Source organism: Meriones unguiculatus, chromosome 10 (assembly GCF_030254825.1).
Source record: "Meriones unguiculatus strain TT.TT164.6M chromosome 10, Bangor_MerUng_6.1, whole genome shotgun sequence".
In the NCBI taxonomy this organism is placed as follows: Eukaryota; Metazoa; Chordata; class Mammalia; order Rodentia; family Muridae; genus Meriones; species Meriones unguiculatus.
In genome coordinates this window covers 38,982,057-39,093,020 of record NC_083358.1, presented here as the reverse complement: position 1 = coordinate 39,093,020, position 110,964 = coordinate 38,982,057, and the positions used below count along the sequence as shown (strand labels likewise).

The window sequence follows — 110,964 nt, the reverse complement described above, 5'->3', positions numbered from 1 at the left end:
CTATCAGAGTACTAGGGAGGAAAGGATAGCTAGGATTTAAATGTTCCTCAGAGACCTGTATGCTAATGGCTTGGTGCCTGGCTTGTTGGAGGTAAAACTTTAAGGAAGTGGGGCCTGACAGAGGGAAGTGAGGTTGTTGGGGGTTATGCCCTTCAACGGGATATCAGGACATCCGACCTCTTCTGATTGCTCTTGCTTCTTGTCTACTATGAGAACAGATCCCATTACTGGTTTCTGCTGTGACACACCGTACTGCCATAGATCCATAGCAACAAGGCCAAGAGACTGGACAGAAACCTCCCACAGCATGAGCCTAAAAAAAAACTCTTCCTCGTATGTTGTTCATCACAGCTATTCATCACCTCCTCAAAGGACAGCTGAGTTACTTAGAAAGAAGCAGAGATGCCAGGCATTGGGGAGCTTTCTGTGTCCTCATGGAAAAGGAGCTGACCACACCACTAGTGAATGGGCAGAGAGGCTTTCAGTGCTGTGGAGCGAGCTGCACAAAGACTCCTTCAGAAAAGGTCCTTGAATATGCAGCAAGCTGAGTAGTAGTCTCCAAAGCCATCAGGTTCTAGTCCCTACAAGGGACTTTGCAGATTCTCTTAGGCTGGGGTTGGTGGTGGCCACGAATTATCTGGTTGGCTCTACACACAGTCATGTGTGTGTGTCCTTGTGAGAGAGAGGCAGAGGCGGGTGTGAAACAGACGACACCATGACAGCTGAAGCAGATGTCATGCTGCTGGCCCTGAAGGCAGAAAAGGGGAACTAATGGCTGCAGGTCCAGAAGCTGGGAATGACAGGGAATTGGATTCCCGGCATATCCTTGGAGGGAGCCCAGTACACTTAGATTTTACAGGTGATGGAACAATGTATGTCACTCTCAGGCCCTGTGTTTAGGATATTTTGTGACAACTGTTGGAAATAAACACATCCAGCTTGCTATGAGTCAGGAAGAGGGTGTCACTAACTGGGTTTGCAGAGGTTGGTAGGGCTTGTTCTCCATGGCTGTGATTTTAGAATTTGGTCTTGACCTTGGAATAGAGGTAAGTATTGTGGCACAGGCCTGTAATCCCAGCACTCATGAAGCTCAGTGGGAGAATTTAGCGCTTGAGGCTGGGCTGTGCTGTGAGGTGAGAATCTATATATATTTTGAAAACCTAAATAAATAAAATAAGGTCAAGCCATTGGGATGTTCTAAGCAGGGGAGATATGATCTAATTTTTCTTTAACAAAGAACTTTGCTCTTGGGTGGAGATGTGACCCAAATTCATACAGGAGGGGATGAGAGAGGAGGAAGTGGGGAGGCAATTGAGGGTCTGGTGCAGGCTGGGTACTGGTGGAGGGGGCGGAGCTAGGAGGATGGACCCCAGAGACGACCCTCTGGAGGTGGATGCCCACGGGAGGTGGATGCAGCTATATATATATGTATATATATATATATATATATATATATATATATATATATATAGAGAGAGAGAGAGAGAGAGAGAGAGAGAGAGAGAGAGAGAGGGTCCAGGGAACGAGAATAATCTAGAATGACAGAGTTTAGTCCTGAGCCCTCAGGGGCTAGGAGAAAAAGGAGACACCTGTTTTGGATGGCCAAGTTTGTTATGGCTAAGAGAAGGCATGTATGAGTCTGAGACCCAGAGAGGACACTGCCAGAGAGAATAGGGCGGTGTCCTCAGCATTAAAATGAGTTCTTACAGTTGGATGGAATAATCCAGGGAGAGATTAGGAAGGAACAAGAGGTCAAAGCCAAGGGCGGTGATGCACATTAGTAATCCCAGCACGTGGGAGGTAGAAGCGAAACAATTAGGGTCACCTTTGGCTACATACTGAGTTGAGGTCAACCTGGACTATGTGAGACTCCAAATCAAACAACAACAAACGAGAGAGAGAGAGAGAGAGAGAGAGAGAGAGAGAGAGACATTACAGAGATCCGACAGACAAGAATGGTACCCAGACCTTGGTAGGAATTCTGGCAGAGTTCAGAGTTGAGCTGTCCAGACTTTCAGAAGTCTAGCAGACAACACTAAAAGGACTCCTGGGTCTGAGCAGGTAACCAGTGAACCGGGTTGTTAGTCTTCAGCTGAGAGGTTAACTGGAGAAGTGCATGCGCTCGTAGCTCTTGGCTTAGCCTGGCACTTGCAGATTTCCCATGTGGCCAAAAGTACCCAGTTCTTGTGTGGGGAACAAGAAACCACAGCTGGAGACTTCTCTAGATTTTGGTTTAGGAAAATTTTCATGTTTTAGTGACAGTCATCATGATCCTGGGAGAAACCGGGTTATTGAGTATTTCCCTCACCCCTACCTCAGCCTCCTCCACAGTCAGGAAACAAGGTACTGAAATGAATCTGCGGCATAGACAGGTGATCAAAAGAGCTGAGGGTGTAGCTCAGTGGGGAGGCACTTGCCTAGCCTGTGTGCAGTCCAGGGTTGAGCCTCCAGTACTGAAAAAAAGGAGAAACCCCAGAAGTAGAGCTGTGTCTGAAGAGGTCCGAGTCTAGACCACAGTTAATGCTTTACGTCAACAGAGTATGGTCAGTGTGTCTCCTCCCACTCGTCTGGCCCAGTGTGATGGGTTAAGCTCGGCTAGTGTTCATGTGTGAGGGGTGCTCAGCCTCAGGTTTGGGTTAGGGACTGCAGGTCACCTGGGACATGGGGACTGAGCAGCACATTCCTGTTTGAGAGTTACATCCAAATAGACTACAGCTGTGTAGGCTGGAAACCCAAGCTCTCTAGCTATGCTTCCCCCCAACACCTGTTGTTTTGGCTCTCCATTTAATCTCAACCTATAATTATATTCTCCAGCAACCCACTACCCAGTCTTGTAAGCACAGTCTACCTCTGTCACTCATCTTGGCAACTTTTCCTCAAAGGAGCACCAGATCCATTCAAAATATCAGGATGACTTCCTTTCTTTATTTTCCTCTTTCCAAACTTTTTTCTTCCGAGTAATACTTTTTTTTTTTTTCTGACAATTTGCCGTGACGTCCAGGCTGGCTTTGAACTTGAGATCTTTCTGCCTCAGCCTTCCCACTAGAGGGGTGACAAGCGTATACTACTGTGCCTAGCTAACTTCTTTTTTGGCATCTTCAGTTCTATGTTCCCCCGTGTCCACCACTTCTTGCTCACTGCTTCCGTCCCCAGGAAACAAGGGGCCCCTTGACTGTAGCAGCCCCTTGGCTGGTTTTGCTTCTGCTGGTGGCCTGCAGAGTGAGTCGGGCAGAACCTGCATGAGGCAGCACGTGCTACTGCCCTGCTCTAAGCCCTCTGAGACTTCCCACCCAGTGCAGAGGAAAGCCAAGGTCTCCCGCTGACTTCGAGTCTGTGCTGGGATTCCCCTTGCCACAGACACCACGCTCTCTACAGCACTCCTTTGCTAAGGGCTTCTTCGCTACTTCTGGACCCGCACATCTCCTCCTCAAAGAAGTCCTTTCCTGAAGAGTCTGCTCTTTCCACTCTTCCCCCGACTGCCTGCCTCAGGGTCTTCTCAGCACGGACTCCTTGTGTGCATTTGTTTGCCCCTTCCTTCTTGACAGAGTTGGGATCTTGACTATCCCTCAAAGTCCCTTGAAGACCTAATTGCCAGTCTGTGGCACTGTTGGGAGGCAGTGGAACCTTTAAGATCTGGAGCCTAATAGAAGGCCTACTGGTCACTTGGGGCTGTGCTACTGAAGGAGATTTGGGGGCTCGGGCTCTGCCTCGTGTGTCCTTTGCTTCTTGACTAGCACAAGGTAAGCAATAGCCACCCTGTGATAGTTTGATTCCATAGGCTGAAAGCAACTGAGCAAAGCAACCATACAACCTCTGAGCCAAAAGAGACCCCCCTTCCTTACAAGTCTATTCTCTCATATGTATTTTGTCACTGCAAGAAAAGGCTGACATGCTTTCTCTGGAATGCCAGCTGCTTGAGAGCAGAGGCCATGCTCACTACAGTGGGCTCCTTCTAGAATGGTACACAGCTCATTCTAGGCATTCAACTTAAAAAAAAAAAACCTAAATGAAGAGCTTACTTAATGATCTTTGTTAAACAGGAGCACAAACCAAAGCAGGCACCGATGAGAAGGATGAAAAGGATGAATCTCCTTTCCCATGGCTCCGTGGCTCTTTCTTCTCAAGGGAGGGTGTCTATATGTCTATACAGGACATGAGACCATAGTTAGTGTGTTAACTGCCCCAAATGGGTTCCAGATGTGGCACAGATGTGTCAGAGAAGAGCACTAAGCCTTTTCCTCGGCACGCTTTGGAATCACCCACAGAAATCACTCATCTCGGATAATAGTACTGATAACAACTCAAAGAGGGGAATAGGAGCTCAGCCGGATTACCTTAAAGATGATTAAGGTAATCCTTTTTGTCTCTTTGAAAAGAGCTGTTAGGTGGCCAGAGTAAAAGCTTCCAGACAGAGTGCTCAGGTAGGCCAGGGGTCCCTTCCCCACAGAAAAGTACATCTGTGACAGGATTCTCAGCTCCCCACCCATGATCAGGACAACATGTTGGGCTCCTATGGAGAAAGCGATGGTACCCTATCCCCACCTGCAGGAATACCTGGTCTGGGTAGCCTTTATGGCTCAGAGCTCGTTCTGGTTCAGAGCCATGTTCACTGGATTGGTGGGAACACAGCTGGAACTCTGGAGGCTGGATGCCTGACTGGAAATCAGCATTCATTGTGACCGGGATGGGCAAAGGCTTTATTACGGGGTGGGGGTGGGGAGGCAGGACACCAGACACTCACTTTGGGTTGTGTTAAATACAGATATGGAATAAGCAGAAAATACGAAATAAACACAGGACTTAGCAAAGCCTGGGATAGTTCCTGGGAGGCACAGAGCAGGTCTATGTCATGGCCACACCAGCCCTACTAAGAAACGTTTCCTTCAGTCCCAACTGTGTGTCTGTCGTAGCTTCTAAAAAGCTACCTGGATTTACCAGTGTCTAGAGAGGGCTGCATTTAATTCAATGGCCATGCGGGGGGACGGTGTCTTGCACATGCAGTGAAGAGAATGGATAAGACAGCTTGGAGTCACGTTCACTACCAGGCTAAAAACCCTTCAAGGAGTCCCATTGCGCTAGGAATGAGCAATGCCTGGCCTTGACAAGGTGTGTCACGCCGCCGTCTGTCAGTCGGTGCTTTCTCAGTCCCTTCAACGTGTCATGCACTTTCTGTTCCCTTTGGGGTGTTCCCTCAGCTCTTGATGAGAGTCGTCATTGCTCTCTTGTTTTGCAGGAGCATCTCCAGGCTCCCTCTGAGTGCACCCTCCCCCCCTCCCCAGCGTTCTTCTAGACAATTCTAATTCCAACTGTGACTGAGCTGTCAATGGTGACAGCAGGGGGGCTACTCCGCTTTCCCGAGGGAGGCAGGCTTGGCGTTCCTCTTGCCCACTGGTGTGTTTCCTGGTAGCTGCTCAGCAGCTCCACCTAATTTGTGTGGGCCTAAGGCCAGGTTGCGTGCAACAGGCTGCGGGTGGGCGAACAATAGGTGACAGTGGGGATTGGAGCAGTTTGGAAAGACTGCTGGTCGAGTTTGGACTTGGGCTGGGCCCTACATGAAGGAAAGACTGGGGTGGGATGATAAGCACTCCAGTCAGAGAAACCATTTCAACACAGCTAGGGAGACAGCTTCTGTGTAACTGAGGGAAGCTATTTTCCCTCTCTGAGCCTTAATCTCCCTCCTGTAGAATGAGATCCCGAAAGGTGAAGAGCTGCAAATGACATGTAGGGCCAGGACATTGTTCTCCAGTTTCAGTATCTTATCTCTTGAGCCTGAACAGACAGCTTCAGTATCACGTCAGCTCAACTCTAGGCAGCCAGTACCAACTGACAGGGGATGGTGACTAAGAAGAGCCTGTGCATAAGGCTTGGCTTAGCTGGTGATCTTGGGAAGTCGGGCCTGACCCTGGTTCGGAGAGCACGTGACAGCTGGGGGGTAAGCGAGAGGTGTGGCCCCTGCTGATGGGGCAGCAAGCCCTACTGAAGCAGCATGCTCAACTCCACCAGATGCTGCCAGCAGAGAGGAATTACAGATGCTTCAGCCAGGAGTGGCAAATCACATCTTCAGGAGCTAGTGGACAATGAGCACGAGAGAAAGGATTGGAGGAGAAAAAAACACAGGGAGGACTGTGGCAAAAGTGGAGAAAGTGAGAGTGCTTGCCTCACTGGAAGATTTCCAGAGCCCACTCCCCCAACTCCTTTCTTTTCCTCATTGAAGCCAGTTTTTGGGCTGAAATGTCCTCCCACACAGCCAGATTGGCTCTCTGAGTCCTGCCAGTGTCATGGGAGAATCAAGATCCATCCTGGCAACTTTTCTTCAAAGGAGCACCACATCCATTCAAAAGGAATGTCTAAGGCTTCTGCATGTCACTATTCATTTATATCATGTTGCTTCTTGCTAGAGCTCGGGAAGCTGGGAACAGGATATGTGTATACCAGTGAAAGACAGGAGAGGATTGAGGCTTAGGTTTCCAAGAGATGTCAATCCCACCACAGGTGATTTCGGCAGGGAGAGGAGTGGTGCGTTTATACTGTTAGCAATCACCCATGTGTCTGTCTGCTTTTATTCTCTCATTGGTTTCAATTCTTTGGATTTTCAGAAACATGGTACTCTCCACTGGGAAAATTTGTGTCATGATTAAATAAATACACACACACACACACACACACACACACTTTCTTTCTCAGTATTAATCACCTTCTCCCATAATTAGTAGTTAAAATGTCAAAGGAGAAGGAATTAATTAAGAGAACTATCCAGTGAAGCAAGTCATGTGCTGCCAGGCTCTGGGGCTGATTATTAAGAGTTTCCTTAAATATTTGGAGCACTTTTGGGAGTCGGAATCCTCCCTTCTAATTGAAAGATCCTTAACTATATCCCCAATTCTGGCTGGTGGCCAGGGTTGCAGGCCCGGGTAAGGTAGAGGGTGGAAATCTTAGGAGGCGCTCTCTAACCTGGGCGAGGTGGCCACAGACGTTCAAAGAAGCCCCCACCTGAGGGCAGAAAGAGCTTCAACTTTTACAGAGCACTTCCTGGGAGATACTATGTAGCATCTCACAAGAACCCGGTAAGACAGCTGGTACTAACACCTCCATTCTACAGATGAGGAAATTGAGGCTCGGCTTGGCTGGGAGTTCCCCACGTCACATGGCGGGTAACTGAGGAAGAAAACATTGACTCTTAGGTGTAATTCTAAGCTTTGCTCTTTCATGGAATCCTGAAAATCTATTCTCAGCTCTGCTCTGGATCGCTTCCCACCCCAGTTTTGACAGCTAAGGCAAGAGCCTAGACCAGAGAACGAGGGGTGGAGCTGGGAGCACAGCGCCCCGCCCAGATCTGGTTTCAGCCAATGGTGACGTGGAACCCACAGCCTCTCGCCCAATCAACCAGCGCTCTTCCACCCCATCCTGTCTCCTCTGCTCCGCCCCTTCTCTTTCCCTTTGGCTCCACCGAGCTTGACCGAGCGGAAAGTCCCTTCTGCCGGCTCCGCGCTGCAGCTATTGGAGGAAGGTCTGTGACAGGAAGACCCAATCAGAGCGCTCGCTGGGACAGATCTCTAGCTGCGATTGGCTAGCGCGGCGTCTGCCCTCTCAGCCCCCGCTCCTCCTCCCCCCCCGGGCAGTTCGGAGGCGGGGCAGGTGGGGGCGGACCCAGGTAGCAGGTTCGGCTGCGCGGGGGCCGCGCGCCTGAGGTAAATACTGGGGCGGTGGGTGTGGGGCGCCGGGCCGGCCCGGGACGCCGGCTCTGAAGCTGGAGTGGGTCGCGGAGCGGAGGACGAGGCGGGTGAGTGCGCGCGGCCGAGCGGCCGAGCCTCGGTCCCCGGCGTTCTTGCCCTGCGTCGGGCGCCCCGAGCCGCGGAGGCGACCGTCGGGCCTCGGCGCCCGCCCGTTAGCTGCCCCGGGCCGCCGAGCTTCTGACGTCAGCCTCGCTGCCCACCTCCAGCCTCGCGGACGGCTCCCGAGTCGCGGGACTCCCGGGCGAGAGGGGTTTGGGTAGGGCGGCGTGGGACTCCGTCTTCCTCTTTGGCCCGCCGACGTTTGACAGATGGGGAAACTGAGGCCGGGACCCTGGCTGGCTCCCAACGGCTGCAGGAGGCACGGAGAGCCCCGGGTTGGGGGTGCCTCACGCCTGTGCTGTTTGGGGGAAGTTGGTGGCTCCGCTCCCGGAAGAGCAGCCTGGCCTGGCTAATGGCGTGTTCTGCTTTTTCTTTCAGTTTCCCTGGTCTAGGGCTCGGAGGGTGGTTCTGCACGGTCGTGTAGTTGGAAGGTGTGTCCTGTTGAGACAGGTACCCCTCTTCCTTTTATTGTCATGGTCAGCCTCCGAGGAGAATCGCAAAGTCGTGAATGATCACGGTCTTGAGTTCAGCTGGGTCAGCTGCCAGGTTATTCACGTCCTTGGCATCTCTTTCTGTTCCACCCCTTGGCATTTGCATGTTTTAGGGGTTTGTCATCTAGCCATCAAGCCTTGCAATCTCTCTTTTACCACCGTCCTCGCCATCGTCCGCTCTCTGATTTTCCCTGGAAAGTTGTCTCTGTAGGGGAGCATTCATTCATACCTTGCCTTTTTTTTTTTTTTTTTTTTTGAGTTGGGATTAATCAGGGAATCTTAAGAAGATTGTTCATTTTTGTAATCATTGGCTCCAGAGAAAAATGCAGGCATCAAGAGGGCGTGCATTGAAGCATTAGTCTCCTGCACACCCCCTCATACCTCAAGTAGGTTGAATGGCCCCAAGAATTTAGCCTGCTGCTCCCCACTGGGAAGTGGGTGGATTTGCACTAGAACAGTATTAAGAGAAAATGATTTGCTGGAAATTCTTGGTGAAGCTCATGTAATTTGAAGTTGACATTATCCAGAACATTCTCTAATGTTCTGCTGCAAAATTTAAGGTATTCTTTCAAAGGCAGCCTTTTGTTTTGGAGTGGTAACTTTTGAGATGAGCTAATAAGATCAGGAACTTGTTATGTAAAATAACATTATCAAACAGAAGATACTTAAACTGTGGTTAATTGATTTAAGGAAGTCTTTAATACATGAAGAAAGAGGGCAGGAATTATCCTGCTCATCAAACTAGTATTTTGTTCCTGGTTTGTATACTATGATCTTAACTTTCTCGGTTTACTTATTTTTTTAACATTCATAAGTGGTGTGAGACTCTAGGAAGCCAGTTTCAAGTGGCCCTCAAAATAGCTGGATTCCGTAATTGTGATATTTTTCCTTACTTATTTCTATGTATATGTGTAGTAGCATAGTATAAAATTGATTATGATTTTTTTTAATCCAGAGAATTAATGATACTTTAGGAAAAAGTCATGTTTTCTGTTTCTTGAATCTTTTTTTTTTCTTTTTCTTTTGTTTCTTGAATCTTATTTTTAATGTAGTAGAAACTTTTAGTCACTTAAATAGGACAAGGGAATAGCATTTTGGTTTTCACTGTTACCACCTAAGCTGATCAAGCTTTCTGATCTAGGCTCAGGAAAGACAAGGAGTGGGGAAGTCACGGTTTAGGGTATAGTGGCTAGGTTTAACTCACAGGACACAGTATTGTTCCTGTCCTCCAGATGTGACTGCAGATGTAAAAGCCAGACTTTATTGTTTTTTGAATCTTGTAAGTCCCACTTGTTTTAGGGACTGTATCCTTGTGTCACAAGTTATTCTGGTCTTGAAATCTCTGTATTTCTATGTGCTGTTTAAGTATGCACCAACTTGTTCTTTTAATGAGAGTTTTTCCCCCCCTTAAAATAGTCATTTTAACTGACTTGAAGCATTTGGAAAAAGATGTCTCTCTTTTTGTGAGTATCCAAGCCAGCCTGCTTGCCTCTTTACTGTTTGTGATTTGGGCAGTATTTAGTATTGTAATTTCTATGCTGATTTAGAAGACTTCCTGTGGTGTTTTAGAACAAGCAGGATGCCTCAGAAGATGCCAGAAGTCTTGAATTACACCTGCCTTTGTGAGGTTCTTAGGGATGGTACAGTCTGACCACTTGAGCATCAAGATGTCTTACAGTCTAGAAAAGTTAAACAGTTAACCATATTTATATAGCTAATGACCATTTGTACTGTAGGTTTTAGAGGTTGGTAATTGTAATCTTTAATATATGTTGTGGGACTTATGTTTTGATCATCTTTTTATTTCGTTCATTGGGAATTGGTTAACATTTGTTTTTTTTCAACCCTCAATTAGTTTAATGATTTTTAGCTTAATATAATGAAACCCTCCTTTACTCAGCATTCAGGCTGTCAACAAGCTCATAAACAGATAATGATTGCAGATCTGTGATTCTTTCCTATTGCCTGGTCTCTAGTGCCCTCAAAAGAAAGGCCTCTGGTCATTCTTGTTTGAAGATGAACAGTTTGAGGCTACACTGCTGTTTTTCAGCTCTTTGATACTCTTCTTTCAGTACTTCAGTAATTATAAAAATATACATGGTTACTGTCACCCATTCTGGCATGAGACAGTGTGTAGATGACTTGTTTATGATATACCCACCTTTACAGTGATTCCATTTGCCAAGTAACAAGAGGGCACACTTGGAAGTCTCTCCCTTCACACTGACCCCTCCTCTTCACCATGAACTTGCTGTGTTACAGCAGTCATGACCTGTCCTTTAAGCAGAATCAGAGTGGGTGGAAAGCAGTCATCACACCTTAAAGAGGTAAAGGCCAGTGTCTAATCCCAACTCAATCAGAATTTAAACCCCGATCTGGAAAGAACTCACAATGTGATTGATTTTTTTTTTTATATTTATTTATTTATTTATTTATTTATTTATTTATTTATTTATTTTTTTGTAGAGTCTTGAGGCAGTTTTTACTGCTTGGGCTTATAAGACTATTTAACTATTGTATAGATCTTAGTGGAATGAGAATGTTGCCCTTATATTCATTACTACAGTAGGAGGAAGGTTGTGTTAGTGCATTTTTGTTGTAGTTGCTAATATTTTGAGATGATAAATGGTCATTTGGTTTATTGTCAGGTGTGTGTCTAGAAAGAGACATAAAGTTCTCTGTTCAACTTTATTATTTGCAATAAAAGAAATTACTTTTAATGTGTTTCAAACCAATTTTAAAAATTATTTATTTATTCTAGGCATTTTGCCTGAACATATGTCTGTTTAGGGTGTCAGATTCTGGACTTACAGATTGTTGTGAGCTGTGATGTGGGTACTGGGGATGGAACCCAGGTCCTCTGGAAGAGTGGTTAGTTCTCTTAATTGATGAGCCATCTCTCTAACCCACTCAGTGATATTCTTAATATATTCCTTCTGAAATAGGGAAGGTCGTGCAGGTTTCTTATACTTGGATAATACCAAAAAAGTATTTTGTAATGTTTGCTTTGACAAATTTAGTTGTCTGTTGTGACCTGTCCTGTTACTGAGTATAAACCCAGGTTCACTTGTGCAACAAGTTTGCAGACATTCATCATTCTTTTAATTCACTTTAAAAATATGTTTGAAAAACTTCTATTTATTGCCATGAACTGTATTTTTTTTTAAAAAAACTGTAGACTACCTCTATTAAGGAGTTGCAAAAGGCAGATTTGTGATCAAATTTATTTAAAATATTATGTCCTGAAACATATACAGTGATCTGTTTTGTTTTGATAATGTTCTATTAACACTAATGTTTTTTATTTCAAATTGTGGCATTAGTTGTTAATTTAATGACAACAATTAACAAATTACAAAATTAACAATTAACAAAAAAATTAACAATTGTCAGAGAACCAATAGGCAGTTTCTAACTTACTATCTAAAGATATCCAGTTTTAGAAACTTAGAAATTAAAACAAAACAAAACAAAACAAAATAGGTATGAAATGTTTTTGTCCAAAAAGTTTGAAATGCATTTTAAGAGTTATTTAAACAATAACTTACTGCTTTGTCACTACCTGGGAGCAGTCTCAACACCACCTTTGTAATGAGGCCTCATGCACCTTATTCTTCATGACCCTCCTAGAAATTTGTCTGTTTCTCTTTATTTTGTTGCTTTGCTTTTTAAGACACACAAACATAGCTCACCATCTTACTTCTTAGAAGTGATCAGAAACAGTAAATTGGAAAGCAAGAAGGCTTTAAAAAGTGTCAAGTCAGAGGCAGATTGTAGGAATTCACAGAAAATGGTTGGTTGCAAGAAGGACATATAAGTACATATTGTGATTTATAGAAAATGGGCAAGAGAGCCAGAGGATAGGCTGGAAAGCTTTTTAGTAAAGTAATAAATAGCATTCTATGTTGAGACTCACTAAAAATAATTTATATTCCTAATAATAACTTAGTGATCGAGAAAAAAGTAATTTTCATGCTTGAAAAATGCTGACGTATTTATAGCGTTTTAGTAAAAAGCCCAAACACTTTATGTTGGTGCCTCAGTGGCATGGAGCCATATTAAGGGGTTGTATAGCTTCTTGGATGCCATTTTGAGGGATTTTTGTTTATGTGGGCTAAGATTGAGGTGTCCACAGGTGTATTATGTAAGTGGCAGATATAAATTGATTGTTTCTATTGAAGTAGACAGTGCCCTCAAGTGGAATTAAAGAGCACATTACAAAAGGAAGCAGGAAGAGAAGCTCATGCTGCCATTGCTTCATCCTCACTAAATGTACAGATGCTTTAAATTGTGGTGGTTTGGAAAAGTGCCTACCTTAGCCTGTCTTGGGTGACCCGAGCCTCTAATTTGGGCTTACAATGACTTGTGAAAATGTTACTGTGATGGAATACTTAATCACCTAACAGTGTTTTCTTTTCTCTTCTCTTCTTTTTAAAATAGTACAGGCTGATTTTATTTATTTTTTCTTTTTAAAAATTTTAATTTTATTTATATATTTATTACAATTTATTCACTTTTTATCCCAGCTGTGCCCCCCCCCCCTTCTCCTCCTATGCCCTTTCCATAGTCCCCTGACAGGGGAGGACCTCCTCCCATTCTCTCTGACCCTAGCTTATCAGGTCTCATCAAGGCTGGCTGCATCATCTTCCTCTGTGGCCTGGCAAGGCTGCACCCCCCAGGGGGAGGTGATCAAAGAACCAGCCACTGAGTTCACTACACTGTTTTCTAAGAGATATGTTACTCTGTGTGTGGAATAGCCAGGTTGCTTTATCATTGAGTCAATTAATACAGTTTGATGCTTTAGTTTTAAGTATCTTTGATTTGAATTCCAAGAATAAAGTGGGTTGATATTTATTAATTGCTGCCTTCAGTCACAGGGCTGGATCAGCATTCATTTTTACTTTTCATCCATCTCAAAGAAGGATGAAACAAATACTATATTTGGGAACCAAACAGCCACATTCTTATTGCAGAGATGTGTAGAAACTATTCTTTTTAGAAAGAAAAGTAATGAAGCCCTTAAATTGAAAGACTGTAATTGTGTTTTTAAAAAAAATTGTTTTTTGGGAGTTAGTCCCTATGCCATGGGTTTCTAAACTGGTTTATAGTACCTGACGTAGATTTCCTCTAGCAGAGCAGGCCTCAGATACCATTGAGCATGGTTGGCTGATCCCATCATAGTCGTGCTACTAGTGGGCATGTCTTGCCTGCTGATTTAGTATTAGAGTTCACTGGGTTCACAGCTGGGTGAGGCCACTGGCGTCCTACTCTGCCCAGAAGCCTACAGAGCACGCTTTAGTACTGTAAAAGCTAGTCATCAGGAGGAAATGTTCGTCCCAGCTCTAGTTTGGTTTCTCTATATCTTACAGCTAATGAATGTGATATCTTCAGCAATAGAGTCTTATCATCTACTTCTGGTGGACAACCAAGAAGACTGGCAAGAGTCTGTTTTGTCTTGGGGGCCTTTGGGACCTCCCTGACTGACAGGTCAAAAGGAGGTATCCTACATTCGACACTGGGATTTTTGTTTAATAATCATGGCTTCCAGAATCAGCATTATCTAGCCAAGCAGGATATCTCCGTTCTAACTGTTAAGTTTCTTTTAACTTTTATTTTTAAATTGGTCTACACAGTAGTAGATTTTGGACAGGCAAGATGGTGTAGCAGGTAAAAAGGCTTGCTGTCCAGCCTGATGACCTGAATTGATCCCTGGAGCCTGCATCGTGGATAGAGAGAACCAGTTCTTACGTGTTGTCCTTCTGCATCGTGGATAGAGAGAACCAGTTCTTACGTGTTGTCCTTGCACCTTTACATGTGAGCTATGGTATTCATGTGCAGCAAAAGTGGTTGATTTCGTGTTGCTCCTGATTTCAGTGGGATTGCTTCATGTCTTTCTCCACTTAACATGATGTTGGCTATGGGCTTGTCATATACAGCATTTGAAATTATATTGTTTTAAATCATCAGTTAAAGTAGGCTTTAAAATGAGGCTGTATAATTGTTTTAAATGAAAAACTGAAGCTGTAAAATAATCACTTGTATGTTCTTTCCTATTATACATAGTTAAAACTGTGGCATAAACCCCACAATTTCTAGATACAAACATCTGCATAAGTATTACATAGTATGTCACTATTACATAGTCCAAATTTTTATGCTATAAACCAATTTCAAATATTCTTTATATACTTAGAGCATGATATTTAATACTTATGATTATAAGAAGAGTTAAAATTAACCTAGATAACATATCCTTTTATAAGCAGAAGATGTACAAGATTATGAAAAAGAAGTTGAGGGGCTAAAGAGAAGGGTTAGTGGTTAAGAGTTTGTACTGCTGTTATAGAGGACATGAATTCAGGATCCTATCCCCATGGTGGGTGGCTCACAACTGCCTATAAAGTCAGCTCCAGAGATGAGATAGCTGAGTGCGGTGACACGCCTTTTATTCCAGCACTCGGGAGGCTGGAGCAGGTGGATCTCTGTGAGTTCAAGGCCAGCCTTGTCTACAAAGTGAGGCTAAGACAGCCAAGGCTACACAGAGAAACCCTGTTTCGACAAACAAACAAACAAACAAACAAACAAACAATTCAGCTCCAGAGGATCCAACCCTCCCCTCCTCTGGCCGCCTGGAGTACCTACACACATGTGCCATACAACCACATGGACACAACATATATGCATGTAAATAAAAATGAAATATATAAAAATAACATTGAGTCGGATAATGTACCATTATTAAAACAAATCATACAGATAAATGAATTATGGATGAAGTTTCAAAATGTAATATTGTCATTTTTATTGATAAAAGATGTTCAATAGTGTAATATGTAACTTTGTACTTAAGTTACATGTTTGGAAATAGTAGCCTTTTTAATTAATAATATTATGTGTGTGTTTTCTCAAATACTGTGTCTTATCCATTCAAGTAAGGTGGAAATGCTACCTTTTAAAGTTTTAAAAAATCTCAGTTGGGCATTATGCCTTTAATACCATTACTCAGGAGGCAGAGGCAGGCAGATCTCTATGCATTTGAGGTCAGCCTGTTCTATAGAGCAAGTTCTAGGATAGCTAGGGCTACAAAGAGAAACCCTGTCTCAAAACAACAAACATAAACCAAAAATAAATAAGAAAGAAAGAAAGAAAGATCTCAGAGTCTGTATATGACGGTAGCCTTAAAATTTTTGTTAGATTCTGATTTTATAATTTTGAAACAGTTGTTATTGTTATTGTCTGTGGATGCTTTGTTACTGGATTTTTTAAAAATGCAGTTAAAGTGGATACAATTATATGTGCCAATTTGCTCTCTGAGATGTTTATATATGTGTATAGTCAAAAGAGATTTTAAAATCTTTAGCTTTAATTTAAGGTTGTTTTGAATGGAGTCTAAAGTTTGTTTTGCTTGTTTGCCAGGCACTTTGAGTTGCTGTCTTTTTACAGCATGGACATCAGGTTGCTAAAATCTTGCTTTGGGACTTCCAGTGAGTTGAATTTTTTGGATTTTATGACAGATTTCCTAGTGGTTCCTTTTTGTGAGTTGATGTTCTGAAGTTACTGTCACAATGAGTTCAGGCCTATGGAGCCAAGAGAAAGTCACTTCACCCTACTGGGAAGAACGGATTTTTTATCTGCTTCTTCAAGAATGCAGTGTAACAGACAAACAAACACAGAAGCTCCTGAAAGTACCCAAAGGGAGTATAGGACAGTACATCCAAGACCGTTCTATGGGGCATTCAAGAGTTGCTTCTGCAAAAAGCAAGAAAAATCAGATTGGATTAAAAATCTTAGAGCAACCACATGCAGTTCTGTTTGTTGATGAGAAGGATGTTGTGGAAATAAATGAGAAATTCACAGAGTTACTGTTGGCAATTACCAACTGTGAGGAGAGGCTCAGCCTATTTAGAAACAGAATCCGACTCAGTAAAGGCCTCCAGGTAGACGTGGGCAGTCCTGTGAAAGTACAGCTGCGATCTGGGGAAGAAAAATTTCCAGGAGTTGTACGCTTCAGAGGACCCTTATTAGCGGAGAGGACAGTGTCGGGGATTTTCTTTGGAGTAGAATTGCTGGTAAGTTTGATAAGGCATTTTGGTGGTTTTATGTGTATGTTGTCTGTGTCTGCTCACAACACATACGTATTTTCCCCCTTTACGTGCAGTGTATTTTTAATATTCATGATCCTCAGCATTATGGGTTTTGTTGCAGTTCTCAGGATGGACCCCAGGGCCCTCTGCCACTGAGTTATATCTTGGCCCCAGAATTTATTAAATGATAAATTGAGAGGATATAAAGACAATTATCAAAAAATTTAAAAATTAGCTCTTATAGTAGGAATATATAAGGCATTATTCTGGGCTTTTATATCTAAAGTTTTAAGTTACCTATATTAAAGGTTAACTGTACCAATTGCAATTAATTACCCCCCCCAAATTGTGAAATATCTTGTGACATCTATAGAATTCAGTTCTTAATGTATGCTATTAAGTATCACAGGTTAAGCTGGGCATGGTGCCATTCTCCTTTAATCTCAGCACTCAGGAAGGCAGAGTCATGCAGATCTCTATGAGTTCAAGGCCAGCCTGGTCTATAAAAATGAGTCCAGGACAGCCAAGGCTACACAGATATACCCTGTTTCTAAAAACTTTTAAAAATAGCATCATAGGTTAGAGGCAAGATTTTTGAAGTATGTTGCAGCAATTTCAGTTTGCTTATACTTATCCTCAATTTGTATAAACTGCTTGAACTTTATTTCTGCTAGAAACATACCTAAGAATTCTGTATTTGCAAACTGAATATTGGTTCTCAGAAATGCCACACTCTGATATTCTTGTTGAGTAGAATTTTATGCTTTATTTGCTTCTTGATTTGATTTTTCAAACAGTGAGATAATTAGGTTTTGACAGCCACTTATGGTATGTGTGTGTGTGTGTGTGTGTGTGTATGGAGGGTTGCCAGGCTACTTTACATCAAGTTCTCCTAATCTGTTTCTCATCTGTGATGTGCTTACAACACATGTGACTTGGAATATTTCTAGGGTACATTGATTCAGGGTTTAACACAGTGGATGGCATGCAATTTGTTCTTAGTAAATGTAGTGAATGCTACTATTTGCTTAAGGGAGAATGACAAAAGTCATGGTAGAATCCTACTGTAAATTTCAGCCTAACTTTCATAAAAGAATTATGATTTGATTTGAAATTATGAGGTAATTTCACCATCAGGTACAGCTTCTTTATTCACTAAATACCCTAAAACCAACTGCTACTGCTAGTTATGATATCTCTTATTATATGTGTAATTTAGAGGTTTTCTGAAGTAATTGTCCCGACACCCCTTTAATAGATAATTTTTCTGTGTCTCTCTTTTAAAACTCTCTCTCAAAACTAGGAAGAAGGTCGTGGTCAAGGATTCACTGACGGGGTATATCAAGGGAAGCAGCTCTTCCAGTGCGATGAAGACTGTGGTGTGTTTGTTGCGTTGGACAAGCTGGAACTCATAGAAGATGATGATAATGGATTGGAAAGTGATTTTGCAGGTCCAGGGGATACAATGCAGGTTGAACCTCCCCCTTTGGAAATAAACTCCAGAGTTTCTTTGAAGGTTGGAGAAAGTATAGAATCTGGAACAGTAATATTCTGTGATGTTTTGCCAGGAAAAGAGAGCCTAGGATATTTTGTTGGTGTAGACATGGTAAGGAAATTTTGGATTATGTTATTGTAATATATGTATTAGTTTCATTGCCAATTTAGGTATAAATTGAATACTTAAAAAGGACTAATTTACAGTACTTTAAAGAAGACAGTTCTGTTTTTCTGTGGCACAGAAACATTGAAATAGGACATGTGAGCAGATATGGAATGTGTCCACTACAATTTTTTCCAGTTTTAATAATTTTGGAAAATACTCTGTCTTTAAATTCTCCTTATTATAACTAGCCAGTAGACAAAAGCAAAAACCAAACCAAACCAATACTCCCTGACCAAGCCCAAATACATTGTATGATACTGTATTTTCCTTTTAAAAGAATTTTGTACTCTTTTATGTATATTTGATAAAGTTTTATCGATTTTTTTTCTAATTTTTTCTAATAAGAATGTAAAAAGTCATTAATGGAAAATTCCCAGGGAGAAAAAAAAAAAAACCACTGCTTTTGAGCAGACAGAGTATGTCCACGGGATTTGCGTTGTTTAAACCTGTTCTCTTATTGTAGTAAAATATGTAATATAAATAAGAAATTTTCCACCTTAACCATGGTTGATTTAACAGGTCAGTGGCATTTGGTATAGTCTCATTATGCCTTCTCCACTGTCTCTCTGCAGAACTTTTTCATCATTTCATGCTGAGCTCTATTCCTATTAAATTCTGCCCAGTTTGCCCATGCCTGTTAACTAGAGATTGGGAATTTGCTTGCTGTAGGTACCTCAGAATTGAGGTTATATGGTATCACCTCTTTTGTTTGTGTCACTCATTTTTATTACTGAATAATCTCACTTATTAATAATGGATACATCCCAATGCACATATTGAATTAACCTGTGTCATTAAGCGAATGAGAAGAAAGAGGTTGAGAACATTTTCTTCGTAGATTGAAAATATGGGCAAAAGTTCATTATGGATAGAGATTCCTTTATAATTATCAACACCAGGGTGTATTAGGAGAGGGTAGGAACAGTGGACTCACAGTGTGGGGTAATTTTAGTAGTCATTTTTACCTATTCAGAAACACCTGAAGAGATGGTAGGGCATGAATGTTCTAGCCTGTTTCTGTTACCTTTGCTTAGAAATTTTGTTAGATACTCATTAGTTAAGTACAAATTAAGAAATTTCCAGACTCTTACCATGTGAAATTAGAGCCAGATTAGGACCTGTAGGCTTCTCAGCATTGCTAATAATTAAGAACCAGTATTCTTTAAATATGAGTTTAGTGTTTCAGAGGAGAAGTTGTGGGCTGGGTAGAGAGAAGGTTGGAGAAAGAAGGCCATTAATCTTTGTATTGCTATAGATTCTTTGGTCCAGACTTTAAATGTGACAGGAACTGTGAGGGCCCTCCCTTTCTTTGATGGTGGGCTAGGGGATCATCTTGTTAGTTCAGGCAGGCTGTCTTGGTGCTCGCTTGCCAGTTCTATCCATGTTCTGTCCATTATTATGCAAACATCAGTTCCAAACATTCCAGTTAAGCTTCTTGAGAACAATGTTCATCAGGTACAACTTTTCTCATGCTTTTCTGTTTCCAGGGATACTTTCTACACACATTGGTACTCAGAGCAGTTGTTTCACTGGCTCATCTGTCCATACCTTGTCCATACCCATGTGGCTGCTGATAATAGTAGAGTATAACTTAGGAAATATCCATTGTTGAGGAAAGTCTTGTATACCCATGAATGACAAGAGAATTCTGAAATAACTACCATTCTACTTATAGAAAGGCATATAGTAATTTAGATGAGCAAAGTGCCTAGAGAATCTAAATGTATAATTAGCTTTTAAGGGTAGGTGTCTGGGTAAAATAATGCATTCCTACTGAATTTTCTTATGTAAACAATATCTCTTTAGACCTCAGGTGGTATTATTAATGCAGAGTAAAGTATGAAAACACCTTTAACACATTTTCCTTTGTGTTTGCTGTAATTTGATTTATTAATATGTATTGTAAAACCTTGTAATTGTAAATACTTGAGTATCTCTTTCTAATATAGTCATTCTTTTGGGCAACAAAGTTAAAAATTTTCAGTGTAAAATAAGATTGTTTTAAAAGAAATGTAGATGTTAGTATTTACAGTTTATTGAGGATGGCTTAAGGGTTTAAAATTTTTTTTATGGCATTTCTAGGATAACCCTATTGGCAACTGGGATGGAAGGTTTGATGGAGTACAGCTTTGTAGTTTTGCAAGTGTTGAAAGTACAATTCTCTTGCACATCAATGACATCATCCCAGGTATGTCTCCTTTATGTGTTTAGAACACAGTTTCTAACATGCATTTTGTTATGAGAATGCAAATACATACTTTAAGATAGGTCTTTTGAAACAGACTTTATAGTATAGCATTGTTATTAAATAGAATATCTTTTATTTACCCCAAACAAAAGCAATAAAGGTTTGCTTTATTTCTAAAAGTATATAAGTACAGAATGAAGTTTGTACATTTAACTTTTAAATTGTCTTCTCCTAGACATTCTTACAGAGAAAAAAATTTCTTTTATATAATTGGAAGGTACAAAAATACAAAAACTGCTACCCATTGGAGTAAGAGTTGAAACTAGGATCCTGTAAAGAGAAATTGGTTATCTCATCTAAATTCCATAGTAGATTCAGACTTTTTGCTAAATGATGGCAGAACTTCTTTATCTTTAAAGATGGTCTTATGGGGCTTGAGAGAAGGTTCAGAGATTAAGAACACTGGCTGTTCTTCCAAAGGTCGAGTTCAATTCCCAGCAACCACATGGTGGCTCATAACCCTCTATAGTGAGATCTGGTGCCCTCTTCTGGTGTGCAGGTACACATGCAGGCAGAATGCTGTATAAATAAATCTTTAAAAAGAAAGATGGTATTAGAATGATCATGCTCCATGACTGTAGTCAGAAACATTACATAGTTTTATGTATTATTATTATTATATTTATTATATATTATTACAAAAGTGATAATTAGGGCCAGCAAGATGGCTCAGTGGGTAAAGACAATGAATACATATATTTATTGCTGGAGATGGAACCCTGAGTTTTGTATATGTGGTGCAAGTGATACAGTGGTAAAACACTTTCTCCTTAAGCTGTAGTACAGCCTCTGAACTTATAAAACAAATGAGAAAACCACCACCACTAGAAAAACCCCATATAAAACTTAAGAACCTTTTGTTTGGCCTCAAATAAGTATCTGCCTTGGCTGCTATGAGGCAATCGACAGTGGTAGCAGCACCAGCCCCTGGTATTGGAATTCCCAGTGATACCTAGTGCAGTAATGCCAACAAAGACATTCAGAGATGGGGTGTTACTGTAACTATGAATAGAATGCCCAAAAGCCTGCTGCGAGACCATAACCAGGAATGTGCCAGGCCTGGAATTAGATGGTTTGTGCTATCTTTATCTTCTGAACAGATTTATGAGGTGGGATTTAATACATTTGTGCTGATTAAAAATGTAAAAGAGAACAAACAGCAAAAATAACCAAAAAAACTGTGGCTCAAATCAAATTTAGATTGATGAAAGTAAGTGGCAGAGCCAAAGTTTATGTCCAGTCCTGTCTGATTATCAACCTGTGTCCTTTTCAGTCCCCCAACAAATCCCCTCTTTTATAAGTACTCATGCATTGTGAAGATCTGCATAGAAAACTGTATTTCTTAGTGTCACATGCTAGGAGATATTGTTTCTATGGAGATGTATTTTTCTCTCTGGTTCTATAAAGGGTGATTTTACTGTAGCAACAATCATAAATGAGCAGCAAACTATTTTTTTCCTTCTAATGTTTTTCCATTATTACTAATGTTGATACAAAATGCTTTTAAGTTTCTTTCTATAGCTTATTTTAGGACCTGAGTTTCTTGTTTCATAGAAATGGAAAATGAAGGCTTCTGGCCTGACTCTGCCCATCCTGTCTCCCTGTTGGTGTCAAGTCATGAATACTGTTTTACAATTTGAACATGCTTCCCCGGCAGCTTTTAGTTTTGTAGCAAGAGCTGTGAGATTCATGTGTTAGCATTATTTCAATTTTGCTCTTAAGAAAGCATACTTTACTTTTGATTTCTTTTAAGATATAGTGGTTATTCTTTGAGAATTTTCATGCATGTAATAATATATTTTGATTATAATACCCCACCTCCAACTCCTTCTGGGTCCCCTACTTCCAGTTCCTTGTCCAACCTCTTAGAAACAAATGGTTTATATTCCGGGGAAAGCGTATATGTGTGTTCATATTTTATTTAGTGGTATTTACTTTTTTATGCCTGTTTTATAGATAGCATAGCTTAGGATGTTTATGAATTGAAACACTGTTTTAATGTTACAGTGAGTGCTTATTGTTTAAAAAAGAGTAGCAATATAAAGCAGCATTTGTTCAGATAATAGGAAGCCCTTACATAGGCTTCTTTAGATGTGGATATTTTAGAAAGCAAAGCAGGTAAGAATTCTTGGGGCTAGGAATATAGCTCCATGGTAGAACACTTGCCTAAGGTGAACAAAGGTGTAAGTTCAAGTCCAGCATTGAATAAAAGTGATCATTAGGGACAGCAATATAGCTCACTGAATAAGGGCGCTTGTCCTCAAACCTAGTTCCTAGAACTCACATGTTAGAAGAAAGAGCGACTCTTGCAGATTGTCCTCTGACCTCCACGTGCACGCTATGGCACATCGATACATACACAAACACACACACACACATGATGAATTAACTATATGAATTTTAAAAATAATTCCTATGTGGAGCTTTCATTTTTAAGGAGTGGAGATAGACAATAATTGAGCAGAATCTGTGGTCAGTTTGATTGTATCAAGGCTAGAGAATGATAAAATAAGGGATAGGGAGGACGGGGTACTGACCTGTCACATTCATATATTCCAGCAGACCTCTTCAGGAGACATTTGAGCAGCCACACAAGAAATTATTTGGCCTCAAAATTTCAGTAGAGCTGAATTGAGAAGCTTTGTTTTTAAATAAATTTGGGGAGCTATGCCGATTTTATAACGCTAACTTTCTGGGTGGCTAAGAATAAGCTCCTGTAGTTTTTTCTTTCATTGTGAATTTTTTTAGGGGAATGAAATATGGGTAATACAGCTTTTCTGCAGTCATATTCTCAAGTGAAATTCTATTTCAGTTAGCAAATAAATTTGTTTGAGCATTTTCTTTTTTAAGGAATTTTTTTTCAGGGGGCTATCCAGTGATACCTTAAAACAGGTGACATTTTTGAGTGGATGTAGCTGTCATTTTTAGTTATCTTAATGGCATTGCTTTGACCTTTACATTTTATAGCTGAATGGATTATGTTATATAAAGTTGTGAGATGTGGGGAATCGTAAGTTAGTATTACCAATAAAGAAGGGGAAAGAGCTGGGAAGCTCACTTAAGCTGTGAGCTTAAGTGTTGTTTTCATTCTTCTGTAGAATAAGGCTTTGAAATGTTCCAACCTCCCCCAACTCTCCAGCTCTATTTCTTTCTTTATATATGTTTATAAGTGAATAATGTGTATGTATACATTCCACCTCTAAATTTGTTTGAAATGTAAATTGTCTTAGATTCTTCAGTAGCACATAAGAAATGGAAAGGAGAGAAGAAATAAGCTAGTTTTTACTTCTGCTGTGGTAGAATTGGGGTGTAACCTTACAAGGAAAAAAAACATTTAAACTGTATTTTATTTAATCACTGGCATAGAATTAAAATAGTAACAACAACAGCAAAACATGTAAGTTTCATGACCTGGGAGTCTGTTGTCAGGAATCTTCTAGATCCTTGCTTGTCATTAATGTTATTGCTGGTTTAGAGTGGTGATAAGAAAGGAAAAGAATGCTTTTTCTCTTTCAAAACTATTGATATTCATAAATCTTGAATAGTGGATAATTAAGAATGATACTTCTTTTATACAATAAATTACACTTATTTGCCAACAAAATAAAGCTTGCAAATAGACTTTTAAAAAGTAAAGTTGTTTAGATGACAGTTAATTTAGTTTGTTTGAATAAGCCTTCCTTTATATTTTGTATCATTAACACTCTTTTCTTTAGGGGGGAAAAAGCATGGCAATGACTCCTTTAGTTCCTTCACTTATTTTATTTTTTTCTTGCCCAATTACGTTCATTTGTGGGACAAAATTAACATTTCCAGCACGTAGGAAAGATTCTTTTTGGAGCAGCTGAACAGTTGGTGAGATTTGGGGAAGAATTCTCTCCAGTGAACTGTCTCTTACTGTTGGTGTCTGGAAACCTTTGCTTCAGCCTGCTGTAAAAAATGTCCCTCTTTACACTGCTGTTTCTGATAGCCCAAAGCATTAACACATCTGATGTGATAGCACATCCAAGTTTGTGAAGTTGGGATGAAGTATGACAATTTGTGACACCCCTAAAGTAATGCATTTCTGCTCGTTGAGCTCTGTCTCTCTCTTTTAGTTGGGAAGGTTAAGAGTATAATACAATTAAAAACAACTCAGACTACACAGTATATACACATTCACAGAAATTTAGAAAAGAAGTCATTTTGTGGGAACCTTTCTCCTGAGGCTGATAATGTGCTTTTGTGTCCTTCTTGATCAATTTGTGTGTGTGTGTGTGTGTATGTTGTGTGTGTGTTGCATGTCTTCATAGTTCATGTCCTTTAAGAAGGTCACCATTTTGTTGCACTGTAATTGAACATAGCCGTAGAACAGTGCATCTCAGCTGTCATCAGAGACGCTTCCTTCTGCAATTGATGACAGTTAACACAGAGACCCTCAATTGGTCAAGGCACAAAGAATAAGAGACTATGGCATGCTCAGCTTTAAGTAGGAACATACATCTTACATCCCTCCTGTCAAGGCTCAGAGAACTTTGTAAAAGAGAAGAGAGGGCAGGCAGATTACAGAAGCAGAGGTAGAGGTTGACTTCAAGGAAAAGAGAATTTTCTAAATGCAGCAGGGCAGTTAGTTGTATATAAAATCTCACATGAATTGTGTCATCATGCACAAGACCTGTGCAGCCTCGGTCAGACAGAATTCCAGCATGGAGGGAGGGAGTAGTGGGTATGAAATCCCAATACTATTTGAAGCATTGTTGGCATTTGGTAGTGGCTAGGGGAGGGAGCATCTGCACCAAAGAACAGTCTGTTCTTTGTTTCTCTAAGTTTGCCATTTCAGAAAAGTTATATGTTAGTGGATTTGTATAGGACGTAATTTTGGGGGTTTTTGATTGACTTTTTATCTCACCATTATTCTCTGGAGATTATCCATGTGGTGTAAGTGATCTTTTCCCTTTAATTGCTAAGACAGTCCTTGTTTTTGATGTACTGTTGATTTAATGAGTGCCCATCGAAGTACATTTAAGTTGGGGTCATAATGACCAATGCTTTAATGAGCATTGTATGCTGGCATTTGAGTGAATGCAAACCTTCATTTTTCTGGCAGAAAATGTGTAGAAATATGTAGTTTTCCTAGTTAGTTCATATGTTATTTCCATAGCAAGCTTTAAAATGTTTTATTAGCAAGTGTTAATTATACATGATAATGGTCTACATTATATTTTCATAAATGTACATAATGCGTTTCAACCATGATTACCCTGTTACCCTTTTTGACCCTTCTCATCCCTGCTAATCCTTCTCTTCCCAATTAGTCCTGCTTTAATGTCATGCGTGCATGCGTGTGTGTGGGGGATTGTGTGTGTGTGTGAGAGAGAGAGACTTAATGAGTTTCATTAGGGTTGTTATAGGAGCATGTATGCCTTACATGTGGCTAGACCATTGGGAAAAAATGTTTGTCCTTATCCTATCAATTATTAACTATGTATAAGTCCTTAAGGAGGGTGGGATCTCGTGAGTCCTTTCCCCTTCCATGGCAGGTCCAATCTCATGTACATCTTGTGCAAGGTATCATAGCTCTTGTACGTTCAAGAGTGCAACGACCAAGAAGCCAGCATTCCACATGCTTCTCTACTTCTTTCTGCTCTTATATGCTTTCCACCCTTTTTTCTGATGTTCCCTGAGCCATGGAAAGGGTGATATAGATATACCATTTGTAGTTACTCAGCAATTTGTTCTCAGTATTTTGACCCCTGCAAAAGGAAGCTTTTGACAAACGACAGCAACATTGTGGGCTTAAATGTAAGTTATTTAGAAGACACTTTATGAGTTATATCCTATTCATTTAACAAAACAATAGCAGGAGTGTCTGCACTAGATTTTATGAACTCCTTACCCATGGACTTTTGATTGATTTTATAGTATGAAACATGAGTTCCCTCTGTAGAATAGGCCCCAAACCTAATCAGAAACTGTTGGTTACCCTTATAATAGACTTGCCGCTGTTGTGCTTGTAAGCCCATTTTGCTTGGCCATTGTTGTAGACAGGTAAATAACTGAATAAGACCCTTTATGACAGTTTTTCTCCTAGCAGCTTGCATTGCAATTTCTGAACTATGAGGGATAGTTAGCAGAGAGGAAAGTCCCAGCCGAGTTGCAGCTTGATTTATGTATGCTCTATGACCAGAGCATGTGATACCTTCAGCAATAAGGTCTTACCATCTAAATCTGGTGGGCAACTAATAGCAGTGGCAATTGATGTTTTGGGGACTGCAGGAGCCTTCCTGAGCAGCAACTCAAGGGAAATAGTTCATATCCTTGGCATTGGGGTTTTCATTTAACAACCAATGGCCTCTAGGAGGAACTTGATCTACCCACACAGGGTGCCACTATTTTTTATATTAAGCTTTTTAAAGAAACTGGCACACTGCTTTATAGAGTGACTGGATGGTGTCAAATGACTACTGGAACTATTTAAATGACCCAGTCTTTTTGTATCCTCCTAGCTGCTTTTCATGTTAGCCTTTCTGAGAAATGTGTGATAATAGTCTATTGTAGTTTTGTTTCCTTGACAGCTCATGATATTGAATATCTTTTTAATGTGATTATATGTTTATATTCTTCAGTAAAATATATTCTTATATGTTTTGGCCAGGTTCTAATTGAGTTACTTCCTTTTTTATTGTTTTGTAATTTTAAAAAATATATTCTAGATACTAGCCCTTTGTTGAATATGCTTTGCAAATATTTTCTCCTAGTCTTTACCTTGTCTTCTCATCCTCTTCACATGGTTCACTTTTGGGATTAAGTGCAAAAACTTTTGCGTAGTTTTATATTTGGAAGTTTTCTTAGTTTTTAAACATGAAGTATAATTCGTGTACCACTACTGTTATTCCATTAAGATATAACTCAGCAGCATTTTTTAAATTGAATTTATTTTTATTTTTATTATTAGTTACATTTTATTAACTGTATCCCAGCTGTATCCCGCTCCCTCATTCCCTCCCAAATCCTCCCTCCCTCATCTTCTCCCTGCCCCTTTCCAAGTCCACTGATTGGGGAGGACTTCCTCCCCTTTCATCTGACCCTGTTTTATTAGGTATCTTCAGGACTGGCTGCAAAGTCCTCCTCTGTGGCCTAGCAGGACTGCTCCTCCCTTGGGGGTTGGGGAGGTCAAAGAGCCTGCCATTGAGTTCCTGTCAGAAATAGTCCCTGCTCCCTTTACTGGGAAACCACGGTAACTACTATGTAGCTACCACGGGCTACATCTGAGCAGAGGTACTAGGTTATATCCATACATGGTCCTTGGTGGAGTGTCAGTCTCAGAAAAGACCCCTGTGCCAACCCAGATGTCTATCAACGGAGGAATGGATACAGAAATTGTGGTATTTTTACACAATGGAATATTACTCAACAATCAAAAAGGAGGAAATCATGAAATTTGCAGGCAAATGGTGGGATCTAGAAAAGATCATTCTGAGTGAAGTATCCCAGAAGGAGAAAGACAAACATGGTATATACTCACTTATATAGACCTATAAGATATGATAAACATAATGAAATCTCTACACCTAAAGAAGATAAACAAGAAAGCGGACACAGGGTAAGATGATCAATCCTCATTTAGAAAGACAAATGGGATGTGCATTGGACGTAGGAGAAAACAAGTAACAAGACAGGAGCCTACAGCAGAGGGCCCCTGAAAGACTCTACCTAGCAGTGTATCAAAGTAGATATGAAGACTCATAACCAAACCTTCAGCAGAGTGCAGGGAATCATATAAAAGAAAGGGGAGTTAGTATGACGTGGAAAGGATAGGAGCTCCATAAGGACCAAAGATAACTCAGCAGTATTAAGTGCATTTAGTATATTGTTTATCTGTTGTTATTATCTAGCTCAAGGACTGTTTCATCATCCTAAGTAGAAACCCTGTTACCTATTCCTAGCAGCAACTTCTCTGTATACCCTGGCAGCTGTGAATCTGCTTTCAGTCTCTCCAAGTTGTCCTACTCTGGAATTTTTTTCTATATTAAGGCAACACTTCTGGTCATGGGAGACAGTTAGATCCCAAAGGAAGAATAGTTTGAAGTTCCAGAGCTCAGCAGGCAGGTCTGATGTTCTGTAAGGTCCCATACAGATACAGTCATTATATATAGTACAGTCATTATATATAGTTATTATATAAAATTATTATATATATAATTATATATATTCAGTCATTATATGAAATATTCTGATTAATCATCTAATCTTATAGAGCTTTTTAGTAAATTGCTATGCAGAGCATGTGTGGCATCAGGTTTTATAATACCCTCATTTTGGGGGTACATGTTAAGTTCTCATTTGGGTTTGAATTGTGCTCTATGACTGTTGTTGAATAATACACTATTTTTAAAACCCCTATCAATTTAATGGGCTATTCAGATTTACAGACATTTATTTGAATAACTTGTTCATTCTTTTATTGTTATGATTTTCGGCCCAGGAAGCTCCAAAAAACACTTTTCTTTTTCTTCCAGAACCATAGATTAAGCTCTCAGTTTTATCATTTTGAATGCAGTCCTGAGGTGTATAAACTGTGTATACTTGAGGTCTGGTTTCTTTTGCTCAGCAGTTCATGTTGTTGTGTGAAGCAGCAGTTTGCTTCATCTTATTCCTATGTAATATGGTGTTGTATTTATAGACCACATTTTTGGTGAACTCTGAAAATGAATCCTTAGAAGTGTTTTGTTTTCTTGTAGTGCAGGGGTTGAACCCAGGGCTTTGAATATGCTGGCAAATGCTCTACCCCAGACCTGTATCTCCAGATCACAATTTTATATGCCTCAATTAGTTCATCTGTTCTATAGAATAGATTGGTTCCAGCCTATAGTTATTATGAATAGGGTTACTATGTGCATTTTGGTGGGCTGTTGGGTGGAATTATTATTTCCTTGAATATCTTTAATCATGATAATTTCAGTCTTACAAAATTGTCCTTTAAATTTGTTCCTCACCCTGTTTACTACATCATACCTGTTCTTCAAAATTAAGCCATTAAGTCTCATTTTCTTTATGATCCAAGTGATTTTGTATTATAAACTGTTTTGGGTTAATAAACATCTTTTTTTCAAATGGAGTTGCACACTCTTGGTTACAATTGACAGTGGGCAGTAATTCCTTTAGTCACCTTATATGCTATAATTTGGAACCTTTCTCCAATGACAGGAGAGTTATTTTTTCTACAAAAACTGTCATAGATATTGTTTATCGATATCTAAATGTAATGCTACAAAAGCATTTTTAGTATTTCTTTTATTATATCATTTGTTAAAATTATGGTTAGTACAATTTTTTAATTGAAATGATATCTTAGTATTTCATTTGATTATATTTTGAGATGTTTAAAATATATAGTTTAATATATATTTCCTTTCTTTTCCAACCATGAAAAAAAGATGTCAAGCATTATTTATATATAATTAATTCAATATGACTCCCTTTTAAATTTTAAATGGCCTTTTCTGTGTTTAAAATAAAGAATTTTTCTATCTTTTCTTTCTGATCTCAAAACCCCACTGTGGGTGCTACTGTCTGTGCTGCTGACAGCGCTATCAGGTATGGCCCCTCAGCACTGTGTTGCACTTCATGGCTGTGCTGTTGAGCTTCCCTTGGCTCTTTCATGTTTATTTGATCAGTGTGTGAGTGTTGTATAAATGTGACCAGGCTTTAAGGTTTAGAAATATTTTTGAATTTAAAAGAAGTTTGCCAGATTTTTTTGTATCTTACTTTGAAGTGAAATATAGAGTGCTTTCTTCAAAAAAAAAAAAAATACTGTTGTATATCTCTGGCTTTCTACATTATTAATCTGTGTATAATTTTCTGTCTTTCTTTTTTACATGTTCTTGTATACACATATGTTAATCTGAATGTGTGTGTGTTTAAAAGTGGAAGCATATTTATTAATTACTGAGTGCATTCCTGACCCTGACCTGTCTCCTACCCAGGTTGTCATCATGCTATGTCTGTGAAATACATTAATTTGAGATACTCGCTAGAGAGCAACAAGAAGTTTTATCAAATGAGTTTAGTATATCACATCCTTTAGAGAGTCTCTGGGTGCACTGCCATGTAAAAATTCTAGTTTTTGTAGTAAATAAATTGTCTTTCTTTATATCAGCACCTTTCATAAATTCTTGAGTGCAGAACACTTTGTACTATGTAGGGTTGTGCTGGGCATGCTGACTTGGAAAATGCAACGAAAACTATGAATAAGGTTTTCTTTATAGCTTTTAAAAACATCAAACAAAATGGACTTCATCTGACTAACTTTTCAAAAGTTAAAGCATTTGGATGATTTTAGGAGTTTATTTTCTTGTAGAAATTATGTTTTTAACTACAGTGTTGATTTTTTTTTTCCTGAGAAATTACTTTTCAGTGCTTTTGAGTCTTTAAAGAGAATCTGTATAATTATAAAGATTGAGCTTTTTATGTTGGAAAGGATATCTTTGTTTTGTTTATGCTCTTGTCATTGATTATTAAACTATTTCTCTTCCATATGAATTATATTTATATTTAAAAAGTACATTTACTGTTTCAGATAGCATGACACAGGAAAGGAGGCCTCCTAAACTTGCCTTTATGTCAAGAGGTGTTGGTGACAAAAGTTCATCTAGTCATAATAAACCAAAGGTTACAGGTATGGAGCCATTCTTGATAGTTTACATGATATCTGATTTTTCCAGATGTTAAATAAGTTATATGGTATTATGTATGTGTGTATATATATACACACGTGGATATATATAATTTATTCAAACATTTTATGTAAACTAAAATTTTATGTATACGATTATGAGAATACAGTAAAGAAACCACCAAAATGGCCACCCCATGAGTTGTGGGGGGAAGTTTTTATTGTGAATAAGAGAGAACATCCAGAGGGAGGCATCTGAAAAAGAGTCCGGAGCACAGAGAAAAGGAAACAGACTGGACATGACCAGGGCTATCTGCAAGAGAAGTGAGTAGCGGGGACAGGGAGAAAAACCTTGCCTTTATATAGAGGACAAATGGCTTGCTGGGAATAGGGAAGTGCATGAGCTGGAGGGAATTAGGATAGAGGAGGAAGTGAGAAGAGCTAGGATGTTAGCATGAGCTCTGTTTAACAGGTACTTGTGATACTGAAGGAGTCTAGAGGCCAGCATGTACTTTAGTATGCTAATAGACACTACAGATAGCCATTTATCCCTTCTGCCATTGATTAGGAAATTGCTCCTTTTGGTAGAGATTGGAACCAGCTTCACAAGTTCCTGCAGAGTGCAGGCTTTTAACTAACCACGAGAAATTCTCATATAGTGCAGGACTGCTTTTTGAGGGTTGGAGAGATGGAGTTTCCTTTGGACCTGACACTGGGGACATAGAAACATGGAGATTCCTGAGATTTGCTAGCTGTTACTAGCCAGCCAACTTTCCTATTTTAATTGGCAAATTTCAGGTCAATGGAGGCCCTCTTCAAAAGAAACAAAAAAACAAGATGATGGCTCTTGAGGACTAACACACACACACACACACACACACTCACACACACACACAGCACACATATGCACACACCCCTACATGTCATACACACACACAGAAAAGATTCAACAAGATCACTATCCTCAAATATAAAATAGCTATTGAATCCTTGTTTGGGGATGAGGGTCTTGATAAGTTTCCTATGCTTACTTTATACTTGTGGACTCTGGTGATGATCCTCCTGTCTTAGCTTTCTGAGTAGCTAGCTAGTGTGTACCATATGAAGTATGACTTAAGCTAAGAAGTGCAGAACTTTTTACTTTAAATTGAAAAACAGTTGACTTTCAGTATGGGTTGAAGAACTCCTACTAATCACCAATGAGGTGTGTCTTTGTGGCTAATATTGTGGCAGGGAAGTATCTGCACTTGTTTGTGATACAGGTATATTTTCTTCTGATTTAACTGTCACCCTATAAACCAGTGCTCTCAGCCTAATGCTTTGACCCTTTAATACAATTCTTTATGTTGTGATGACTCCAACCATAAAATTATTCCGTTGCTACTTCATGACTGTAATTTTTGCACTGTTATAAACCTTTGAGGTATGTAGAAGCTAATAGAAAAAGAGTTGTGTGATCTCTACATACAAACATGGGGAAGATTATGGAAGAGAAATTTTTACTGAGTGTTTTGGAATTCAACTTGTTTTACATCTAGTTATTAGACGTACATAATTGGCTGAGCAGTGGTGGTGCATGCCTTTAATCCCACCACTTGGGAGGCAGAGGTAGGCAGATCTCTGTGAGTTGGAGGCCAGCCTGTTCTACAAATCGAGGTTCAGGACAGCCAGGATGGTTATACAAAGAAACTCTGTCTTGACAAAACAAACAATCAAAAAACAAAAGACACATCACATAATTAATCTTTAGTATAATTTGTCCTATAATAAATCTAAAGTGTGATAAATATGGTACTTCATTTTTTTTCAGACAGAAGAAAGTGAGAAATTTTATTTATTTTTAAAAATATTAATTTATTTTTAAATATTTAGTTTCTTTTACTATGAAAGACACTTTATTCAGTCATTTTCTTCACAATTGAAATGCTTGGAATTCAAAATCAATGTCCTTGCTTGTGGGCTTTTTACATACACCCAAAAAAGTTCGGCCATGTGCTCTACATTGCTCTGCTGTCCTTTGTCTAAATGAACCTTTATGAACTGGCTGCCAGCCAGGTCCACATGGTCCTCTTACCCACAGTCTCACTTGGGAGGATCATGCCTTCAAGGATGGTTTCGTGCACTGTTGTCAGGGGGCTACTTCTGGACGCTTTTGCTCATTTTCCGTTTAGCTTTTCTGAGTTGGCTTGGGCAGACTCCTCCTCTGAGCAGTGAAGACTAGACATGCTTCCCACTGAGCTTTTTCTCCAGTTCACAAACCAGCCAGACTTGGATTTTCTGGAAAGATTTCAGCTAAGGAACCAGTATAATAAAAATATAGCTTTCAGATCACCAATTTCAATTTTCTTGGCTATGGTGATGTTGAGTTCTTGTGACTGCGCCTTAGATCTCCGACTCAAGCAACGTCTGACATACAAGACTCAAACCTGTCTGGCTTCTCACAGTTGGACTTCTTGAGATGAACATGGGGTGGGGGGAGGGAGTTTCCACCTTTCACCTGGGTCATGGGCATCACAGCCAGAGCCGTCAGTGGACGCAGGCTGGGTAATCCACCACATCCTCACCCATGGTGCAGGGTTTGCTGCCCTAGAGGTTCCTCAAGGGTCCTTTCCTTGAAACTCTAAGAAGCAAGAAAATTTATTAATAAAATTCTAAGATGTTTAAATAGTGAATCTAAAATAATTTTTAAGTTATTATTTCTTTTGTAGTGTTGGGGATTAAAGTCAACAGAACCTTATACTTGGCTAGACAAGTACTTCACCACTCAGACACTGAAGTTACTGTTTTTTTTGGCGGGGGTTCTGGAATCAAATCTACCATCTTTCACAAACTAAACCAGGACTCTACTACTAAGCCACATACTGAGCCTAAATCTGAAAAATAATTTAATTTGTTCATCAGTTTATATATAGCATTTGAAGATTACCAAAAGGAAATTATAATCATGAGTTTTCTGTGACCACTGACATAAAACTTGTTGATAGAACTTTGTGCATATCTAGCTCTGTAACATTGCTGTTTTGTTTGTTTGTTTGAGACAGGATTTCTCTGTGTATCCTTGGTTGTCCTAGACACACTTTGTAGACCAGGCTGGCCTTGAACTCAAAGCCATCCACCTGCCTCTGCCTCCCTGAGTGCTGGGATTACAGGAGTGCACCACAGTGCCTGGCACATGTTTGTTCTTTTGTTTACTGAAATGTCTTTATATGGCAGCAGTTCTTACCCCATGGGTTGTAGTCCCTTTGGGGGTCAAACGATGCTTTCACAGGGGTTGCTTCAGACCATTGGAAAACACAGATATTTACATTAGATTCATAATAGTAGCAAAATTACAGTTATGAAGTAGCAATAATTTCATGGTTGGGGTTTACTACAACATGAGGAACTATTAAAAGGTTACAGCATTAGGAAGGTTAAGAATCACTTATATGGTATGACTGTAATAGGTTAAATTTGTGAGTCAGTAGTTTCACCAACTGAAACTAGAGGAGGTGATTTTGATACTGAGAAAGACTACATAGAATGAGTCCATTTCGCTCCCTCCCTCTCTCCCTCCCTCCCTCCCTTCCTTCCTTCTCTCCCTACCTCCTTCCCTTCCTTTGTTTCATCAGGGTTTCTCCGTGTAGTTCTGGGTGTCTTGAAACTTTCTCAGTAGACCAGGCTGGCTTGAACTCAGATCCTTTTGTCTCTGCCTCCTGAGTGCGGGATCAAAGATCTGGGCTACCATTGCTTGAGGAATGATTTCTTAGAGCTTTAATATAAAAAAGTGAGCAGCAGGTTTTAACTTTCTCCTGTTCTCTTCTGTATTGACCAATTAACAAAATTTAAAAGCTGAAGATAGTGCATTGTTTTATGTGTCTGTTAGTTGTGTGAGCAGCTGGTTTACTGTATGCATATTAATTTATTTATAAAATATTTTTTTACACTATATTGGCTTGTTTAAAAAAAGGAACTTTTCTTGTTCCACAGGATCTACCTCAGACCCTGGAAGTAGAAACAGATCTGAATTATTTTATAACTTAAATGGGTCATCTGTTGACTCACAACAATCCAAATCCAAAAATCCATGGTACATTGATGAAGGTAATCTATAATTTTATTTCTCTTTATAATGATACTTGGGCTTAATGGCTTTTTATCAATATTTTTGAATTTTTGGAAACGGTGAATAGATCATTGCTAATATGCTAATATTGCTGAACTAAAATATTAAATGTAGTTTGAACTACTCGCTATTAGGGTTGATGATGTATTTGAAATGTGTTAGTCAGTTCTTATCACATAATTTATGTGCTTAGGATCAAAGGTTTCTAGAAACGAAGTGACTCATTTAAAGGCTTACCTATTTTACTTCCTTTAACACTCTATCTTCCCTTGTTTCTTAGACATCATTTTCCTCACATTTATTCATTTCCTTCATGTGTTCAGCAAACGTGAGACATTCTCAGGTTACTATGACGGAGAATAAAATACATTTAGCTCTCACCATGTTTGAAGTTGTAATCAATTTGTTAAGATACAACATCATCAGATGCAAATATGTGGAATTGTAGTGTTGCTGAGTGCAGTGCAGGACTTGGTTCTGTGAGGGTGCTGGAGAGGTCACAGGGCAGTCCGTGTTTACCAGTTCTCAGTGCTGTGAGAAAGTACTGACCAAAAGCAACTTGGAAAGAAAAGGTTTATTTCATCTTTAGGCTTTCCGGTAACATTTCATCACCGAGAGAACTCAAGGCAGGAACCTGGAGGTAGGAGGAGAGGCAGAGGCCATGAAAGAATGCTGCTTTCTGGCTTGTTCCTCATGGCTTGCTTCTCATGCTTTCTTATACAACTCAGGAATACCTGCCCAGGGATGGCACCCACTCATAGTGGGCTGGACCTTCTAACATTAATCATTAATCACAAAAATGCCCTACAGAACTACCCACAGGCAATCTAATGGAATACTTTTCTCAACTGAGGTCCCTCTTTCCAAATAACCCTGCCCTGTGTCAAATTGACAGAAAACTAACTAGGTCAACAAAGAAATGGTGCAGTGAGAGGATTATCATAAGTTTGGCCATGGAAATAGTATAAAGTCCCCTGAGAAGAGTAGAGCCTAGTAGGCTAGAAAGATCCAGAGAAGGAAAGAGAACAGCCAGCAGGGTCAGGCCCATGTAGCCTAGTTATACTCTCTCTGAGAGAAAATGGAGAGAGTGGCATAACCAGGTTTGTCTTTTGGAAATGGCATTCTGTTACAGGGAAGACAGTAGACTCTAAGTGAATGTAGTAAGTAGTTACCACTGAAAGCTGTTATAGTAACTTACTATAATTTCTGAGATAAGACAGCGCAGAGGGGAGATAGAAGTATATTGATATAAATGGATATTTAGAGTTGAATTGAAAGGAGTTACAGGTAAATTCAATATAAGAGTTGAGGAAGAAAGGCATACTAGTAGTGACCCCTGATTTTTTGAGTCATGTATTTAGATGGCAGGAGGTAGGTGGTGAGGGTGTCCTTGAAACTACCCAGAGGTAAATAATTAAATAGGGTTGGATGTGTAGGTTTAGAGCATGGAAGAGAGGTAAGAGCTAGAGAAATAAATTTGTAGGTTGTCTTCACATCAGAGTATTAAAGTTCTTTGTTAACAGTGAGGAGGAGGGTCAAGGATTGAAATGTTGAAGGACTCAGTGACTGGGCTGGAAGGAAGATGAGTTGTTAATGGAGTCTAAGGAAAACTGACAGTGGGGCTTTGGAAAACCTAATGACCATTGGGTCAAGAGTACATTGAGTGAGACAGCATCCTTGAATTCTCAGACCAGGACACATGAAGTGAGGCCCCCGTAGAGCTTATTTGACTCTGTTAAATTGATTTCCTTAGTTCTGTCAAGGGAAGAATTCATTAGAGGCTCAGTTGGGGTGTGCTGAGGATGGAGTGAAGTAACTGACATAAGACAAGAAGCTTGGGTTTCTTCCTTGTATGGGTGTGTGGATGTGTACGTGTGTGTGCATGTCTGTCTGTCTGTTCATTTGTGTGTATGGTCAGTTGCCTGGAAGTCCTTTTAGTTTCTCTAGTGTAATGTCTGGCTGACTGCTGTTCACTTCTTAAACTAAAGCTTTTTAGTTTATCCAGAAGCCTTCCCTGTTCTCACCCACTCTTAGGTTAGGTTAAATATCCTTAAAGTGGTTTTGGTTACTTGCCTGTCTTTTCTGTAAGTAGTGCTCTTACAGTGTTTGATATTCAGTAGATTTGATGAAGTAGATGACAATATGAATTTATATTGTGTAAGTCTCTATTATGACCACTTATCACATGAATTCAGTAATAGGCTAAAACACAGTCAAAATCTGTAGTTGCATAACATAGGTTACATATACACTTCTAGAGAAAGTGACTTGAGTGGATATTCTCTACATCTGATTCCTGCACTGAATGAGCATAGGCAGCATGACCTGCCTCCCTCGAGAGCTCACTCTTGGCCCACATAGCAGGACATGTATCTAAAAGGTGTTCCTTCAGGAGGGCCTGTCTCCTAGTGGATTACTACCATTTCTCACCCCTCTAGCTTCACAGCTGGAGAGTGCCAGACAGGACTTTTGGCCTCTCCAAATACTGATGGCGCAGAAGCCATCCAGGATGACTGATCATGCCAGTCATTCCCAGCTGCTTCAGAGATGCTTTCCAAGGTGCTGATTGACTCCTAAGAAAAAGGAGCTAGTGGAAATAGAGGCCTTCATAAATTAGATAATGCTGTTTCTTCCAATTTATGCTGTAGTTTCATCTTTTTATTAATATACATTTTGTACTATACTAGTGTCTTAGTTACTGTTCTATTATTGTGAAGAGACCCTATGACCAAGGCAACTCTTACAAAAGAAAACATTTAATTGGGGGCTTGCTTACAGTTTTTGAGTGTTAGTCCATGATCATCATGGTGGGAAACAGTCAATCATGGAACAGTAGCTGAGAGTTTTATATCTGATCTGTAGAAAGCACACAGAAAAAACGAGACTGGGCCTGGTATGGACTTTTGAAACCTCAAAGCCCACCCACAGTGCCATACCTACTCCAATAAGGCCACACCTCCTAATACTTCTTAAACAGTTCTACTATGTGGTGGCTGAGCATTCAAATATATGAACTTATGAGGGCTATTCTTATTCAAACCACCACAAGTAGAATATTCATAACTTCTTAATGTATTAGAATCTGATGTATTGTTCAATAATTTTATGAAATAATATTGGTCCTAAAAGACTTAGATGAAAAAATGGATATGGTGATACACACTTATAATTTCAGTATTTGGGAGATAGAGGCAGGGAGAGCTGGAGTTCAAGGATATCCTTGACTACACAGGAACTTAGAAGATAGCCTGGGCTACAGGCACCCTGTTTCAAAAATTAAAGAAAAAAAAATCACATGTTGTTTTCCTATCTTCCAGCTCTTTTATTCTTTCCACTTCCTCTTCTGCAGTATTCCTTGAGCCTTAGAGGAGGTTATATAAATGTCCTTTTAAGGCTGAACACTCGAGCGGTTACACATTCTAAGTGTAGCAAAGTCTCTATATTCACCTCTGCTCACTCTAAAGGGAAGAGTCTCTTGATTAAAGATGAGAGTAGTGTATAAGACCCATAACTTTTGAAATGACACTTTGTATTGGTTTGGGTTTTCACATCACTTGTTCACTAGTTACTTGAGTTTTTTTTTTTTTTTTTTTCTGTGAATTAGTTTTTCAGATATTTCATCTATTTTCTTTTTTCTGTTTCTGTTGAAGTTCTCATCTTCTGGGAAATGTGTATTGCAAGCATTCTCTCCTTTAGCTCAAAACTACTCTCAGCTACGACCACTTTTCATGAACAAGTTCTTAATTTTAACCAGATGATAGTTGTCATTTTCCCTTACAGGTTCATATACTTACATCTAATTGCTCTCTTCCTTGAAGTCATAAAGAACACTCTTTTATATTGTATTCTAGATAATATATAGTTAGCAGTCACATTGTTTTATATGCTGCCTGGAACTGATTTTTACAGAGTGTGGATAAGATTCTGGTTTATTGGGTTGTTTTTGTTGTTTGGTTTTTGCTTTGTCATGTTGGGAACTGAACTTAGGGCCTCACACATGCCCAACAAGCCCCTACTATATTCTTAGTCTCAGCTTAATTTTTAAACAAATGTGTGAGCTGGGATTGGTGATGCATTGTTGTAATCCCAACACTCAGAGAGGCAGAGGCAGGCAGATCTCTGTGAGTTAGAGGCCAGCCTGGTCTACAAAGTGAATCAGGATAGCCAGGGCTACACAGAGAAACCCTGTTTCAAAAAGCAAAACCGACCAAACAACAAAATGTAATGTGTGTGTGTGCATGTGCACGTGTGTACATGCTAGTGTAAATGTGCTTGCGCTGTGTGAGCCCCCAGAGGCTAAAGGAAGGGATCAGATTCCCTGGAACTGGAGTTACAGACAATTGTAAGCTGCCGTGTGGGTGCAAGGAATCAAACACAGGTTCTCTAACAGAGCCGTAAGCACTCTTAAATGCTGAGCCATCTTTCCAGCTCTTGATGTTAAACAAATGTATCATTGAATAGCTCAGCAATATAAAAAAGATCATTTTCTCCTGCTGAGAAGCAGTGTGTGCCTGCCAGTCACTCAAGGAAATAACTTTTGAGAGTTGGCTCTACTGTAGTTTGATTTCTTGCTGTTTACTTTGGTTAAGCTTCTTTTTTTTTTTTCCTTTTTCATTAATCTTTGTTCTCTGTTTTGGCTTTCTGGTATACCAAGTAATATTTGAGTTAATTAATAACTAGCTTTTTGTTTTTTCCTAAAATAAGCTGTCAATAATTTTCTTTTATAAACATTACTTATCTGTTTCACAAATGTTCTTTATTCTTTGTTTTCTTTTTTCTTTTTTACTTTTATTAAACTACTGAGTTTATTTCACATGTATATTTGTCTCCCTACCATTTCCACATCTGACCACCACTGTTACTATGTCCTGTCATAAGATTCCATACATACTTAAAACCAAGCCAAGGGTGGAGTTCCATCCTTGAAAAGTGAACAGCATTTTAGACATCATATTCTGGCAATTGAACCTGGATAACATTTATCAAACACAGTAGGGAAAGTTTTCACTTTGCATTATAAAAAGGACAGCCAGATATTAGCTATTACAGAAATGAAGTAAGGTGGAATATTTCAGACTATTTAAATGATTTTCTTAAAGAGATTACCTCTTCTGCCAGAGATCTTGTATAGCCTCCTGGTCAGTCTTCTAGGAGCAATTCTTCACATGATCAATGAACATGGCTTCCACTTTGAGAAGAGAACTACCTTTTTCTATACCTGCTTGCATTTTTGTCTTATTATCTTTTAATGTTTTAGGGCTTTTATCCCTCCCTGTTCTTTGAAGGACTTGGGCCCTTTAATCTTGGTGTTGGTAGGGTTTTTGTTTTTTTGTTTTTTTGTTTTTGAGAAATACATTTTTAAATTTTTATTAATTACAATTTATTCACTTTGTATTCCCCCTGTAGCTCCCTCCCTTTTCCCCTTCCAATCTCACCCTCCCTCCCCTTCCTCCACCCATGCTGCTCCCCCAGTCCACTGATAGGGGAGGTCTTTCTCCCCTTCCTTCTGATCATAGTCTATCAGGTCTCATCAGGAGTGGCTGCATTGTCTTCCTCTGTGTCCTGGTAAGGCTGCTCCCCCCTCAGGGGTTGGTGACAGAGCAGGCCAATCAGTTCAAGTCAGAGACAGTCCCTTTTCCCATTAGTATGGAACCACTTGGACACTGAACTGCCATGGGCTACATCTGTACAGTGGTTCTAGGTTATCCCCATGAGTGGTCCTGGGTTAAGTCTTTTCCATTTTGGCTTGATTTTTGTGCATTTTGGCTGGGGTATATCATACAAATTTCTTCACTGGAACTTTTTCTTCAGTTTCTTCCTCATCAAAGTCATCATTGTCATCTTCATCTTCATCATTGTCCTCATCACCTTCATCAAGTTTTTCTTTTTTCTGTGGAACCTTATTGTCACCTCCACGGGAAGATCACTTTCCAGACATACTTAAGAGTTTTACATTCTCCTCATCTTCTGACTCTGCATCTTCCTCTACAGTCACCAGCACATTAGTTACTAATGTGCACAGGCCCTGAACCATACTTCAACCTTAAGATCACAGGTGGTGTTATTTCAAAGACCCCAAATGAAACTGCTGCTTGTACAGACATTTTCAGTGTTGCTTTAATTGGACTGCCTTCATAGTTCATTGCTTCTGCTTCTACAATGTGTGATTCATCTTTTTGTCCCTGCTCCTAAACTTTTTTAGTTATTCTTAATGATGACTGGTGTTCATTTTCATCATTATCCACTTTAAAGAGATAATCTTTGTTAACCTTTAGTTCACAACTGAAAAGGTAGTTCTAAGGCCTAAGAGGGCTCATGTCCATATCCATCAAGTCTTCCATGAGGTGCCTACTGTTCCTTAGAATAGACATGCAGAGTAGAATCACACCATGGCTTTTCTTTATTTTAAAAAACATATTATTTTTCCTTTGATCCATTTAGCATTGCTACTTAGTTGTTTTATATATATATATATATATATATATATATATATATATATATATATCTGTTCATACTGATTTCTAACTTAATCATTTTATGGGCAAAGAATATAACCCTTGTGATACTGACTAGACAGAGCTGAGCAGTTGGGTGCCAGCTTAGTGAGACAGAAAAGTTTGGAGGTAAAGAAGAGAAACAAGAACATTATTCATATCTAGTAAGTTTATGGTGCTTGTGAGCAGACTTGTAAAGGAGTCGTTAGACAAGACCTTTTACTGTTTTTAGAGGTGCACACATATTTAATGTTCTTGAACAATGTTCTAATTAAGAACAATTTTTCATAGTTGCAGAAGACCCTGCAAAGTCACTTACAGAGATGTCTCCAGACTTTGGACATTCATCACCTCCACCACAACCTCCTTCCATGAACTCCTTATCCAGCGAAAACAGATTTCACTCTTTACCCTTCAGCCTGACAAAGATGCCCAATACTAATGGCACCATTGCTCATAGTCCACTCTCACTGTCAGTGCAGTCTGTGATGGGGGAGCTGAACAGCACACCTGTCCAGGAGAGTCTACCCTTGCCCATCTCTTCTGGTAATGCACACGGTCTAGAGGTGGGCTCACTGGCTGAAGTGAAAGAGAACCCCCCGTTCTATGGGGTTATCCGTTGGATTGGCCAGCCACCAGGGCTCAGTGACGTGCTAGCTGGACTGGAACTGGTAATTGAATTTGGTCTAAAATCTACAACTCTTTCTTGCATGAGGTTTTGCCTAGGTTTTCCACGATTAGATAATTTCTTGAGAAATATTATATATATGTACATGTATATAATATTTATATAAATAAATATTTTTTAAAGTCAGTAGTAGAGAAAATTTTTTTACCATATTTCCTAGCTTCACCCTTTTTCATTCTGTAAGCTTCAGGCTCACTTTCTCCTCATGTTTGTTTGTCTGTGGTCAAGGAGTAGATGGATTTTTAGGCTAGAATATTTAGCTTACTTATATTAAACATAATGCAGCAAACAAAGCATTTATCGGCTTTTCTTTTTATTCCTCAGCCTCCTCCTATCACAGTCAGTTCAGGGATGTGATTGACTTTACAGTTAGTCGTCATGTTTGGAGGTTTTTTGGTAGAAGGAAAGGTTTTCCCTGTGAAGAGTAGAGAAGCATGTTGTGTGATTTTTCATAATCTGGATGGAGGTCCTAAGTAAACTTAGCTATTACCTAAATGTGGGTTTTGTTTAATTTGTTTTTCACTGTGTTCTTGCTGGTGAGGAACTAGATAAATTACTCTGTCTCCTCCTGCCTCTTGATCTTAATACTTTTGAAATGGATCAGAGAAAGTCAGTAAACTAGGGAAGTTCTAAGTGCATATTTTGAAAGGAAATAGATCAAGTACTTCCTGGTGAGCTAAGAATTATTTTCTTAAACCACTAGCTGAGAGCCAAAGCATAGTTAGTTTTCTTTCCTTGGTGCTGTTCTAGTTAGTACAGATATGAAGAAGGAATTCAGAAAAAAGTGTAAATGCAATAGTTCTTCCTGCTCCTTCTGCGAGGTACAGTGTAACACATACTGAAGCCTTTCTTTTTCAGGAAGATGAATGTGCAGGCTGTACAGATGGAACTTTCAGGGGCACACGCTATTTCACCTGTGCCCTGAAGAAGGCGCTGTTCGTGAAACTGAAGAGCTGCAGACCTGACTCTAGGTTTGCGTCCTTGCAGCCTGTTTCCAATCAGATTGAAAGGTGTAACTCTTTAGGTACTCGGATATTTTTAATTATTTACCCATCTGGAGTGACTATTTCATGTTGCTTTTCAGTATCTGAGGGTGACAGTGTTTAAATGATTTGCTTGCCAATGTACAACAGGTTTCTAAGTTGGTAAAGATTGTTACTTGGTTCATAAGAAAGTTGTCCTAAGAGGAGATACATTAAAAAAGTCTTAGTCAGGATAAGTGTTTCGGATCTAAAGAGTGAAAGTTGTGGTTTGTTTTTTTCTTCTCTTCTAGTGATTATAGACATTTAATTTTTGGCAGTATGGGTGGTAGAAATGATAATGTGACCCTTTTAGCATCAACTACCCCCTCCCCATCTTATTTAAGTACCTCGTTCTCCTAGGATGTCTTACGAAGAACTCTGATACAGTCTAGGGACTGACACAGTCAGCTTGACAAATGGAGGACAGTTCTTCTCATTACTTGTCATCAGCTTGCTGATGCTGGCCTTTCCCAGTTCTGAACAATAGTGAGAGTCAAGTAGGGGCACATAGAAAAATCATTCATATGAAAGCCATTTGTATTAATGTTAAAGAGTACTTTGGAAATTTTTGTTTTCTTTTCACACTTGAAAATGAAACATTTTGGACAAGTAACAAAAATATTTATTTGACAGGTGTCTTACTGACTTAATTTTCTAAACTATATGAAGGAAGTAATGTTGAAAGTGAATAATAATGTTGAAAATGAATAATAGCATTATTTATTTTTTTTTTATTATTTCAGTGTATTTACTTTTCATTCCAAGGGTGCCTTCTCCCTCTTCTCTTCCCAGTATCTTTACCCTTTTCCCTTCTTTTCCCTTTCCCTCTCCCTTTCCCCCCAGAAAAGGGGAGCTCCCTCCCCTAGTATCAGCCCTCCCAGCACATCAAGTCACATAAGGACTGAGCATATCCTCATCCTCTGAGACCAGGCAAGGCAGCACTGCCAGGGGAAGTGATCCAAAAGCAGGCAGAGTCCATATTAGAAACAGCCTCCCTCTCCACTCGCCTGGCGCCACATATGAAGACAAAGCCACCCATTGGCCACAAACGTGCAGGGCGCCTAGGTCCAGACGATGATGCATGTTAGTATCTCAGTCTCTGTAAGCCCCCATGAGTAAGCCCAGATAAAAAGCAATTAACTGAAAGTTGAAAAAATTTGCACAGGATGCCAAAATATATTTTACATGATATATACATATGCACATGTATATGAATATATGCTCTCATGGTTTAAACGATTTATTTTTTTTTTTTTTATCTTTTCAGCATTTGGAGGCTACTTAAGTGAAGTAGTAGAAGAAAATACTCCACCAAAAATGGAAAAGGAAGGTTTAGAGATAATGATTGGAAAGAAGAAAGGCATCCAGGGCCATTACAATTCTTGTTATTTAGACTCAACTTTATTCTGGTAAGTTCATATTTTCTGCAGTAGGTATAGATAGTGCTTTATGTGGGGGAAGGGAGACAGGTATATATGTGTGTATGTGAAAGGAGGTACCAGGTACCTTTGAGTAGAAAAACTGACTGGGAGTTAGGAAAGATCATGAGATTTTGTCCTTGGCAACTAAAGAATTTCATCTTAATCCTAGATTCAAAAAACTAATAGAAAAACACTGCAGTGAATAATGAATAAAAGCAGTGATCCCTGTGAGCAGATACACTGAGGGCATCTGCTTCCAATGTAGTATGATTGCACATGTGCCAAGTAACTAACAATAAACTATTGGCATTTTATGTTGTATACATTTTCATATGTGGAGATGATCATAAATTCTTTATATTAAAAATTATTTCCCATGGAATCACTGTTCTTCTTTGTGTAGTTTTCTCTAAACTGGAACAAGTTAATACAACAAGGAGCATTAAGCTCTGAAGATTGAACCAAACTGAGACTCTGTAGCTTTAAGGGTTGTACACTGCCATGCCAGTTAAACTAAGTGGATCTACCAGCTCTGCTCTGTGCCACAAGAGCTAGGGAGTTAGCGTGGATGTTAGAATTTTAAAGTAAACAGAGTAAAGGCTGTGGGCCTTTTTGTTGTTGGAATACTTTTGTTTAAATGAACAAACCTTATAGCACTGCTATAATATTCCTTAGATTTTCTGATAAAAATCTATTTTTGCCGAATTTTATTTTCTTTGATGCCAGGAAGTTTCTGCTGCTGGTCATTTACAAGTTATTAAAGGAAGTACATGTCTTATGATATCAAGATGTATTTATCCTGGCTAGTGGGCTCCAACCCCCCCCCATGTTGTCTGTGTGTATGACTGATTTTAGACCTTTCTTAGGTTATTGCAGACAAGTTTCTTTAGTAATATTCCTTGACATGTTTTTACCCTTCATACACGTGCTGCATTCTGGTGTTTGTGATCTGTACCTGCAGGGTCTCTGGGCACTAATGGCTGAACATAGCCTGTACTGTGTGATACATATATTCTTATGCTGTTGGTTCCCTCCACTTCGTTTTCTTTCTTCTTTTGACTCCTTTAAGAATATTTCTCAAATATCAATATGTTTATATCATGAGTGGAAATGTTGTTTTTATTTTGCAGCTTATTTGCTTTTAGTTCTGCTCTGGACACTGTGTTACTTAGACCCAAAGAAAAAAATGACGTGGAATATTATAGTGAGACTCAAGAGCTACTAAGAACAGAGATAGTTAATCCTCTGAGAATGTAAGTAGAAGACATGTTTTGTCTTTAGTTGATGCTGTTTGTTGTTTTCTTGTGTAGTTAATTTATGCTCAGTAATAAAAAAATGAACAGAAATTAATTCTCATGAAATTAAAGCTTTTTAAAACCTTTAGTTTGCTTCTGTTTTTATTTCAGTGTACATAACATAGTGCATTCTGTGAAATGATGTGAACCATTTGGTATCATATACCACAAATTAGTAATAATACTTTGTACTAGAAACAGATGATGCATATTATAGTAATATGGTGTTTTGTTTGTTTAAAAGCATATATTGAGGTCTTCCTATACTCCTTTACTAAGGTGAGTTGTAAATATACAGAAGACCATCTGGGAAGACTTCGGTACATAACAGTGATGTGTGATAGCATCACAAGGTGTTTAAGTGATGAAGAGTTAGGTCATTCAATGACCATGAAACAACTAGGTCAGGAACACAGAGAACAAATCATGCAAGTTAAAGTCCAATTATGATCAGTTTAAAGTTTGTGATACACTTTTCTGAACAATGAAAAGAAAATTGAACTTAATATATTAAAAATAACAAAGTATGGAAATATAAATAATATTCCAAATGACTTACTGTGGCACATAACTAAGAAAGTAAATTAAAAGAATAAATTTCTCTATTTAGATACTTGTTTTCCTTAAATTCTATAATCCTGTTACCCTTTAAAATAATTATGTGCTTTGATTTTCACATTATTTTGACATGCAAATTTTAAACATTCAGGTATTTTGTTCCTTATATAAATGACACTACAACAATACAGGTCAAATCGACTACAAGGTATATTATCACAGATTCCCTTCTTTTTAAGACACTGTAAGTCTTCAGTAATAGACTTAGTATTCTTTGCATACTATTGTCCAAGCCCAGGATCGTTGTTATCATACTTTGTCACCTACTCTACACTAAGAAACTTGTCAATGGCCTGTGAGATCAAGATGTATCTTGCCAGACATGGTGGTATACGCCTGTAATCTCAGCACTTCATAGCTCAAGAGGCAAAAGCAAAATCACTTGAGCTCAGAAATATGAGATCTACTTCTGGTGTCTGCAAACTTTATACCTGTTGTTTGGACAGGGGTGGTGCTTTATTGAAGCTTCCCAAAAGCAGAGATCCTAGTTTTGTTGTTGTTGTTGTTTTGTTTGTTGGTTTGTTCTTTTAACCTTCTCATTTTGTATTCCCAGTGGCCAACACATTATATTATTATATAAGTGGTAGTTTAGTGTATGCTGATTGCAAAGAGCTAATGACTGAATAGTCCCTCTAAAAAGCAGGAGTGCAGTTAGTTGTTATTAGCTGGCTGGGCTGACTTGCCTCCTTAAGCCCGTGGTCCTTTATAGTCAAAGAGAATGTCATAATTATTTTGACTGGTCTGATTACAGACTTTAGATTTTCAATATCTTATCAATTTCCTTTTCCATGTCTCTTTTCCTGCATATTAAAGGGACTTCCTAAAATTTGAATATTCCATCTTATAAACAAGCATTTTAATATAGTAAGCAAATATTATTTCAAAACCATTCACCAAGACTTTTAAAATACTTAGTTTGTGGTAGAATTTTTTTTTCAGGTGTTTAATAATATCTGGGAACAATTCTGCTTCTCAGTCTTTCACTTTTCAAAGTTTAGTAAGAAGCCTATAATTGTATTCTTAAAAATAACTGCCTTGTCTATTGATTTGTTTCACATGTTAGAATTATACAGAAAAGTATTTGATTATTAAGATGTGTCAGAATTCCCAGTGCCAGTGTCAGTTAATCCATTTTTATTGACATAGATATGGATATGTGTGTGCCACAAAGATTATGAAACTGAGGAAGATACTTGAAAAAGTTGAGGCTGCGTCAGGATTTACCTCTGAAGAAAAAGGTGACCCTTTAATTTATAGTATATGCATTGAAAATAACTTGAGAGAATGCTAGTAAACAGCATGCTAAGTTATTTCTTGAAATATGCCTGGTTAGTTTAGAGGGTTAATCTTAAATTTTCTAATTTAAGATTATTTGAGAAATCTAGGGATATGTAACTCAGTGGCAGAATGTGCAAGACCCTGGGTGTGATTTCCAGCACTGCAAAACTAAATGAAAAAAAAAATCTTTTCTGCATGACATGCAAATTTCTCCTGATTTTGTAAATGATTCTCTTTGAAGTGAATGTGATGTGAAGTAAAGAATTCTAAGAAGCTGGCTGGCTCTGCAGTAGATAGCTAAGTAAAGTCCCTGTCACCAGCAATGGTGTTTGGAGTTGATTCTCCTCCTGTGGTGAGGGGTCTCCACAGTGAGTCATTCAGTTTCCCACTCAGGCTCCTTGTTGAAAGGAGCTATGGAACAGCTGGATAGCACTTCTGTCTACTCACAACTGAGAATTTACTCAGATTCAACTTCTGACTTTGAGTTTGTTAACAGTGTACTAAATAGGCAACTGTGACATTTACACACAGGGCAATTACTTGAATAGAAGGAAAAATAGGACATATTTCAGATATTACTCTACTGAAACCCTCCAAAGACATACAAATGATTTCACTTTGTGTGAATGAGTGTATTTTATTAAATGGGGCAACATGACAACAAAATGAAAAAGTAATATTTTATTATAACATTTAAGTAAAAGTTTCCCTTTCTAGGAAACCGAAAAAAGCTAAACTGTTAATTGAAATAATATTAAAGGAATGAAATTAAGTTCAATGTAAAAATATGTCTGTCATAAAGAATAGAATGGCATTTAAATTTGCCTGTGATTTACTTAATTTTTTTTTTAATTTTCTCCTAGATCCTGAAGAATTTCTAAATATCCTGTTTCATGATATTTTAAGGGTTGAACCATTGTTAAAAATAAGGTAAATCTGCATTGGGGAAGCAGACATTTCCCTCTTCTGTCACCCTAGGAATGAAGTCCTTACTGATACTTCATCAGTGTTATCTGAGCTTAGTTAACATTGCAAGAACAGATGTGGGTCTTGCTACACTTAACCTGTAAAGCACAAGGTGAATATGTCCTTTTAATTAGCTCTAGTGACAAATTTGCCCACATTTATTTACTTAGGAAATTGAACATGAGTATTTTTGGAAGTTCAGTTAATGAACTTTTTTTTTGTTTGTTTTGTTTGTTTTTGTTTTCGAGACAGGGTTTCTCTATGTAGCCTTGGCTGTCCTGTTCACACTTTGTAGACCAGGCTGACCTCAAACCCACAGCGATCCACTTGCCTCTGCTTCTGCCTCCCTGAGTTGCTGGGATTATAGGTACATGCCATCGTGCCCGGCCAGTTAATGAATTTTTAAAGAGAATCTTATTCTAACTGAATTAAAAAAAAAAAATCTGAGAACATTGGTTTTGACTTCCCATCACTTAGAGAACTCAGCTTTAAATTAGCTCTCTAGTTCTCAGTTTAGTAACTTGATCTCTTCCTTCTTCCCATGTTGAAGGAATACCAGAGTTTACTGTGGTACAGTTCTTAGTGAGATATTCTAAACATCTCAGTTTCCCAGGTTATTTGAGAGGTCACAGTCTGAGTGGTAGATCCCTCTCAATTTCAATCAGTTGGTTTTCTGTTGAAAATCTTAGAAATGTCCTACTTCCTTAATGAGTTCCTGAGAGAGAGTTCTCTCACCTCTGTGTTTTAAGTGATACAGTTTGAGCCAATGTTAGACTGATTTGTGGGAACAAGGAAAGTACCACAGTTTAAGTTTGGTTCTGTTTGGGAATTCCTAACAGATGAAATGACATGATGCAGAAGATAGGGTGTCTATACTCATTAGCAACTCAAAGTTGATGATAGCTTTTCATGTATGTAGAAAATTGTAGAGAAATATCTATAAAGGATTAACAAAAGAATGTCAAAAGTAATCATGGAAAAGTCAGTAACATTTTTGTATTCCTTCAAGCATATAGAAAAGGGAATATTTTATGTTTCAGGAAAGAAAAATAAGCAGCAATCAAGTGTTTAAAAGTAGATTTTAAAAAAAGATTTACACTGAAATAAAAGGAGGATTTGATTATTTAGTGAGAAAGATTAAATAAAGATGTTAGTTTCTTGCAAAATAATTTTCATTCATATTAACAGAATCTTAACCACTTTTATTGAAACTTAAAATGATTTTAGAGTTTTCTACAAAATGAAGTAGGTAAAAATGCTGGAGTTCTTTTTTTTAAGCTTTTTATTTTATGAGTTCCACATCATGTACCCATGTCCCACTCATCTGCCTTTCTTCTGTACACACCCTTTGCCCTTGTAACCCCCCAAATAAAACCACAAAAACAAACAAAAACCCAAAACAAAGCATGCAAAACATCTCATTGTGCAAGCTATAGTATGTCACAGAACACTACAGTATATCCCTCTGTTCATGCATCTTTACTTGCATATGTTCATTGCAGTGAATCACTGGTCTGGCTTATAGTCGCTGGTTTCTGTGACACCATCAATATTGGATCCTCACCAGGACACCTTGGTTATCCAGTTGTTGCCCTGTGTCACGGATACCCTGCAGCTTTGGATCAGCAGGGCTAGCACATTCACTCATCCCAATCATTCACAGATGATAAGATTTTGGGACAGGACAACTCAGAGTCCTGGATCTGATCGTGGGTGGCAGCTTGAGCTGGTCAGCCCACCTGCTCTCCCTTATCCATACCACTGGGCGGTCTCCAGCACTGTTCGAGCTAGGCCACCCAGTGCTGCCATCAGCAGGAAGAGGCAGGGTCAGCTCCCATGCCCTTGGGGCCAGTTCACCCATGCCTTCATCATCAGGGCAAGCTCCACTGTGTTGCCCAGGGGAGGTGCAAGGCTCGGTCTCCCAGTGCCACAGCCAGTGAGGGGACAGGGCTAACTCTTCCCCCATCTCATGCCCTTGGGATCAGCTCTCCTGACCACTACAGGTGACCAGGGGTAGGGGAGGCCATCGCCCCCACACCCTTGCCATCCCACAGCAGATGAGTGGCAGGGACAGCTCTCCCATGCTCTTGCCCTTAGGCTGGCTTACCTGTGCCCCCTCTAAGAGGGTCAACTGTGCTGCCCAGGTAAGGTACAGAGTTAGTTCTCCTGAGTGCTGTAGCCAGTGGGAGGCGGGGCCAGCTCTCCTGACTGCCACAGGTATAGGGTTCTTTTATTTAAAAGTGGGGGGGGGGGCAATTATAGTTTCTGTAGGCAAAACAAGACATTAAAATAGAATATAATTAGAAGGATTTATCAATAGACTTAAATAGAAAGCTCAGTGGTATTGAAAGAAAAAAATGGTATAGGACATCTGGCAGGTAGTTCTAGAAGAAAAGGTCAGTTTTATTTTTCATCTTTAAAATGTTTTGTTTTGCCCTGAGGTGGGAACTTAGAATATTTTCCTGTCTGGCCTGTAACATGGTATGTAGACCAGGCTGGTCTCAAACTCACAGTGATCCACCTGCCTCTGCCTCTTGAATGCTGGCATTAAAGGCATGTGCCACCATACCCAGACTCTCTTAAAAAAAAAAAACTTTTTAAAAAAGCAGAACAAACATAGATTTATTAAGAATAAATGAGAAGGAACTGAGAAAGGGAAGGACTTCAGAGAGGAATAACCATTTTTTTTTAACTTTTAATGAAATAAACTGAGGATGCTTAAAATAGTTGTTTTTAATTTTTTACTCTTAGTCTAGCCATATCTAAGGGAAATCAGGGACTTCTCAGGGTTAATATAAGTTGGATACTGCAGTAATTCTCAGAAGTAAGGCAGAGTCAGGCACTGTTCAGAGTGTGAAGGCCTTTCTGGAATTGGGAAAGGCGTCTGGGCAGTTCTTTAGGCTTAAGGAATACACTCCCCACCCCCAGCTTCCAAGCAACCTGCTCATATCCCTACCAACTACTTCCTAAAGAATGTAAGATGATATTTTGAGTTCTTTTTGTCCCCCCAAGTGCCATTTTTCTCTTTATGAGGAAGGTCAGCTGACTGAGCCAATAGGAAGTTGAGTACCCTTATAATGAGAAATAAATACAGTCCAAAATAGACACAAGAAAGACTAAGACTAGTGGAGGATAAAAGTAGATTTGAGTAACAAGATCAAATAAGTATGCAAAGTAGAATGTAAAAGTAGTGAGTGTGTGTGTGGGTGGGGAGGAGATCACTTGAGGCAGTAGACATGGGAGGGATTTGTGTACTAAAGATGGAGCTGAGAAAGCACCTCAAGTAGAAGACAGGTGTGGGTTGGAAAACCAGAAAGAGGGGTTGGTACAGAAAGTAGATGGTAACCAAGTTCCTGAAGGAGATGCTAGACATAACAGAGGCAAGTTATATGAACATTTGAGAAATTTGATACTTAATTCTAAGAAAAGAATGAATCGAACTCCCAAAGAACTAGGACTAAATTATCACTCAGAAGAAACATGTTACAAGATACACTTGAAAGGTAAGACTGACAGAACTTAGACAAAAGGAGTAAGAAGGAAGAGTGGGGAAATTGGTAAAATTAGGTAAGTTGAACTTTACAATTTAAAGAGCAGTGATGATTACATATGCGACATTAATGATAATAAATTGAAAATTAAGTCATTTAATGAGAAAAGATGGTGATTAGAGGCAGGCAAAGAGGTAAATGACATTAATAATCAAGTAAATTTGGGGAATTTTCACACTGTGTCTGAAGCATGATCTAGAATTCCTTTTTCTTTTCCCTTTTTCCTTTCATTTCCTTTATCTCCTTCCTTGTCCCTTCCTCTTTTTAAGGAAGGAGGGGCTTCTGGCTCTGAGTTCCAGAGTGTAGTCCATGGTGAGGTGACAGAGGTGGGAGCAGGAGGTGGCCGGGGTCACGCTGCATCTGCAGTCAGGAAGCAGGTGGAGACGAGTGCTGCCGCTCAGATCACATTCTCCTTTTTATCCAGTCTGGGGCCCAAGCTAATGAAATAGTGCTGCCCCATTTAGGGAGGGTCTTCTCACCTCATTCCAACTGGAATGCTCAGGTTTATCTTACAGGTGATTTTAGGTCTTGTTAAGTTGGCAATATGAGCATCACAAGTCCACTCAACCTGATACCAAACATACTATTTAAAAAATAATTTTGCTTTTATTTTTTAATTGTGTATGTGAGTGCAGTGCCCACAGAGGTAAGAAGGTGTTGTCATATCACCTGAAGCAGGAGTTGCAGGCAGTCAGAAACACCTGTTGTGGGCTTTGGGAACTGAGCTATGATCTGTAAGAGCAGTGTGCTGTCAGAAGTGCTGAGACATCTCCTGCCACGTTTGGTTGTGAGCCTTTGTTGTTTGCTTTAATGGCTGAGCTCTTTCTCAATCCCCAAGTTACAATTTTAATGCTATTACTTTCTTCTTCTCATCCCTGTAGGCTCTTGACTACCTTTAATACAGAATACATTCATTCGAAGGTCAGAGTCTTCATCTTTAGCTATTCCAACACTGTTCAAACAGTGTTTAAATGTAGAGTCTTTTTAACTGTGAGCCCCTGAAAAATCAGTAAACAAGTTTTATTCTTCCAACTTACAGTGGTATAGGGGAAGTTTCTCATTTCCAAAGGTAGGAGTTGGGGTAGAGCAAGAAAAGGTCAGACCAAAGCAAGACTGACATTAGTAATATGAACATCAAGGCAGGGCTCTCCAAGCTCCTTGTAGCACTAGTGATAATATCACAAACCCCACATGCTCACCATGGAGTTGCAGGATTTGGGTGTTCTTAGATGAATGAGTACAGGACTTCAGGACCCACCTATTATGGTCTCCACCACAAAGACAGATCCAGACCATGCCAATTCACAAGTGTTCCCATATGAATATTTGTAAAATGTAGATGTCCATTAAAAAATTACTAAATTTGTATTCTTGCACTCTTAGGTTGTCCCTAGTGGAGAATACAACCCAACTAGCATGGTTTGGTAGTTTCACAACTTTGTTGTGATTTTGTAGGTTTTCAGACTTATAAAACTCTAGCAGTGAGATTATTTATTTATTTTTTCCATCAAACTGTAACAACAGCAACCAGGAGCTGCAGGGGGAACAACAGCCTCCTCAGTCCCTCCCAGGGCTCTCCCATTTATACCTTCTCTAGAGTCCTCAGAATTAAATTGTCTACAGCTGGCAAAAACCCATGCCCCTCCAGAGCACAGGACAAACCACAGTTAATGGCTGTGGACAAACTGAAGGAGCCCCATAACCCACACCTGGGATTGAAATAAACATTCACATAACTAATAACTGGATCTTTAAAGAAACAGAAAAATCTCAATACAAAAAGCAGCTTGCTTCTTTCTAGATTTGGAGGGAGAAATCCAACTGATTATTGTTTACATAGTATTTCTTTGGGATTTCATTTGTACATTTTTCTGTGGTCACAAAGAGAACTTGCTAATAATTTATGAATAAGGCAGAAAAAATATTTTATGAGGTTTTCTACGTAAGTGCATTTAATTATCTCATCCAAATCATTGTCTTTTGCCCACCTGGCAGTTGGATGGTGCAGAGCTGTACATCAGCATCATGGTATCGTGTTCTCAGGTCCTGCCAGACGGCTTCGTATTCTGATTTAAGCATTTAAGAGATAGCTTATGTACATTTCTTTCTGCATGTTCCTAGGTCAGCAGGTCAAAAAGTTCAAGACTGTAACTTCTATCAAATCTTTATGGAAAAAAATGAGAAAGTTGGAGTTCCTACAATTCAGCAGTTACTAGAATGGTCTTTTATCAACAGCAACCTGAAATTTGCAGAGGTTAGTGATTCTGAGTTTTATTGTTGCTTTATTTTGCTTCTTAGCAGTGCTGGAGATTAAAGTAGGACTTTTGTATGCACTATCCTGAGTGCTGCCCACTGAACTACACCCAGCTGTCACTGTGCTTTAACCAAGGACAGTTCAAAACACAGTGTTGAGAACACACATTTAAAAAAACGGTATTTCAACTTCGTTCTTTTTATGAAAGCATTTTAGCTTAAGTTGGAATGTTTTGGATTTGTGTGGAAAGGGAGGAAAAAAGCTAATTTTCACTTGAAAAGCTTTAAAGTAGCTTAATGCTAAAGATATGTATATATACATACATGTTTATATTTTTAGGTGTCGTTTTACCCAAGCATATTATTTAAACATGTCAAAGGTACTGTTACTTTTCTCCTTTTGGTAAAGATAAAGTGCCAGTAAGTTCTTCTGTATGGGTTTGTTAGTGAATGTGATAGAAAAGTCTTTTACCTGAATGTGTGGTTTCCGTGGTGCATGCTGCGGCCTGTTTCTGTCATGTTCGTCTCTGGAATAGTGGTTTCCTTACTCCATTGCTGATGTTTTGGGAGCATCCTCTATGAGGATGTCTGACAGGGAAGTCTGGAAATTCTGAAGCTGCTGCTGCTCTGCATCCGCATTGCACATTTACACGTAGGCTCTGTTTCATGACAACAGAGCTGTGCTGAAACCACTGCTGTGTTTGACAGCCACGACTATTTCATCTTCACAGGGAACCTGTTTTTTGCACTTTTCCTCCCATTGTGCAGGGGACAAGACTCAGGCTTTGGGCATGCTACTATACTAAGCTGAGTCCCCAGCCCCTTAGGACTTTGCTTTCTAAAACTGTATGTCTTATTTCTTTGTTTGTTTATTTATTAGGCACCATCATGTTTGATTATCCAGATGCCTCGGTTTGGAAAAGACTTTAAACTATTTAAAAAAATTTTTCCTTCCTTGGAGTTAAATATAACAGATTTACTTGAAGACAGTAAGTATACGGTCCTTTGTTTTTGTTTTGTTTTAGAAATAGTCACCCTGGGCTTTTCATTTGTTGTAGATATAGCACTTCTAAAAGGCAGTTCAGTATCTGAAGAGCTTAGACATATTAAGCCAATAATTTGAGTACTGAGAATTTTTTTTGAAAAAAGTAGAGGTAAAAAAAAAACCACTTTAAATGCAAAATTACTTATCACCATATGATAAGAAATTAGAGGCAAGTAAACGTAAGTAAGGGGAAGAGGCTAATTGGATTATATGTCTATAACAATAGAACTACTGCAGTTAAAACCCATGGGTTTGAGGACAACACACATGAAGGTAGTAGTGAGTGGAAGGAAAGTGCAGCGAGAGGCTGGGTGAGAGATGCTTGACATACACGTATGTGCACCTGGGCACACAGTTATGTAAATATTTAGACACCGAAGTATTAGAGAAAGTTTATAAGATTGGCAGTGGTTGTCTCTTGCTGATTAAGATTATATGTACTATCAGCTTTCTTTATATGTTTAGACATTTTATAATCAGAGGAACAATCCTAGAATAGGCTATCAAAAATGGTTATTTGAAAAAAAAATCCTTCAGAATATTACAACTACAAGAAAAACTAAATGAGATTTTAAGAGGATCAGAGAGGGCTAGCTAGGCCTTTTCTTTTTTCACCTGAGCATTCTTCTTTTGAAAATATAGCTTTTATTCTTAATGACAGAATACCTTAGAATACCTTTTTAAAAGACTTCTTCCTTCCTCCCTTTCTGCATATGGTAGCTCCCAGGCAGTGCCGCATCTGTGGAGGACTTGCGATGTATGAGTGTAGAGAGTGCTATGATGACCCTGACATCTCAGCAGGGAAGATCAAGCAGTTCTGTAAGACCTGCAGCACTCAGGTAATCCACACTCACCTGCTGGATGTGCCCTGTAGCAGTCAGGTTCTCACAGATGGTCCAGAGCATTTCAGGGCTTGAAAGCCTTTCAGAATCAAAGTTCACTTTAAACATTCGCAATGAATGTTATTGCTCATGTCTCTTCTACTGGTGTGTGTGTGTAGTACTTGGTTGTGTTTATAAGAGATGTGGTCATTAAAAGTGGTTAAGAGTTTGCTCCCTTGAAACATGGCATTAGCTCATGTGTGTCATTTGCCTCATGGTCCATTTTAGGTTCACCTTCATCCGAGGAGGTTGAATCATACTTATCACCCAGTATCACTTCCCAAAGACTTGCCTGACTGGGACTGGAGACATGGCTGCATCCCCTGTCAGAAGATGGAGTTATTTGCTGTTCTCTGCATAGAAACGAGCCACTACGTTGCTTTTGTGAAGTATGGGAAGGATGACTCTGCCTGGCTGTTCTTTGACAGCATGGCTGATAGAGATGGTATTTAAAATTTTTCTTTTGTACTCAGCATCCTTTATTTGGGGTGTGATGCTTCCTAGTGAGAGCACTTGTTTGGAGTAATAAAGTATTTTGTGAGAAAAATCCTTTGAGGAATATCATGCTGTTACAGAATTTAATATTCAAAGTGTATTAATAATTCTGCTACCCAGACTAAGAAACGATAATATTGTGACATCTTGGCACTCAGACAGATTTTTTTAGAAGAATGCTGTCCATAATCTACTTGGGAGGTGGAGGATATTGAATTAAAGCCAGGTTGTGTTACATAATGAGAACCTGTTTCAATTTACCCCATCTCAAAGAAAAAAAAAATTCTAAAATTCTTCTTTTGAGGCTGATTCTACCAACTACTTCCTTTTATTTTTGTATACACTATAGTAGCCATTTATTGAGCATCTGTATGCCAACCTCTGTGGGAATACTTTGATATAGAAATCGTGCCTGTTTCTGTGTTGTCTAAGCTAAGGTTTAAACTGTTGAATGTTACATGGTGTGTATTTAACTCAGTGTTCCTGATCTCATGCATTCCGTTTCAGGAAGAAATCTTTACCCAATAAATTAATTTAGGAAGCTTAGTCATTACTTAATACACACTAGTGCCAGGATCTTAAGAGGTTTTGGTAATAAGGAACTTGCCACAGTATACACATACACACAAACACATACACACACACACACACACACACACACACACACACGCACACACACACACACCAGAGGTACCACTAGACCAGAGGCACCAGTTGTAGACCAGCAGTTCTCCATGTTTCCTCAGCTCTCAGGTGCCTGAGGGTACAGCTCACCCCTCCTGACCATGTGCTTCACTCAGTTAACATCATGACATTTGGGAAATGTCAGGCTGCTACTGTCTGGGAGGGACATGCAAGTGTGAGGCGTCAAGGCTGTGTGTGCACACATGGGTAGCAGCCTGCAAATCAGGCCTTTCCTAAATATATGTCCTTTCACCAATTTCATTCACTTTTGCCTTCAGAACCCTCTCGAAGCCAAAGAGACTATAATTCTAGGAATTAAAAGTCAGACCAAAGTTTGTTTATTTTCTGATTCTGAGTGTCGGTCTTCATTAAGTTCTAGGATAGTAAAATTGTTGTGGTAGGACAGGGTGCTAAGAGGACTTGGAAGTTCCCTTCCCTAAAAAGAGCTCTTCTTTCTCTGCAGGTGGTCAGAATGGCTTCAACATTCCACAGGTGACGCCCTGCCCGGAAGTGGGAGAGTACTTGAAGATGTCTCTGGAGGATCTACACTCTTTGGACTCCAGAAGAATTCAAGGCTGTGCACGCAGACTTCTCTGCGATGCATACATGTGCATGTACCAGAGTCCAACCATGAGCTTGTACAAATAACCAGGTCATCTGAAACTGGCAGAGATGGAGCACAAAGCTTAGCGCTCTGTTTTCCTCCAGCTGGTGGTTCTACGGGCGCCCATTGCCGGCAGTGGGTGTCTTTTGTGATGATGGGCCTTCAGCAAAGTATTGCTGTGTTTCCAAACAAATTGCTTTTGTGTTCCTGAAGTATTTAATAAGAAGCATTTTGCACTCTAGGAAGTATGTTTGTGTTGGTTTTTTAAGAAGTCTAAATGAAGTTATTAATACCTGAAATTTTAAGTTAACTGCATTGATGATATGATATTTTTGGAAGCATACAATTTTAATTGTGACGTTTAAAACCTCTTTTAGTCCAATGAGGATGTAAATAAATATTTCTTCTTATGGACCAAGGATATGAAATCATTTTTCTTTTGTAGCTAATGATTGCCTTGAAGAAAAATAATATGGTTTTATTAAGAGTCGACCTTTACTCCAGTTGTTGAAGGTGTGCTGACTTTAATTGTTAATTTTTCCTACATAATGCTGATTTCCTGCATGTCTGTACTTTGCCAAGTTTCTGTGTTCCTGCAGCAGTGGTCAGAACATGTTGAAATTCCTTTTGTGGTGTTATTTTCTATTTGTTCTGGTTTTAAGATAAACGAGTGGCTCTGTCATAAAATGTCCATTTTTGATGTCTTCTTGGAGGATTAGGGTACAAGACAATTGAAGCATCTCAGTCATAAACAGGTTTTCTGTAGGGACTTGTAAGTATGGAACAAAGCGCACTGATTTATGAAATGACAAGAGTGATAAATAATATATTCTTGTACAGATACAGAGTACAGAGAAAATAAAGTTTGCTTAGAGACAGTACTAACATTTCCATGAAAAGATGTAATAGATATTTAAAATTCTCATTTCAAATAAATTATTTTATTTTTAGTTTACATGAACTTCTCTTAGTTTAAGTAAGACTGTGGTTTTGTTTGATCGGAGAGTCTTAAACTCACTGATGGCAGTTTTGTTTGACTTGAAACAGGAACAGCCACATCAGTGTGTCACTGGAATGTTAGTGACAACTTCATCCTCCTGGTTGAAGAAGGAAGTAATGGATGTTGCCTTAGGACAGCTTGTAGTGTGTGTATAGGCCATTGGTGGACACTCTAGAGTGTTGTCTGCATGTTTTGTGGTATGGTTGTCTTTCTGGAATAATGTCAACCTCACAGAAAGGCAGAGAAGGTATTGTATGTGTAGCATATGCCTTTATAAAATATTTAATGTCAAAAGAGAGTTTTATAAATCTTGCTGTTATTTTTAAAGGCACTTTACTTCTTGGTTTTATTATTCTATTTTGCTAGCATGTATTAGCTTTATAAATCACAAGGCACAAAAGCTCTTCCATCTTGTAATCTTTGTACTTTTGTAATGGAAAAGTACGTATATTCTGCACAGACTTTTGTATAGCTGAATGCCTACACTGAGTGCCACAACTAGTTTGGAATGAAGACCTACAGCTATGGGCTGGCCTTGCTTCCTTCACCTAGGGGCAGGTGAGAATGATGAGCACAGGGTCTGAGTTCGCAGGCTTTGACCACCCAGAGTCAGTCACCCTATAATAAGTATGTATTGAATGAGTCCGTTAGTGTGTGACTTTGTAAAGTTTAACTGTGGAATGATCAGGAATCTGTATATATAGGCAAGCCAGGTTTAACAGTAAAAGGGGGTGAGGGAAAGCTTTTTTTTTTTTTTAAATTGTAGAAATGGAGGCAAAATCCATGTGGTGAGAGACCAGCTACTTGGCTTTCAGAGCAAAGGCCTCAACGCTTGTTTGGCAGTGGGTCCCAAGTTGGGGTGGCACTTTGTGAGCGAATAGGACCATGTCTACAGGCAAACCCTAGGAAGATTTTTCTTGAAGTAGCACTCAGTGTTCTTTAGCAGCAGTGGGTAGGTGGGGCACACAGTGAAGGGCCCACTTTCAGTGGCTGGGGCGGCCCGAGGACCACAGGCCAGCAGGAGCTTTCCCCCATGCCTTCTTTTCCTTCTGGGTCCTCCTTCCTCACTCTCTGTCCCCACAGAGCCTCGTTTACCACCGAGGCAGTAGGGATAGACTGTGCAATGCAGATAGCGTGTGTGCCTGCGGGTTAACACAATTTTTAACCAGGTTTTTTTTTTTTTGGTACTGTTTTCCCATTGCCTTTGAAAATGCTTTGATTATCCTTTTTTCTTATCAAGATGACAGTGTAGTAGGATCATCTTACTTACAACATGGGTTATGATCCATGGCTACAAATAGAAAATATAAGAATTTATATTTTTCTACCTTGAAGCAAATCTGTATATATGTATGAAGAGCCAGGGGGGTGGGCAGAGAGAGAGGGAAGGGAGCCAGGAACACTTTTAATACATAAGCTAAATGTCTAGCCCCTCACTGCCAGCTTTATAGAGAGTCTAGCTCAATCCACAAAGCAGTGTTTCCTAAGATGGGGGGAAATACATTGAAAAACAGAAATGGGTATCTGTATAGTGCAGCTGTTGGAAGTTGCTATGCATTGCATCCTCAGAGTAGCTTAGAGTTTTTATTACGTTTGCCAAATGCTTAGGTAAATGGCAAGGCTCATCTTCCCTCAGACTCATATCTTTTTTTCTGCATACCCTCGTGAGCACAAATGAGGACAAAGGATTGAGTGTTAGGAACTTGTCAATTCTCTGGTTGTCTGAATGTGGAATTTTCATAAATCTAGGAGTAGCAACCCCACCCCCAGCTGGAGTTTAGTAAGCAGCTAGATAATCTTGTGTCTGTTTGAAGTGTCCTACACCGAGAAGGCTGTGCAAAATGCAGTGTTTGGCCTTCATGAGTAACTGCCAACAAGTATTTACTGGATATTTATTAGGTGGCTAATATATGGCATAGACCCTATGAGAACTGGTGCTTGCTCTCCTACAGCATCCTGCCCAATTTCAATACCAGAGTACCCATTGATAGCATCTTAGCCTGGGTGTGGGTGACAGGCCTTTGTGGGGACCACTTTGGGAGATGTCGTAGAACAACAGGGAGAAGTAAAGAAAGAACAAAAACCCTAGGTCCTTTCTCCATCACTTTCTCTGTGGCCAAACAACATCTTGACTTCCTGAGCTTGAGTGTTTTGCTCTGTGTAATGAAGTGTTCAGACTGTGGAGTTGGATAGGGGGAAGCAAAACAAATTGTCAGTGTTCCAGGACATGCCTCGATCTGATATCCTGTTGAAGGTAGGAAGTTTCAAACTCAGAAGCTCATCAACAGAAACCAGTGGCCAGTGGGTATGGAATCATAAGGTTGGAAGGTTTCAAAGGTCCCTTTTCCTTCTGTTACTGTGGGATCAAACAATGCTAGTATCTTTAGCAGTTATTCTATGTAAGTGTGAAGAAGTGGGCATTGTTTATGTGTTTATCTCTGTTTACATGTGAACTTCTATAAGAAGTGCATTTGGTATGTGTACCTACACCCTCTATTCCTAGAGGGATTGGTAGTCTTTGGAATACACATAAATCTTAGAGGACATTTGATGGTACTTACTTGGCTGTTTCCCTTTATCCTGTTTCTATAGAAATAGAAACTCTGGGAGCCAAAGGAATAGATAAAAATTTATTTTCATGTTGAAGGGGAAAAATCACTGAATTAATTTCTCTCTACTACTTTTAATGAAAACATTTAAACTCATGGGAAGATTTTTGCCTCCCCACCCCCAGGTAACAGGCCGTCATGTCATAAATAGGATCTCCTTCTAAGAGAAGGTAGGTCATAAGGCCTGTCATTAAAAAACAAACAAACAAACAAGCAAAAAAACAAGGCCGCTTTCCTTGGGCTTGGTGATTCCCATGCCATCCCCAATTCTTTCTTAGTGAAATAACTCCTTAGTTGCATAATGCAGCTGGAGAAGAGGATGTTACAGTGGGAACTAGTGAGCAGAAAGGGTTGGAGGAGGCAGGAGCTGCCTGTCGGAGCTGAGGATAGGCCTCACAGGAATGCAAGCTTCTGTGGCTTTGGGCATTGCAGTCCTGTCAAAGGCGTGAAAGTACGGCTTCCTGTCAGGGAATTAATCTTGCTTCTGAGTGAGCTTCTGCTAGTTGTCTCATTGGCTGGGGACTGGGTGGTAGTGTTAGTGGACATATGCTTTGTCTCATGAATTCTAGAGTTGCTGAAGGGTTTCCCTTGAGTCCAAATGTGGCAAGAGAAGGTGAGTAGGGAGCTGGCCAGGAGTAGTGCACACTGGGAAAGCGGGGATGAACCCCTTCTGGTGGCCTTAGGTAGCAGTGAGTGTACTCAGGAGCACCACAGGGTCCTGGCCTCTGTCTAGTAGTGCTGACCATTTTGTTCATGTTTTAGCTTCATTTTCTTCCTAACAGATTTGAGGGGAAAGGGCTATTGGTGCAGGGGTTATCCTTCCAGGCACCACGGGCCTCAGCACAGTTCCCTGTACTTTTAAATATTGTTGACTTTAATTAGTTATTTATTCTAAGGGGATTATACTGGAGACACAACTGTCTTTGGTCTCATGTTATGAAACAGCTTTGTACTGTGGAATGCTAACTCTGGAGAATTGCCCGCATACCAGAAATATTCATTTAAAAAAAAAATCCCACTGGCACTCCCTTAGGGGGTGGTTATTAGCAGTCTGACCCAAAGGAACACAATTTGTATCCCATTTCCTTTTCTGGTATCTGTTTCAACAGTTTTTTTTTTTTTTTATTTTGTTTTGTTTTTTCCCCAAAGAACATCCTTTTGCTTATGAGAACATGAATAACATCACATAAAACAATCCTTTTCTATCAGAATGCTCCAATTTAGCCTTAATTTTGTTAAACCTAGAAATGAATGGAGTGCTGCTGTGGAAAGAAATGTACCATGTACTATTTCTGTATCATTAAAATGAATTTTATGCTTCTTTTTCCTTGATTTCTTTAGGGGAAGGGTCTTGGGGTTAGAGGAACATACAAATTAGTTCTTTACAACTTCTCAAATGCTTAAGGCAAGAATCTCCTGGGAAATGCTCTCCACAGTTGTCTTCAACCGCCCCGGCCCACACTGTATCCAGGGAGCATTCCAGGGTGTAGTTAGGCCCCGGGCTCCGGTACTGGATGTGGCTCCTTGCCGCCAGCCGCCAGCCCCCAACCGCAGGCTGCTCCTCCTGAGCTGCCGTTCCACGTGCAGGTGTGGCCCAGAGCTCTGCACTGCAGGGGGTGATGCTTGGCTTAGAAGCTGCCAAGGATGTGGCTGCTTCTTGGAAATGCCCAGGGAATGATCACTTGACATTTTAGAGACTGAAATTTTGCCCCAGGCTTCTTTTAGGTAACAAAATAGATGACAAAGTCCACCTTCCCTGGAGGCCAAGCCACTTAGTGCATACAGGAAGGGAAGCTGGAATGAGTTATATTGCTACCTAGTATGCCAAGGTTTCTGTTCAGAAAACCCACAGCTGAATGCACATGCTGATAACAACATGGCCTGTTTTGCAGCTGTACTTTTTCTTGTTTGACTCAAACAAGATCCCATTCTTGTGTTTGGGCAGACTGAGGTGACAGGGATAGTACATGCTTTGCCCATCTGTTGATCTGGACAGTCAAATGAAAACCAGTCTTTGTTGAGGAGAGCTGACCTAGCCAGAGGAACTCTGGTCCCACCCTTGGCCTCTGCCGGACTCCCTGACACAATCTGAAGGCTGGGATGCACTGCCCAGAGTTCTTCACTCTGGCAGGAGCTCTAGTCTATACAGGGATTTTTTTTTTTCGTGGTACTCATGCTGTACAAAGGCCCGTGGGATTATCTGAAGATGGCCCAGAGGTGGGTATTTGTCAGGGCTCTTTCCACTAGGCCAGTGTGCCACCAAGTAGGAACCACATATGGACAGAATTTTCCAAGGTAAGCAATCCACACATCATCCCTAATGTGAACCTTCTGCTCTGGTGGAAGATAGGACTGCGGATGTAAGTTCCAAGGGGAAGGCAGAAACTTCTATGGAAAATGTACTGGCCCAACCCTTCAAGAGAGATCCCTGGACATAGTGTTGGATATAGGAGAGACAGTTTAGAAGCCGGTTGGAAGAACGCTTGAGTTAAGAATGCTGATATGGGGCCAGAGAGATGGCTCAATGGTTAAGAGCACTGATTGGTTTTCTGCAGGACTATTTTCAGCACCCACTTAATGGCTCACAGCCATCTACAACCGTAGTTGATCTGACACCCTTTTCTGACCTCCACAGGCACTGGATAGAACCTGATGCACAGCCATACATGCAGGCAAAACAGTCATACACATAAGAATAAAGGTTAAAAGATATTTTTTAGAGTACCAATATGTGTACCATGAAGATACAACGTATTTTGTTTAGGAAACATTCCAAAGTGTGTGTGTGAACTCCAGATGTTGTCTCAGATGTTATTCAAAAGAGTAGCCCATCAGGGTGACTGGGGAAGGTGTCCTTGGGAAAGACAGTCTGGGAGAATTTCCTGCCTGTCTTCATAAACAGCAGGTCTGAGTGGGTTCTAGGTAGGTTACCAGTGGTGACTTTATAGTGCACAATACTGATGGAAGGGGTTGTTTCTGGGGTCTGATGGGTAGTGAAGACTGACTTGGATACTATAGAAACTGGGTAATTTCTCTTAGCCAGGGCCTCTCATATCACAAAGCACAACAAAAATCTGTAAGGATTTCACGTTGACAGTACCACTGTTGAAGAAGTTATGCCACTCTGGTGTGCTTTTCTCGGTGGCTAGTTGGTCTCAGCAGCCCGTGGAATAAACGCAGTCAGGCCTCCACCCTGTACCCACATCTCACTTCTCAGCTCTGTGTTTTGCTGGCTCCAGAAGGTCAAGCCTGCTCAGGATTGTCATGTGGTGAGATTAGACTGTAGGAAGCATTGTATTGTAGACAAACACTGCTACAGTAAGTCTCGGGAGTCTCCTCAGAGGACGTGAGGTCTGAAAGGCAGTGGCTAGGGGCTGGAAGGATGGGAAGCCTGAAGGTAGAGTGTGGGGGACATGAGGAATAACCCAGATGGTTCCCTTTGCTTGTTTTGTGCCATAAACGTCCATAGCATGGGTATTGCAAGCTGTCAAAATGCCAGCTCAGCAGATGGAGCTGGAAAGAGAGGCAGAGAAAGATTCTTCACCAAAGTGCAGAGCTAGAGTCCAGGCCCGGGCTCTGCACACTGCTTGAGGACCAAGCTTAACTCAGTACTGTTTTCCCAAGTGACATTTCGGTGGAACACAGTCACGCCCACTTGTCTCACAACAGCAGAGTTGTAGAGCTGTTACAGACAACTTAAGGCCTGCACAGCCTAAAATATTTACTCTCTGGCTACTTGCACAAAAAATCTTCCCACTGCTGTTATAGTTGTGTTAAAATAGATATGTGATTAGGAAGGGTTGAGTTCCTAGAGGTTGTTTTAGTTGTGAATGTAATTAACTGTATATCTCTTCTGCATTTCCTCCTCCCTCTCTTCCTTGTATTTTTGTTTGTTTTAAAGGAAGGGTCTCACTCTACAGCACAGAGTAACCCCAAATTTTCCATAATCCTCCTGCCTCAGTGTTCTGAGATTCCAGGTGTGAATTACCTCTCCTGTCTGAGCTTAACTTTCATAACAGATGCATTTAAGAGCTAGCTCACTGCTGTCCGTCCCTGAGGCTTTAACTGTTGTGTCTCAGGAGCCCTTTGCTTGCCATGGACTTTTCAAGTGCCCCTTTCTTCCCTGTACTCTTCACCCCCTCCACCATTTGCTCTGATCTGGTGTTTGCTGTGGTCTCAGAACTAGCAGCAGGGCTTTCTCCGATTCATTACTCCCCTTTTCTTAGCATTTTGACCAGCATCTGACATAAAGTAGGTTCTCAAACACTTGCTGAATGGGGAAAGGAACTGTTAGCCTCCTAGGCAGATAAGCTGTCCTATTCACTATTGTGGATACATCTAGAACTGGATTGCTGTTAGTCCTTTTGAGAAAGTACAAGAGGTCCCAGTCTCTAGTTGCCCCATGACACATTTTCTTAGAGACATCGCAGAGCTTCTCCAGAAATAAACATTGAATGAAGCCATACTTCATTAATTCCTTCATGCCTAGCACACTGCCTGGTGCTCAGAAACCCTTTATAAGTGGTAGACACCAGTAGCAGCAGAAAGCAGCACAGTGGAAATATAATCATGAATTTGAGAGAGAGACTTGCAAGATTAATTATCAAACAGTATTCACATTGCTTTGTAAGACTCAGTTATTCCTAAACCGCTTCTCCCGAGTGCAGCAGCGCCATCTTGTGGCCACTTAAGGATATAACACCGTACCTGATGGCTCCCAAGTAGTCAGCCCCAGCCAGACAGTATGTGTGGAAGGCAGCAGGTGATGTTGAAAGGAAACCTGGCCTTCAGGGATACGGGGCACATTTCAAGTGACATGCAGGAAGGCTTGAGCTTCCCCTGTGTTACTTGAAGACAGGTGGTTGGTGACACCATTTCTGCTGCTTCTGTCCTGTCCCATGATTGGCTCTGCCCTAGTTCTGACTCCAGCTTGAGTTTCCAGGCGCCTCTAATTTAAAATGAGTTAGTGCCATCTACTGGGAGAACACAGTGAGATTGGCTGTGGAGTCCTCGCCCAGATCTGTGGAATGAATCTTGCTTGGTGTGAAGAAAGTTGGAAAAGAAGAGGTTCTGCTATCACATCCCCTTCACGTGCCTGTCGCAGCTTCAACGGAAAACCGTAAGTTTCACTAATGCTCCCATTATTTACCTCATCGGAGCCTAGAGTGCTCTATGGCACACCTGCCTCTGGGTGATGAGGAAAGGCAGGTGTGGAGGTCCCATGCAGACGCTGCAGAGCCATCTTTGCAGAGCAGGCCCTGGAATGGTATTTCACTTGTCTTCTCCTCCATGTGTGCTGTCGGCTACTTCCTGCCATGGTGGAGAACACTTTCTATCTTTCAGGAACCCTGGAGATTGCATCTGGAAAGGATGCGAATAAGCTGCCTTCTGTGCACATGGAGCAGGCAGCCCTTGTGGAGCCACAGTAGCCACACGGCTCCCCTCCATGCTCATTCTGTGACATGCATCAGGTGTGCCTCACGGGTCAGACTTGGCATCCCCTAGGAGTTCCTGCAGGTTACTGCCGCTACCGTCCCTGTGTGGTGCCACCATGGGCTGCCTGGCTTCCACCAGCCTTCTCCCACCTCTGCTCTGCTTCAGGGTGGGGCATAGAAGTGAGAAGCGCCATTCCTGGATCCTGCACAGGGCTCGTCATAAACAAATCATAGGGGTTTTCTGGAAAGATCCTGTCACCTTCCACCTTCCTCACGGCCTCTCTTACAGCATCAGCACACACCCCACACAGTGGGACCAGGCAGCATTCCGCACTTCCTGTCTAGTTCTGGCATTTGAGGTCTCCATCAAGGAACTCCACTCTGGTAGTGTGGGGTCTAGTTCTCCTTGGGCTGTTGGCTTTTCTTGTTTTGATTCTTCTCCAGCTTCCTGTTCCTGGATAACTACTCGCAAACCGTGAGCCATGGTTCAGAAGCCTCCATGTTCTGCAGACCTTGTAGTCAGTGAATGTATTGCTAGAAGCCTTTTTGAGGGAATTAATGGCTGCACACCTGCCCCCGGATAAGTTGGAAGACCCCTGGCAGCTTTATGTATAATGGGACTAAGTTGAGAAGCCTGGACAGGCAGAACTCTGATTATGATGGTGGAAGTGTGGCACAGTCTCTGATGGGTCCTCTGGATCATGTGTGTATGTGTGTGTACTCATGTACATCAGTGCAAGTGCATGTATGTGTAGCTCAGGGGTTGACATGAGTGTCTTTCTCAGTTGATCTCTAGTTTTGAGTCAGTGTCTCTCACTGGACATGGAAATGGTGGAGTCATCTTGCTGGTCAACCAGCAAGCCGCAAAGGTCCTGCCAGTGCTGGGATGGCATGAGTGGCCCTCCACACTCAGCTTTTTGTTTTCACACGTGGGTGCATGGCACACATTTCACTGCCGAAGCCACCTTCCCAGCCTGTAGGCGGTTAATCGGAAGGACACAAGCCAGGTTTCATAATATATTAGGCAAAAGAAATGGACTATACAATCTCACATATCACAGTGGGCCTCAGTTTGCTTACAAGAAGACTCTGTGCATATGTTTCTGTGTGCATGCATGTGTTCAGGTGTGTGTGTGTGCACTTGAGAGTGTGCATGTCTGTGTGTGTGTGCATGTGTGTGTGTGCCGAAAAGGCCACTAGCAGGCACTGTACTGGCTACAGAACTCTTATTGGCTATGAATGATTATGATTTTTCTCTTCTCTCATCTGTCTTGTGAACTGGAACTAACAGCTGAGCAGCAGGACCTGAAGGAGTGTGGCTGGGCACGTCAGAAGGAGGTGACGTTGGGACCCTTATGAGCTGTGGTTCACATCTACATGGTGCTCCAGGCGCTGGGGAGTGTGCTGCAGGAATTCTGGAACTCACCGGGATGGCAAAGGCCTGCCTGGGTACTTTCTCTTAGGTTTGCAACGAGTCCTTCTTTTGGCCTCTTTGGGGAGAAGAGGCCTGTCGGTGTCTGTGAAAAGCAGCAGCAGGATGGAGGCGGGTTGTATGGCCTTGTGGAGAGGTGAAGTGCTGTTGACCTCGTGTGTGTCGTGCCGGGTCTCTGGGGGTGCTGTCACTATGACTAGAACCATCCACAGACCAAGAGGGTCATTCCGTAACTACATTATTTGGGAGACTGTAAGGAAGGACTCTGCGATCTCCACCCCAACTAAATGTTATTCGCTGTCCCAGCTTCTGGTGTTGGGGGGCTCTGGAGAGGAGGGTGACACGGACAGATGGTACCCAGGAGGAGCAGAACAAGGCTAAGGTGGGTGTGCTGTGAGGATAGAGGAAGCGCTAGGCATGGGTAGTTTAGGCTGACAAAGGGTACCTGTGGATAAGGGTCACGGAAGGACCAACTGGGTGGGCACACTCAGGATCCAAGGTGACATATAAGGATGCTAAGAATGGAGGAGCTAGGGCAGAAGCTGACAGAGGAGAAGCCTGGCAAATAAATCAGGTGTGTCTGGCCTGGGCTCCAGTTCCTCCAGAGGGAGAACATCAGCCCCTGGCTTGTTTTATCCTTATTTCTCATGTGCAGAGACAGGCAGTGATAGAGCTGTGGACCTAGACTTGGGGGCCTCTGGCTCTAGAGACTTAGCCTTGACCCTAAAATAGGAGAGAAGTGCTTGGTCGTGATGGTTCCCTCGGGTCCCACCTGTATAAAGCCCCTGGGAAAGGGAAGCCCTTGGTGTGGCTGTGTGGCTCTGGGGCCACAGGGACCAATGAGCTGGTTTCACTTCTTTCTTGTAAATGTCATGCCACTGACAATGCACGCCTGCCGTGTGGGACTTCTGCATAGCCCTGTCCTGCACAAGTCACATAGCACACCAGGGACATCTTCCAGCCTGAGCCCAGGCTCCCTGTGCTCCTGCAGGCAAGTGACAACAGCCCCTGCACACCCCAGCCAACATGTGGCTCCTGTCCCCACCAGCTTTATGAAAGCTGTTGTATGGAAGTCTGTGGGCTTCCACACTGAGGTGGAATCTGCGGTTGTCACTGGGCTGGTCACGTTCTATCACACTTCCTCTCTTAAACAGGCACACCCTCCCCCGGGAATAAGCACTCTCGGGACCTCAGGAGAGTGAGAGGCAGGACTGAATCAGGACAAATCAGCCGTGCCTTCCTGCCCTGGGAGATGGCTTGCACAGGGACCTGGGCAGTGCTACGAGCTTCAGTGGAGGAGGACTCCTTCCTGGAATTCCTGCTGAGTGTTGCCTGAGTGTCAGGGAAAGGCTGGCCACGTGCTGACGTCTTTGAAACAAGGCATACTACACTGGGTGGTGTGGTGGCACACGCCTTTCATTCCAGCCCTCAGGAGGCTCTAAGTTCAAGGCCAGCCTGGTCGACAGAGGGAGTTTCAGGGTAGCCAGCGCTACACAGAGAAACCCTGTCTGGAACAAAACCAAACAACAACAAAACGAGGCATCCTAGATCGTGGTTCTTAGGCTTCCGGTGCCGGCAGGGGCCAGGCTGCTCCTGTAGTGAAGGAATTGTTGGTGTGGTGAAAGGGAACAATCGGGAGGTTGTCTGCTCTATTCCAAATGCAGTTTTCCAGAGGAGGCGAGAGCTCAACATTCCCAAAGTTCTGACAACCATTTTCTCTTCAATGGATGGGCCGGCGACTGGTGATTTCCACACCCTCCCCGCCACTCTGAGAGGCCACGTCTTCTATGCCGGGGCCCAGACTGGTGGCAGCAGGGTGGGAAATCTAGACCGGAGCAGGTTAGAGTTCTGCCCGTGTGTCACCCTGCCAGCTCGCCAGCTGTCGTGTCACCAGCTCGCTGTGCGCTGACCGGGGCCAGCATAGCGTATGCATTTTTGATCAGGTTGCCTTTTGAATGAGTTAACTGTCATGAATAACAGAGCAAAGGGCACCAGCATTGTCTTTAACTATAACTGCTCCAATTAATTATGGTTTAATTAGCATACATCGAGAGCAGCCCTGAAAATAATACTTCATGGATTACAGATGCCTCGGCAGCTGGAACATGAAGTGTGATCCGGGCTGGGGGAGAGATAGTTATTAATAAATTACTCCCATTGTCAGAGACCCTTATTTATACAAATTAGCAGGGGATACATAATCAACTTTAACTGTATAATTTATAATAATTGATTTCATTTTGACTGACCACTAGTCGCTTACCAAATACCCTTGGAAGAAAAATCGCCCTATTAGGGTAAGTTTAATCCTAAACATAGCTAATGAATCCTATTACTTTAAGGTCATATTTGAAGCTTTTGTTAATTGTCAGAACCATTTTAAATTGATTAGAGTTAAATTAAATCAATGTAATGTTTAGAAAAACAATATTTCTAATGGATGAGGCCAGGCTGACCTCGAATAAACATATTTATCAACCGATTCCTGGTGACGAGAGAGGGAGCAGCTGGGCCCATAACTCACATTTGTCTATAATATGGGAAATGTCACCAGGCAATTAGTTATGTCAGGTAATGAATAGGGAGCATGGGGACACCCTCTCGCAGCTGGGCTGGATGGGATTTCATGGCCTGGACACTGGCAAGTGACTGCTCACCTGGGGATGACTTCCCTGTCCCTTCAACTTCAGCACAGCAACTTCCGTTTCCTCTGCCTGCCCATTCCCCACTGCTCACCTGGGCCACCGTCAGCGACTCCCCTCCCTGCCTCTCTCCCCTTTGCTTCCCACTCCCTGCTAGATCCGGAGCCTGATCTTCCTTCAGGCCAGGAGACTGGCCGCGGCACCCGGCACACCTTCTGTTGATCTTCTTGAGCCTCGGTTGGCATTTGTGCCACCCAGACACCAGGAGAGCCGTCCCAAGCCCGCGCCACAGTGGTCTCCAGTAGGACTCTCAGGATGGGGGGCTCTTAGCTTCACAGCTCAGAGACAGTTTGTCACCAGATCTCACACCTGGTTGCAGCTTGGCGATGAGTCTCAGAGCCTGCCCAAAGGCAGGAGATTCAGAAGAATGAAGAAGAGAATGGCTGCGGGTTAATAATGCATTCCCCGAGACCTCGGCTGGAAGGAGGCCACCACCGCCCACCCTTTGCTCATTACCAAAGGCCAAGTATACTGCGTGCATTCAGCTAGCCTACTTCAACTTCCCATGAGGTGGATCTTAGTGTTGCCGTCTCTGAAGGGAAGTGATTTACCCAGGACATCTTGGTAGAGCTGTGATGGAGCCATGAACCAAACTCTGGTCTAAGATAACCCAGAGCCCTTCCCATAGCCTTCATTTGGCCAGCACAGCTTCCTGCAGGAGTCAGTATAGGGGTCTCAAAGAAAGACGTAGATTTCCACCAAGGTCTTGGTGGCTGCTCTGAGCTTCTCGCCCTGAGACTTGTCAGGGAGAGCAGATGTGGAGGAGAGAGATGTGATGGCTCCGTCCAGAGTTCTTCTGCTTCTCCCTTTGTCTTCTTTGTCCAAAAAGATGGAAAGTGATTAGAGAGTGTACCTGGGTGCCAGAGATTCCTAGTCTGTCTTAAAGGTTGGAGCTTCAGGACCAAGCAATAGTCTTTAGCCCTGGACCAGAGACAGAAAGGCTCCATTGTTGTCATCAAAGTAAGAGGATGGGCTGTGAGGAGGAGGCAGGACATCCCTCTTTGCTTTTCAGTCATCCCAAATGGCTGGTCTTTTACATCTCCTCATTTATCTCATTCACTGAATCCCATGGAGATGATGATAAATTATGTCAGCCAGAAAGTGACAAGTCCAAGTGTCTGGCCTTTGAGGAAGCCCCAGGCCTCTGCATGGGGTTGCTTGAGGGGAAGATGGATTTCCCCAGAGTGATCAAAAATGTCTCTCTTTAGGAGTGGAGATCCAAAAGTCATGTTTCAGAAGTCAGGTCTTCCCTGATCTTCAGGGCTGAAGCGATGGCTCAGGAGTTGTGTGCCTGCTGTTATGAGCAGTTATGACCAGCATTTGTATTCCAGCACCCACACAAGCTGAAATCCTAGTGCTGAGCAGAGTGGAGTCATGGGAGGAATTGCTAGGGTTAGCTGGCTGAAGGCCAAGCTGAAAATGCAAATGGGCTCAGCAAGAGACCCTGCCTCAGAAGAAAAAGGGAGAGAATGACAGAGGAGGTTAGAATTCTCTTATTGTTTCTGCATACATATTAGAATGTACATATGCATATACACATCACACCCAAGCAAGCACACACACACACACACAGGAGAGGGAGATGGAGCTCAGTCATGGCTTGCTCTGGATATGGGAGTCAAAGGGAGATTAATCTACTGGCGAGTGGAGTGGGAGAAGGAAAGATCTGACACCCCCCCCCCCCCACACACACAGACCTGTTCACTCAAAGCAGGGACCGAGTAGCTAAATACCACCTCCCCAAATCAATCCAGCCAATCCTCAAAGTGACCCTACCGGGTTACCGTAGGGCCTTTGCAGATGTAAATGTCAGGATCCCAAGATGGTATCACTCCTGAGTAGGCCCTAAATTTGAGGGCAGATATCTCTAGAAGAGACAAGAAGAGGAGGAGGAGGAGGAGAAGGAGGAGAAGGAGGAGAAGGAGGAGAAGGAGGAGGAGGAGGAGGAAGAGGAGGAGGAGGAGGAGCTGGAACCACAGGCTACAGATCAGTGTTCTGGCTTCTCAGGTGTAGCCATGATGCTGGTTGGCTACCCTGAAATCTATCTCCCCTGCCATGGTTCAGGGAGCTGGTCCTACACCAGCAGGCTGAGCATGGCACCACTGAGCTACACCTCTGCCCCCAAGTTCACCATTTTAAAGGCTGAGTGGCAAAGATGCATCTGAGGCAGTCTGCGTGCACAGGCTGAGGTTTCTGACACCCTTTTCCAATTTTCAAAACTGCCTTTCCCTTAACTATTTTCACAACAAAATTTTAATCAAATTATAACCTCCTTCTTCTATGTGGACTTTGGTTTTGCTTACTGAGGTTTCAGTGACCCGTGGTCAACTGTAGTCTGAAAGTTCCAGAAGGGAACAATTCATAAGTTACAGATAACTTTAACTGTAGAATCTTGTTATAATTATTCTATTGCATTTGTAATTGTTGTTAGTCTTACACTGTGCCTAATTTACAAGTTAAAATATAATAGATGTATATTCACAACAGCCAGGATGTGGAGTCAGGCTAAATGTCTGCCAGCAGATAAATGGTTAAAAAATGCAGTGTGTGTATATATGCTTAAATTTTGTTCATCTGTAAAGCTGTCATTTCCCAGAAACCGGATGCAATTGGAGATCATTATGTTATGTAAAACAAGCCAGACTCAAATGGGGCTGGGTAAAGAAGTGAGCTAGTTCGAGACCACAGGGAGCACTGAGTTTAACATGCCAGGCACATCGATTGGCACCATGGTGAGGCTGGGGTGAGTGATCTGAAGTGAGCTTTAGTAACTTTGTAAGACCAGACCAGCTCAGAGTCTGGCACGTAGGCAAAGTTTCTCAAACATCACGCGTTTGTCAGGTTCATTGAGGCAAAATTCCTACACAGTAAGCATCGGTTGCAAAAAATTCAGTGAGGAGCTGCAGCTCGGAGGTGGCGTGCTTGTCACTCACATGTAAAGCCTTGGCTGGGCCCCGGCTTTAGGCCATTAGACTGTCCACACTTTGTGAGGATAGAACTCATGGCCTCGCACAAGCAGGAAAAACTCTCTGTGCTCCCAAGCCCCAGCTCAGTGAGTTTTGAGGTTATCTAGTCACACAACAGCCACAAGCCAAGAGATGGAGTATTTTTGAGGCTATTATAAGTGGTCATTGTAAGGCTTTTATGTATTTATTTTTGGTGGTGGTGGGGCAGTATTTTGACACAGGGTCTCCTATAGTCCCGCCTGAACTTGACCTCACTGTGTCACTGAGGATGACCTGAACTCTGGGGTATAGGACTGGGCCACTGCATCCAGATAAAAATTTTTCATTTATGGTTTTTGTATATCATTCTTAAGTCCTGGTTAATGTTAAAGTAACATGTTAGTTAACTAGCTTTCTGGTGAATTAGCTCTGGTTTCAAAAGGAAGTGTGCCATCGCATTGGACAAGTAGTGATCTTAGTCTTTTTCAGCATATGTGCCTTTTTTTTCTTTTGCAGACCTCATAGCCCTGGTGAGGACAGTTAGTGCTCTGCTTAATGAAGTGAGGTTTATTCACAGTGCGCCTGCACTGTACCCATGCATGGCTATCCCCTGAAGAAAATGTATCTTCCACTCTGTCATCAGTGTCTACATAGAAACCCTCAGGGAGGGAGGGAGGATCCTGACCCTTTCCCCTCCGTGATAGGGTACTGACAGACCCAATTTGTGTCTTGTGTGGAGTCTGGAAGTTCCCCTGTAGGCTTTGGTTCCCACCAGGAACTAAATGCTATGCAGATCTGATCCATAATTTCTTTCCTGTCTCCTGACATTCTGTTCTGTCCTAGTAACCATGGGAGCCGGGTCTCTTTGAAACAGTGTTGTCTTGCTGATGCAGTGTTGGCTGCCGGTGCTGAACACCCAGAGGCGAGGAGAGGAGGCTCTCTGGCTTCCCCTGCTGGCACCCTAGCTTTCAGTGGCTTAGAGTATCCATTGATTTTACGATGGCCGATTTTCAGCTTTCTCCTAGGGATCGCAGCAGAGCATGCTCGAGTATTTGTTGTCAAGCTTGAAAACCTCTGTGTCGTTGTCTACTCTGTTTTACAGTGCTGGGCACATGCTAGCTGAGCCGCAGCCCAGCCCTGCTCTGGGGATGGTTTTACTGTCAGCGCAAGTTTATCTTCAAAGGGAGTTCCAAGCGCACGGTCTCTTGTCTGAAGCTGTACTAGATTGCTCCTTAAGCTTTTAGCGCAGTCCACCGGAGGAGCAATCTGGGCTGAAGTTGCGTTTGTGAGAATGTTTGAAGCTATGCATCAAATTTCTCTTGCAGTTATGTGGTAAATTATCTGTTTCTTATCAATCAGGTGTTAGTAATTTGTATCTCTTAGGATATTTTTCAGTCTTACATTGGCCATCAACTTTAATGCAAAATCATACTTTAGTTACATTTTCATACAAGTATACGCTGTGTGGCTGTGTGTTAAGGCTATCCCCTTTGTTGAAGTTATCTAGCTAACATTTTAATTTCGGAAAGGTCTGTAGTTGTGTCTCTGCTTTCATGGCTACTATTGGTGATTTGTGTTTTCCCTTTTTTCCCTGATATTTCACAGAAAATTTTATTGGTTATGATGACCTCATGGACCAAATCTTTGTGTACTTGGGTTTCTTCTTCTTTTTATTATTTCATTGATTTCTGTCCTAATTTATTATTTCACTTCATCTGCTTTGATTATTTATTTATTGCCTTGTTTCTAATTTATCAAGGTATAAGCAGAAATAATTAATTAAAGCCCTCTTAGTCTAAGCCAGTGCCATGGGGTTTGTGGGGTCACAGGGACACACTACAGGACTGACGGAGCACCCTCTTGCCTGAAGGCATGCAAGACCATCATCTCTCCACAAAGCTTCTGAAAGGGCAGGGGCAGGTTCCTGAGTGCGGGCACACACATCTCCCCATTCCAGCAGCTCTACTGTGTATCAGGCTCCTTTCCTGGGGTAAGTTATACAGTATGGTAATGAGTTTTACTTTGTAGAGACTTTTCCATTTCTCCAGACCGCTTGGCTGATGTACACCCTCTGGATCTTTAAACATTCACGTTTGGGGGTGCATACATCATGCCAAGGCTTCCAGAAGACTTGCTCTTTCTTGCTTATATGACCCGGCTAACAAAATACCATTAATATAGTGAACAGATGTCAGATGCTTTGAGAAATATCCAGATAATGGTTATCAACTTGAACTAATTTACTGTTACCCACTGCACATAACTGCAAAGATTTTGAGCTTCCTTTATGGTTAAGATGTGGAGCTGGTTGATCCTGCGCACTAAACATGTGTCCTGAATGGACAAGCATGGCTGTGGTGCTCTGGCTATGAATGGCCCCACAGGCTCATATACTTGAACGCTTACTTATCGGGGAGTGACACTATGTGAGAAGATGTAAGAGATGTAGCCTTGTTGGAGAAAATATGTCACTGGGCTGGGCTTTGAGTTCGAACATCCAAGCTGGGTGCACTGTGGCTCTTTCTTTCTGCTGCCTGGGGATCTGAATGTGGAACTCTCAGCTCCTTCTCCAGCACCACGTTTGCCTGCATACCGCCATGCTTCCCGCCATAATGACAAGGGGCTGAACCTCTCAAACTGTCAGCCAGCTCCAATTAAATAGTTTATTTTATTTTTTATTTTTTTTATGAGTTGCTATGGTCACAATGTTTCTTCACAGCAATAGAACAGGGACCGAAATAGTGACCTTACGTAGAGTGAGGTCCTTCGAAGACACAGCTGCATCAAAGCAATCTTGGATTAGGGTGGGCCCAACTATGTCCTTAGAATTGGAAACGCACTGTGAGGAAGATCTTGTGAAAATAGGGTAGAGACTGTAATATGTCTGCCAATCAAGAAGGGTGTATGGCCGTCATTAGAAGCTGGAAGAGGCAGGGCTATCTAGAAAGAGAATGGTCTGCCAATGCCGTTGCGTCAAACTCTCAGATTCCTGAACTGTAAAGGATAATTTTCTGTTGTATTAAACCAATACATTTGTGGAAATGTGTTATAGTGGTGTTTAAAAAAGAAAAAACTGACGTGGTATGGAAAAGGACACTTTTATCAGAGTCGACCCTAAGCCGCACACTGGTAGTTGGCTCTGGTAAATATGCCATGTGTTATGGTTAGCGTTCAGTCAGCTTGACAAAAACTAGATTTGAGAAGAGGGAGTCTCAGAGAAGAAAAGGCTCCCACCAGATTGGCCTGTGGGCAAGCCTGTAGGGCGTTTTCTCTATTGAAGACTGATGAGGGAGGGCCCAGGTCCCCGTGGAGGTGCCACCCTGGGCAGGCGGTCCTACGGGGCCTATGAAAGCACCCCCTGCTGGATAGTATATGAAAGCAGGCGAGCATAGCAACATTCCATGACCTCTGCTTCGGTTCCTGCCTTCCCTTCACAGTGGACTGCGAGCTGAGAATGAAAACGGTTCTTTCCCTCCCAAGTTGCTTTTGGTTGGTGTTAACCACAGCAGAAGAGCAGTGAAGACACCATCCCTACACAGGAGAGGGTGTTAGGCCTAAGCTTGGTTGTGCCTCCCTCCACCATGGGCATGGGAAGTGCCAGCGACACTGCTCTTTTAATGAGCCATCCCATTAGTCAAGCCTCTAAGGGACATTAGGTTGGGATTACACTCCATGCCTGGAACCTTCTCTGGGGTGTTAGGTCCTGTGTCCAAGGGACTGTCTCCAACAGTGCTCCCTTAACGCAGAGTTCCCTTCTGTCCCCCATGGCCCTGCCCATGCCTGCTCACCAGGATCTGGAGAGCCCTCCCATCCCCTCCCAGTCCTGGTCCAGTCCCGGTCCTGGTCCCGGTCCAAGTTCTCCATGAAGAGATTTGGTCCTAGACTCAGACTGGCAGCGCCTGTTCCCAGCTGCAGGAGTCTGCAATGCAAGAAGCCTTGGCCACCTTTCTCATTGCAGTGACAGAGTAGTCAGACAACCACCCGGACAGGAGGATTATTTACTTTGTGCTCATGGTTTCAGAGATGTTTCTGGGCCCACCGTGTTTATTAAAAAAACAAAAAAAACCCCAAACAAATACAAAACCCTTTTCTGCCATGCCGTGGTTGTTGGAGGTTGGGGGAGGGGGACAGTGGCTGTGGGAGGGGCCGTGGCTGTGGCTGAGGATCATCTGAAATGTAAATTGCACTGTAGTTATCTCTTGTATGGGGGTCTTTGGGATCTGTCAGCCATTGTCTGTAGGCCACACTTGCTGTAGTGGGGTTTAGCTTCTGGCCTATGTGTCTCTTGTTAGCTTACTACAGTGCTCTAGAAAAGGGAGCTGTTCCCTGCTCAGGCACTCAGCTGAGGTCCAGCACTGTTCCGGCTAACTTGTGAATGAGGGGATAGGTGGATCTGTATCTGTAAGGATCGCGTAGGGATCGGTGTTTGTATGTACATTTGTAACGCTCCTACACATCCGTAACGATGGGGTTTTTCTCAGCAGCATTTCTGCCACTTTACGGGGCACACAGTCTTGATGTCCCAGCACACTGTCGTCTTTGGTTCTTAAGACAGGTGTGTCCCCTCTCTTCTGTGGCATAGAGCCACTGTTTAAGAAGAGTCCTTAGGTGGGCACGTGTGTTTTAGTATGGGCTCTGGGTTTTGTTATAAAAAGATTTTAAAAAGAGTATTTGAAGCTGGGCGTGGTAGTACACGCCTTTGAGCCCAGCACTGTGGGGGCAGAGGCAGGCGGATCTCTGTGAGTTGGAGGCCAGCATGGTCTACAGAGCGAGTTCCAGGACAGCCACAGTTTGTCTTGAAAAACCAAACCAAAACCAACCAACCAAAAAAACCAAAAAATCCCCAAACAAACAAACAAACAACAGAAAGAAAAAAAAGAAAAAGCAACAAAACAAAACAACAACAAAAACGCTGAAATCACAAGGTCGTTTACTACTTAAGATGATATGAATGATTGTTACCAAACACACTGTAGGAAGCTGCAATGGGGGAAGAACAACTCAGTTACATAGGAAATTTTAAAACAAAGGAGGCCGGTGAACTGAAGCCGCACATACAGTACTCTGGAAGAGCAGCAAGCGCTCTCAGCCGAGAAGACATCACTCCAGTCCAGAATTTAAAAAGTTCCTGAGGAGTTTGTTTCCTTAATTGTATTTTGCATCATTTCATTTTATTTTTTTTACTTTTGAGACAGGGTTTCTCTGTGTAACCTTGGCTGTCCTGCAGCTTAACTCTGTAGACTAGGCTGGCCTTGAACTCAGAGATTTGCCTGCTTCTGCTGAGATTAAAGGCTCATGCCATCACTGCCTGGTTTTTGCATAATTTTAAAACTTCACATCTTCCAATTGCACATGCACAGAATTCTCTTCTGACGTCTTTGCAGATTTGTCTTTCAGCTTCTTAATCCCATCATGTGTGGATTTGTGGTGTGGGGTGGCATCTGCCATTTTCTTTTCTCTGAATTGAGGCCCACGTGTTATGCCTGCTCTTTCTAGCCTGCTTCCTTGGTTTTTTAACCTAAGCCAAGCAGCTTTATGCTCCTTTAAATCCCCTATCATCTGTTTTAATATCTGCTACATCATACTCAGGAATAATTTCTTCTTTTAGTTTTTTTTTGGCCATTCTCATGTATTTTCTTTTTCAGGGGAGGCTCAACATCAGCCTGTCCAGTTTTACACACACACACACACACACACACACACACACACACACACACATAGACACACACATACACACAGATCTTGAGGGGGCAATGGCTGGGGTGGCATTGAATTTATAGCTTAATTCAAGGGCATCTGACATCTTTACAATATTGAGTGTTTCCATCCAGGCCATGGCTACACCTCTCATTTATTCAGGCCTTCTTTTACAGCCCTCAGTAAAGTTTTATGATTCTGTTCACATAGGTCCTGAACATTTCTCCATAGGTTTATTTGTAGGTATTTTATGTATGTTTCTGTGGTTGTTGTTTTCACTGTGAATGAGCCTGACAGGTTTCTGGGGTTGAACTTACATCATGACATGATCTTTTTAGCTTGAGATGGAAAAAAAAAAGTTTCTTGCATTTGCTTATTCCTGAATTGAGATACCTGCTCTTTCCCTGCAGTGGGCAAAATCAACTGTAGAGATGGGTTCCCTTTTTCTAGGGTGCAGTCCTTGGGGGTTTGACCTGGGGTTTAATGCTCCGCCCACCTACCTCTTAGGATACAGAGGCAGGTGTTGGCTTTGCCGGTTCTGCTCGTTGCTCTATCCATCGCTCGTCCGCTCCTCCGTGGGTTTGGATGTCTCTACTTTCTCGGCAGCTCCAGTCATGGCTTCCTCTGTTCTGCCAGCCCAACCCCACATATTTCCTATCTCCCAGAAACCATGACCCAAGTAAGTCTTTGGTTACACAATGTAGTTGTGCATTCATTTTTCCCTCTCAAACGTGGCTTTTCTTTGGAGAAATTTGGAGCACTGCTGATAGATGGACATGCCTCAGTTGTTTCATCAATCCAATTCATTTCCTGCTCATCTTGGGTGTAAGACGTGTTTCTCTGAAGACGCAGGGGCCAGCAAGGGAGGGAGAAGTGGAAGGTGCAGGGAAGAGGTGACAACAGAGTCCCTGCAGGCCTTGAGGAGCATGAGGGGTTAGGTCAAGAGGTACTGCTGGCTTTGAGTGGACGGGGGGGGGGGGTACAGGAGAGATGGACAGGCAGGCACAGATGTGGCTGACCTTGCAGGTTTGACTGTGGGCAATAACTGTGTCCTCAGCACTTTGTCTTTCTATGTCGCATTAGTCAGGGCTCTCTGATAAGACCGATAAGACATTGCATACAGAAGGCTGGGGGGTGGGGTGCTGTGGGCAGTCCACTGTGAATGGCATGGAGGGGAGAGTGCTGGAAACCTGTGTGTGTGTGTGTGTGTGTGTGTATGTGTCTACACTGTTGTGTATCTGGCTGAGGTACTTCCAGACACCTCACTCCTTCCTAGTTATAGAAAAACACTGTAGAGTTAAAATCTTGGCCGAGAGAGATTGTCTTGCAAGAACAGGCTGCCCTCTGGGTATATTGAGAAGGTTCTTCTTCTACCACTTTGGGGCCCTTCCTTGGTATTTTCTTAGTACCCGTCTCTCCCCCTTCCTTCCACAGATGAGGTCTGGGTAGCAGTCATCCACACAGGTGGGAGCAGTGCCTCAAACACCCGGCTCTGGAAGGGACAAGCTGGTTTTCCTACCACTGTTTTAGACTACCCTCCTGCCCGCAGGACACCCAGCTTCCACGTGGAAACCTCTTGGAAGCAGGCTCCCCCGATGGGCCAGCTAAGTTCCCTCTACCACAAGCAAAAGACCCCAACCCTGTCAGTTGCATGCGGGCATCTTCTGGGGTGGGGGTGTATAGCTTCACCCAGTGTGTGAGCCAGCCAACCACAGCCTCTGCTTACTTCTGACAAGTGGAGGGGCTGGTTGGGTTGTCCATGCTTGGCCTGGGGTGCTCCCCTGGGCAGGTGAGTCGTCTTCTTTACATTCAAAACCTTACCCACAAGAACTTTTGCTTGACAGTCCCAAACTCCAGAAGTGATTTTTTTTCCCCTATGGTCCCTGGGCACCGCTGATGGAGTCTATGCCTAGAGAGCAGGGGCTGTTTAAACAGAAGTTGGTGCTGGTGTGTTCGGCAAGAGGAGAAAGAACTTTGAATGGGCCTGTCTGCAGTTTCAGCTGCCGGGGCTGTGTCTGCAGTCTGTTTACAGCCATCTCATCCATGATGGGAAGCTTCAGAGGGTCCCACGTAGAAAACAGACTCGGGAGAGTCTTGTTTTGGGGGGAGCATGGTGAAGAACTTCAACATGGGAGTCACCCCCACTTCCCCCCAAATTCTTCCTTTCCCCTTATTTAATTTTTCCCCCCCAGAAAACTGTGCGATTTTATATGCTTTTCTCTGCATGTATTAAACAAATTGCACAGCTGAATAGCTGTTCTTAAAACCTGGACATTCACCAAGAAGAAGTTTGCCAGCACAGACAATTAAGCTTTCTTCTTTGAACAATGGCGTGACTGACTGGCACATTTGAAATGCGAGCGTGTTTTTTATTCCGCTGTTCATCCTTCAAGCTGATAAACAGCAACAATGGGAAACAGCTGGGACAGGAAAACATTTGAGTTTGTATTTTCAAAGCAAGCGAAAGAAACCCGTCAGAGTGGGCCAGATCCCGTCTTCCGCCTGAGGGCCAGCCGGCATTTGGGGAGGGAAAAAAATACTATACATATTTCTAATCAAACATTACATATTTATTAATGTGCAGCTGGTGCATTGTATTCAAAGGGCTGCTGGGGGGTCCCTCCCCCAGCCTCACGCCACCCGCCTTGTTCCTCTAACGTGTCTTGTCTGGTAGGCTGGTATTGTTCTGTAACTGACATTACTTTATAAGAATCCAGAGCTGGGCACAGTTAATACGAATCACAGAGACAGTTGTTCGCTGAGAGGCTATGTGACATAGGTGCCATTTGAGCCTTAGCTTCTGTTTGGGGATTCGGATGGGGTAGCGGCAGAGGTGTCTTTAGGCAGGTGCACTCAGCATACCACATATGGGGAACCCCCCCAGGGCCTTCATGCCGTACTCATTTGGCAAACCTTTCTTTGGAGGCCGCAGCTCTGGCCCTACTGGCTGTATGCTTTCTAAGCATGGGAGGGGCTTTCTTTTTGATGTTCACTGAGATTAAACTTGTGCGCTCCATCGGCGGAGCCAAAGGGTTGGCTCTGTTCATTAGGTGGGAAGGCCCACCTTGTCAATTTCCATCGAGCGCTGCAACGAGCAATCACTTTATCATCATTTGTCAGCAGCCTGACAGGTTTTACTCAGCTCTGACTCCTCCCGGGCCCCGCTGTCATAACTTCATTGGTTTTATGGCAGCAGCTGATTTCCCTTTGGTGATTGTCAAATGAGTCTACTTTGCCTTAATATTGGTAATACCCTAAACGGGAGAGATGGAAGAGACAAAACTGAAGCACCAGGCACCGGTTCCTGTCACACAGCCTCCACCTCTCCGGAAACCATCATCCCCACCCATCTTTGAAAATCCCCTTATACTGAGCAAGGGAGGGGTGGGTTTCTCAGAGCTTTGCAAAATCCCAGTCAAGACATTTTTAGCCTTCCTCTAGTCCTGAATGCTCCCTGAAAAAACGGCATGCGAGTTCAGGCTCCAGGCTGGGAAAAGGAGACACATGGGTGTTGGAACAACCACACTGCGGCAGGCTTTCTTTCACCTTTGAACCTCAGTTTCCCACGTGTTTACTGGGAGGAGCCATTGGAAGTAAAGGTTCTCATACTGGTTCACATTGGGACAGCAAGAGAAATGGGGCAGAGGTTTGGAAAGTGGCTGTCACCAGCGGGAGGGCTCACACCTGCTTGTAGGGTCGGCACCACTCACGGACAGCTCAAGGAAAAGGCCCGGCTTGTGGAGACAAAGAGCTGGTTCCCAGCTTTGGAGTTAAAGTCAGGTGCGCAACTGGTGCTGGGGATGTGAGCGTGCCTGCCGCAGAGCAGGGAGTGCCCATAGTTCTGAGTGGGCAGCACGGATGGGCACGAAGGAGAGCCTTCTCCCGTGCACTGCCGAGGGCAATGCACCCTCTGCCAGTTTGTCATGGACAGCCAACAGCAGCAGGAACGAAGGGCAGTCTTGCCTTCCTGAGAGTCCTGAGCCAGAGGTGCTTAAAGGCTGCTGTCTTGGAAATGGGGGCGGGGGGCGTCCTCATTTCCTTGGGGGAAGCCCAGGTCGTTCAGACTTGTGGGTTGGAGCCTATTATCCTTTTATCCAAGTGTGTATTTTATTCTGGGGGTGCAGTGTGGACCAAGGGGGCAGGTTCTGTTGGATGGGGCAGCTGGCAAGAGGGTCCTGCCTCCCCAACTCCACGCAGGAAGGCGTGAAAGAAGGGGCCAATGAGGAGGGGAGAACAACCGAGGATGGTGGGAGTAAGAACACTTGCACACAGTCCAATCCCAGCACACACTGCACACTGCACGCTGCCTGCCCCAGGGGGCTTTTCATGGCTCCTCCACCTGACACTGACCGGAAGTCGCTATCTTTAGAATCCAGATCTGTTTCTCAGGTAACAGAGCAGAGAAGTGGGACCACTTGGTCATTAGTTTTGAATAGTTGGGTACTCAATCCGATCGCCCCCCATGCCCTCCTCAGAAAGCACCCACCTGACACTCTTCTCAGCTCTGCACCTGGAACCTGCTTTCCAGAATGAGCCTCTCCTCGTATCTGCAGGTTCTAAGGCTGGTGGAAGAGAGAAGACTCTGGTTAGTGGGTGGCTGGCCTATCGCTTCCAGGCCCTGAAGCCGGAGCTGTTCCTCCTGGGTTTTAGGAGGAAAAAGTCTAGACTTTCAGAGACGGAAGAAGTTGGGCCCGGGCCTGAGCCCACTGTCCCTGCTCAAGGTCATCAGCATAGCAGCAGCCTCTGCAGGGCAGGATGCAGAAGCTGGCGGCAGATAAGGGTCTGCGAGGCTGTGGCTGTAGATGTACCTGCATTATCACAGCATCCCTAAGCCAGGATGAATATGTAAATCTTCCCCACAGCCTCCTGGATTACAGGAGCGGGGACTGCCTCCTCCGCAGCAATTCCTAGGGTAAAATTGATTAATATTTGTTTTCAAAATGACACGCAGTGATGTATGAGCCCTTTTACAACTTAAATTAATACTTTAAAGAGATGAATGGTCTCTACAGAGGGTGTTAAAGTTCAAGCCCAGGGAATTTGCATATTTATATTACAGCCAACTGATAGTAATTGTGGGACCAGTCTGTAATGCTGTTCGTTTGTCATTTTCAGCGGGGTATGCTTCTGCCAGGGACCTCATTAAGTCCCCAAGCCACAGCCCCTCCTGCTGACGGGACCTGGGCTTGTGGACAGGGCGCAGCTTTGCCTCTTGGTCTCCAGGAGACGGAAGCGGCACCGTGAGACTGGTGGCCTGTTGCCTCGAGACTGTTGGTCTGCAAAGCCTTTTTAATGTCTCCAGGACCCCAAGGCTTCCTAGTAGGCTTCTGGCTAGGAGTAACCTTGGCACGAAAGGTGTAGGCTAGCTCCTTTTCTTTGAGAGGTGTCCACGGAAGCAGTTTCAGAGAAGAGGAAAGTGTCCATTGTTAAGCAGGTGTCTGCTACAGGCAACTGGGGTGCAGCTCTGTGGGAACACCTGGGTGGGGTCACACTCTAGGGCGGGATTGGTCCATCCTAGGTGAGGGTGTTTGTCTCCGTTCTGTATGTCATTGGCTGAGGGCTGCCCCCTGGCATGGCCCCAGCTTCAAAAAGTTGGGCTGAGGCCTAGCTTCAAGAGACCCCAAGACAGTCCCTGGTGTTGCCCTTGAGCCCGTGGCCCATCCCAGAAAGGTGAGTGTGCGAGGGGAGGCTTGCTTTCCTAGCCCATGCTTGCACATACAGGTAGATACGGAGGCAGACACTTCTTATCAGTGGATTAGCTTCACTTTTTTCATAGACCAAAAGATTTTTCTAGGGCAGAGGAGATGGCTCAGTGGTTAAGACTGATTCTTGCAGAAGAGCACTGCAGTTCGCAACTATCCATAACCCCAGTTCTAGGCCACGTGATGCTTCCCTCTGACCTCTGCAGGTACCAGGCATGTGTGTGCTGTACAGACAGATAAACATGCTGAGAAAGCATGTAAATAAATCTAAAAAAATTAAAACAATCTAAAAACATCTGAAAAATTAAAAAAGCAGAGTTTCTTTCTCACATGCATTCTGCTCCCACAGCCCATGCTTGCAGGCATGCACACAGGCATGTACGCCCATTTTGGTCTTCTAGATTAGTTGCAAAATTGGCCCCAGCTTCTTGCTGCCCTTCATCTGCTGCAGGGCAATACGACTCTTAGTTTGTCATGGATAACTGGAGCCTGTTACTTCTTGAACTTGTGAGTTTCCTTGGCCAATGCTCTGGCTCTCTTCTGGAATTTTGTGTCTGCCATGGATAAGCCTAGATAAAGCTTGATGGAGGAGGAGGGGCCTCTCAGCGGTGGCCAGCCAGCAGAGGGATTCTGACCAAGGTCCTGGGAGGGAACCAGGTGAGAATAGGGAAACCATTAGACACTGCAACAACCACTTACACATTGTGGAGTCCATCCAGCCTGGCTTAGAACTTCTCATATGATTTGTAGACTTGCCTACAACAGGGAGTCCCTTAGATAAAGCCATTGGATTTGGGGCTGGTTGTGCCAAGAGCTAACTGATGAATGACTTATACTGGCCTGGGCTACTGTTACAGAAGAGCAAAGGTAAATGAGCCCCCTACAAGCTTTCTTTGATAAGTTTCCTTGGCCATGGCATTTTGCCACAGCAATAGAACAGCGACTAAACCACGACCACACAATCATGTGTCCACACTGAGCTAATCTCAGACCTCTCCGGGATGGCAAGCCAAGAAGGGAGTGAAAAACTGGACAACCTGACCTTACCCTGGTCTGGAAAAAGGAGGGGAGGCAGTGTGCTGTGGCCTAGTCTACCTGCAGGGGCTGGGGGTGCCCCTGCTCAAGGAGAGTGGGGTCTCACTGGAAGCTGGGTGAGGGAGACTTCAAAAACCACTCTTTGAGATTGGAAGAGAAGGAAGACAGCTCCATGACTGACAAGCTGGTGGGAAGCTAGAGGAGAAAGCAGGACGGATCAGAACCCAAGGTGGTTTTGCAGAAGGGGAAGAGGGTATAACAGGTGACATCCTTCAAAACACTTTTTGGATAATTTGGACAGGGTATGGCAATCCATAAAGAGGAGAGCAGTGGGTGAGGATTGCTCATGCCGCCAGCAGAGTGGCAGACCCCTCTTGTCACTGAAACGCAGGACAGAAGGCAGGTGGCATGTTCTCACAGGAAACCAGGAAAGGGAGCTCTGAGGCTGTGTGAAGTGGCAGGAAATGAACAAGGAATAGCAGGACCGGTCTTGAATGGCCACATCTGTGTTCTCTCTCTGCATGGATATGTCACTGTCAATGAGATGCATAGGCTTCTGGGGGGGGGAGCACATGGCCCCTTCCCCCACAAACTACAGGGAACATCCAAGAATAGGACTTTCTCTTCTTTTCCACACTGTAAGCGTGCAGGTGATTCTGCTGGCCTGACCTCCGGGACCTGCCAACTGCTCACGTCATGACATGCCACAGCTGCCAGGTGCGACAGGTGTGTGCGGCCAGATAAAAGGACCCCCACACACACCTTAGTTCTCTTCTCTGTTCTCTATTCTCTTTCTCCTTCTTTCTGTCCTCTGTCCCCCCTCTTCTTTGCCCTCATCACCCTCTTGCTGCCTCTACCCTTTCCCAGGTCCTTATTCCTCTCCTTCACCCCAGTAAACCCCCTTTGTACCAATTCTTTTGCATGGCATAATTCCTCAGGGGCACCACTTGGCATGGGTCCTCCATGGTACCTTCTCACTGCATTATATTTCATAACACACACGTGCACACACATGTACACACACACACACACACACACAATGTGATAGTCCCCGTCAGTAAAACAGACAGAACTAGCATCTCATCCTGTGTCCATAGCTGTGCTCAGCCATGCATCTCAGGAAAGGCCTGTATGGCTGTTACCTGAATTAAATAAGCAAGTTCACATCCTATACATGAGTAGTGGCAGCAGTGGAGTTTCTGATAGGTTTCTTAATGCATTTTGATAGTGTTTCTTAATGCATTTTGCTAAATATTTATGTCTTTCTGCTTGGAAGATTGATGGATGAAGGTACTTTCCACTCCTCCCAGGCTCCCCACGTCTTAAGGTAGAGCAGATAACTATTGGACCTGGCCCCCAAAGCCTTGTTTGTAGAAACTATAGAGTCACTTTCTCACTGGATTACTTAGCTGCACGAATAAAATGTCCTTCAGCTGCCCTTCTTTCTAGCCTAGTGGCCTCTGACTTCTCAGGTTGCGGTTTCCATGCTTGGTATTTATATAACGAATAAGCCGGGTCCCCTCCTCGCTTCCTTCCAGTGTCATCCTGCAGGAGCTGTGGCATGAGCTGAGAACACAGCTGAGCTGTTTTAAGCCACTGAGACGGGGGAGGGGGGTGTTATTGTGGCAGCACCTGGTCCACCCTCCCTAACATGGCTCTATGTGAGTATCAGACTATCTTAATGTTTTCACTATCGTTTCTTGTGTCCATCTCATCAGAGACTTGCATGTGATTGCGCCTGGAGAACAAACGCAGGGCCCTGCACACGCTAAGCACGCTCTTCCCAGCCTTTCTGCCTGTACCCAAAGCCCAGCTCTAATGAACTGATGATTCTCTGAGGTATATCCGATGAGCTGTTAGGGGTCTACTTCCCTTCTCCCTCCCTCCCCCATCACGTGTTTGCAAATGTATGTGTACAGGTGCCTGTGTATTCACTCGGAGGCCAGAGGAAGATGGACACCTTCTTGTATTGCTCTCTGGAGCTGGTTATCTTTTGGCGAGGCTGGTGGCCCAATGGGCCTCAGAGATCTTCCTGTCTTCATTCCCCCTTATCCCCTCCCACAGAGCTGCGTGCAGGTTTGCACATTTCATATGGGTCTGAGAATCCAAATTCAAGTCCTAATATTTGCATAGCACTCTTACCTGCTTTCCCCAGTCTTTTGTCACTGCAATCCTGAGGTCCCAGCTCTAGGACAGCTACAGAGTTGATGCTGGATCAATCAATGACTGTTTAATGCCATTGGAGAGATCCGAGTTATGAGTGGCCTTAAGTGGTTTGCAGTTGATTTCAGCATTTGTAATTGAACAAACAATATTGTAGCAACAACCATAAAAACAGAGGCAGAAAAAAATACCCAGCTAATTATACTCCCTCTGAAATTAAGGCCATGTCCATGCTTTCTGCATCTGTCTTCGTGAGTGGAGACTTCGCAAGCAGCTTTCAGCCAATGTTTTATGTTGTTATTTTCTCCGCTTAAAATGCTCTCAGGAGGACCCATCTCTATTGGATATATGAGACCTTTGCTATAGAGGCTGAGTATAATCCAGTTCACGGCTTCATGGCTTCAAGTATTTGGACATTAGAACGTGCTTTGCTAGTTTGGTCAAAACAGTCATGGAATCTTTGTTCATGGGGGCGTCCCCTCTTCTTACCCTGGCCATTTGCAGGAGGGAAGCTCTCAGACTCTCAGGTGCCCCGGCGAGAACACAGCATACTAACATGTGTGCTACCCTTCCCCCACCCTCTGCATACAATGAAGAGAACACCATTATGGGGGTTTGAACGAGATGCTCCCAGACACTGGAGTACTTGGTCCCCAGTTGGTGGTTGTTTGGGATGGACTAGGAGGCGTGGCTTTGCTGGAGGAAGTACATCACTGGGAATGGCAGGCTTTGAAGTTTCATAAGACTCTGCTTCCTGTTTGTGTTTCCAAGTGTGAGTTCTCAGCTGCTTCCCCAGCTGCCTGCCACCTGCTAAGTCCACACTGCCATCATAGACTCTAACCCTCTGGAACCATAAGCCAAAAATAAACCCTTCCATCTATAAACTGCTTTGGTCATGGAGTTTTAGCAATAGAAAAGAAACTAATACTACCAGGCAAAGGGTGACCTCAATCCCTGTCTTAGGGCTTCTACCATTGCCATAAATACTGTGACGGAAAGCAGTGTGCAGAGGGAAGGGCTTATTTGGCTTTCTCTTCCGTATCACAGCCCTTCACTGAAGGAAGTCAGGACAGGAACTCAGGACAGGAACTGATGCAGAAGCAACGGAGGGGTGCTGCTTGCCAGCTTGCTCCTCCTGGCTTGCCCAGCCTGCTTTCTTATCACACTCAGACCACCAGCCTGGGGTGAGGCACCACCCACAATAGGCTAGCCCTTTCCACATCAATCAAGAAAATGTCCTGCTGACTTGCTCACAGAAAATGAAGGCATTTTCTCAATTAAGGTTCCTTATTTTTAGATAAGTCTAGGTTTGTCTAGACTGAACACAACCATCAGTCACTAAATCGCATAGCTGCAGTAGGTCTCGCCATGCTAAGCTTGGCCCAATGTTATCTTTGTCACTTGTGCCCTCTTTGAATGTAGGCTCTGTGTCCTGCCTTGGGGCCATTGCTGAAACAGCCTTGATTTGCTTTTCCTTGTCTTCTCTGGTGTGATGGGCATCTGGTGTCTACTTCATTACCTTTCCCCTCCCTTTCTGCCTTCCTTCTCACTACGCACTAGCACTGGGACACTTGGCTGTGGAGACATAGGCCTTTTAATTTTCCATGAGAGCGTTCTTACCTGAATAAATGGACACTGAACACTAGGACAGATGTACTGGGGCTCTGGGACCCATGCTGCTCCCTCCCTCTTTGTGCACCTTGGTTAATGACCACTTTAGTGGTCTTTGCCGTTTGCTCCAGTGCAAGGCTGTGCAAAAGCTCCCCTGTAAGTTCAGAGCGAAGTGCACCTCAGGGACGTGGCCTGTCTGTGTCCATCACACAGTGAGCACTCTGGGTTTAGGGCCTGTGTCCCTCCTGCTGTGTCACCCAGCATGAGGCCTGGCCTAGAGCATGTGCTTGATGACTGGCTAATGAAACGCAGATGTTAGAAGAGGGTGTCCAGAAAGAGTGGAGCCCTGCATGAGGTTTTGCCAGGTGGAGCTTGTGGAAGGGAGAGGGAAGATGAGGAGAGAAAGTGATACTCAGAGGGCAGGGCTCTGTTTACCTCACTGTTTATGTCTTGAAATTATATGGAGAGGGCATTCATTCATTCATTCAATGGATTTAATTGGATGGCCTATACGGACCTAGGCACAGATTCCAGCCCACTTACAGCTACAATTCTAGTGTGGAGGAGACAACACCCAGAGTGTCTTCTAGCGTGAGAAGTGGCGTGGGGAAGGGAGCTGGGTGACTATGTGACTGTGGCTATGCCGAGCATGCCTGTCTTGTTTTCGAGTTCTGTCATGAGGACCTCTCTTCCACGTCAGACCCACCCTCTTGTGGAGTGCTGCAGAGGTTTTTAGGGTCAGGATGTTCTGAAGCTGGCTTAACCACAGCCCCACACAGCCCGTTTCCATGGCTGCGGCAGCTTACACGCACAGCATCCTCCTGCCTTCACAGGATCCGTGTTAGCATCTGCACAACTCCATTTGCCTTCTGATGGGCATCTCCTGATCAAGCCCAGGGCCTTGTCACTGTAAACAAGCATGCGACAGGCACTTGTGGCTTTTCTTTACCAGATGATGCATATCTGGAAGATGGTGTCAATTAAAATCTCATAAATCTGAAATACTTTCCAGGTCACCCCAGTTAGAGCAAGAACACCCATTTCCACATCCTCTTGGCAGACATTATGATTCTTACCAGGTCTGAGGGATAAAAATGATATTCTGTTGTTATTACAATTTTCACTTCCTAAATGCGAATGCTGTTTTACATATTTATTATGTATAACTATTATATATTTATATATTAACGATATATACATTATATATAATATACAATACTATATATAGTATATATCAACTGGTTATTCTGCAGACACATTTAGTCATGTTCTTCGCTCAGTAGTAAACCTTCCCTGCCCATTGTGTGGCTGTTCCTGGGAAGATGTGAGCAAATGCGCATGCACCCCAGATAGGGTGCTGACAGGCGATCAAAGCAGCAGCTCCACCCAAGTCCAGGGGTATAGGTGAAGTGTTGTGCTCATTTTTAAACTCTTTTTTATTGGGGTTCCTTAAAGCCTCTTCCTTCCAGCAACCCTGCAAACCTAGGAGAGAGAGAAGGTTAGTGTGGAGAGGGGACCCTGACCCCTTTATTTCTCGGGGCTGATTAGGGCCGAAGGGTTCTTTCAGGACCATACCAGTCTCTGTCAACAGCAGACGCAGCAAGCGGTCTCCCCCAAGCCCCTGCATTGAAATGTTTCTCTCCGTCTGTCTCCTAGCAGACACACCACACTATCCATCTGTCTCTGGTCTCTTCAAACTGTCACACGCCACAGGCCGACACCGCACGCCACACATTCACTTTCAGTGCGCGCAAATTTTATTTCCAGAGCCCTAGACCACACCCTCCGCCATGCTGCACTAGGCAGGCCATTACCAGCTGGCAAGGACCATGCCCCCCAAGAGATAACTATTAGCTGTGGACAAACTAAAGCTCAAACTAAAATCCCAACCTTGGGATTAAACACAAACAAATCCACATAGCATGACTGAGTTTACAAAGAAGCCAAAACTTCCACTAGAGTGAGAGGTGACTTACAGGAGCATGGATGACTCAAAAGCAGACTCTGCCTGGAAAGCCAGCCCCAGCGGGAGTGGGGGCTCACGCAAGCCCAGTCCCTGTAGTTCCGTGCACAAACTGCGGGCAGTTCCACTGGAGAGAGCTCCCTCTCTCCTAGCAACTGTGCAGTGTTTATGCAGCCTTGGGTAAAAGGCTTTGTAACTTTCCAGCTTCTCCATCTTGCGAGTTTTATTCCCAAGCCTTGTAAATGTAGTAGCTTTCCGAGTATCTGAGCCTCCTTTCTCAGCTCAGGAGGGAACGTTTCAACCAGAAGGAGGCGGCTAGCTATACAATTGTGTGTCTAGTAAGGCCTGCCATATTGCTTCCTCAGGCCCCTCCTACTGCTTGCCCCTCCTACTGCCATATTGCTTCCTCAGGCTCCTCCTACTGCTTGCCCCTCCTACTGCCATATTGCTTCCTCAGGCCCCTCCTACTGCTTGCCAGTGTCTGTTGCTAGAATGCATATTTATCAAGTTCCTGATTTCACCAGCTCAGTCTATGGAGCAGATTTTAATTTATAAATAAACAAACAAATGCAGAACGCTTAATCAACACCCCCAGGCTAGTGAAGCAGGTGCCTGGCAGAGCTGGCTCAGTGTTCCCTCCTGTGCCGGACAGCACATGCTTATAGTGAGGGAGGCACGGAGCAGAAACCCACTAGCACAGCACACGAGCCTGTTAGTAGGGAGAGAAATGCAGGGCTGCTCAGCATGAGCTCTTTGGAAAGGGCTGACCTTAGCAGGGACACAAACCGCCTAGGTCAAGGGGCTCTGCTGACTCCAAGCCGCTTGCCCCACACACGGGGTGGAGGGGCCGCAGAGCTGTCCTTCCTGTAGGCTTAGATTTTTCACCTAACCTGCTTTAGTTAGGGTTCCTAAGCATTCCTACCACCCCTCCACCCACTAACCAGAGGTAGGGAAGAAAGAAGGTTTTTTTTATGGAAAGGGTGTTGTAGACCTTTTCGGAAGTGGCTTTTTGGGGATGAGTCCACTCTCCATTGTTTGGATACCAGCAGTCCAGTCCAAATGCCAACACCAAATAATAGCATGAATCAGCATGATTTAGCAGATTGGGACAAGTCAGAGAAAGCCACAGACTCAGTTCTCTGGGACGTTCCTCTCTGGGCAGTCAAGCACGAAGATCAGCACAGCGATGTCCATCTGAAAAGCAATGTCTCACTGTCCCGTGGGCTTCTGTGTATCTCATCTCCACGGAGTCCACCCACGGATGTTCTCAGCTGGCCAAAGTCGCGCCCCTCACACCGGAGAGCTCTCAGCAAAACATCAAGTGCCCTCCCACAAGCCAGCCTCCAGCAAAACATCACAGGACTCAACGAAGTCTTCAAAGAAACCAGAAACTTCCACGTCACTTTCCACCATCTGTCCTTAGCCGCTGCAGCCTCAGCTTGGAACCTGGAAGGAGTGGAGTGGGGCTGTGCTTGTTCCTCTGCTCCTGGCTTGTTTAATGTACACACACTGGACTTTACTCTCCTCAAAGGCTGAGTACGAGTCAGTTTTGTCTCTAGGCTCCATCTTAAAAGTCCGTTCAGTGATCATGGACACCAGAGTGGTTTCCACCTTGTGGCCACTGTGCTTATTGCAACTTTCAGTTCTTTGGGGGTTTGGACCCAGATGTAGAAATGTTGGATCACTATGGTAATGTGACATTTAATATTTCTGGAACCTACATGGTGTTTTCCACAGCATCTAATAAAACATCTCTCAGCAATGCACTAGGGATCACACTCCCGCTTCCTGTTTTCTGATAGTAGTATTGTAGTGACATGGTATGTCAGTGTGACAGCATGGCTTTTAATGTGGTGTGTGTGTGTGTGTGTGTGTGTGTGTGTGTGTGTGTATTATAGGACTCAGTGTGACAAGCTGTGGTAAGTGTTGAGATTGGGCAACCTGGATCATCCCAGCTGCTCTCTCAAGGTCCAGACCCCAATGAACTGCTCTGCCGTGCAAGGGAACCACAGATCTAAGGACTGAGGTGAGGAGAATGGAGTAGGTGTCCTGCACGTCCCAGACTATTCCACTGCTCAAGCATGCGTTTGCTGGGTGATGCTGGCCCAGACTATTCCGCTGCTTGAGCATGTGTCTGCAGGGTGATGCTGGCTCCATAGGAGGGAAGCGGATGAGCAGAGGCTGTCCTGTCCTGAGCCCTTTGGAGTCACAGAACATCCTTCTCCCAGTGAGCTCCAAGGGAGACTGAGGAGCAGACCCCAGCTCCCCCAGCTGAGGAGGGAACAGGCCAGGTGACTTAAGGCTCTGGAACCCAGGGGACTGAAAATATTTCAGAATTTTCCATCTGTCACCCCTGCCAGAAGGTGGCAGCAGTGACAATGAGGCATTGGCTCCACTGCTTACTAAACATTTCTCCACACAGTCTCATCTTAATCTCCATAAGCACCCTGCTGTGTATGCAGCCACTGAGCACACTTACCTGTACTGATGTGACATGGAGGCCTAAGCCCGGCATACAGTACAGTCAGGCTGGGGCGACGGATCTCTGAAGAGGTAAGTGTGAGGAGAGCAAGAGTGGGGAGGCAAGGGAAAGTGAGCATGCTGGATGCTGGATGGGGCCAGGATAAGCCCCACTGGCAGCCCTGCACACTTCAGCAGGCTTTGGAAGATGGCCTGGGCCTGTGACAATGGTGCTGGATGGGCTGCTCAGAGCAGCTGCTGAACAGAAGGGCTGCTGGGCAGGAGACATGCTCCAGATGAAGGCAGGGCAAGTGGTGGGTGTGAGGAGAAACGGTGGAGGCCAGGAAGCTAAACCAGCACAGACAGTGTTCTGCTGGGACACTGCAGAGCCATGGCAGGTGTAAGGAAAGGGTTGCCCCCAGCGTGCTTTTTGTTCTGGAGGGGTAGGTTCCGGGTAGGAGGCAGCGAAGGAGGTTGAACCCTGGCAGGTCTAAAGCTGTAATTTTAAGTTAGGCTTATGTCTCTAGGCATGCCTCTCTATCCCAAAGGGTCAGGGATAGAAGAACCATGGTCTTCTTGAGATGTGGCCCCCATTACCTACAGGCAAGTTTCATCTAGGCTTCTGTTCTTCATACCGTGTGCTCTCCCCAAGGCCATCACGCTGGCTGAATCTTACCTTCTAGCTGCAGTCCGCATGCCAGGAGTTGTCAAGTCTCTGAGACCGGCACCTGTGGCCCAGCCATGGGTGACCTTGCTTTCCACCCGCCTCGCCCCCCTGCCTCTCGCTACACTCTGTCTCTCAGGTTAAGAACATGGGCTTAGAAAGTAGCCTTCAGTCCTGTGTTCCTTGTGGGCTCTCTCTTTTCCTTGGGGTGTTTGAGCATCTGAAAGGTTTGGCCTTATGTCCATGTGACCCCAGGGAGTTCATCAAGAAGCCCCCAGCTGTCTGGAAACAGTGATTGGTCAGATGTGCACATGATTAAAAGGCTGTCCTGTGTTCCCTTGTGGGTCTTGCTAGGGATGTTGAAGGATGGAGGGTCTTCGGGAATTGGAGACTGTAAGACATGTTATTTGAATGTGAATGGTCCCCAAAGGCTCGTGTGTTTGGATGCTTGGACCTCAGATGGTGGTGCTGTCTGGATAAGCTGTGGAGCAATAAAGAGGCAGAGCTGTGGGGGAAGTGAGTGACTCAGGGTGAGAACTTTGAGGGTCTATGGCCTGCTCCCTCTTTCTGTCTGCTTTTGCTTTTGGACTCCAGACATAAGGTAACCAACCAGCTCATGCTGACCCTCTTGCCTTCTCCATCATGGTAGATTATACCCACAGACTCTACACAAATTAATCCTTCCTCATCGAGAAACTTCTTGTGAGGCATTTGTTCACAGCAACAGGAAAAGTAGCCCACACAAAGCCCGCAGAGGCCATCCTTGTGCACAAGCTGCCTGCCTAGGCCTGATGGGATTGATGCAAACCGGAAAATAACAGAACAGAGTCACTAACAAGACATCTGTATCTACCCTGAAGGTGGTACAGGGCTCTCATTTAAATGAGGCAATGAACCCTCTTTGCATTGGGCCAATGTCAGCCCAGGGTCCTGATGGCCCTAGGACACATTTGGTGCCCCTTCATTCATTGTCCATGATCCCTGGACCCCTTCCTTTTCTAATTGAGTACCTTTCTAATTCCCCATCCTTCACTTTGGTGCAAGCTTTTTATTTTCTTCCTTCTGGTGGCCACAGAGTATGAGAGGGGCTGAGGAAAAGGAGTGGACAGTAGAGTGTCACGCAAGGCCAGTGAGCCTGAGGACCCAAGTAAAGTACCCCAAGAGCCAGCCCAGGCCTCACTGGCCTGCTTATTTTAAAGAAGAGGAAATAGACAGAGAGTTGAGCGGTTTGCTCAGGCTACACAGTTAGGAAGTAGTTGAGCTGAATGTGAGTCTGAGCCCTCTGTGAAATCTACCATTAGTAAGCCTAGTCACAAAATCTCCAGTTAGGAGCGAAGGGAGATGAGGCCCTTGCTCTGCCGTAGAAGAGTGATTACAGGATGTGTGCTCAAGTGTGAAGGTGCGTGCACACCGACACGCCCACCCCCAGCCCTTCTCAGTCCTCCTCCCAACCCGTTTTTGCTGAGGTCAGAGAAGGGGTGGCAAAACCATTCGGGGTGATGGGTTGGGCAGATAAGATGCTTGGTCAGGTGCGTATATGTATATGTGTGTGTGTGTGTATATATATGTATAATATATATATATATATATATATATATATATATATATATACTCCCAAACCATCCCCCTCTCTCAGGAATGAGTGTCTGCTGCCAGGACTTGCCAATTCATCACTTTGGGGGAAGTGGTTGTTAGTTTTCTGCTGTGATCAATGGGGACCTAGCTCTGGCTCCCACCTTTCCCACACATCTCTGCCAGGGATTTTTATGGCTTCTGAGGGTTGGCGGTCTAACTCTGAGGTTGCTAGAAACATCTCCCACAGCTCTGAGACCTTCTCTTGCCCACAGTTCCCCAAGTCTACCCAGGGACCAGCCAGTTACCGTGGTCACAAGGCCCCACGAAGCTCTCATCCCATCGCTGTCCCTTCTCTGATGTTCCGTACCTACCCAAGGCTCTGCCATGCCCTGCAATACCCATCCATAACTGCTTCTTTTTCTTTTCTTTTCTTTTTTTCCATTTCACAGTATTTCACTGTATAACTCAGGCTGGTCTCCAACTCATGAAGATTCTCCTGCCTCAGCCTCCTGGGTACTGTGATTACAGGTCTGTGTGACTAGGCCAGCCTACGCTGTGGCTTTCCTGTTGCTTGACTTCTGGAGTCCCAGGAACCAGCTGTTTTCTGAGGTGCTTCCTCTTCTCCCCCATCACCGTTTGCAAATAGAAATTGTTTGTAGCTGCCAGGGTACACTTACAATACTATCTGTCTTCGCTGTGTTATTGCAAAAAGAGAAAACCAGTTAAGGTATGCTGGTGCAGGCCTACCTGTACTCCTAGTACTTAGGAGGTAGAGGCAGGATGATCAGGGGTTCAAAGCCATCTGTGGCAATCTCAGTCAGGTGGAGAACAGCCTGGGCTGTGTGCAATCCTGTCTCAAAACAAAACAGCAAAACAAACAGAAGAGGAGGGACAGCACAGGCAGAACAAAAACACACCCACCACAAGTGTCACCAGCCGCAGTCAGGCAAGCTGCAGGCTGCAGACGCTCGGCTCCCTCCGCTATACCTTGAAAGTCTCAACAAGGACGCCTTTTGTGGGCTGGTCTCTTCTGCTGGGCCCTCTGAGTCACTGCATATTTTTGTGTGCTCAGTCACAAATGCTGTGACTCATTCTCCCACTTGGGGCATTTGGGGACTTGTTCTGTTTTACTTACAATTGCAGGGGAAAAAATTCAGATATTGCAGAGGTGACAAAAAAAATACAGCGAAGTCATATAAGCCACCTCTGCGTGTCCCAGGCTGGTGGGAAGAGTGCAGGCCTGAGCCCATTGCCAAGGGCTCCTGGGAGTTTGAGGTTGGACCAAGCTTGACCCATTTTTGCTAAGGTCAAATAAGAGGAAGGTTAAACTTCTAAGAAATCCCATGTCACAGGCAGAGGCAGCTGCTTTCTTTTCTAATCCAAGAGCTCCCTAGGGCCAGGAAGTGCCCTCCTGGGTGAAGCTGTTTCCTGTGGGTTATTCAGCTAGACTACCATATTGGTGACCAGAAAGAAGTGAGTGTGTGTGGGTGTTTCTCTTTGCTCACGTGGACTATGGTTTCCAGCCTGTTTTCCTTCCAGAGCCGGGTTTCCAGGAGTTTGGGGCTAACAAGGGCTGTTAATAGTGGAGAAACTGAGTCACAGCTGAATGGCTCCAGAGAGGTTACCTACATGTTATAAGGTCAGTCCCTAGACAGAAGTGGGCATTCTCTTCCTCCATGCAGGTATCCCCATGGCACCACACACCTGGACAGGTCACTTTAGCTATGGATCAGTGTCTTCTGGGGCTCTGGGCCTCAGAAGCTGGGATCCCAGCTCCAAGCTTGCAGGGCAGTGGGGGTGTGGGTGTGGCCAGGTACTGGGGCTTCATGAAATTGCATTCGGGGCACGTGTCTCTTCTCGGAGCTGCGGGGCCTGTCTCTTTCTATTAGTTTAACAAGCCCTGGTATTAATGAGATTGCTCTATAATTGAACCTTTTCACGGGTCCCTCGGTAATGAAATTATGCTAATTTGCATTCAGCACCACCAGGCATCCATCACTCGGGATCAGCCGGGAGCGGCCGGTGAATCGGTGTGAATGCGCCGCTAATTATCACTGAAATGAACAAACCCGGCAGGATTATGATTTCATCTTCTGCCCTTCTCACCACTGGCTCCGCCCCGTCTACATCCGTCTTTTCCTGCATACCGTTGTTGGTGGGGTGGGGGCAGGAGGCTGCTGCCATTGGCTGGGTGGCAGCAGGGCCTGGCACCTCTGCAGGCACCTGCGGTGGTTGTGTGTGGGGGGTGCTGGTGTGGCCAAGCTTCGAGGGCAGAGTGGGAGCCCATTGCCTGCCTTTGAACTTGCATCCTGCTGGTTTGGGGGGCAGAGGCAGGAGCGGTGGGGTTGTTGGAGGGTTTTCAGATCCATCCACGCTAGTGTGGGTGTGTGGTTGGGTGTCAGGGTGTGAACCTGTGTGTGTGTCCCTGCTGAGGGGCTGCAAACACTGCCTGCCTGTGAGGGAGTGGGAGTGTGCACACTCACTCTCTGGGATGGCGGTGGTGGTGTGTGTCTAAGGAGTGTCTTGAGTCTGAGAGCATGGCTGTGAGCCTGCAGGCTTGCCTGTTGGGTCCCTCAGCAGCTATCTGTGTCTCTGGCAGTGTGTAAGTGTGGTCAGTGCCTCTGTACTTCTGGTTGAGGGTACGTGAGTGCGTGTGTTTGTGGTGTATGGTGTGTGAGGTTCATGGCTCTGCCGCTGTCTGATGTGCCGAAGTGTGAGGGTTTCTATCTATGTGAGTGACTATCAAAGTACCAAAGTATGGTAATGTTGGTGCCTGCCTCTGGCCATATGCCGGAGAGAATTCTACCACCCTGGCAGCCCAATGGCTAAAGAATGGTGGCTACTGGTCGCTGGCACACTCAGGGACCCACTATAAAGCTGTAAGGTCCCTACACAGCAGGGGGACAACTAGGGGGCTCCCTCTTCCCGTTGCTGGATTCTCAAAGATCCCACCCAGCTCGTGGTGAGCTAAGAATAGTTGTGACTGCTTTCCTGGCTAGATCTGCACAGTGAGGGCTTGGAAGGGATTCATTCGACTTAGGGTAAATAATGAAACAGTGCATGCTAAGCCACGTCATAGCGCCTCACTCGGAACACCGTTTGTTGGTACGCCTTCATTCCAGGCTTTCAGGATGCTCGGCAGCAGCGGGTATGCGAGGTGGAACACGGCAGCGAAGGCTTCAGTGTCCGCTAGAGCGGAGATGAAGCTCCTGATCAGGGCCTGTGCCACCCATGCCACTGGCCAGACTTAGGCTTTGCATAACATGCTCACCTTCTCCAGCTTCCTTTTCCTCAGCTGTGAATGGGAAATATGAGAGGCATTGGCCAGTGTGCTTCCTGGGATGTTTGCACAAGTGCATGGAATGCCAGGCTTCTGAGAGCTGTGTGTCAGTGAGACTGACAGAGCTATGATGGATAAAAGTCTGTGTTACACACACACACACACACACACACACACACACACACAGACACTAACACACACTTTTCTAAGCTTCATAGGTATTAACCTATGTTATGACATGTTTGTGTTGAGGTGAAAACAAAGTCAGTGATGTGTAAATGTACAACAGCCGGCTTGATGAAAAAAGTATTGTATGGACTACATACTACAAAATTAATTCTAAAATTTACAAATATAAAGAAATACAGCAGTTTACCCTTGCCCTATCCAATGCTTCTTGTAAGTTCCATACAGTCAACTGCTTCTTCCAAAATGGTGTTGGCCCCTTTCCTGCCTGTGGTGGCAGCTGATGAATGGAGACGGTTCTGAAGTAAAGCTTGTTGATGCTTCCTTTTCGCAAATGAGGCAAACAGTAGTGAGACAGCTTAAATGTGTCAAATCTTCGCCCAATATGACAATATAATGGCTCCAGGTGCTGCACACTTAAGTTTAAGAGGCACTGTTGATACTTTTGACTAGTTTTTTTTTTTGAAGGCTAGGCAATCAAGAAAACAAGAAATCAAGCCCTGATTTGTGATGCTGGCTGACCTCTGTGGAGGATGCTCTTACCACTGGCCCTCCCGTTGGGCAGCGGCATGCGACAGCACACAAGCGCACGGGGCTGTGACAGCTCCACCTGTGGCAGCCTCCCCAGGTTCGCAGTTGAGATGCCAAGTCTCCAGCTCTTGAAGGCGAACCAGAAGGCTGTGGAACTCTTCGGGGTGGGGTGGGGGTGGGGCGGCGCTGGCTGGTGGAAGTGGTTCCTAGGGGCTGGCTTTGGGAAGACACACCCATCCCTGGTTCCACGCACCGTTTCCCTGCTTTGTATCTGCCACCCCGTGAGGCATCTCTGCCACATTCTTGCTGCCGTGGATGAAGCTGCCACCATCCTTCCCTAGCGGTGACATACCAAATCCTAAACCGTGGCTCTCGACCTCCCTAATGCTGTGACCCTTCAATACAGTTCCTCATGTTGTGGTGATCCTCAATCGTAAAATTATTTTGTTGCTACTTTGTAACTGTAAATTTTGCTACTATTAGGAGTCGTGGTACAAATATTTGATATGCGGCCCCTGTTGGGGGCCATGACCCACGTCTTGAGAACCACAGCATGTGAGCTGAAATAAACCCTTCCTGCTTCTATCCGGTGTTTGGTATCGGTGAGAAGAGCAGCTAATGCACAATTCTGGCCTCACAAGTATTCTAGGTTAGTGACACCATGGGTAATACAATATGTAATTAGGAAGTATTACGCGATGGGAATTATTGCTCGTTTTTAATATAATCTATTTAACCATGAATTTATATCACCTAATTTTTGACAGAGAGTAATTAAGAGCCACTCCTGTTTCCTCCGTAAACTTAACAGATGGCTTTTGCAGGCCGGATGAGCTACCTGGAGTGCAAGGACTGAGTAAGGTAAAATAAGGCAGGACCCAGGATGCTTCAGCTAGTGTGAAACGGAAAACATTCTTGTTTATTCTTGCTGGTAGTGGCGCTGGTGGGACTCCGTCAGCAGGATCAGCAAGGCCGCCTCTGACCCGCCGGCTCGTGCACTTATTTCATTTGTGAGACGGTTCATCACACCGTCGTCATTTCCCAGCAGCTCAAGCTGGAGAAATGTACTGAGCTGGGAATGCTGCTTGTTTTGGGAATGGAACAGGGTCTGGTCTAGCCTTCCACAGGGTGGTAAGTGGGAGGGTTTGACAGATGTTTTTAAAACAATGGAGTGAAATGCCCAACACTGGAGGGTACAAATCTCAAACCTGAGACTTGACGAGTTTAACGAGTGCCCCTAATGCTCCACATGAAGGTAGGTGGAGAGTTCCCGGACACTCTCTTCCGGTCCTCTCCAGCATGTGCCATAGGTGTTCAGTGGTCTACTCTCTATCAGCAGGGAGCCTCCTTTAAACATCGCAGAAATGGGATCATGCATGTGCCATGGCATGTGTTTGGCATCCTTTGCTGACATGTTGGTAAGGCCCCTATTTACTACAGAGCAGTGGTTTACTCATTTTACTTTCGGGTATGTCGTGGTTAGCCAGGGGTCTCTTGTTTATGGATGTGTGAGGGGTTTCTGCTCAGGGCTGTCATAACTTACAGTAGCACAGTATGTAGAGGTTTGCTGCTGGGTCTGTGGAGCCCTGGCCTCTGGCAGGCACTCTTACTGCAGTCACCTGTCTAGTGTGCTGGTGCTGCTGGGTAAAAGGGCGGTACCGGTTCTTGGAAGGAGCCAGAACAAGCCTCTCTGTAGATGAGCTTTGCTTGGGGAGTTGCCACCTCTGTGGAACAGCAGCCATGGTGGGTTCTGGAGGGGAAGAGCAAGCCGTTTGTATCTGTGGTATGTGTGTGTGTGTGTGTGTGTGTGTGTGTGTGTGTGTGTTGAGCTTGAGGCTCCAATGGCAAGGTAAGCTGCAGGGGCTTGTGGTTTTCTGGAGAGAAGCAGCTAGGGGGGCTGTAATCTAACACATTAGTTTACAATCCCACCAACATTAGTTTCTGCCAGTGTCTGATGATGCCTTTTTAATATCAGCCATACAACCATCTCAGCTGTAGTTTGAATGTGTGGTTTTGAAGTTCAGCTGGTCTGAAGATCAGTGCCGTTGAGTACTCTTTTGTGGGTGAAGACTGTGGTGTAGGCAGTCCATGTATGTTGTTTTGTGATATTGATTCAAGTTTTCGTGCCTTCCTCTCTATTGGGTTGTTTGTCTCTTTATTATTGAATTGTTGATGATTCTTTATATCACAATTATGAGTTCTTTATTACGAGCAGGCTTTACAGCATTTTCCTCCAGTCCATGTCTTTTGAGGACCAGATTTTAACATTTTGATATAGTCCCGTCCTCCCTCCCTTCCTCCCTCTCACATGTTTGTGGGGATTTGAATGACACTGTCCCCACCAGTCTCATATGTTTGAATACTTGGTTTCCAGTAAGTTGCATTGTTTGGAGAGGTTTGGGCGGTGTGACCTTGCTGAAAGAAGTGTGTCACTAGGGGCCAGCTTTAAGGTTTCCAACCCTCAGGCTGTTTCCAGTGTACTTTCTCTGCCGGATGCTTGCGGTTTGAGGTGGAAACTGCCACTCCAGCCACCATGCCTGCCCATGCCCGCTGCTTCCCCATGATGCTGCCGGGCTCTCATCCCTCTGGACTCATACGTGCAAACAAACCCTTCCTTCTGGAAGTTACTTTCTTTGGTCATGGTGATTTATTACAGCAATAGGAAAGTAACTAAGGCGATGTTCTTCTGCCTTCATGCAATTTAACTTTTACATTTAGGTCTATTAGCTGTGTCAGTCAATATATGGTGTGAGGCAGGGAATGAGGGACCCGTCATATTCATAGCATTTTTCTTTCCTCACTCTATTGTCTTGATGGCTCTGTAGAGAATGAGTTCTTTTCTGGGCACTCTGTTGTATTCTATGATCAACTTTCACTCAGGTTTGATAACTAAATACTGAAATACTCAATAACGTGAGTCCTTCCAGGTTTTCTCCTTCTTCAGGACTGTTTTGACTATTTAAAGTCCTTTGGCTATGTGTGCCAGCACACACATGCAATCCTAGTGCTGAGAGCTAAAGCAGGAATATATCTCAGGGCTAGCTTAGGCTAGCTTTGTCTTTCTGAAAAAGACAAAACCAACCCAAGACTTAAGAGGTAAATATAAATTTTTGAATCAATATGTACATTTACACACACACAATTTCTGACTGAAATTGTGTTTTATCTTTATTTTAATTGGGAGAGAATTTACACTTTGGTAGTATTGAATTTCTGATCCATATACATCTATCTCTTTGTGTTAAATCCTGTTTTCATTCCAAAAATTTGTATTTTCAGTGTGTAGGCTTTATAATTGTTATATTTATTTTTAATAATATCCTATTAAAATAAGATATTTAAAGTTTTTATTTTATAATTACAGTACTTTTAATAAATGTATAAATTTAGAAATTATATAGGTATATAAATATCATATATTTACAAAATGATTATGTTCAATATTTATTTTGTACAAAATAGAAACTTTATCATAAAATTTATTTTAAGTACATATATTAAAAACATAAATGTATGTTATACATAATTGTAAAAATATCATTGGTTTTTCAGTTGATTGGTTTGTTTGTTTGGTTTTCTGAGACAGGGTTTCTCTGTGTAGCCCTGGCTGTCCTGGAACTCACTTTGTAGACCAGGCTGGCTTCTAATTCATGGAGATCCATCCGCTTCTGCCTCCTGAGTGCTGGGTCGCCACATGCCCAGCTACATTTGATTTTATAACATGCAACCTTACTCAGTTTACTTATTCATTTAAATAGCACTTTTGGTGTCTCTGTTAGGATTTTTCTAGATAAAAAAAACATTGTCTTTACTCATGCGGCTGAACTATTTATGGTGCATGTATGTATTTATGTCTCAGTTCTGGGGCTGTGAGGCTCAAGGTCAAGGCACCGGCTAATTTGGACCTTGAAGAGGGCCATCTTTCCTGCCTGCTTCTCTTCCATTTTTGATTCTCGCTCTCTCTCACAGGAAGAGGACAACAGACATCTGGTGCCTCTATTCTCTCAGCAAGGCACCGTCTTAGGTTTCTGTAGCTGTGAGAAACACCATGACCAAAAGAAACTTGGCAGAGGTCACAGTCCATCATGGAGGGAAGTCAGGATAGGAACTCAAGTCGGAAGCAGAGGCCATGGAGAAATGCTGCTTACTGACTTGTTCCCATGGCTAGCTCAGCCTGCTTCCTTCCAGTACACAGGATCATGCTGTGGCACTGCCCATGGTAAGCTAGGCCTTCCCACATCCATCGCTCCTCAAAAAGCAAAACAAACAAACAAACAAACAAAACACACCACCCCGAAGTCTTGACAATCTATGGAGGCTTTCTTTCTTTCTTTCTTTCTTTCTTTCTTTCTTTCTTTCTTTCTTTCTTTCTTTCTTTCTTTCTTTCTTTCTTTCTTTGTTTCTTAAATTGAGGTTCCCTCTTTTCAGCTGGCTCTAGCTTGGGTCAAGCTGACAAAAGCCAGGACCTCAGCATGAGGGCTCCATCTGCATCACCCCATCCAAAGCTAATCACCGTGTACAGCCTTGGCTTCTAATATTATCACATTGAAGCTTAGGGTTTCAACCTATTTAATCTGTTTATTCACACAGTTTGTTCTTTCCGATATTTCTGTCTTCCTATTCTGTTTCCTATCTTATTGCAGTAGTAAACGGCTCTAAACGACATTAAGTAGGAATGTTGACAGCAGCCATACTTGCCTTATGGATCATGGAGGAAGTATTAAATAATTTACCTAAAATAGCATATGCTTGTTGTCATTCCTTTAAAAAGATCCCTTTATTCTGAAGAGTTCCTGTAGGTTTCTATTCTGCCACACATTTTTGACTGCATGTTACATTTGTCAACTGCCTTTTATGAATCTATGAAGATGATCATAACTTTCTCTTCAGTTTGCTTTTGTGCTAAATTACATTGTTTGACTTTCAAATATTAGATCAGTTGTACACATAGAGATAGGTCCCACTTTGCTGACATATATTATCCTTTCATAGATTGCTAGAATGTGTTAGCATTTCCTATGCTATTTTGGCATTCATGTGCATGAGGGAGACAACATGCTTGTTATCTAATCATTTTTCACTGCGGTATCCGAGCCTGAAGTTTTCTATAGCTCCTCCTACCCCTTTCCATCATATGCTGGGAATTGAACCTAGGGTCTGATGCATGCTAGGCAAGTGCTGCTCCAGAGAGCCACATTTTGCTTATGTGTGTGTGTGTGTGTGTGTGTGTGTGTGTGTGTGTGTGTATGTGGTAAACTTCACATGACACATGGGTCACCAGTTTGGATGTTTTGAGGAATGGTTTATCAGCAGCTAGGATGGATAATGTTTCCAGCCAGCACTGTTGTCTGGTTCATCACCTCCAAACTCCTATTGTTTCTTCCTCCCTCTCCTGGAGACCAGTGGCCTCTGTGTCTGTAGGACTTCCTTACACTTGAATTTGCCCATTTATAAACCTTTCGTAAAAGTTAATTGCACAATATGTGACCTTTGTGTCTATTTAGCACAGCATTTGAAGCATCTAGCCATCCTGCAGCGTGCACGAGAGCTTCAGTCCCTTTTAATACTGACACCCCACAGTGTATGTGGGCTCTAGCTTTGGCATGTTTTCACTGACATGTTATTTCCCATTAATTTTATTATATTTATGATGCTATATTGGTACGGGTTGTGGGTTTGATTTGCATTTTCTTTACGACAAGTGCTGTTAAATATTACTTCACGGGCTTGTTGAGAGTTTTGTGTATCTGTCTACATTTTAATTGAATTATTTGTCCTCTGATCATTTCATAATAACAGACACTAGATTCCAAATTTTTAGCAGATATATCACTTACAAATATTTTCTTAGATTTTGCAAAATCTTTGTAAAAGATTGCTATATATATAATAACGCTATCAATGAAATAAACTATTCAGTTTTTCCTTCTGTTGCCTGTGTTTTTGGTATCATAGCTAAGAATATTATAACACATATATAGTTAACATATATTATATATAAGGTTAACACACACACACACACACACACAGTGTGAGGCAAGAATCTAGCTTTAATGTTGGCATGTGGGCATGTCCCAGAGCTTTTGTGAAAAGACTCCTCTTTCTCCCATTGGAGATATCAGCATCTTTGCCCGAACAGTTGAATATAGATGCGTGTGTTTATTTCCGCATTTCTGTGTGAATGCGGGTACATGTGTGTTCATGTTCATGTGAGGATGTGTGTGTAAGAACAGGGCTGTGTGCACAGTGTACAGTGGCAGCTAGAGGACATCCCCTAGTATCTCACTGGCCCAGAGCTTACTAAGGAGCTAGGCTGGCGGACTGGCAAGGTCCAGAGACCAGCCTGTGTCTGCCCCCACAGCACTGGGGTTGTAACTGACCCGCACAGCTGGCTTTTGACATGGGTTCTGGAGTTGAACTTAGATCCTTGCGCTTGCAAGTCAAGAGCTTTATCAGCCGAACTACCCTCCTTCCCCAGACCTCCATGTTTTTGATTACAAAAAAAAATTATGCTTTTAATACTATTGATCTATACAGTTGTTCTGCAGAAATATCTACTGCTGTTTTTATTTCTACTGCTTCCTATTAAAATTGGAAGAATGAGCAATCCAGAGGTTTTTGTTTTTTTTTTTTAGGATTTGTTTTGGTCAATTGGGATTTCTTTCAGTTACCTACAGTTTTAAAACTATGTTAATTTTTTTTTTTTTTTTTTAATGAAAGGCTATTTGGGATGTTGACTGAATCTGTAGGTTAGTTTAGATAATTACATGGTGAGACTGCCTTTCATCTCATAAGCACAAGATGGCTTCTCACTTCTTTAAAACACGTCCTATTTTCAGTCATGATTTACAGTTGGTTTTGTTGCTCCTCTTGGTTAATTTACCACAAAATATTTTACTTTTTTTCATGGTGTTACAAATGGTCTTATCTCTTATTTGTCTTTTCTGATTATTCATTTGGTGTATAGAAATACCACTTGTTTTGTGTGTTAATTTTTTTCCTCAATGTTGTTAAATTTTTACCTTTTAGATTTATTTTAAATTGTGTGTGTATGTGTGTGTGTTGTAATGGAAGATTTGGTTTCTTTAAAAATTCAGTTATGTTTGTAAATTCAGTTATATTTTTGTTTTAATCCCCAGTGTGGGATTTTAGCTTGAGCTTTAGTTTGTCCACAGCTGAAAATTGCCTCCTGGGTTGGGGGGTGGTCTTTGACAGCTGGTAAAGCCCTGCTTCGAGCTGCATGGAGAGGGGCGTGGTCTAGGACTCTGAGAGATATAAAGAGATATAAATAGGAGAGCCCAGGCCAGAGATGGTATGTGGCAGTTTGGAGAAACCACAGATGAAAGGTGTGGCAGTTTGAAGAGATGCTTCATGGTGCAGCATCTTGGAGGAGATAGACGGAGGAGAGTGCTTGCTGTGTCTTCTGTTGATGGAGAGAGCCCCCAAAGAACCACTGACCCTAAACAGCTGGGAGAAGTAAAGGGGTCTGACCACCCTTTCCCCACTAATCTTCTCTCTCCTACCTAGGGGTGGGGTTGGGGTTGGAAGACAGAGGCTTTAAGGAACTCCAAATAAAATATTGTGTGTGTGTTATGTGTGTGAGTTATATAGTCTCTCTGTGTGTAGAATGTGTGTGTTTGTGGTGTGTGTGGTGTGTATGTGTGGGGTGCACGTGTTGTGTATATGGTGTGTGTGTAGGTGTGTGTAGGTATAATTACATTGTGTGTGTGTGTGTGTGTGTGTGTGTGTGTGTGTTTGTTTGGGTATATGTATGTGAGTGCAGGTTCCTGTGGAGGATGTGGTTTCCCTTGGAGCAGCATTTACAGGCAGTCGTGAGCTAACCAGTGTGGGTGCTGGGAACTGAACTTTGGTCCTTTGCAAGAGCAGTACTTGATCCTCACCACTGAGCCATCTCTCAAGAACTGTAGCTGAGTTAAAAATTTTTAAAAATTTTTTATTGATTCATTGTGAGTTTCACATTATGTACCCCAGTACTGCTCATCTCCCTATTCCATATCCACCCTTCACCCTTGCAACCTCCATCCTCAAATAACACACACATACACACACACACACGCCCCAAAGCACAGAAAAACCTCATCGTGGAAGCTATAGTATGTCACAGCATGCCCGGAATGATATTCCCCTATCAACACCTCCTCACTTGCAAATGTTCACGGAATGAGTCAATGTTCAGGTTTGGGACTGAGATCTCTGGCTTTTGTGACACCATCAATACTGGATCCTCACTGGGTCTCCTCCCAGTTATTGCCCTAGTGTCATGGAGGTCCTGCAACTTTGGATCTGCAGGACCAGCCCTTTCACAAGCTCCAGCAGTTCGTAGATGAAGATGTTGGGGTGGGTCAACCCAAAGGCATGGACATGGGCCTATGTGGTAGCTGAGCTGGTCAGCCTGCCAGCAATACCTGAGCTCTCCAGCACTGTTTCAGTTAGGCCAGTGCCGCCAGGAGGCGGTTCAGCTCTCTTGCTCTCCTGCTTTCAGGGCCAGCTCATAGGCAGCCACACCACCTGAGCCAGCTCCACTGAGCTGCTCAGTCAAGGTCTGGGCCCACTCTCCCAAGTGCTAAAGCCTGTGAGGGGCTGAGCCAGCTCTCCTACTCTTGAACCCTCAGGGCTGGCTTACCTGTGCCTTTGCCATCAGGGATAGCTCCACTGTGCTGCCCAGGTGTGAGGCAGGGTCTGCTTTCCCAAATGGGGCAACTGATGAGGGGCAGGACTAGCTCTTCTGCTTTCATGACCCTGATGCCAGCTATCCCAACTGCTGCAGGTGGTGAGGGGTAAGGGAGGGGAGGGCATCACCCCTGGCACCTATACCTTCCTTTGGAAGATGAGGGGCAGGGCCAGCTCTCCCATACTCTTGCCCTTGAGGCTGGCTCACCTCTGCTATGCTGTCCAGATGAGGTACAGGGCCCACTGTCCCAAGTGCTGGTGAGCGACAGGGCTATTCATGACCCCACTCATGACCCATTGGACAGTATTCCTGACTACTGGGAGAGGTAGGGGTTTGGGTGAGAGGGGGAGAAATCACCTCTGTGCCTGTGTAACCCCACAGCAGATGAGTGGTGGGGTAAGCTCTCTCACACTCATGTCCTTGGGGCCGGCTCACCCACAGCCTCACCACCAGGATCAGCTCCATTGTGCTGCCTGGGTAAGATGCAGGGCCTTGCTCGCCCCACGTGAGGCCAGCTCTCCAGGGTACCACAGCCAGTGAGGGGTGGGGCCAGTTCTTGTAAGGGATGATTCCATGTTTTTTTTTTAATCATTTTAATTTATTCATTTTTCATCTGGTCATAGCTCCCTCTCTCCTCTCCTCCTGGTACCATCCACTCTCCTTGTTTTCCCTATCTCCCTTCCCCTACTCCTCAGAGAAGGGGATCTCCCCCTATCTACCCACCCCAACATATCAAGTTGTATCAGGACTGAGCACAGCCTCTTCCCCTGTGGCCTGGCGAGGTAGCGCTGCCAAGAGAAAGTGATCAAAAATCAAGCAACAGAGTCCATGTCAGAGTCAGTCCCTATTCCCCTTACTAGGGAACCCATCTGAGAACTGAGATGCCCATCAGCTACATCTGTGTAGGGGG

The 110,964-nt window shown here is 43.1% G+C and overlaps 1 protein-coding gene and 2 pseudogenes across 17 annotated transcripts; 1 reads left to right on the top strand and 2 right to left on the bottom strand.

Moving 5' to 3' along the window:
• The first annotated feature begins 7,594 nt into the window (after positions 1 to 7,594).
• Positions 7,595 to 63,302, top strand: Cyld (CYLD lysine 63 deubiquitinase). 17 transcript variants are annotated; one of them, XM_060392253.1, is made up of 18 exons: positions 7,641 to 7,688; positions 13,693 to 13,913; positions 15,740 to 16,392; positions 17,711 to 18,013; positions 20,153 to 20,258; positions 30,877 to 30,975; positions 34,942 to 35,055; positions 41,863 to 42,242; positions 43,118 to 43,283; positions 44,549 to 44,690; positions 45,833 to 45,955; positions 47,762 to 47,853; positions 48,757 to 48,823; positions 54,532 to 54,664; positions 55,544 to 55,652; positions 56,429 to 56,547; positions 56,818 to 57,034; positions 58,232 to 63,302. In XM_060392253.1, exons 3-18 carry the CDS (start codon positions 15,889 to 15,891, stop codon positions 58,414 to 58,416), a joined length of 2,859 nt encoding a protein of 952 aa, XP_060248236.1. In that variant the 5' UTR covers positions 7,641 to 7,688; positions 13,693 to 13,913; positions 15,740 to 15,888; the 3' UTR covers positions 58,417 to 63,302. The 17 variants fall into 17 exon arrangements, with proteins under 17 accessions (XP_060248240.1, XP_060248241.1, XP_060248242.1 ...); XM_060392252.1 differs by lacking the exon at positions 7,641 to 7,688 and adding an exon at positions 7,710 to 7,780; XM_060392254.1 differs by lacking the exon at positions 7,641 to 7,688 and adding an exon at positions 8,267 to 8,282.
• LOC132656997 (small ribosomal subunit protein eS7-like) lies at positions 32,885 to 34,200 on the bottom strand (annotated as a pseudogene).
• LOC110548861 (nucleophosmin-like) lies at positions 40,114 to 41,418 on the bottom strand (annotated as a pseudogene).
• Positions 63,303 to 110,964: the final 47,662 nt, after the last annotated feature.

Coding starts and splice junctions, on each gene's coding strand:
- Cyld (XM_060392249.1), top strand. CDS start 15,889: ATGAGTTCAGGCCTATGGAGCCAAGAGAAAGTCACTTCACCCTACTGG. Junction 16,393..17,710: donor TCTTTGGAGTAGAATTGCTG/GTAAGTTTGATA, acceptor TCTCAAAACTAG/GAAGAAGGTCGTGGTCAAGG. Junction 43,284..44,548: donor TGAAAGGTGTAACTCTTTAG/GTACTCGGATAT, acceptor TTATCTTTTCAG/CATTTGGAGGCTACTTAAGT.